General features: G+C 34.9%; 5 protein-coding genes across 10 annotated transcripts; 2 read left to right on the top strand and 3 right to left on the bottom strand.

Moving 5' to 3' along the window:
* Window positions 1-7,411: 7,411 nt before the first annotated feature.
* On the bottom strand, window positions 7,412-13,517 carry LOC104891596 (protein SYM1). Its single transcript, XM_010677305.3, has 7 exons — window positions 12,956-13,517; window positions 11,475-11,615; window positions 11,276-11,389; window positions 11,001-11,174; window positions 10,203-10,318; window positions 7,947-8,019; window positions 7,412-7,847 (listed from the first exon to the last, which is right to left on the bottom strand). The coding sequence occupies exons 1-7, from the start codon at window positions 13,343-13,345 to the stop codon at window positions 7,842-7,844; spliced, it is 1,014 nt and encodes a 337-aa protein (XP_010675607.1). The 5' UTR covers window positions 13,346-13,517; the 3' UTR covers window positions 7,412-7,841.
* A 16,566-nt stretch (window positions 13,518-30,083) lies between these two features.
* On the top strand, window positions 30,084-31,718 carry LOC104891595 (hypothetical protein). Its single transcript, XM_010677304.4, has 2 exons — window positions 30,084-30,523; window positions 31,457-31,718. The coding sequence occupies exons 1-2, from the start codon at window positions 30,193-30,195 to the stop codon at window positions 31,471-31,473; spliced, it is 348 nt and encodes a 115-aa protein (XP_010675606.1). The 5' UTR covers window positions 30,084-30,192; the 3' UTR covers window positions 31,474-31,718.
* A 3,338-nt stretch (window positions 31,719-35,056) lies between these two features.
* Window positions 35,057-47,527, bottom strand: LOC104891594 (peptidyl-prolyl cis-trans isomerase CYP37, chloroplastic). 5 transcript variants are annotated; one of them, XM_048642727.2, is made up of 13 exons: window positions 46,876-47,068; window positions 46,684-46,784; window positions 43,326-43,594; window positions 43,123-43,212; window positions 41,281-41,376; window positions 39,798-39,905; window positions 39,080-39,129; window positions 38,769-38,871; window positions 38,077-38,130; window positions 36,800-36,958; window positions 36,583-36,705; window positions 35,866-35,915; window positions 35,057-35,757 (listed from the first exon to the last, which is right to left on the bottom strand). In XM_048642727.2, the coding sequence occupies exons 2-13, from the start codon at window positions 46,754-46,756 to the stop codon at window positions 35,646-35,648; spliced, it is 1,287 nt and encodes a 428-aa protein (XP_048498684.1). In that variant the 5' UTR covers window positions 46,757-46,784; window positions 46,876-47,068; the 3' UTR covers window positions 35,057-35,645. The 5 variants fall into 5 exon arrangements, with proteins under 5 accessions (XP_048498684.1, XP_048498683.1, XP_010675604.1 ...); XM_048642726.2 differs by having other exon boundaries at window positions 46,684-47,524; XM_010677302.4 differs by lacking the exons at window positions 46,684-46,784; window positions 46,876-47,068 and adding an exon at window positions 45,527-45,810 and having other exon boundaries at window positions 43,326-43,586.
* Window positions 47,528-55,546: 8,019 nt separating this feature from the next.
* Window positions 55,547-84,918, top strand: LOC104891593 (hypothetical protein). 2 transcript variants are annotated; one of them, XM_010677301.3, is made up of 21 exons: window positions 55,547-55,866; window positions 58,700-58,929; window positions 61,195-61,376; window positions 62,461-62,644; window positions 62,983-63,073; window positions 67,993-68,153; window positions 70,959-71,048; window positions 71,141-71,302; window positions 71,589-71,650; window positions 71,760-71,850; window positions 74,899-75,062; window positions 75,214-75,421; window positions 77,087-77,632; window positions 77,956-78,168; window positions 78,303-78,684; window positions 78,840-78,930; window positions 79,001-79,085; window positions 81,918-82,107; window positions 82,386-82,684; window positions 84,231-84,321; window positions 84,433-84,918. In XM_010677301.3, exons 1-21 carry the CDS (start codon window positions 55,803-55,805, stop codon window positions 84,606-84,608), a joined length of 3,762 nt encoding a protein of 1,253 aa, XP_010675603.2. In that variant the 5' UTR covers window positions 55,547-55,802; the 3' UTR covers window positions 84,609-84,918. The 2 variants fall into 2 exon arrangements, with proteins under 2 accessions (XP_010675603.2, XP_048498682.1); XM_048642725.2 differs by lacking the exons at window positions 55,547-55,866; window positions 58,700-58,929; window positions 61,195-61,376 and having other exon boundaries at window positions 62,485-62,624.
* A 15,052-nt stretch (window positions 84,919-99,970) lies between these two features.
* Window positions 99,971-102,251, bottom strand: LOC104891592 (hypothetical protein). The gene is made up of 2 exons (XM_010677300.3): window positions 101,633-102,251; window positions 99,971-100,720 (listed from the first exon to the last, which is right to left on the bottom strand). The coding sequence occupies exons 1-2, from the start codon at window positions 102,033-102,035 to the stop codon at window positions 100,194-100,196; spliced, it is 930 nt and encodes a 309-aa protein (XP_010675602.2). The 5' UTR covers window positions 102,036-102,251; the 3' UTR covers window positions 99,971-100,193.
* Window positions 102,252-144,179: the final 41,928 nt, after the last annotated feature.

The raw sequence follows: 144,179 nt of genomic DNA, 5'->3' as shown, positions 1-144,179 counted from the left end.
GTGTTAGGTTTTGAATCACAACACTAGGCAGCCTATTAATCATATACACAGATGTCATGACACAGTCACCCCAAAAACTCAATGGTAGGCCTGCCTGAAGTCTGAGGGCTCTAGGCATTTCAAGCACATTTCTGTGTTTTCTTTCCATCTTCCCATTTTGTTGGGGTTTATCAACACAACTTGTTTGGTGCAGAATTCCTTTTTCAGCAAAGAATTCTCTACATGGCCCATCATCAAACTCTAGAGCATTATCTGATCTAATAATTTTTATTGTTTTCCCAAAGTGGTTTTCAGCAAAGTTGCTGAAATGTTTGATCACTTCCAGGCTCTCAGACTTGAGTTTCAGAAGGTACATCCAAGTGGCCCTGGTGTGGTCATCAACAAGGGTCATGAAGTACCTGTGTTTGTTTCTAGTGCACACCTTGTATGACCCCATATGTCCAGGTGAATCAATTCAAAAGCTTCACAAGCCATAGATTCAGATGCAGAAAATGGAAGTTTAGTGAACTTAGCCATAAGACATGTTAAACACACACACTTTGATTGATCAAAATCTCCAGTAATACAACCAATCATTTTTAATTTCTTAAGAGGAGCATGTCCTAGTCTATTATGCCACAAGGCATAATTTTCTTGTTTACTAATTACATGATTAGCTTTAACATTCACTACAGCTTTCATGTTTTCTTTTTCTTCCTTCTTTTCTTCACTTCTTCTCATATCTTCTTCTAGCACCTTCTTAGTTGGTACCTCCATCAAGTAGTACAGCCCATTATAAGCTCTTCCTACCCCTCTAAGTCTCTGAGTATGAGAGTCCTGAAATCCTGAATCACACAAATGTCATGAAAAAACTTGACACTACACTGATTAAGTAAGACAAGCTTGTTGACTAACAATAGGTTGTGTTTAAAATCAAGAACACACAAGACATCCTTCAAAAACAGCCCATTTTTCAAGTGAACATCACCCATATGAGTTATATTCACACTACTTCCATTAGGGAGATTGATGTTAGGTTTTTTGCATATTTTCACAACACCAGTTAACATTTTCTTATCACATATCATGTGATCTGAAGCCCCTGTATCTATCACCCAATTTTTCAAATCAACAATAGCAGAACAACAAGTTATCATACCTGCAAACCCAGTTTCAATGTCTTCTTCACTCTCTGATCCAACTCTAGAACTGGTTGGCAGAAGTTTCAGCAGCTGTGCTATTTGTTGTTGAGTGAGAGTTTGGTTTTTGATGCCCATCAGTTTGAGCATTAGCAGCAAGCTTTGTCCCATATGTCTTGGGCTTGTTCCACCTATTTCCTGTTCCAGTTTTTCCTTCCTCCTTTCCAAAGTACCTTTCTTTTCTGAGCCTAGGGTGAGTTTTAGGGTAACCCACAATGGTCCAGCATACATCAGCAGTATGATTTTTCTTCCCACAAGCTGTGCATATTTTCGTCTGTTGTCCCATGCTATACATAGCTGATGGTTCAAGGCTCAGTTTGGAGATATCTAAGATATCTCTCTGTATCTCTTCTTGTTGGAGAGTAGCACATACAACCTCAACACTTGGGAGAGGACTTTGCATGAGAAAATTACTTCTCTGTACTCCATACTTCTCATGAAGACCATTGAGAAATTGAAAGAGTCTTTGTTCCTCTTTCTGTGCATTCAATGCTCTCACAAATGTGTTGATCTCAGGTGTCATTTCAGTGATGGCTGGCAATATGTTCAGTGAGTCTTGCTCTTCCCATAACCCCTTCATCAGGATGTAAAACTCATGCATTTTTTAGTCATTCAATTTTGTTTCATACATATCTTTTTCAAGTTTGTACTTTCTTGAACCATTAGTCACATTGTACATGGTTTCAAGATGATCCTAGACCTCCTTGGCAGTGTTATAGTAGAGGATGGTCTTCTTGATCTAATCTGAGACAGACCCATGGATCCATGCTATCACCATGCTGTTGCAGGTCTCCCACTGCTCAGCTTTTGTTGTATCTTCAACCTCCTTCTTCACTATTCCAGTTATGAACCCCAGTTTTCTCTTTGCAGCAAGAGAGATTTCCATTGATCTGCGCCATGATCTATAGTCTCCAGATCCTTGAAGCTTTTCCACGGAGAGAGAGTTTGGGCCTTCAGATGGATGTAAGTATAGAGGGTGTTGTATATCAGACAAACTGATTTTTTCCTTAGACATTGAGCAGGTATTCAGAGGTTTTTACACTCGAATGAACTAAGGATAGATCAAAGATATGATCTTTTAACTGCGATTCTCTTGTTTTGATTTGAGGGCTTTCTACTGGTACCTACGCTCTGATACCATAAAGAGTAAAATAAAATGAGCAGGAAAGAGTAAAAGCTCTCTATTCAATTCTCAGAGAATGTGGCAATTCCAAAGTTGCTTCATTTCATCCTAGGCTGATTCTATATATAGCAGCCCTAGTACAGATACGTCTACTACAAGACAAGCTAGGAAAACAGAAGGAAATTACCTAGTACTACCTACCTAGTACTACCTTGACTAGATAGGACAAACAAGGACCTCAGTCCACTACCACAGCAGCAGGACCATATCAGCAGCACTATAACAACTCTGTAGTACAGACTATTATTACATCATTAATGTAAGGATTATATGTAATATCATGTTTCCAACATAACTAAATTAGGATTTTTTTTTCGACATAAAACAACTGAATTGAACCGAACTGAATTGGAATGAACTTATTGCAACTAAACTGAACTGAAATGAATTAAATTATAACTAATAGAAATGATAGTTGGAGTTGAACTGAGCCGAACCGAACCGAACCGTTTGCAACCGAAATGAACTGAACTGAATCTGAATTGATTGCAACTGAACTGATAATAAGTTGGGGAGAACAGATCCATAAAGAACTACTCACAATTGTCTTGCTTATTCTACTTTGATTTTTTTTTTCGACATCAAATGAGTTCGCAGAAGAAGGAAAAACAAAATCAAAAAGAGAAGTAAGACAACTAAGAACAAAACTATTTAAACTTCGCCAGTGGACTCCATGCGGTGTGTTCTACACCAATGAGCCAGTTGACGAGCTGCTTGAACCTGATTACGTGTTACCCTGACAATTTGACACGATCGTAGTTGACTTGGTAGTGATCGGATCTGGTCCACTTTGATTTTTACAACATAAATTTGGTAATTTTTTTTACAGATCTTCACTTACATTACATGGATTGACATTGACCATTGTTATTATTAAGCTTTTTAAAATTAATGTTATTATATAAAATTTCATTGAATTGTCTCAATTTACATATCTCTAATTCATCAACTTTTTACAAAATTTATTGATTGATTTTAAAAGATAAAGGTCAAAGTTGTATTTTAACAAGAGTGGTTCTAACCTATACCACAAATATATCGGTTAAGAGCATCAAAATTCTTATTTTAGATATTATTATACAAAAGCTTTCCATTTTAATAACCAATCAAACAAAAAAATTGTATATGATTTTCTTTATCTTCAGTATCTGTATTTATATATTATAACAAATAAATACTTGTTGTATTATATAATTTTTTTTTATGAGATCTTGAAATTCTTAGCTTATGGGACGGTTTTCCCAGCTTATTTTCAGTTTAGTTCAGTTTAATTCATTTCAGATCAGTTCAATTACAATCAGTTCAGTTCAGTTGCAATCAATTCAATGCGGTTCCGTTCAGGTTCAATTATCATTTTTATTAGTTATAATTTAATTAATTTCAGTTCATCAGTTGCAATCAGTTTAGTTCAGTTCAGCTCAATTCAGTTCAGTTCATTTGCAATCAGTTCAGTTTAGCTCAATTCAGTTCAGTTTAGTTCTGTTCATTTGTTTCTATTATCATTATCATTTATTATTTTATTATCATTATTAAATAGATAAATAAAGTCAAAAGTTGAAAATATCAGTAGTTCCATGCTTGTATATCCCGTCAAATCTAGTGGCCTCCACAATTAGTTGCTGGAAAACTTGAAATGTAGATGGAGTAGCTTCTTAGTGGATTCTTACCTGTCAAACAAGTCCTTCAAGTCCCAACTTTAATTACATTCAAATCTTATTTCAAAGTCTTCCCTATAATATGACTTCGTCTTTGGCCTACCAATACCATACATTTATTTTCCAAACATAAACCCAAAAAGTTGTACTCTTATTTAATTGTTACATAAAATTCAACCCATCCCATGATCCCAATATAAAAACCAACTCAATAAGACCACCCTACATTCCTACAAGGCAAACACAACAACAACAACAAAACCAAAACACACAAAGAAAGCTGGGGAATATGCAATACAAATCTCGTTTATCATCAAAGCCACCAGCTCCTACAGGAGGAGTTCAGATGAGGATCAGGAGACGAGAGATTACTCCTAGTCCTTCCGGAGCGAAGCCAGGATCCATTAATCCCACATCAACATCGGTATCGACAAAACAAACAACAAATTCTTCGGCTTCAAAAGGGTTGGAATTAATGTTTTTTGGTACTCAAGATTATTCATATGGTGGTAAACTCAGGACACAGCAAATGATGAAAGAACTGTTAATAAAAAGAGCTTTGTCTCCACCACCAAAGCGACTTACCTTACGTTGGAGACACTTTCAGGCTACGCCTAGTCGCCTTTCAATGATGTCCACTGCCTAAAATTTAGATGATATATACATGTATCTATGTATCTTACTCTTTTGATTATAGTTAGGAAACAAATTCTTTTGATTTTGGTTACTGTATATATATTATGTTGTACGGATTTCAGACATAAGGAAATCTTACTGAAGTTTTATGACAGCAAAAAATTGGATACAGTTCAGATTTGAGCAGGGTGCACTGCTGCAGAGTTCTGGTGTGCTGTTGATGTGCATAAAAATATTGGTCATCACTCTGAATATAACATACTAATTCAGGTTTGATTATATATAGATGATTATATTAGCATTTGGTCGATATCTTGAAGTTAAAATTGTGGAACATACAATCTCAACTCTCAGATTATAATCTTGAAAGTTGTGTTCAAGGCATTCTGCTCCTCTTAGATTTCATTTGGATAAGCAATTTGATAGTGATCTCAAAATCCAAAATTTTCTTCTGGCTTCATGAACAGGATTTTAACATCCCAAGTCCCAACCCCTCATAGGCGGCGAGTTCTTAGTTCTTACTATATGCGTATTGAAACAATAATTGACCCTACGGAATAAGACATGTTAATCTTTCTCTAGAAACATCCAAATCTAGATAAATACCATATATGTCACTGGTTCAAATCTCATCAGCTTAAGCTTTGGTTGAGTTGGTTCTTTGATATGGTACCAGAGCAAACATAACATAAATGTCACTAGTTCAAATCTCATCCACCCCTTCTTAGAAAGAGGAGTATTTAGCGTCGGGTATGAGGACAACCTGTGCTGCATTCACGCAAGAGCCCATCCACACTTCAAGCCCAATGAGCTCTTGCGTGAGGGAACGTGATAGAGTATAAAACTATTTATGAGACTCCAACCATCAGCTTAAGCTTTTGGTTGAGTTGGTTCTTTGACACTAACTTTTTTCGCTTGTTTGAATCTGTTCAAAGCTTTTCTACCCATAAAATCTAGAATTTTATACTTCTCCGGTTCTGAAATAAAGAGATGATTCTCTCGACTTCCTGCTCCCCAACAGAGATATTTCATGTAACACCCGTTTGGCTTCTATTAAACAATGCATTAATTCCCCTTAAAAAAAAAACAATGCATTAATTTTATTCCTCTAATTATCCTTAATCTCTTCTAGACTAGAATCCTTTAATTTATCTTGTACACATTCACCATGGGAAATATCTTGTTTAACGCTTTTCTTCTTTTACCTATCTTACATATTGCCTTTTCACCAGCGCTCAAAGAGATCTGATAGCTACACTATGATTCACAATCTCGATCGCAATGGTCCAACTTACAAGTTGTCGTCGATTGTCCTTTCCACAAAACTCAAGCACGACACGAGAATCTATTTAATTGCAAGATTTTTATCAAATTCAAATCATGACACACTATAGTGATATATCCATTAGTGTAGTTGCATAGAATTAAACTTAGCAATAGTTCGGAATAAATATGGACTCAAAATGCATAGAATTGATCATTGTTAATCATACATGCCTATCAGCCTATGGTATGGGGTGATCATCAGGGTGGAGAGAGTTTGGCAATTGATTGTTGGTTGTTTTACTTGGCTGGTTTGACTGTTGGCTTTTTATGTTGGTTGTTTGACTATTCGATGTTTATAAAAGTGTCAGTTAGCTAGTTATTAGTATTTGGGTGTTTACTGCAAAATGAATCCAAAAGCTAATACAAAAGGCTACTAAAACATTTTGGAATCCTGTGTGGGTATTTTTTTTTTTTTTTTTTTTGACAATGGGGGAAAGACAAAAGCAAAGGACTAAGGAAAATCAAAATAATCGGTGGTGAATTGCGAACAAGTTCGGGCACATAGTTGAGCCACATCATGGGCAGTCTGAACTTGTTGGCGATTCACCTTTAAAACAAAACACCAGGGGAAAGTTGTTGCAATCTCCTTGATTGCATTGATAGTCCAAAAGATCGCTGATGGTATAGCCAATGGTGATTGTAATGCTGTAATTAAGTTGGAGCAATCCGTTAAGAAGGTAGTGTAGGCCAGGTGGTGGTGATTTGCCCATTGTAAGGCATGCAGCAAGGTTTGGCATTCAGCATGAAGTGCTGAGGTAGCGAGACCATATCGACCACCACCGGTAGCAATTAACTGTAAAGGAACAGCGGCCCTATATAGGGTCCAGGCGCCACCCATTACACCCGTATCTTTCTTCCAGGCAGCATCAAATGCGATCAAATAATGTGGAGAGGAGGCTTGAGATGCACCTAGATGGACCCCAAGAAACCCCGGGGGTGACCGGAGAGAAAGTTCCGGCGGGTGAAGGAAACTTAGGTTATTGAAACAAGGCAAGGTGGTCAGTTGAGCATCCAAATCCGTGAGATCCCTAATCTGATATCGTGAAATTACGATCCAAAACTAAAACACCATCACTACAATATTTTCAGCACAGGAAATTACCCAAAAAACGATTAGCAGATAGAAAGAATAAAAGAAATTTACTGACACCAAGGGAATGAAATATGAATAATACAAAAAAGGGCTTTTATTTGTAATGGTAAAAAAGCAAGCATTTTCGAGTTACGAGTACTTCATTATCTTGCCCCACACGCAAAGGAAGTAGAACAGATGTAAGGAACCTAGCAGCAGGAGGAAATCATAGGAAATTTCCTGTTAAATGAAAGGCTAAGCTCCGGAAATGCGGCGAGGCAAGAATTATTTGTTGCAATTCGAATTTCACAACGAAATTTCATTGTTCCACATTATAGTTAAACTTCTCACTCCAAGAAAATACAGCAACAATTTGCATATTTTAACACACATCTGTCTCCATTGTCTACATCATGTTAACTACCATTTGGTAATAACAAAAAGCCATAAGATTACAAAATTACACAAGTAATCTTTTACTTGTATATGTATGATCAAGGTAAAAATTACAATAATTTCACCTCAAAAAAATGCAAATATACAAGAAATCATCTGTGGTTGATATTTTGTTTACTATTACTTACAGAAGCTTGGATGTCGCTAGTACTCCTTTTGTACATCTTATGTAGAAGCGATGTGACCATAATTATCCTATACAGCCAGATTTGGCAAGCATCAAAGCCAGAACCCACAAGTCCAGCAAACACCACATCTAAATTCAACTTTCATTTGGATCACTGAAGATGAGAAAAATTTCACATATTGTTATACCCAAAGGTGTCACATCTTCCTTACTCCTGAAAATGATAATACATTAACCAAGATAGTTGAGAATTATAGGTTATCTCAAAGAATTTTGAGAAATACTAGTACATACTAAAGCAATAATAGTATACCTCTGAAGGATCTGAAATTGTGGATTCACTAGATGCCTCTGAGAGTCTTGCTTCTGATTTCTCATTTGAATACCTAGCAATGATGAAAGCCAAACAAAATGTCACAATGATGAAATTCTCTTAGAAAGTGTGTTTAAAAGAAAATCTTTTCCACGACTTTTTTTTTGTCTAATCGAACATAGCCAAAAAAAGAATCAAGTGAGAGCTCTCCTGCTTATGACTCCGAGGTTGGGAGATTTGTGATCCAGTTATGAGCTAAGGTAGTAAGGTTTACATGTGGGTTAGGATCCCCTAATTTGTTCACCTCACAATTGTTGATGCTATTTTGTGGCCTGATGATTTCCATATTGAAAACCAAAGCCATGAACAAACGGGTTGTCGACCAACGTTCCTAAGTATATCTAGCCTACATAGCCATAGAGCAAACAGGTTTTCAACCTACGTCCCAAGTATCATCTCCAATAAGCTTTACTAGCTAATATACATGGTTTCGGCCAATGGTATACATAGGCCCAGAAGTACATGTATTAAAACAAGAACAACGAAAAGAAGGCAAAATGACAACCATATACGAACATCTGAAAATTTATATTTTTCTAGTTAAAGTGGCAGAAAGAAAAGAAGTTCTACTTAGAAAGTGGAAAGAAAGAAGGATTTAATCTGTAGGATCCATTTCTTGAGGTTATTTTGAACTTTGTTCAAAAATCATTCTGAAATGAGGATCTCCCATATTTACCTCTAGGGCCATGTTTAAATTGAGGTAAATCAATTAGAGGGCAGTATTGTGGAAACCAATGTAAGAGCTGATTTAGTTTCAGGAAGTAGGTTCCAATTCCATCACTCCCTCCTAGAGTAAAAATTTTCTCCTCAAAGGAAATAATAGGTTCCTCCACCAAATCCTACCAACGACGACCTATTTTCACCGATGCACCACCTACACTTCCTTACATTATTTAAATATTTACTAATACCCTAAATTTAATCTTTCTCATTCCAAATATAGCTTCAGCGCCTTGGCAGGCACCCCCCGAACTCATTTTTGGTTCATTAACCAATTATGAAGTCATGATGGTGAAATCTACATTGGATAAGTCTCTAAGATGTCCCTATGGTTTCTCAAAAATGTCCTATTAGGTTTATGTATCTTCCTTTGATTCTTATTCAGAACGAATTTCAAAACTAATTTTTTTACAATGAGGTAGTCAACTTCGTGTTTGCAACCATTATAGAAGGGAAACTCTTGATGTATTTTTCCTTAACCAAAAAAGAAGAAGCATGCTCTTGTAAACAAGGGAGTACAAAAGACGAAATTTTTTAGAAAAAAAAATTGAAAGGACAGTAAAATGGACAGCATGTCACTCATATCAGAAAGATCACTCTATGTCTTCTGCAGTTCTGTGTCTTTTCCTCTAACAAGATTTTTGTTCTGGTAATTGGCTGATCTTAGACTCTAATGCATCAAAGGAACTCATTTTAAGAGTTAAGGTCTTCTGACATCAATACAATCAGATCATGATTCACATCTGACAACAATCATCTACTATTTATTCAGTAACATCCAACTTAAAACAGCTTTGTATTTTTACCAACCCAATTGGAAGCAATCTCCATGTATGTTGAGGATAACGTAGTTATCCTTGTTGATAAAATATCATGTACGGTATTATTATGACAATAGAAGTCTAATTGTAGGAGATATGATTATAGTTAATAAGATAGAATTAGGAGATATAGTTTATCTATTATACAACTAGGAGTCTAGTTGGATATATTTTAGGAGCTAGTGATTAGTAAGGTTCCCTAATCTTGTAGTATAAATATGTGATTGACTAATGAGAAAAGGTGTGACCAACATTGAGATTGTTATTGGTTGCCAGTTGCCACAAAAACTTAACAATGTAAACCTTTTTGGCTACCAGACTTGCCGCAAACATTACTCAAAGTTTAGTTTAACCATTAGGCACTGTCATATATGTAACAAGTCCCAATAGCAATTAAATAGAGGAATAGAGTAACCCATTTGAATTCAAAATAATTATTACCAAAACACAAATTAACAATACAAAACGACACACAGAGGGGAAAAACTAACTAGTTTAACTAAGCTATTAGCAATAGATTTTGAAAAAAGCAAAAAGAATTAGTGTTTACGACAAAGCTGGGGTTAAATGTCAAAATGAGTAAACAAAACATGCTCCGGATGCATAGAATACAGTAAAAACTAAAAAAAAATCAAGCAAGTAATTCAGATCTTACGTTGATAGTATTGTCACCCATATCAGCTCAACACAATCAACCCAAAGCAGCCTTTGTTCAACAGGAATGAGACCGTAAGTCACAAGGTGTGCAAAAGGCCACAGCTTCCATCCTGCCTGCAAAACACCAATTATTAGATGTATACAAGAACACAGAGCTACATAAGTTTCTTAAACGCATCAAAACCAGTTCCAAGATTAATCCATGCTTTTAATGAAAGCCAAAGTGAACACCTGTAAATCTAAAGATTTAAGTTTGTCTGACAGAAAAAGGAGCTTAGTATTTAACAGTCAAGATCCGCACTATACCTTCTATGTCATAAAATTATGGCAACTAATTTTTGCTTCTTATTATCATCATGTCTGAACACACTCCTCGACATAGTATTAACAGCTTAACCTTCTTACCGACCAATGGCCATATATGGCTACTCAAACTATTTACTACAAGAGTGCTTCAGAAACCCTCTTGAGATACTACTTCATAATCTATATGTCATTGGAAACGTAATCAAATTCACTGTTGCAACTTTTGGTACACTAAAAAAGAAAGGGTTTTTCTTTTGAATAAAGATAAGACAGGCAAGTTAAAGCTGTGACATGGCTTCCAACAGATGATTGCGTTAACAGCGTAAGTCGTAACATTGGAGTGGAATATAAAACTGCACATATTTCCTTTAAACAATTGGACAAGACTCCCCTTCTGTAATGTTTACTGACCAACCTTATACTTCCATGCATGAATCAAATGCTATCACGTATGAGAAGGATTATAGGAAGAGAAGCTCCAGAAACTTACAGTGAGCAGAGGCCAGAATGTTGCCTTAAGTTCCTTGAAAATACTAATCGGTGATTCCAGACGCATGAGCCCCAAAACTATAAAATATATGCTATTCCAAATTGCTGACCAAATAGTCTGGTCAAAGGCAACTTTTAACGGAACTACCCACCAACCTTGGAAAGGGAATAGTGCCTGAAAGAGAATTGCTAGTTAATAACACTACCATAAGAGGCAGCCAAGAGAACTACATTCAATATATTAGAGCAGTAAACTGCAAGTTCAACAAATGGTACCTCACACACTTCATAGTAGTAATGGGAAAGAGAACCATGTAAAGCGAATCCAGCAAGTCCAGATCTCACCATGCGTGTTCTATCAAAGTCAAAAAGAGGTTTTCCTTCATAACACTGCCATTAAAAGAACAACCAAATCAGTTGGACTATCATCATATACCCAAGAATCATCAACAGCTACTAACTAAAAAAAATTAACCTGTGCTATCCAATCCCCCACTGAGTATACTACTCCACTAATCACCATTTTTGCAAATACTGGATTAGTTTTAAGAAGTTCTTCATAAGCACTCCAGTTATGTTGTGGAGCATATCTCAGTATTTCATAAACTGTCCATCCCTGAAAGCAAGAAATACATAAGTAATGAATTTGAGATTTCAACAGAATTTTCTCAAAATATAGTCAAATAAATAGTCATCTACAATGTCAAATATTTGTTTAACAAAAACTTAGATGCACCCTGCTGATTTTCCATGGAGACCATGAGTCCATGACATGTTCAAATAGAACCAATCTCTCGCAGATAATATACAAGCATTACCATTTTTTGAACATCATTACAAGCATATAAATTACTGCTTACCGATCGATAGTTGATTATCCAAAAAGGGAAGGACAGCGGAGTGATCAAGGGTTACACATCTCATTATTGTTGGAAAGCATTGACAGGAAGCTTAAAAGCATAGCTCAAGTAATGTCAAAGAATCAACTCTTAACAAAGACAGAACCTAAATTGAAACTGGCTTTCCCATCTACCAGTTCTTCAAACAAGTAGGGAGCAAAAAGCTAAAGACATCAAATTCCACCACATTGGTGATAAAGGTCTGTTTAGCTACTACCCATGTCTTAATCTCAACCCAGCAAGATTACCAATTTATAATAAAATCAACGGAGTTGAATGAGCTCATAGACAATGAACAGTTAACAGAATTACAGAAGTAAATCAGCACTACAGTCTACAAACATGAAAAAACATGTCCATACAATTTAAGTACTTTTGCTTTTTATTAGTTGCAACACTTTAAATATCAAGCTTTCTAATGCATAATTTTGACCTATTATATCTCTAGTTATCTAATAGTAAAAAAAAAAAAAAAAAAAATTATATGAATAACGCAAAAGTCAAAACAAAGCTAAAAATTACAAACATAGTACTAAGCGGAGGCAACTGAATGCTGAGTATCATACAAATTCCATTTGTAATATTATGATGTCTATGCTTCTCGAGGCTCAAGCAAAACCCATTGACATCAGAAGTCATATAATAGAGCTCAAAGAAAGTTTTAAAAGAAAAAAAAAATCCTCACCAAGTTCTAATATAAAACAGCCAAAGGTTTGGTAAGTACTTCCTGTGTTTTTTTTAGCTGTAACAATTTCCATTCTAGGCGTTTATTTAAACACAACATTTCCTTTCTTGGTAAAGATACCGGTACCCACGTACAAAAAGCATAGACAATCGGGTGAAACTTTACTCAAACTCCTCTTTCTTTACTAAAAAAACAGTATAAACTTCAATAAATTTCAATAAAATCGTATAAAATCTATAAACTTCAATACGTTCATATTAGACAAATAAGATGGAGAGAACACACCTTAATGACACAATCACACAAAGTTGCTCGCAGCTAAACAAATAAAAAAACCATTAAAACAAAGCAATTCATAAAGTTGAGACTTACATGCCAATAATCATGGTCAATAGTGAGCAACTTAGTCAAAGCAAAAGTACCAGCAGCAAGAAGAATAGTAGCATTAATAGCTCTATCAACCACTTTATCCAAATCATGACCTTCTCCACCATTTCCGGGTCCATTACCATCACCACCACCACCACCAACCCGACCCGGAACACCCTCCAACGACAACTGCCCGTCAAACCCACCAACCACCGCACCATTCATCACCTTTGATTCCGCTGACTTCGCCGGAAAAATGTCATCTTTTCCGGCGACGGCCATGGTGCGGCGGAAGGTGGTGGTGAGAGTAATTTGGGTGGGTGGTTTGTGGGTTTTTGTGGGTTTTGTGAGAGGAGGAAGAGATTGAGGAGAAATTGGGCGTAAGGAAGCCATTGATGGAGAGAGAGAAAAACAGAGGATTGGACCAATCAACGTGTTTTCTTTCTCCAAATAAGGAAAATTTGAGGATGAGAGATTGTTTAAGGTTTTATATTGTACTTCTGGGAAGTTCTTTTGTCTTGGTTTGGGATTTCTTTCTCTAGTTTTAACTGGAAGTAGTGCAAATTTTGGTATCCACTAGATAACTGTGATCTAGATCTTTAGTTTCACATAGCCACATGGCCCACATAGGGTGTTTAAATAAATTCCAACGAAATCATTGGCGGTCTAGAAGTTCAGAAACTCTATTGTGCTTTGTATATGGTGCATTTAGTAAATTTGTTCATTTTTTTATGAGTAAATATTTTCTGGAAAATGATATACATAGGGTGCGTTCTGTTCAACTTAAAAAATTAAGTTTCAGGTCCAATAAGTTCAGATAAGTTCAGATAAGTTCAGATAAGTTGCAATAAGGTCTAATAAGTGCAATAAGTTCCAATAAGGTCTAATAAGGTCCAATAAGTTCCAATCAGGTGCAATAAGTTCCAATCAGGTGCAATAAGTTCCAATCAGGTCTAATAAGGTCCAATAAGTTCCAATCAGGTCTAATAAGGTCCAATAAGTCCAAATAGTCAATGTTTAATAAACATTTGTATTATTGTCCACTATTTTGTTATTCATAATTTCATATCACTATTAGCGGATTATGTCTATTATTTTATTATTTATTTGTATTATGTCTATTATTTTATTATCCATATTACTATTAGCTGATTATGTTATTATTAGAAATTTTTATTAAAGTACCACAATGTATAGTATTATACTTGTATTGTTGTCTATTATTTGATTATTCATATTGCTATTGAATAATATTATAATCATGGTCAAATAATTAAGGTTAACAATAATAATAATAATTATTATTATAATTACAATATTTTGCAATTCGTCTTTAAATAACAAGAGATAACATGTTTTCGTTACTAATAACTATGAAAGATATAAATGTTATCAATTGATTGCTTCATTATCATCACTGAAGTATCTTTCTTCATCGGAGTATCTTTCTTCATCTTCTACATTATAGAACAACCCCTACAAAATTTATGCAAACAAAATCACCAATAACTAGCAATGTAAAAGGAGGCAGACATATCTGAGCTATGTACTTCACAATTCACATTCAAGCTTATTTAAGAGTTGAGCACAAACTGAGCTCAAATCCAAGCTTTCAACCGAACTCAAGAGTTTGTACAACTCAATTTGTCTACAATCGTAATTTACAATAATATACAATTTTGGATATACTGATAGAATATATGCCCATATATTCTTCATCCTATTTTAGTAAAGTAAATATTCTTCCCTTTGTATTGCCTTTTGCTCAGCTTAGATTAGTAACTACTAGTATTTTATAAAAATTAATTTTTTGATTTTCTACTAGTGTTTTATAAAATTAAAACAACACTATTAGATATATTAGTGATGAAAGTTATGTATAGGCAAATATATAAATAGTAATTTTTTTGTTAAATTAATTATCATAAGAGATAATTAATAATCATTATTTTTTAAAGGACGAATTATAATAATTATTATTCCATAAAAAATTTTAAGGGGTAGTATTTACGTTAGTGGTAATATTTATGTTATTCATGGTCAATGTTTTTGTCTAATAAGGTCAAATAAGTTTCAATCAGGTTCAATAAGGTCTAATAAGTTTCAATCAGGTCCAATAAGGTCTAATAAGTTTCAATCAGGGTCAATAAGTTCCAATAAGGTCAATCAGGTCCAATAAGTTCCAATCAGGTTCAATCAGGTCCAATAAGTTGAATCAGGTCCAATCAGGTTTAATAAGTTCCAATAAGTTCAGTTCAGATAAGTTCCAATAAGTTCAGTTCAGATAAGTTCCAATAAGTTCAGGTCCAATAAGTTGAATAGAACGCACCCATAGTCCTAAGGCGTTTAAAATAGAAATAAAATACTGAATCAAGCATTTATTACCTTAGTTGATGTGAAAATGTGTCTTAAATTCTTAAACTGTTTCTATTTAAAGAAATGTATTTAATGCTTATATGTAGCCTTAAATTACCCATATTTTATTTCAACAAATGTTCGTTTTAGACATGTTTTTCAGCGAAATAATATGTTTTATTTTTCGTGAAAATTGTTATATTTTCAATGAGCAAATGTTCTATTTCAACAAATGCTCATTTTAAGCATATTCTTCAGCAAAAAAAATATATTCTATTTTTCGTGAAAATTGTTGTACATTCACTGAGCAAATGTTATTTCAATATATAAACTTATTTTTCAACAAAAATATATACTATATTCCGTGAAAATATGTCTTATATTTGATGAGCAAATGTTCTATCTAAGTAATTGAATTATGGTAATGTTCCACTTCAATAGTAAAATGTTCGTTTTCGTAGGTGAGCTCTTGTAATGTTTCACTTCAATAGTAAAATATTCGTTTTCGTAAATGTTCTATTTTACATTGGGGGAGCAAAATTCTCATTGTGCTCATGGGAGCACAATCCACGGATTAGTCTAGAGGGGCTCCGATTTGAAAACGACCATAACTTGTTATAATGGGTGATTGACGTGTATTTGAGCAAAGCGTCTTGCGTGTGGCTAGCCAGTAGCCTCACCTATAAAATATAAATAAGGTGGTGTTGTACACGCGCTTCTGTTAGCCAGTCAGCTCATTTTCAGAAGGTTATGTCTTACTTGTTTCTCATCGGAATCTAGCTTTTCACCATGCGTTGGAAAGTTATCGAGTTAAATTTTCATCTCCAATTTGAATTTGTTAAAAATATTGAGTATGATGTGAGATATGGCCTTTTGATTTGACCCTTGTGCATAAACTCTTATGAACAAATGGGGTTACTCTTATGAACAAATGGGGTTACTTTTGTGAACAATTGAAGTTACTCCTATGATTAAATAGGGTTGTCATACAATTGAATGAGGTCATACATGTGAAAGAATGAGGTTACTCGTATGAATAAATGAGGTTACTTTTGTGAATAATTGAGGTTACTCATATGATTAAATAGGATTGTCATATGATTAAATGATGTTACTTGTATGAAGAAATGGGGTTACTTTGGTGAACTATTAGGGTTACCCAAATTTTTAAATAACATCGTATGAATAAATGAGGTTATTCTTATCAACAAATGAGGTTACTCGTATGAATATATAATGTTACTCATTGATACTTGATACATGAGGGTAGTTTTGTGAACAATTGAAATTACTGATATGAATAGATAAGGTTACTCATATTAATAAATGGATGTGACATTTGTAAATAATTGGAGTTACTGATATGAAGAAATAAGGTTATTGTATGAATAAATGAGGTTACTCATAACTTTAACTAGGTTACTCATATAATTAAAATAAGTTATTCATATTAGGATTAAGCAATGTCACTCCGAAAACTAAATGAGCTTACTGTAAAATATTAAATGGGGTTACTCATACAATATTTTAAGGTTACGCGTGACAATATAAGGGGTTACTCTTGTAAACAAAATAAAGTTACTTATGTCAACAAAATGGGGTTACTCATATGATTTAATGGGGTTACTAGTATGAATAGTTGATAATACTCATAAGTTAAAACTAGGTTATTTATATGATAAAAATAAGTTATTCATAGGATTAAAGAAGTCCACTCCAGAAACTAAACGAGGTTACTGTAAAAAGTAATAAGGGTTACTCATATAATATTTTAAGGTTACACATAATCGTATAAGAGGTTCTCTTTGTAAACAAAATAAGTTACTTATAATGGGGTTACTAATATGATTAAATGAGATTACTATTATGAATAAATGAAGTTACTCATTATGAATGAATGAGATTACTCGTATGAATACATGGGGGTCATCTGTGTGAACAGATGGGATTTTTGGTAAGAGTAATGAGAGGTAACTCATAATTTTAAACTAGGTTCCTCATATGATTAGAATAGGTTGCTCATAGGATGAAATTAGGTTACTCATATGATTAAAATGGATTACTTTTGATTAAAATGGGTTACACATAGGATTAAACAATGTTAATTCAAAAACCAAACAATGATATGGAGTTCACTCATGGTACACCCGGTGTACCATGAGCATGGTACACCCAGGGGTATTTTTGTAATAAATTAGAACTTCAGGTTCTCATTTGACACCAAATTTGCTCATATGGGCATTTTGCTGATTTACTCATTTGCTCATTTTGCTCATTTTGTAATAAAAGTGTTTGCTCATTTTCTTAAATGAGTAGAAATATTTGCTCATTTTGCTCATTCGTTCATTTTGCTCATTCGGAGAAAATAATCTTGGGTGTACCATGAGCATGGTACATATACTATAAATATTCTCTTATAAAAAAATAGAAAAAGTTACTTAATTATATAAACAAAATGAGGTTACTCAAATAGTTAAATGGAGTTACTTATTGTATTCTCAACTCTTCTTCATTAATAATTAATCAACATTCAACAACATTCAAAGCTTAACCTACACCACACCATTCCCTTAACCAACACCACACTCCAACATCACAAAAACCACCACCACTACCACTCCAGCCACTCTTTTGTTTGATTATCTCTCCTCCTTCAGATTTATTTCAATACCAAACAACTTGCTTCCTTCCAAATCCAGATCACGGATCAAAGTCAAGCTTAAATCACGTTTGGCGCAGGGGAGAGAATGTCATGCTTCGTCGCCGCCACGACAAGTCTATTTCTGACCTTAAATTCCTACTCCTCCCATGCCCTATGTCTTGAATCCGCTTCAAAAATTTCGACAAATTCGTCGCCAGGAAAAAGCAGTTATTCATCGTTGTTGCCATACCCTAGGTCTTGAATCCTCATCGAAGAGTTCAACAAATTCATCCCTGGAAAAAGAAATTCAAGCCATTGTAATGTGTCTTGGATTATGATAAACTTGTGTTGTGAACAGAGGTGAAATGTGCTAGTAAAATGGGTGTGTGGTGAAATACGATAGTTTTCTCTCTTCTGTCAAGTTGCCATTAAGCGTGCTTGGTGAAATGCACTGGGCTACTTAGATGGGCTGACCACATGTAGATTGCCACGTATGAGAATTTATGGTATTTGAAAGAGTAGACAAACTAATGAAGAACTTGTACTAGACCCAAATTCAACCTCATATTGACTGATAACTAATTTGATGTGATTACTCAATGATCCAAACTTGTACTTACCTGGCTCACACTTGACCTATATCAAAAGTCATCTACCACAAACCAATTATACTCCAGAATTTACATAATATGAAAATTGACTGAACTAATCCCATCTTGAACCGAAAAAGGATAAACTACGGGATTTCATCGACCATATTCATATTATAGACCCATAAGATTGATGTGAAGATTATGGATTATTTACTAGAATATTGGTGCTGGAAATACGTAATATCGACGTACAAATGGTCATATTTCAATGTCTCTTAGCCTATTCAATGGCCTATGATTGGAGAACTAATAACTAAGATTGAAATTTTGCTATTTTTACTCCTACATAATAAAATTACCAACATGTACTTTGGAAACGTCCTTCAATAAAATTCAACATATTACCACTCCAATGTGTATTATCGATGGATACTTGTGTACTAATTTTACCTGCTGATAAACACAGGGAAGCTTTCTCACACCTTTACGTTGTCAACAAAGGAAAGACTTTATCGATCTAAATGAAAAAATCATATGGAAACACCATGATTTAAGAACACCTTAATCGTTGCTTAGTCTACACTGATTAAATATTATCTTATCCAGAGCGTATTTTGACATATAAATATTTCTCATACTTTGACCGTGATCCAATATGCTTATACGTGAAATTCAACACTAAAACTGATATATATATCCTCTCTTTTTGATTCCAGAATTTGTTGACTTATATATAATGTAATTGTTCAGTCATTAGTGGTCACTAAAAAAAGCTCGAAATTGCAACGAACATCAAGAATCCCTTTTCATTATTATGGATGTAGGGATTTAAAGGGGTATCTAAGACACCGACACAATCAACCAAAGACAAAATCCAATCAACCCAAATTGTATCACAATCATATCACCAAAGAAAACAACAATAATGCACTAAAGAAACATCACTAACAAGTAGAATAAATCATGACCAACACACAATTTATATGTGGAAAACTCCTTCCAGGGGACCTAGTTAAATCCTATTATGGATCCCTTTTCACTATTATAGAAAAAGTTAAAACAGAGCGCAAATAACAAAATGCCAATAAATATGGTAATATCCAGGCAAATATAGTAGTGATAGGAAACTCCAAAATGTTGATTCTCCATTTCAGCAAACAATCTTAAATCCTCAATTGACTCATTAAATAAAAGAGAAAATCTTATGTCTTTGCGCCAAACAAAATAGAGACAATATGCACATCAACAATGGCTAACCCGAGGGAGTCGTAACTCTCTGTTATTTCATGAACTTAAACAAAATTAGACAAACATTAAACCCAAAGAAGCTTAATTCACTGTAAGCTACGCAAGTCCTAGAATTGTTAGACAATTTAATCTTAACTTCTTCATTATTGTTAGCTGTAGACAATTTTTATCTCAAGGCTTTGATTTTGGACTAGCGACTTAAAATTATTTGTTATGTTATCTAATGATTTAGGTGGACATTAAAGAGGCAAAAATATCAAATAGACAGATATGCATAAAAACTTTCTCCAGGCCACCAAGAATCGGCTAACTAGCTGGGTTGCCTTTGACTTGGTTGATTGTGTAGCGATTTCGGACTTTTTTTTTCTGAGTCACATACATATTCCCGAAAATTCTAGGTCGTATAATTTTCTGTTGGTGGGAATACGTTTGTGACAATGTGTACCCTTGTTTTCACTCTATATTTAGCCTAAAATTTCATTTTTGATGTTTCTAATAAAGGCCTGAGATATATAATTTTTATGAAGCATGTATGGTTAGAAATTACACAACGTCTATATCCAGAATTGGCTGAGTCAATATCAGTCGTTTTCCAAATAAAGGTCCGTTTGGTTTAGTGGAAAATATTTTTCACAGAAAATGATTTTCCGTTGGGAATGCAAACAAATATTAATTTTCCTTTTGTTTGATTTGATTGAAAACTTTTAGGCTAAAAAGGGAAAAACTGGTGATGTTGTAAATGAGAGTGTGAAAATGGTTTTCCTTTTTATTTTGAATAAAATTATTAACAAGAGGATAAAAAATTATTTTTCACCTTACTTTTGCTTTTCAAATCACTTATCCAATCAAACAATGAAAAATGGAAAAAATTGCTTTTTAGAAAATGTTTTCTCCAAAACAAAAGGAGCCTAAGTGAAACTCGCATTTATTGGAATTTCTTTTGGTCATGCATATTACTATTAGGTAAATTTATGTATATAGATTATTGGGGAATTATTATTTTGATTAAAATTTAATAGCAAGAAAGATATAAATTGATAAATGGATTAATTGCATAACTCGTTTCATAAACATGTTGTGTGAGGTTAGATTTTCAACATGTTTAATGGGTTGGGCTTGGATTGAGACATGTTTAGCTCGTTTATTAGCAATTCAAACATATGAACCCTTGACTCAACATTATATGTTAACGACCCCTAATTGAATTATATGGATAATAGAAATGACGGGAATGTTATTTCCTTTGAAGAAATAGATATCTAAAATTGGAAAGACTAGATCTATGACTTATATCGGCTAGGAAAGGGAGGGAGAGGTGGTAGCTCAATGGAGTACCACCCCGAATTCAAGTGCATTGCCCAGGGTTCGAATCCTCATCCTAAAATATTGGGGTATCTACTTCTGGGTGTTTAGCCTTTTACCTAATCTTTGAGCTCGTGTGCCTTGTAGGCTAATAGCCTAGCAGGGGTTGGTACTCGGATCAATTATCTTTCCTAATTAATAAAAAAATACAGCTAGGCAGGTTTTAGGTTGGTTAATCAATTGTTTCGAGTTTGAAGTGCTTTTTGGTACTGAATGTGCATTGGAATTTCGTGATGTTTACTTAACTTTCGTTAATTATCTTCGGCTCAAGGTGGGTATATTATTCGAATTACATGTGTTTCTACTTTCTAAGTTAATTTTAGTGGGTCGTCAGATTTGGATTTGTTAGTCTCAAGATTTTGGGTAGAAGAGCACTCTATGAATAGATTTTCAGGGTTTTCAAGATCAATTTCATACCAGTTTCGAGTTTTGATGTAGTTGATTTCATGTTGTGTTCAAGTTTTGCTAGGTATATGCGTGGTATAAGGACTGCAAAATAATTTTTCAAACATATTCCTTTTTTCTATAAATGTACCCCATTTAAAGACAAGCTAATATTGTAAGGATATTCATATATTTAGTATAACTCTTTTTCTCTAACAAAAACTTTGAATCACATACCACGATAACTCTTAACCTCTTCTAAACTAATCCAACTATCTTTAGCACCTAACAGTCTAATGACACAATATAGCTAAATATGAATTAGCTGTCTTGAAAGACCATCTAAATTTGTTTCCCATGCAAGCAGGATATAACAACCGGGTTCGACTAGTAGATCTTGGTGCACAAAAAGCCCTAGGGTTCCCAATCCGGAAAAATAATAGGGCCCCCCAAAAAGCTACTATAATTGTATACTAATTCAAGAAAAGTTCAGTAAAAAATTTAATCCCATGCAACATTCCAATTGGCCAATTCCCACACAGCCATCCCATTCCCCAAAAGTCAAAACCTATACTAATTGGTCTAGTTCTCTCTCTTCAAAATTCACCATCCATCTTTATTGCTCTTTTTCTATCAAGACACATATATATTTTACCAAGTTACCAAAATAAATCAATTAAACTAATTACTATTGATTCTTCTTCTATATCCATGGAAAATTATGTCACCTCTTTTCGGTGTCATATTTTTTTTCCCAAATTTAGTTTGTTATGTTATCTTATTATTATAGAACTGTAAATTAGTGTAAAGAAGAAAAATAGGAGACAAAAGAAAGCGCTTAATTACTTGAGAAACACAATATATGAGCATGCTCTTTATATAGAGCTTACTACCACTAACTACCACAAAACTAGGAACAATAGCTAACAAACCCAAACTAAAACCTCTAAAACAAACTCCTAATATACTATCATTATTTCAGCAACTAATCCTACTATGTAGGATTCAACTAACAGCTAGTTGACTATGACTAACTGAACTTAAACATACCCTCCCTTAAACTGAACTTTGCAAAAGATATGTTTAATTACAAAAATAAAGCCTTTTATGGAAGTGGATTCGTCATGGTGTAGGCTTGATGGGTTTTAAAAATGTACTGCAAGCAGATACTTAGCAAATACGGGTTGATTCATGGGGAGAGGAGTTCTATAGATTAATATTCTATTATTTAACTACGTCAAGAGAAAAATTTGTTGAATGATTAATAACTAAACTAGAACACAATTCGATGGAAGTTTATCAAATAATTAAAAACCTAGGGTCGGCCCTCCAAGCTCATACCAAATCAATCAATACAATACAATTCAACAATACTTTGATCGAGGGTCGAGTAATTAGAGTCTTTTGTTAATCATACAGTCGGGTCTTAACACTCTTACATCAACATATGCTAGTACGACCGCTCAATTTAATCAGACCAATTGTAACAAACCTCTAATGAGTACGATCTTTGAATTCTAACTCCTACTCGCTAAGCATAACCCATGATATTGCTCAATTACATGAGTTAAACAATTATAACAAATGAATATGAATTACTCTAATCTAATCCAATCAATGAAGAACTTTAAATCACAATCAAAGAGGTATAAACGTGGCTTCCGTCAGTAAACCCTATAAAAAGACTCCTATCTCACTCATGGTATTGAAGAACACAATAAACATAATGAAAATAGAATAAGTTATCTAAATAGATTAAGTAGAAAAAATACCAAATGATTGATGAACAATTAAAGCGAAATCGACGATATTTAATAATCTTCAAAGCCAAGAGATGAAAGAAACTAGCGAGAAAACTAAGTTTTTAAACCTAATAAAATCAGGAATAAAAGATAACTCATCAAATTTATGAAAAAACTACTATAGTCTTTGCAAAATCGGCTAAAAACATAAAAATTTAAGCCTCCCGAAAAATCGCCCGGTCGGGTGACGATCATCAGTGCTAACGAGCTTAGCAGGAATCTCGCCCGATCAATAGGGCAATGCGGGCCAGTCGGTAGCGCAAGCGATTTTGGGGTTTCTTCGCCCGATTGGGCGAGCCAATTGCACAAAGATGGAATGAACTCGCCTAGTCAGGCTAAACCGCCTGGTCGATCGGGCGAGAACGTTTCTTTAGCTCCAACACAAATTTTTCCTTCAAATCTCTTGTGCAACTTCTTGGATCTTCTATGGGCCACATGGGACAACTGGACTTTCGTTCCGCAACTCAAATTAAGGCCTTAGATGCCTAACCTTTACAAAAACAACTAACAAACGAGAATAAGTCTAAACATATCAAATCACATAAAAAACGAGCTCTAAAGAGCTCAAACCGGTACTCAATGCTAAGGAAATTGGGCTAAATACTCTATATAAAATAGACACATCAAGTCTCCAAGCAACCTTCTAAACTTCATAAAGTTATCAAGGTTGAGAGACTTTGTGAACACATCAGCAACTTGATCCTTACTCCTGCAGAAATCTAGATCAATGATTCCCTCTTTAGATAGATCACATAAGAAGTGATATATAACATTTATGTGCATGCATTTGCCATGAAAATTTGGATTCCTTGAGAGCTTAGTAGCTGAACTATTGTCACAAAAAATTATGAGTAGAATACTCATGCTTGAACTGAAGCTCTTCAAGAATATTTCTTAACCAAAGCACTTGACTTGAACAAGTTGCTGCAGCTACGAAATCTGCTTCAGTGGTTGATAATGTGACAATAGGTTGCTTCTTCGACACGAGACAACTATAGAACCCTGGAAAAAGGCATATCCAGTATTACTTCTTCTGTCATCCAAGTTCCAGTGTAAACACTGTCACAAAAATCAAACAACTATTATTTTCCACCCTTGTTGTAAAAAGCCCAAAGCTTGTAGTTCCCCATAGACAAGGAAGAATTATGTTGGCTGCTACGAGATGAATCTCTTTTAGACTTTCCATGTACCTGCTAATTAAACCATACTCACATCATGGAGTATATCGGGACGGGTAGCCGTCAAGTACATCAAGCTTCCCACTAACTATTTGTACAAGGTGCTATTAACCGTGTCTCTTGAACGATCCTTCACAAGATTTATACTCTGTTCAATTGGAGTTGTGATCGGGTTACAATTTGTCATACAAACCTATCCAGCACCTCCAGCACCTACTTCTTTGGACATATAAATATTCAAGTGGAAGATTGAACTACCTCTAACACCAGAATATAATGCATCATTCCAAGATCGGACATATCAAATTCATTCATCATCGATTTCTCAAGATTCTCAAACATGGCCCTGTCATTTCTATTATAAATTAAATAATTCACATATAAGCATACTATTAGCGTCCTTCCATCATTTTCAGTTTTGTTTTAAAGAGTATGCTCATATGGGCACCTTTTAAGTCCCTCCATTAAGCAATAAGCATCTATATGGCTGTACCAAGCTCTTAATGCTTGTTTCAATCCATATAGTGCCTTTTTAAATTTGCAAACCTGTTCTTCACTACTAGAAGTTTCATAACCATGACGTTAATTAATAAATACTCTTCTTGTAATTCTTCGTGCAAAAATGCTGATTCACATCTAACTAGAAGATGGGCCATGAGTTGCAAGATGCCAATGCAACAACTAATCAAATTGTATCATGTCTAGCAACTGGTGCAAACACTTCACTGTAATCAATCCCAAACTCTTGCTTGTATCCTTTAGCTACAAAACGAGCCTTGTATTTTTGCACATCTCCTTTTTCCTTTAACTTTGTCTTGTACACCCATTTCACACCAATAGACTTCTATCCCTCTGGAAGATCAATCAACTCCCAAGTATTATTTCTCTCAATGGATGTTATTTCCTCATTCATAGCATTTTTTTAGTTTTGTCCTTTAGCAGCATCTTCATAGTTTGTGGGATCATAATCTAAGAACAAAGCAAAATGCATTAGGATATCATCTGAATCATCATGACCAAGCAGTTACACCTTAAAAGTCTGACATCCATCTTGGTCGCCTTCTGAATCATGTGCTACCAGGTGCTTTTTCTTGTTGCTGAGCATTGTTGCTTGGAGTAAAAATTATGCTAATGGGACTTGTGGGCTGATTTTTCAGTAGGAGTACTAACTACTGCCTGTTGAGGTTGAGTTGTTGTAGCATCCTTTTCACCGCCGAGATCAGTTGGAATAACGTGTATGGCGTCACTGTTACTCTGCTAGGGCCAAAAATTTTCTTCATCAAAGATTGCATCACGGCTAGCCAGCATCTTCTTTGTGATAGGATTAATATTGTACATCTTGTAGGTTTTTGTTTTGTCGCTAACAAACAAGAAATATGTTTTTTTCTCCTTTATCACCCAGCTTTTTTCTCCTTTGATTTGAATATAAGCATAAACAATGCTCCCTAAAACTTTAATTTGAAGTGACCTACTATAGGTCTGCATCCGCTCCAAGCTTGTTTTGGAGTCATGTCTTAAACAACAAAAGTGGGACTTCTGTTCAAGACATGGATGCTCCAGTTAATTGCTTCAAGCCAAAAGCTCTTAGGAACTCTCCTCATCACCAAGAAACTATGCACCATATTCATTATTGTGTGATTCTTCCTTTCACATACACCATTTTGTTGAGGTGTGTAGGTTTCTTGTGAGTTGTCGTCTGATACCATGCTCCTCACAAAAATTATTAAATTCATGTGACTTTTATTCACCTCTCCTATCAGTGCGAAGCACATGGATGTAACTTCCTGTATCTTTCTCAACCAATGCTTTGAAATTTTTGAAAGCTGTAAAGGCTTCAGATTTCTCTTGCAAGAAATATACCCATGCCTTCCTACTAAAGTCATCAATAAAGGTAATAAAGTATCATTTACCTCCATTGGATGTGGGATTTATGGGCCCACAAATATCAGAATTCCCCACTTCAAGCGCTTTCGTTGCCCTACGAACTTTTCTTTTCATAAATGGAGTTGTATGTTGTTTACCGACTACACAATCATCACGCACTTCAGATGGGATTGTTATTAGAGGGAGGCCACTCACCGTATCTTTCTCCACCAATGTCTTCAAACCACCAAAGCTTGAGTGCCCACAACGGAGATGCTAAAGCCACGTTTTATCCTTTAATTTTGCTGAGAGAAACAAGTGACTCGCATTTCGAAGGTAGAATGGGAATTATCTATTTGTTTTCATCTTCACGTTGGCTCTCAAGCCTAACTTTTTATCTTGTATCTTACATACTCCATTCTTTGTGCAAATCTCATACATACCCTTTTTTCTTTTAGCATGTTCTTCAAAACAGGCACATAGAGAACATTTGAAATAGTGTGGGGTTGGGTTTCTTTTAGTTTGGAGAATTAGTTTTCCTTTACCCATGACATTAATGCTTGTGTTGTCACCAAACTTGACAACACAACCGTAAGATTCGTCTAACTCGGAGAATGCCTTCTTATCTCCACACATGTGGTTGCTGCAACCAATATCTAGATACCACATGCTCTTTGGAGTATAATGCCTTCTTATCTCCACACATGTGGTTGCTGCAACCAATATTTAGATACCACATGCTCTTTGGAGTATCTTCCCTTTCTTGGGACACCATCAATAAAGAGATCTCTTCTAATTTCTCTTCAATTTTAGCATAATTGGATTTTTTGCCTCCTCGACCACTCAATTTAGTTCAACATTCATTCTTATAATGTCCAAAGTGATGACACCTATGTCATTGAATTTTAGACTTGTCTAATGACCTTAATTTATTTCTCCATGAGTGATGTCCTCCTCGACCTCTCCATTTCCTCTAATTATAGCGTCCTTTGTTGCTTTTGCTTTTACTCTGATCACCATTATTTGATGATGATGATTTGATGCTTGTCGTTGTTACTTATAAGGCTTGCTCTTCGACATCTTGTCTGGTAACTTCCTCTCATGAACCGTAATTAATTTTGTACGTAATTCATCAATTGAGAGTTCATCCAGATCCTTTGATTCCTCAATGAAGCACATAATATAGGTGAAATCTTTTGTGAGGGATCGAAGAATCTTGTCTACGACCATGGCACCATCCTTCTTTTCTCCATGGACCCACATTTTTTTGACAATTGTCATCATCCTTGAAAATAAATCATCCACTGATTCTCCTTTCTTCATACGCAGACCATCAAAATCCTCACGAAACATTACATCACCCTCTTTATTCTTGCATTTCCTTGGTACTTTCTTTTCATGTCATCCCAAATGTCCTTGGAGGTATCTTTCCAAAGAATGGTCTCCAAGATTGATCAGTCTATATATATGGCCTGGAACAGACCATTCTTGGCTTTAAGATCTTTCAGTTTCATATATAGCCCCAAGTTGGGCTCTTTGTGCATGTAATTGTTGCGCTAGGTTGGCTTTTATTGCTACACCCGAAACTACCATAGCCCGAAATTCATGTGATTTTAGAAAATTCTCTATCAACATACTCCAATGATCATAATGACCATGAGGTATCACAGCCTGGACAAAGTTATTTTCAGATGCCATGAAATACTGCTACTATAGTCTGCAATATTTATTTTTTTTATAGACGCTCAAACTAACTTTTTACTCCCCTCACTACTTCCTGCTCTGATACCGCTATTATCTTATTATGATAGAACCGTAAATTAGTATAGAGAAGAAAACTAGGAGACAAAAGAAAGTGCTTAATTACTTGAGAGACGCAATACTTGAGCATGCTCTTTACATAGAGCTTTTTACCACCAACTACCTGAAAACTAGAAACAGTAGCTAACAAACCCAAACTAAAAAATCCAAAATAAACTCCTAAATACTGTCATTATTTCACAACTAATCCTACCATGTAGGATTCAACTAATAGCTAGTTGACTATGACTAACTGAACTTAACATGTTCCCTATATGAACTAACAATGGCGGAGCGTCCTTGTTGACGCCGAAAAAGTCAGGGCGTTTAAGATTGGTAATGAGTTTCGAACTCAACTCAATTTTCTGATTCACCAAGTTTTTGTTTCTTCTTTTCTTTGATGTATTCAGATTGCTTCCTAGGTTATTACTACAATATGCTCGTCTTTTATTCTTAAGTCAGATATTTTTCTCTCCAATTTTGACCTTTGTAAAGTTAAGGTATGTTGCTATTACTGATCAATCATCATCATGCTCACTATTTGGCTTCTTCGCTTTTTATATTATGATTTTATGTTATTCGTATTACAACTGAATTATGGGTATGAAGTTAGTTGGATGAGTGTTTGTAACTTTGTATATCAATCAGAATTGAATGGTGGGTATGATTGATTAGTGTTGGTTATCATAGAATTGATAACTATGAATGATTACCCTTTCCTAATGGCCTATATTCTAAATTGATTTATGAGTATGACTATGTGTTTTGCTTCATATACGAGTATAACGTGTATAGTAGTCGACGTATTCGGAGTACTATTGATTGAAGAGGGGAACTAAGCGATCACGAGCGTTGACGAGTTATCTTAAACCCGCTGTCCACTTTTGTCTGTCGGCCAAAAGCGTCTCGCTCTCAGTGCTTTGGGTAATAAATGAGTTTGTAAATTGTAATTTTGAATAACATGACTATGTGTTTCAATTTTAGTGAGACTTTGGATTTGGAGAGTTTGGATTTATATATCATATTCTAAGTCAACTGAATGCACATGAGTGTGTAGATTGCAATTTAATAACATGTACAAGATATTACATATTGATTTGGCTTGTGTACTTCATCTTCAAATATAATCGCCACATGAAAATATTTTGAAGTATCGAGTATTATGAACTCAATATCAAGGATTCGAAATTTGTATGACTATTTAAAAGGGCTCAATTCAAATTTTAAAATAAATCCCCTAAAATTTTCGAAACGGCTCTGGCTCGAACTAACTAAATATTCAAGTAATTAAACAAGATACATTGTTGGATTCAACATTACCAATGGCACGTTGAGTGCCTAAGTGCGAAAAAAACAGTGCAAGCTTTATTATGTCAAAACCATTCTCGTAATCTATAGAGTCCTTATGGCTTGCTTTTGCAAAATAATACTAGAGTCTAGATATTCAAGTAATTAAAAAAGACATATTGTTGGATAAGGAACCATATGATTATCAGTTGGTCGACAATGTTGCACATACTTGTTGATTTTAAAACGATGAGTATCAGCATCAGTAGATTTAATACTTGCTTGAGGTTGGAAAAAAAGGTTTCACGAGACTAATTTGTTTTTAAATATACAAACCAGAAACTGCGACCACATTTGAAATCCAAATGAGATGCATGGATGTTTACTTACTTAAATTGAGACTACCACAGAAGAGACAAGAAAAGTCATGAAACGAACGCCCTATAATAAAAGAGCAAGTTCACATGTAAGTATATAACCACATAAACTTTAACACTTACCAAAACCTGCAACTTTGTTCATCAACCCCAATAAGAGGAAACCACCTACTAAGTAACGCCAAAAAATTCACACAGTCCATGCATCCAATAAGCAGAGAAATAATCAATTTTCTTTATTCCATATTTTCATATCTTAATCTGAAATTCTCCTTATATATACCCTTTAAACTTATATCACCAAATCACATCAAAAACCCATCCTTTATTTCTTTTTTCCCATTCTAAATATGGCAAGTTTGATTAAGAATAATAATCATGTTTTCGTTTTAGTTATATTTCTGGGTCTAATTGGGGCTTACTATGGAAACATTAAGGTGGGAAATGGGCAATGTAGTGGAGATTTACAAGGGCTTATAACACAATGTTCAACATTTGTTCAAAAACCAGGTCCAATTATGAACCCATCTCAAACATGTTGTAATGTGTTGAACAACATTGATGTAGCATGCATGTGTAACCACATTACACAGCAGGTGGAGCAGATAATTAGCATGCCTAAAGCTATGCATTGTCTTCAGTCTTGTGGCAAGCCCTTGGCTCATGGCTCTAAATGTGGAAGTAAGGCCGCTCTAACATACATTTCTTCTTCTTCTTCTCTCCTTTTTTCTGTCGTACAAGAAAACCCTTAACCAAGACCTAAACACTAAATGATCCCTTTAACCACCCTTGATCTTGGTGTGATTATTAGCCCTTCCTAATTTATATGATCATGAGTCACACTATATATAAGCTTAATACTATTAAGTTTCTTTTTCCTCGCAATTCAGGAAATGATTTTAGCTTATATTAGCTAGTTATATGAATTCACGTTTGTTAGAATATCTGTATATGCAAATGAGATAAGTTGAATTAAAAGTCCGCCTTTAATGTAGCTATATAATATTCCCTCGTTACATTTTAATTGTTACACTTTGATATTTTATACTATTCATAAATTTCACTTTGACCATCATTTGTGATTTATACGCAGATGAAAATATAGTCATGTGGGATCTTCTTAGATTCATCATAACATATATTTTATTAATATGTATTTTTTATAATTTTTACAAATACAAAACTAAAGATATATATGTCCTTAAAGTTTTGTATTGACATGCGCGAAAAGTACAAGTGTGTAGATTAAAATGAAACGGAGGAAGTATATAGGTGTGTTTTGGGTAAGATAAAAGTTACCCATTCTGTTTTTATAGAATCGTGATGATGTCAATTAAAAGTTGTTTTATGAGCTAGTAAAAAGTCATAAATTGTCTAAAAGTCACCCTAAGTACGCCTTAACGTATAATATTAATATATCAGACTAGGCTATATGTAGATTCCTTACGATTTTTTGTGCTTTGCTTACCTTATTTGTTTTGTTAATATATTTGAGGTGAATATTCATTTTGTTGATTAGAAATTATTAATTATAGGAGGAGTAATTTTCCATAGTTGGTACTTGGTAGCAATATGAATAGATTATTGATTGATCTGTTTGGCTTGGTTTGGCAGGTTATACAGTTCCATGAGCGAGGAATGAGGAACATATATGATTTGCAGTTGTATGCTGTCGCATGATACAAATCTACCGTTGAAGAACATGTTTTTATGCTTAGGCTTCTTATGATTCATTTAACTAGTTTGCTGGTGCTTCGCATTTCCACCCTAGTTTGTTTTAGGTGTTTTGGGTCTTTATTCTAGTCTGTTGTAGTTGTTGGGTTTTTACCCCTGTTTGTTGTTGGTGTTAAGTGGTGTATGCATTCCTTGTGGTGTATGAGCTTCCATCTTATTAGTGATTGGATTGGATGAAATACAATGTTCAAGCCATAAACCTTTCTAAGTAAGAAAAACTGAAAAACAACAACAATAGCAAATACACAATATTTTACTTAATTAAGAGAAATACACCACAACAATTAAACACTTTAACAATTGGCTCAATTTCTAACCCAATTGATTATGTACACAAGCCTCATAGTGAGTTTAGAATCTCCTATTTATAAGATTACGGGCCTGTTCTCTTCGGCATAAAACAGTTGGACTGAACTGATCTGATTTGAACTGATTTGAATTGAACTGAACTGAACTGAATTGAATTGAACTGAACTGAACTGAAATGAATAGTGATATGTGAGAGTAAAAGTATTGTCAAGAGCTGAACTGAACTGAACTGATCTGAACTGAACTGAACTGAACTGAACTGAACTGAACTGAATTGAATTGAATTGAATTGAATTGAACTGAACTGAATTGAAAATAAGCTGGGGAGAACAGGCCCGTACATATATACTACCTAATCCCGAAACAATTAGGATTAGAAAATTAAACAATTTTTCTAGTATCGACCACTAGATATTTATAATAAGTAGATCGAGTAACTTATTATATTTCCTAATATACATTCAGTTATAGGAGATAAAAATACTTCTATAACTAGGAAATAAAGAACAAAAGGAAACTATATATCACCATCCTCAAATCAGAAGTAACTTCCTCCAGTATCATAAATGCATTGGAAGCTTAGACCACTCGAGAGACCACCCTAAGTATTAAGGAGTAGGGACCAGCAACATAATTTGCAAACCAGCTTCTTCACGCAGAGTGACAAACTAGAAACTGAACTTGATTCGTCTGCTTCATACATGTTCGAACACCATAATCGACTACTATATTCGCCTTTTAATCCTAAGGGTTTTTTGTTAGAAAGGACCTAATAAAATACAAGTTTTGTGGGGAAGGACTTAATAAAAAAAAATTTGTCAAAAATGACCTAATAAAATACTTCCGATTGTGAACAGGAACCATTTTTGAATTTTCGGCCAATTTTACAATTTACCGACGTTGACTCTTTTTTTTACCCCTAGTTGACTCTTTAATGTTTTGTTCCTATTTTAACTGACCCAAACATATTGAATTCTCACACTTTCCTCCCAACAGCGCAATCTCCATTGAAGGAAAGCATCAACCTATTCGATTTTATCCTGCAACCTACATCAAATCCAAGGTATGTTTTGCTCTTCAAATTTTTCTCTCTCAATGTTCAAGGGTTTTTGAAATTTACGGCTCCTATTATATGTTTTTCCCGAAATCGCAAATTAGGGTTCTTAATTTTACGATAATTTCTCTTCTCCTCCTAATTTTACGGTAATAGAAACAGAACATTAAATAGTCAACTAGGGGTAAAAAAAAAGGGTCAACGTCGGTAAATGGTAAATTTGGCTGGAAATCCATGAAGTGGTTCCTGTTTACAATCGAAAGTATTTTATTAGGTCCTTTTTGACAAAAAAAAAATTATTAGGTCCTTCCCTACAAAACTTGTATTTTATTAGGTCCTTTCTGACAAAAAACCCTATTATTTATCCCTGCATGTTATTTATTAGTATCATGTTAGGAATGCTTATGTATTAGTATGTAGTACTCAGCTTTGCTGATTAAGTGCTTTGTTGTGTTTGTGATCATGGCTTTGTCTTATTGATCCTTTAATGATCCATTTTGGTGAGCAGATTCATTAAAGCATTGGCATTACAGGTTCACAGATGTGCATCATTGGGAATCTGGAATGGAGAGAATGTGTAGCTAGTATATTTTATTTTCTACATTAGTAGGAATGTGATTTATTAAGTTTGTTTGAGCAGACTTATTTAAAATGTTTGATTTATAAGTACTTATTTATTTATTTATAATAACAGGTTAAAGTTTAGTTATTTGTTTTCCGCTGCAAAATTCTGAATAAGTCGATACGTTATCACACAGGCGATAATACTTGGGTAATTCTCTACTTTTATATTATAAAGATATTTCTGAAAAGAGAGAATTATCGGGATGTTACATCATACCAAATTTGGGATAAATATGTAAATTACACATGCTAATCAGGACATAGATTCGTTTTGTCTTTATCCTCTCAAAAGGTGGAGTTACTTGCTCGGACAGCCTCCAACATTATCAAACTTTGGAAGACAACTCTAAGGAGTAAAGATCTTTCAAAATGATGTCGATAAATGTGTCAAACGTATCTTACAACATTTTTTTAACCATCATATCATACTATAAAATGATAAAATGGTTATTTGGCAATTGGTTGTTTCACTTGGTAATTAGTACTTTAGTTCCTTTATAAATTTTTTTGTCAAAAACTACCTGTTAATTGCAACTTTTTGAAAACAACTACCTAATATGTCTAATTTTTAAAACAACTACCTTTTATCATTTTTTTTGTAACACTACCAATGCACAGTAAATGTTAGTAATTCCGTTTGGTGGGCCCCACTTAACAATTTCCTTCATTTTACTGTCGTGGGTTTGTCTTCTTCCCCCCTTCATTGAATTAGAACCACCAATCTCATTCTTCAATATTCAATGTCAACATAAAAATTTATCTCTCCTTTTTACTTGGTGAATTGCATATTCTCGTCATCTTTGATTCTTCATTGAGCATCAACATCAGTAAAAGGCATGATAAAAAGCAAGCAAAAGCAAATAATGTCTAAATCATGAAGTTTGTCAAAAAATCCTTAAATAAAACCACAATTTTGTGAATTTGATATATTTCACAACCCCAATTTGAAAACCTAGTTTCTCGCAAATTGGGAAATTCATAAGCATTAACAATAAATCAAAAATTTGTAGAGAAAATGAACCATTTACCTGATTTTCAGATGCGAGATGAAAAATGTGAATCTTGTTGGTCTTTTCCAAATGATTTGAATGGTGGAAGATATGGGAGAGAATGGTGTGATGTGAAGAGATGAAATGAGAAAGAATGGTGTTTGAAAGAAATGGGGAAGAGGTGTGTCGAATGAATTTGGGAAAGTAGTTAAGGGAATTGTCAAGTCAGGCCCACCAAACAAAATTACTAACGTTTATTGTGCATTGGTAGTGCTACAAAGAAAAACATGGTTGTTTTAAAAATTAGACATATTATATAGTTGTTTGCAAAAAGTTGTAATTAATAGATAACTTTTGACAAAAAAAAACCTTTTTTTATTGTAAATAAGTTTTATGATTTAGGACCTCGTTTAAACTTGGAAGTAATCCATATTTCCTCGACCAACTAATGCAGTCCCCTATCTTAATTCCCCTCAAAAAAAAACCTAATGCAGTCCAAGCTCATTTAACAATTAAAGAAACTTGACAAATAACCACTGTTATAGAAATACACTATCTTTTTCCCTCAAAAAAAAGAAATACACTATCTTTGGTATGGAAAAAACGCAATCAACGGTTGATACTTTGATATCCATCATTTCTTACTTTTGCTTCTTTCTTCATATGTTACGAACTTGTGATTTCGTTCCCCATAAGATTTGCTTGAGTGTGAGCATTTCTAGCTATTGGTAGTGTGATAGGTGCCATCTAGTGCCTTAAACACACGAAGGGGTTCAATTATGATGGGGGGCGGGGGCTTCCATAATCATCAAAAGTATTGAGATTTTAGAAGATAACTAGACACTATACAATGTAAATCCACCAAAAATGTCCGAAAGGAAAATGAGTAAAGCAAGAATATGGCCTTCTAGCTCAATAGGTGGAGAAAATCATTGAAAAGAGCTGAAATACTATGTCCATGCCTGAGCAACAATGAGCTAGGAAGCTGTTAGCGATCAAAGTCCTCTATCAAGGTGGAAGAAAGAATACCAAGCCGCAGGTTTAAGAACAAATGTCATCGCAGAATACAGTTTGAATCTGACGAGAAACACTTTCAACTTTCACTCGGCATTATGAGGCGATCTTGGCCTTCGACTAGCTTCACATATCTAATTATATCACCGGATTTTATTTGAGGAAGAATATCTCGACCAACAGTCGTGTAGCTACACCAAAGAAATACCAGTGATGTAAGACCACAATGACAGAAGGATGTTGGATGTAGAAATCGTTCTTAATATATACTAGTATTTCAATATGCTTCAAAGGCTTACCCAAAAACAGAGAATTGCCCTTCATCAAATGACAGTCCTCCTAAACCAGCCTGAAAAAGTAAAGGGTCGTCAGATTTTCATTTGCCAATGCCACTTAGTGATAATAAACTAATAAAGAGGACATATCCAAGGGGAAATGACCTAAAATAATCCCTGAAGGCAAAAGCTGATAATGATACCGATTCTTCATTACTCATTCTGTCCCAAAATACAGGAACTATATCCTCTTTACATGTTCTCCAAGACACATCTTTGACCAATAATATCTTTAACTACAATTGATAAATATTCTGAAAATTTCATATTTCAAAAATACAAATTGAGACAATTATAACAAATACCACATAGATAGTTCTTTTCCTTATATATTAGTGCAAAAAAATATGGTCCAAGTTGATGAATGTTGACTTTGAAAAAATAAAATGGAATACCTCCTAATTTTGGAATATGCTGCCAGTCTGCCACCAAGACCACTAGGAATTTTATATTATTCTCAGCCATGGAGGATTCATAAAATGCTATTTTAATCCAAATGGAAGATGCATTGCTAGGTATGTGACACTATTTGGCTGGACTACTGTCACAGACTGACAGAACACCTCAAAATTAGAATATGTTCCAAAACGAACTTGAGCAAAGATTAGTGTAGCATACTGGTATCCATCATTTAAAGATAAAACAATGAGAAATGAGGAGGTACTGAGCTCGTAGACTTACATTCCGCTTGTCATATAGATAAAAGAAGAACTGGTTCGGCGATGAGTATTCCTCAGAAACTTCACTGTGAGCCATAACAACTGCTCCATAAACAGATAAAGGCAGAACAGGCAGCTCACCATCCTGAGTTGTGGAGACGTGGAGAGAGATTAAAATCGCAAAATGGATATCAGCAGACTCGGCAAGTTCTCAGTAATGAATAACATAAAGTAGCTACCTGTACACTTAATGTTGTCTTGTAGAGCGGCTCAAATTGTCCAGATGGCATTAATTCCAAGGGAACACTGTAACCCTTGCTAGCATCAAGGTTGTTGTCAGATAGAATAGCTTGACTAGTGCAACCGAGCTTTGTACCATCATATGCCCCATCAATCACCTGATAGTCTAGTGTAAGTATGCCTTATAAGCAAATTTATCAATCCCGGATCAATCATGTGTAAGAAGGAAGATATTTGACAACCCCATGATACATAAACCACACTCGAAGTTGTCACGTACTTCCATTAGGAAATCACAAATAGTTTTTCTCTGTTCATGCGATCATTACTTAAATTATCCGTTGGTCATATAGGGTTTGCCACTGCAGTCCATGATGCATGTAACCATCAAAACATACTTTATTTTACAAGATCATAATAGTTTCCCACCTAGGGTTGTCATAGATTGTGTTCGGTTAACATTAAACGAGTTGGGAAACCCTTGACCTAAACCTAACCCAAAACTTAAATGGGTCAATACATCATAGACAAAAACCTAACCCGCTAATTAACGGATAATCCGGGTAACCTTTTACCCACTAACATAAGATTCTTTGCATTAAAGAAAAGGCAGAAACAAAAAACAAGTGAATGAAATGTTCAATAAATACATAAAACACAGCAAACGCAAAGTGGCCTTGTATGTTCAAAACAGAGGTCATGAGAATGAAAATTTTCCTAACTTTAACCCAAGTGAAATTTCATATATGCAATCCCTCATAAGCTTCTCTAACTTTTAGGTTACCTACTTTCCCCAGATATCTGGAAAAAAAAGTCAGGACATCCTTCAAAGTAGCAGAGCACTAAAAACACAGCCAACTCATGAGAAACCAATTTTGCTATGTAATAGACACAAACGTGAGTAGCTCCAAGTGAGCATGCTATATTAACCACATCCTTAATTTAAGCAAGTGATCATAGTTGGAATCAGTATATGATATTTCAAACAGCCAGCAACTAAAAAACACAAAATGGCCTCGTATGTTTGAAAACTAGGAGCCTAAAACCCATACAATGAAAAGGAGATCTCAGTGCATATTATCTTTTCTGATCCTGAATGAAGGAAATATAAGTGATGCAATAATGAGGCTTCAGCAACGAAAAGCCGTGCCTCAAATCAGCTTTTCTTTTTTTCTTTTTTTTGAGGGGACTCAAATCAGCTATTTTGAACAGATAAAATTAATGTACATGACAAAGTTACAGTTTGCCAAGGAGATGTTTTGCTCAAGTACCTTACCAATTTAGCAAAATTCCCAGCCGTCAATGGTGCCGAATATCCATCAATAACAACCTGAATACATGCATCATTAAGAAGTTGGGCTTAATGGTAAAAAGAGAAACAACTTCGAAGTAAAAAAAAAAGTTAAATACTGGGGAATTAGAATTTAGAAGTAAAATTGTAAACACATTTAAATTTCATATCCTTATGCCAGTTTACTCATTCCTATTAGTAGCTATGTGTGGTTGCTACACGATGAGTTCTCCCTACACGATGAGCTATCCCATATGATTATAGCCCTTTGAATGAGAAGCAAGTCTTTATAAAGAAGGCACCAGAAAATGGGTCACTCAAAGAAGAGCACCTGGAGTTTCAAGACTACATTAGTCTTTTCAACTATTTTTCGAATTTCTTTCACTTGACAAGAATTGCAGCTCTCAACAAGCCTAAGAGAAACAGTTTGTATCACAAAAAAAAAAAACATTAATAATAAAAAAGAGAAAGAGATCAATTGTCCAACAACTGTTACTTATGCACCCAAAATCCAAACCCGAATCGTGTGCCTTTCTCATTATGAACTGAGCGGGGCTAGTGTTTTTACAATAAATCTCTAGCCAACCTTATAAAATAGGCAAATTACAAGAACAGAACCAGGTAATCAGAACACACTATTGGACTTCCAGTGGTACCTTACAAGGAAATATTAGTACCTGAACGGTGGCTGTACTTTTGGCTTCACCACCAGTTTGAGGAGAAAATGTTGAACCATCTACTTTCTCAATGGTAAATTCAACTGTTCCTCTCCCATTTAGCCTAGAGAACAAATAAATTCAAGACAGTCTTTATTTGTTAACACAAAAAAAGAACAGGAAAGAAACCTACTTTGTGCCCATTGCTTCCAAAGCACTTATTAATTGCGAAAGATTGAGGTTATTAATTGTGAAGCAGGAGTATTAACAATCAAATTTTCCCTCTTCTTTCACCCAACAATGAAGAGGCTGACAAAGCATAGAAAACATGCCTTGGATACTTCAAATACTGCTGAGGCAACAAAAACGATAATCCTGGAGCCTGTCGAATTTGAAACATATTAATTTGTGTCAGGTTGATGTAGTTGAATTCTAACCACATAGGTACTACGGTTAAAGACAAGTAATTTCAGAAAAAAACAATCACTCATTTTATTATGAAGTCAGCATATATAACAAGATGAAAACTCATTAACAAACGCCTGAAATTTCATCATATATAGGAACTACAAAGACTACAGCTTGAAGTCTTGAACACAGGCAGAAAAACAGGTGATAACCTAACAAGAGAGCTCTTTCGAGGCCTAGAGGCACCGTTCGCCACTAGACGCAGTACCATTCATGAGCATTGCGATTTCCTGACTTAGACCACTGATGCAGTTTTTTGTCTAGCTACATAACCTCAATCAAAAGCTTAGATCTTGGTGTCACAGCTCATCAAAAAAACTTAGACCGCTGATGTGGTTTCTATCATGAATCTTTGATGACTACGTTTGTGGAATGCAATCCAGAGAGTATAGGACAACTTTATTGGCAGCAGGCCAGTGACCTTTACCGCCATATACTGCAATTTCTCACTCATATGAAATAGATGACATACTTGAACAGGTGCTGTCACAATGATTAAGCATAATATCCATGATATCATGAACCACTCAAAAGCTTTTTTATAACCTATTTAGTTGAATCAGTATTAGTACTCAAAGATACCTGTAATAACTCCAATTCTGCAACAGTATCTAATGAAGATGCGAGACCCACTGATACTCTATCAGGATTCTTATCTTTTATGAATTCAAGAAGCGCTCGCAAGCCACCCTACAAAAAGAATGAAATTGCAAATATAAATGGTCAAGACTATCTGGAACAAAACCAAATTTAGTTTACGGTGCAATATCTTAGTCTCTGTTCTTGATGCTCATAATCGACCATACTATTGATCAAGGAATAAACTTAATAAGGCTCTAATGACTGTAACTTTACTTGACAAACTGACAAATTATTTCTTTTACTATATGTATTAATAATATATACATATACAGATTTTTGTATAGATAATATCTATAAACACGCAAAAACGACACACACACGCCCACGCCCACGCCCACGCCCACGCCCACGCCCACGCCAGCGCGCGCACATGCACACACACAAATTTCAGCTATTAAGAGCTATATTCAGTTCCCCTAGAGTATGTAACAACTCATGGGTTCACTTTCTTTTGTCATAATTCATCAATTTAAACCGTAAATATATATCATTACATAAGAATAAGCATTACTATATGTGATCTTATGGGGTAAGCTACAATATATATTTTCATAATATACAATTCTATAATTTTAGGGATTTATACCATATTAGCCCTGGATTTTAGGCAGAATCCTAAATAAAATGAAATAAAAAAAAACCCAAGTTTACAGATCTTCTTCCTAAGGTAATCCCAACTTGTAGAATTTCATTAAACTTGACAATTATGGAGATGATATTACTAAGTAAAGATTCCTATATAAATACTCCCAGCACCCACATAACCTTTCGAAAATGCCATCTATTGATTAGAGTTTCTTCTTCTTTAACATTATTAAACAAAATTAATTTCATACAACACTGGGTTATGTAGATGAAATTTTCGAAAGCAATATGTGACATAGGGATAGGACTCTTTAACTCAGTAATATCCCCCAATATTGCAAATATACGACTTTTTACAAGTTGGGGGTTACCTCAGGAAGGGGTGTAAACATGGTGTTATGTGGAAAATAAACACGGTAATTGTATGGTATAAAATCGAGAGTAAAATTAAGAAAGAAAGGTTGGCCCACATTGATATGTTGTTTTGGTCAACAATAAGGTGGTCCAACCTACAAAGAATGTCCAATTAAAAGAAACACCACTTAATGGCAAAATGTCCCAATTAAAAAAAAAAAAGCACGAGTATATATGGGTGTCTAGGGCGTTGGAACAGAAAGAGAGAGAGGAAGATGAAGATTCGTCTAGGAGCTCGGAAAGAGAATAGACGATTAAGTTTGCATGATTTACAATGAAAGAAAAAGAACATCTATTTAGCTCTAATTTAACAAACAATTCTGAAGCAAGCACATCGAAGGTCCATAAAAACAAATACAAACTTCCAGAAAATAATAAACAGCAAGCTATCATTGGGAAAACGTTCTTGAAACGTATGAAGTACCTTCCCATCAATTAGAGATGCATACAGAAGAGAACCCTTTTCCTTTGACTCGCTGGGAAAACTTGCCAAAATAGCTTCCTTTTCATCGAGCGCTACCTGGTATGAAACAGAAACAGATAAAAAACAATCAAGGGGAATTTACCTCTTACACAAAGAAGGGATAGACTTAAGATTCAAGCAAATATAATTGCAAAAAAAAATTATAAACTGTATTCATGATAGAAGCCTAATATACAAGTATAAAGATGTCAAGCTTAATGCATTGAGGAACTGAAGCACAAAAGTATACACTCTACGAAGAAAACAAGATATACTGACAAAGGGATATCAAGAATCGGCGATCAAAATTCAAAACTGTATTTCATCAAATATAAAAGAGTTTTGCATACTATAAGTAGAAAAAAAAACAAGGTATTTCACAACCACATCAATAACAGTAAAATAGTGGCACTTTGAAGAGCTTTTTTCTGACATAAAGCCATAGAGGTAAAGGGATCATAAACAATTTATAAATCAGGATCTTGAATTGTTAGTATGTTTGACTTTTACTGTAATAAACTCATGATAACTTAATGTCATAATATGGGAGGGAGAAAGATGAAGTCCTCCTCAGATTAAACGCTGAGAGTGTGAAGTTTACAGTGTCAACTTGGGTCATCTTGTAACTCTTGCCTACTGTATCTCTCTATTTTATTTACCCATAGGTGTAGCAAAACGACTAATTCACAAATTTACATGTACCAATTCTACATCATATAAGGTAAAAACGCTTTATCATGAAAAGTTTGGAGTTTGTTAGGCATAGACAACTGTTAGTTGAATCTGAGAGGCACCTGCCATATACTCAGAATTTCAGAAGAATTTAGGGTAAGAAAATGAAGAACGAAGGAAAATAGAGGAGGCAAAATATTTGATGTATTATAGAAAATCAAGATGATTTCTAGTGCATCTTCTACGTTCAAGAGGTCGAACTCTCCCACTAACGAAAAACACCAACATTTTGGAATACCTTCCCTTTTATCTCTTATTTACTCTCTTCTTCTTACTTCCTCTTTCTCTAGCCCCTAAAAAGCTATTGAGGTAATTACCTTTACACCCTCTCTATACTGTTATAATAATATCTCCAAGTGTTCCCCTTTTACCCCTCCGTACGTACTGACATACATAATCAGTGGATGCATTGTGTGGGACTGTGGGTGTCTTGTAGCACCATCAAAACTAATTACATGTGTTTTAGTGAACTGCTGGAGATGTATTTCGAAGACAAAATTTTCTAATAAGGAGCCCATGTTGGAGAAGACAACCATCACTAAGTCTGGACAGCATTAATCACAATCCCAGTATACTTTAGTTAGTGTACAATGTGAGAATGAAAGTTGCTACTGCAATTAGATTATCTAAAGCTGATACTTGTTAGCCTTGGTTAGAGTTAGGTAGAAAAAAAGGCACACTGGCAAATCAGTTATTTGTAGTGAGAGATAGTTCCTGCAGTGCCTCAATTTCAAGCACATGATGCACAGATTGACGAGTCAGTATAAGACAAAAAATCAGAGCTCCTCTCAGCAAGTCTCTCCTTCTCCTTCCATCATTCTCTTCAATATTTAAAAGAGGTCACTGCTAAATGTTTCATTTTCCTTTACAACCATCAACCAAATTCTAGAATTGAGTTACCAGAATCAATTGCTTGAAATTTCACTTTGCGTGAGCAACTTTCTACATACAGACATCAGACTAATCCAACCAGCGAAGAGAACCTTAACTATGCTTCATGTACTTAAAAGGTCAGTGCATGTAAAAGATACAATATTAATATGTTGTAGCAGCAAGGCATATAAAACATACCTTTAAAGCTTTCTTTACATTCCCCTCCATGGTTCCATATGGTTTCCTTTGAGGAATCCTAAGCAAGTATGAGATATCCTCCAGAGAATCCTGGACAAGAGAGAAAAATAAGAAGAAAAAGGAAAAACTCTAAGTCCAAAACAAGATAACTAGACAATCTTTAGAGAATGATATTTAAGCATGTAACTAGGAGACAGACCAACCTGTATTGTCTTCATGTTTGTGTTTGCTGGGATGGCCCTTCTTAATGCAAGTTCCCCGGTTCTAGGAACTTTAGTATCTGGAGAATAAAGCACTGCCTTTGCTGCAGGGACAGAATAAGAGTCCCAATCGATAAAAGGTAGAGGTGTTGAAATTTGTAAGACAAGAAGAAGTGCGGCCATGGCCCTTTCAAGTCTTTTAGGCCCATATTTGACCATGGACATGTATGAGGTATATGGTGTACCATCCTGATCTGTTGATTCCTGCATGACTGAAGTTTCATTTATGAATTTGATAACCATGAAAGATTTGAACTTATTTACTATACCAAGGTAATCCGCAAGCTGTCAAGCAGCAAATGAAAGATGTACAATACCAGCTAAGCATATGCAACCCAGCAAACCTTTGTCCCAATTATGTTAGTTGCATTCCAAATTGTAACTCACGACATCGTGAAACACGACACCGAAAGGGGGTGATAAAATAAGAAATTTGATAGAGCAGCACTGCATATCCAACTTGCTGATAAAGTAACAAAGGGACATTCAACAAGTGATTTGAACAATCAATTGGTTTTATTTTACAGCCACTGAAGTGCGACAAATACAATACTAGACCTTAAATGGAACTATGAGAAACATAAAGAAGGACAAGAACTTAAGTTATATCCTAGATCAAATATAACTGTGATTACATAGGGGATACTTCAGAAACCTAGAGAAAATACATATTACCAACACGCCCAAAGGAATGATAGAAAAGAAAAATTAAGAGCCCAACGACCCAGCTCCATTTATTTCAACTTAGACTATGTTACAAAGACTCTTTACAACAACCAAAACTACAGAAGCCACAACTTTTGAGACTTGGATATAATACAGCATGTTTAGTAAGAACAGAGAAGGGAGCAAGCCAGAGAATAATGCCAAAAACCCACATAAAATTTCCATATCGTAATCACTTGGCAGCAGTAGGATGGACACACTAACGTTTTATACTAAACCACCTTATCACAATTCTCAAGATGTGATTTACTTAATAACATACACGATACATGTACTCAACACAACATTGAGGCACTTAGAATACTCGAGTCCATTTGCATAACATTTGAAAACTTCAAAATGTAGCAGTGATTTGGTACAATAAGCAACAAAGAGCAAAGGGAGTAAGGTACTCAAAACAGTGTACTAAAGCAAATATAGAGACCAAAGCAACTGGAAATGCCATGAGAAAAAAGCTTTCCTGGAACGAAACAACCAAAGCAGAATCACATTTATAATTTTGAAAATAGACAATTGCTATCCATGCTCAACAAGATAATCAATTAGAAATCCTACATTTACGAAAAAATTAGAAATGAACAGTCTCTTACATATAATCTCATCCAATATTAAGCATCCATTTGGTTGAATGTAAAACATTTTTATAAAATGATTTTTCACGTAAAACATTTTACAATGGGAAAAGAAAAATGGAAGGGAAAGGGAGAGAATGGATAGAACGAGAGTAAAAGGTTGCTAAGGATGAAGGAGAAAATTGTGTTTTCCCTTTTTTTGAAAGGAAAATGATTTTCACCTATACACTCCTTATCAAACCAAACAACGGATAATGAGAGGAAAAGGAAAACTCATTTTCAAGGAAAACACTTTTACACCCTACCAAACGGAGCTAAGGCTCTGTAAAAATCACTACTCGCTAGGTAATACCCAAGACATACGCAGTTTGTCAAATTGATACAAATATGAATGTTTGGGCAAATTATAAATCAAACTCTAATTTACAATATGATCATTTAAATACTTGGTATGGGTTAAAAGTTAAAAACATCCTCCCTTTTAAATGCTAATACAAAATTAATGTTCAATTTGTATCCTCTATCTAGAATTCTAGTGCAACCATTTATCAAATTTTAAGATGTATACAAGGGAACTTTAATAAGGAAAACCTATTTTAGTTGCTTCTACTTTAGTATACTATTATAACATAGACTTCCAAGAGCTAATAAATTCCGATAAATAAGATTGGATAAGGTCGAATAAGGACTAATAAGTTCAAATAAGTTATAATAAACGAGGACTTAACTATTGGTCGGAACACCGCCAACAAGTGTCGAAGTGAAACGGAAGAAAAACATAAACAATTTCAATGTGCATTGATAAATAGATATGATAAAATGAAGGATTATCAGAAAGAATCAAACCTTGGAGTAGCAGTGCGGGGAAACACGTCGAAGAGTGGAATTTGTATGAATTCGAGTGGGAGGAGGGAAGAAGAAATGACGGTGAATAAATTGAGAGTTCATTGGAATTTTGGGGGAGGAAGAGAAAATCAATAATTGTGACGCCATTGAACAACTCAGTTGTGGGAGAGTGGAGAAAGAGAGATATGCGCGCCACTTAAACACCTCATCTACTAGAACGTTATCTCATCCCTATCGAATTTACTCTTTGTTTAAGTTAGGTGATCAACTCATCATTAATCAAGACATTAACCATAGTCCATGCTCATAATCATTTTACTAAATACAAAAAAAAAAAAAAAAAAAAAAAACTAAGTGCAACGGGTTCATAAATCACAATAACTTATTATGTACTGAAAATCATATGATATAGTCAGTTATCATATGATATAGCAAGTTTTTGTATGATATGATCATCTTTTTTATATATTCAATTTTCGTGTGATAGTCAATTTTCTAATACAGTCAGTTTTCGTATGTTATACTCGGTTCTTTTTTCTAAGATAGTCAGTTTTTGTGTGATAAAGTTAATTTGGATGGACAGTATATTATTGTGAACTCGATCCACCCAAAATGTTTTGAAATAAATAATCGATTATACTCAATTTTCTATTAATAGAAAAGGAATTGTCTTGCATGATGCCTAGGATAACGAAAGGCTGAATGTCGCTTTGTGAGGAGGGCTTTATCTTTTTTCAAGAAACTCCAACATTTTCTAAAGGAAACCCCTAGAAAAATAAGCCATTTAGCATCGCCAAAGCTTCTCATGTTGTGACGCCATTGAACAACTCAGTTGTGGGAGAGTGGAGAAAGAGAGATATGCGCGCCACTTAAACACCTCATCTACTAGAACGTTATCTCATCCCTATCGAATTTACTTTTTGTTTAAGTTAGGTGATTAACTCATCATTAAGTGAAAGTATTGGGTCAGACCGTCTGACCCAAATATTTGGTCAGACGGGCTGGCCCAAGTTCATTACAGAACTAGCAGATGCAGTACACATCAAAATCTCCTGCTGGCACTGCCAATGTTTATAAATTTTGATGTGCTTGAGCCTCGAACTAGCAGAAGATTTTGATTGTATTAAATCAACCAACATTGTTGTATAGTCACTTACCCCCTATTTTGCTTGCTATATTCTCTCTCTCTGCTTCTTCCTCTTTTTCTCTCTCTCTTTCCAACTTTATCATCTTCTTCTTCGTGTATTTTCCATGGATGCTGAAATAGAAAAATCGAAGGAGTGCTTCAATTCTCCAAGACATTATCAGGCTTAATTGTTTGCAAGGACTGGTATGCTATAGTCACTTACCCCCTCTTTGTTAGGGAACACCTTCTTCACTCCTTGTCGTCTTCATCGTTGTCTCCTGGTTTCCATTTCCTTATTCAAGACGGAAGCCTGCTCGATGCTAAGCTAAAGCAGGTTAATATTGTGTTGGTCACTTATCCCCTCTTTGTTAGAACTAAAAGTCATGACATTGTGAATTAAAGTTACAAAGAAGGCAACATATGCTATGGGTTGTAATACCTTCAAGTAAAGGTTAGTTTCATTTAGACTTAAGTTACCTTCATTTAGACCTAAGTTACTTTCAGTTAGACCTAAGTTGTTGTCAGTTAGACCTAAGTTACTTTCAGTTAGACCTAAGTTACTTTCAGTTAGACCTAAGTTACTTTCAGTTGGACTTTCTTTTCTTTCAGTTGGACCAACTGAAAGAAATAATGGACTAACTGAAACAAAATGAAGACTACCTGAAGAAAAATGTAGACTAACTGAAAAAGAATAAAGACCAACTGAAATCCAAGTAAGTCTAACTGAAGCACAAAAACCCACTGAAAAACAAAGAAGACTAACTGAAAACAAAATGAAGACTACCTGAAAAAAAATTGGAACCACCTGAAAAAAAATGAAGACTACCTGAAAAAAAATTGGAACCACCTGAAAGTCGTCCGACCAAGATTATGGTCGGACGAGTCCGACACAATACGTTCTCCATCATTAATTAAGATATTAACCATAGTCCATGCTCATAATCATTTTACTAAAAAAAAAAAAAAGAAGTGTATCGGGTTCATAAATCACAATAACTCATTAATCTATATCTATCTATATAATATTATAAAGCAATAAGGATTTGCTTATGCGTCAAGAGCAAATTGAATTGCTGATGTATCAATCTTTTGTAATATTTTTTACAATTTTTTGTCACGTGTATTTTCCTCTAAATATTTCTGTTATGCATTACTTTTTTTAGGCATATAATTGGAAAGCTATTTAAGAAAATTCCCTGTTATGGAATGTAGATCAACTAAATTTTAGGAATCGATTGCTATTAATTAGTAACTACTTATGCATCATAAAACTGCCAAAAAAAATATATCTCCTAAATCCGATATTTTAGGAACTAATTAAAAAAATCATATCCCCTAAATACGGTATTTTAGAAACTAATTAAAAATTCATATCCCCTAAATTCGGTATTTTACGTACTAATCATATATTTTGGCACTAATTAAGAAATAAATTTATAGCAAGAAGCTGATATTTTAGGCACTACTTAAGATATTACAACTATTTAGATGAACATGTTGTACTCTCTTCTTAAACCCAAAAAGAAAGTCTTAACAGATTATAATATTAAATCAAAGTTCACTAAGGGACGTATTAATTATACAATAATTTCTATTAAAAGTTTTTTTTTAAAGTTCAAACTATAAGATCATTGATCACATATCCATACCATCAAAATTATAAGTTCATTGCAAACTATAAGATCGTGGGCCGTCATATTACAAATTAAAGACTACTACGGTGTATCCCATAAAACTATGATAATTATTAGTGAGTTACAATGTGATTAGCAATACAAAACGCGATCCACGATTAATAATTGATATTAGCACCTCATGTATAACACAAAAAATAAACATCTAATATATTACCACTTAGCTTGCATAAAAGAATAAACATCTTATGTACTAACACTTAGCTTGCACAAAAGAATAAACATCTTATGTACTAACACTTGCACAAAAGTATAAACATCGTATGTACTAACACCTGATATTAGACTACTATCAACTAAAAAACGAATTAGCCAATATACAAATTTCACTTTGATGAGAGATACCAACTATATAAAATAAAAAGCTCCCTGAAACACAGAGATAGGAACGATGACAAAATCATAACAAAAGTTAACTTTTACTTGGCTCATGAGGTTTGTAAAACTTAAAGGAGGGTAGCCTAATTGTAACAACAAGCATGAGATGTCTTAAAGTTTAGTATAAAAACAATGGGACCCCTTTCATTGTACAAAATACCACATCGCAATATTTAAAGTCCGCTAGGGACATGCTATCTTAACAATGTTAACTATATGGCATCTCTATGTAAGGTTAAAGATTAAAGTTACATATAGAAGTTATGTGAAATTTATCGTCCATTTTTTTAGTGCATTTGTATCTTTGTGAAATTTATAAGTCATATATGTTGTTCAGTTTATTCATAACAACCAAATCACAATAATAAATACATAAATAAATATATATTACCATACATATGAAATTTGAGTGCTCATAGTTTCTAGGTGTTCATCTCAAAGAAAAGATAAAATGTCATATAATATTTTCACATATAAATTGATTTTTATTTCTATATATTACCGTTCATTTGGAACAAGTATTATTGCTGGGTCAGGTGAGCTAATCACAAACTCACAATAAAAATGAAAAAAGGGTGAATTGTGCATGAACAAATAATTGACAATACAATTTATTCTATATTTTACTTTCCAAAATAAATAAAAAATGGGTCAAATAGTATGAAACTTACAAGCTTTAAATTCTAAGAGAGGTGCATATAATCTTACTTCTATCTAGAAGCCGAATATAATCTTAACAAAATCTAAGTTTGTAATAAAGTTCCAAATGTACAAACCTTGCTTAGAACTCTCAGTCTTCATGCCATAAAATTCTTCTTTTTTCCATCTCAATTTGAACATCTAGAAAGTGAATCATCATCTTCATATAAAAACTCATGTAGATTACATCTAAATCTCACACATCCAACGTCAATGGATAAAAAACACAATCAAATTCATTTTTTGTCCATTTTCGAAAATATCAAGTGTGTTTGATGAATCTGTGGTCAATGGACAACTTTTTTCGAATAAATTTGGTATTGAGCGGGAACTTTTTTCTTTAATAACAGAAGATTCAATTGATCGAATGTTGCAATTTTTCGAATAAATCTCCATTTTATCTAAATATTATATTGCCCAAATTCAGGAGAAAAGGTTCAATTATATATAATAATTTTTAGCTATGTTTAAATCTCCATTTTTGGTTTGTAATTTGCACGGGTTCATTAGCCAAATCAAGAGTTACCAGCATTAGGGTTTGAAATTTTATTTGTGATAAAGATCACGGGATCTCAAGACAACAAAAGAGTGGGGGTGAGCGAGACCGTGGAAAGTAGGGACTGCAGGAATTGGGAGAAGAAGTGGTTGCATGATTGAATCCCAATAATGGAGCGAATTGTGATTTTATTTGATCCCAATGTGAAGCAATGGTAGAGCAAAGACTTTTTCAGTCAACTTCGCACCATAATATTAACTACATCAGTCATTGAATACAAGAGTTATAAGTCAGTATTAAAATATTCCTAATAAACGATATGATTATAAAAAGTTTAAATCACGATCTAATATTCACACCATGATTTTGGGAGAAACATCATAAAATCATAAAATTTATAAATGAAAAAAATTTCGTGCATTTTGCACGGGTCAAAACCTAGTCATATGATATAGTCAGTTATCATATGATATATATAGTCAATCATTATATGATATAGCAAGTTTTATAATCATCTTTTTTATATATTCAATTTTCGTGAGATAGTCAATTTTCTAATATAGTTAGTTTTTGTATGTTATACTCGGTTATTTTTTCTAATATAGTCAGTTTTTGTGTGATAGAGTCAATTTGGATGGGCAATATATTATGGTGAACTCGATCCACCCAAAACGTTTTGAAATAAATAATCGATTATAATCAATTTTATAATGGAAAAGGAATTGTCTTGCATGATGACTACGATAATGAAAGGTTGAATGTCGCTTTGTGAGGAGGGCTTTGTCTTTTTAAGAAACTCCAACATTTTCTAAAGGAAAACCCCTAGAAAAATAAGTCATTTGGCGTCGCCGAAGCTTCTCATGTAGAAGCCTTAATGTCAACTTTAGAGTATCATTTTTTTCAAGAAATGGCTTTGGTACTCTGCGATCTTGGTAGTTGTTTTTGTCCTCGATCGTTTCTCAGTAAATTCCTATTTATTTAGGGATTGAGTTGATCTTCTTTGTCATTTGAGATTCTTACCACAAAATATGGAATTCGACCGTCAATGTTAGTTCTTGTATTAGGCATTGTATTAAGTTCTATTGTATTAGTTGATGTTATTGTTACAAACTCACTCATTATATATCATCCAAAAGGATGTTTCATATAGCTCTTTGATTTTCTTTCTTAATAAAATAATTGTCACTTTGACTTATACCACATCATTCTAAGAAAGTTTTTTTTTCTCTGTTTGTTACCTCCCCTATTCCTCTACTTTATGAACTATCTTATTCATCAACTCTCACTCTCTCTCTTCAAACTTTACAACCACCATTTTACCTATCGCGTCACCTAACAACGTATCAAAATAGTACATTGCCTCGAAAAGGCAATCGACACTCACTAATGACGGAGAAATATTTTTGGCACGTATGTTTCGTTTTTGTGGAAAATTAGCCTAGGCATGCAAAATAGAATTTCGCTCAAACCTTAGCGAAGCTGGACACCAAAAAATATTTCTGCCTGGATAGGGGTGGATCTTTTCTTCACCTTCATTTAGGTAGAGAGTAAGGGTGGTAATGAGCCTCACATGTTTGTGAACAGTTCGAGATCGACTCGGTCAAAATTCAACTCGACTCGGGTTCGGGCAATCACGAGTCGAACCGAACCACGCAAAGTTTGGCTCGAAAAGCCCGTGAACAACTCAATTATTATTTTATAAAAATATTTTATATATCTTTAGAAGTATACAAAGTATTACGTTTTTAAATATTAACTAAGGTAAGTTTACATTTTACTAGATTGGGGAAAAACAATGACTAAATAATGTATCGAAAGAAAGAGAAAAGATAAAATCAATTTAAAAGAAAAACAAAAAGGAGTAAAGAAGAGTAAGGGAGTAAAGGGATCTAAGTCCTAAACAGTAAAACAAAATCCTTCATGCTACTGTAGAGAAAAATAACTCAGTAAACACTTCTGATCCCACATTGACAATATAGCTAAGGAGGAAGGTAGTAACATCTATATGATAAAAACAAATTTGTCACGACCTAAAGCGTATATTCTATCACAGCTTGGGTCTTGTTTATTAGTTTTGGGCCTAACTTTGGACTTTGCATATGAACAGGGCAGTGCTTTGGGTCTAAGTCTGGATTTTGCAAATGTGTAAGGGAATATACTTTCGGCTGAGTTCTTGGATTGGATTGACTGATATTGGGTCGAGCTCGAGCAATTCTTATGAGCCAAGCCGAGCCGAGCCTTTAATTAGTCATTTTGAGCTGAATCGAGCTTAGGAAATTTAGGCTCGAGCCGAGCCTTTGTATCGTTTAACGAGCTCGAGCCGAGCCTTTGTATCGTTTAACGAGCTCGAGCCGAGCTCAGTCGAGCTTAGTTCGAGCTCGGTTCGTTCAATAAGCAACCTTAGTAGAAAGGCTAACAAAGTTCTATCTCATCTTAGGTAGAGACGGTTTTTTTCCGTCTACAATGGTACGTAGTCTTTATGCTTAGTGTTGTATTATAGAAATTGATCGACTTATTTGAATTAAAGATAAGAAAATATGAGTTTGATAATCATGTTATATGTTAATATGTGATAATTTATGTGTTGTATTAATATATGGTAATTATTACGTTAATTTTACTTCCTGCGTTTTTTTATAATGATGCAATATTTGACTTACACGCTTGCAATGCGTAACTTTGACCATTGATTTCTATAAAAATTTATTAGTTCAAATTACATATTGTTGGTAATTTGTAAATATACCATAAGACAAATCAAATAGCATCTTACAAACTTAATTTTGTTATATATATTAAGAAAAAAAATTCAGTCAAAGTTGAAAAATTAAATTTGCATATTTGTTCAAATGTTATTCACTGTTTGTAATTTGTAACATGTAATATAGAAGTTTGAAGTTCTAACTTCTAATAGTACAGTCTAGCAATATACGCACGCGATGCGTGCGACAATATATTCATATTAATAGTAACATAAAAAAGTGTCAAAAAAACTAACTTAATCCTGTATTTTCTTCAAGGATCCATTTGTGTGGTGTGTGGGTGGGTAAAGCAGGAAAGAGAAAAGAGTTAAGATAAATAAACAAATAAAAAAGGGGTTAAAGTAGGAGAGAGAAATGGAGTAAAATTGAATTAATAATGTAATGATGGAATATGATAAGAACATGAGAGGGTAAAAAGGGAAAAAAATTCTAAATAATGAATAAAGTAAAAGAGGGAAGATATTTTGGAAACGCACTTAAAGGGAAAGAGTAAAGATCTTTAGGAAACGGAGAGAGTATAATATAAGTATTTTCAAGTGAGGACACCATAGCTCCCCACTTGACTTATATAATACCGATAAATTTAATCACCCATCTCCTCTCTAAACATCATTAAAGTAGTAACTCTTAATTATGGTGCCCTTGGAGGCTGCAATGTAAGGAGAAAAAGGCCAACTAAGCTATTATTTATCGTAAATGCCATAAGACCTATATAGAAAATAACTAGTTCTTATTCCGGGTGATATGCTCTGGATTATCTACCAACGTGTATTTGAAGTCTTCAAAAATAGAAATAATGTCTTGTCTTTAAATGATTTTTTCCCTCACAAATACCAACATGAGTATTGTAGCGTAGTTGGTTAGCGCTTTAGCATGTTAAATGAGAGGTCATGTAGGAGAGAGTACATGCGGCGACATGTCATTTATTTATCTTGGGTTATATATATATATATATATATATATATAGATAATACATTAAAAACTGCTAAATAAATATCTATACTAATATATTAAAAGGCGTTCCTAAACGTGGAACGGTGCCACGTGGCACTCTCCCTAAAGCATTTTACTCCATGTAATAATCTGCATACAATAAAAAAACCTAAAATTGCATAGCATAAGGTTTGAACCCATGACCTCAAGATTATATAATAAAGTCTTAACCACTAGACCAATTGATATTTAATATCATTATTTTAAAGTATAATATATAAATGAAAATTTCATACCCGGGACATAGCCCGGGCCTAATAACTAGTTATTATCTAAAACATGAAATAAAAAAAATGGTGAAAAAAAGACGAAAAATGTAATTACCATGATGAAGCAACATAGCCATCATTACCTCTATATAGACAAGTGTTCTTCTTATTGCTTTTACCCCGACATAATCTAGTCCCCCCAATAACAATATTCCTGCATGACAATTGAAAATGATCCATAAATCTACCTTTGAGTAATCCATTGGAAAATGCAAACCCTAAACTTCTATCATGGAAATTTAAGAAGGAACAACATAAATTATCATTATAAGTTTTCGAATATATAGGCATGTTGTGAATTTGATCTGATCTGAACTTATTTTTTTTTAATCTGATTCGAAACTTTTTTTTTACTTGATATAATCTAAAGTACCAAGTAAAAGTAAGGTGACTGAACCTATATATGTAACATCACCGTTTATTTGTCATCAGTTTCTCACCGTAATACCATAAAATGGGCAGTCTCATATTTCATCTTTTTACTTCTATTATTTTAACTTTCCAAACGATTTATATATTCAACTTTAATCATATTGTATTATTTATGTATACACAATAATATAAAATCTTGTTAGTTATATCAATATATTATGTTTTAGGGCATGTTCTATTTGTCATAAAACAACTGAACTGAAGTGAATTAAATTATAACTAATCGTAATGATAATAAATAAATTAGGGACTGGACTGAACCGATTGGAACCGAACCGACTGAACTGAACTGAACTGATTGCAACTGAACTGAAATGAATTAAATGGAACTCTAATGAATTCAAGTGGAAATAAGTTGGGGAGAACAGACCCTTAGGGTAAGAATATAGGGAGTCTTGAGGGGAGCCTTAAGGATAATCTTGAGGAGAGTCTTACGATACTCAATATTTGGGTAAAGACTTGGATATAGTCTTGAGTTGGGTTTTGATGTTTAAGACTCTTCTTAAGACTGTTACCGTGCAAAGGGTTTTTTTTTTTTGCTAGTAAAAACATATCATGTGTCTTCTTCATTGTGGAGTGAGTCTGAATAGAGTTTGAGGAATAAAGTATAAGATTGGAATGAGTCTGAAGTGAGAGTGATGTGACACACTATAATGTTTGGAGTTACTAAGGGGTAAACTCACCTTGGTAATGTTCAAAGTTATGGATCCACTTACATAGTTAAGGAGGAGTCTGACGGACGTGTGCACCACTTATTTTCACCCGAGGAGAAATTACAAGATAATCGCTTTTGAATCTCATACTACCTCAATTTCATACTCCCTCCGTCCCATAATATAGTGCTTGTTTCCTTTTTCACGGTCTCCAAAACGTAACTTTGACCTTTAATATCTTCAATTCCTTATTAATAAAAAATATAAAAAGTTGATATTGAAACTAGACATTGAGACGAATCTAACAAGATCCTACATGAATATGTTTTTTTATATATACAAATGAGAATATTCGGTCAAAAATTTTAAAGTTTGACCACCAAAAATGAAATAGACACTATATTATGGGACGGAGGGAGTATTATTTAGAACTATTTGACATTTTCTACTCACATTTATGTTAAATCGTTGCAAATAATAACTCGTAATATGAAAAGGAGGTAGTAGTAATTTTTCCCAGCAATTTTCATTTTTCACTCAAAAGTGAAAGCATCACTCTACCAGGACGAGAGAGAAGGAGAAATTGGAAAGGGAGAAAGACAACATCAAGCAGCAAATTCGATGCTTTGTTCCAGTGTCCGCTCCCTTATACACTGAACATACATACAACAATCATCAACCTTCAATTTTCATTTCTCAATTCCAGAAAAACCCTACTTCTCTTTTTCCGATTAAATCTTGCGATCATTTCATGATTTTTTCTTCCGATCAATCATGGCCAATTACTTAACTCAGTTCCAAGCTATCAAAAACACATGCGATCACCTCGTCATTGCTGGTAACACTTCTATTTTTACCATAATTTAGCCGAGTTTTTGCACAATTTCGAGATTAGCATTTTCGATTTCATCTCTAATTCTTTGATTTGCTCCTTAATTCGGTCTTTCGATCCAATAATTCAGTTCGCTGCTTGATTTATATTGATGCTGATTGATTCACATTGTTTGTTGATTCTAATCTTTATATTTTCAGTTAAGAGTAGAATATAAGGAATTTACACAATGTAGTACTTAGTTCAAGGATTTCTAGTTGACTGCATCATCTTCTAGATTTTGTTATTTTTTTAATTTTACACTGTTTTTGTTGTCACATTATCCAGAACCTAGTTTTGTCTTGGAAACGTGTGGAGATTTATACAGTATATGATAACTTGATAAGTAAAGGCTGATTCGATTGGACGATGTATGGAGTAGCAATTCTAGGGTAAGAAGTTCGTGACGGATCTTATACACAGGAGTCTTTGAACTTTAGTTTTGGACTTGATTGGAGATCAATTACTCGGATTACCTCCTCCAAGTATACAGGAAATATTTTGCATAGGTTACTTTTGATTGTTGTGTAGGTAGTGCTTTTTATGCCATCTGATTTTGGTGACAACATCATATATTCTTTTAGGTTGATGGCATTTAGTGAATCCTATAAGAGTCTGTTTTAGTGGATACAATACCATTAGTCTTGAGATCATAAGTCATTGCGAGGCATGAATTTATTTGAAAGTCGAGGTGTGAAGTGATAGTGAAGTCTTGCGCATCAGGCACTCAACACATGTACTTCATTTTTGGTACCAGTTATTGAAGGGTGTGCATATGTCTTTGGACATGGTTTTAAATCCCATATGTGGTCGCTATCGGGATCATGGTAACAATCACAGCTACACTTTTGTAGGCAATTCAGATGGTTTACGGCCTAATATCTTGGTTGCGGTGAGCTCAAAAACCTTTGCAAGGTGATCCCGATGCAATGATAGTACCATGATTTAAACATCCTTTTTGATTGTGAAATAGGAGGGGGTTGTGTGTGGCTAGAGTTATTGATATGACTAGAAAGATGATAAAATGATAATAAATTCCACCATTTACTTTTTGTAGGATATATTTGGCTTTAGAAGTCAAAATTTGTTAACTTTGTGCATCAATTTGTATTATTTGCTACTCTTAACCAATACAATTAAGGTAAGTCGAGACGAACTCTAACATGATTTGGCTTGGTTTGATTTGATTTTACTGAAGTTAACTCAAACTTGAATTCCGAATCGAAGTCTAGTTTGAGCTTTGCTTGAGAAGAATCTTAAGTTTGAACCCAGCTTGACTATGGTGCGATAATATAAATTTCGATAGTATCATACAATACTAAAGTTTCGACTGTCGACATTATACTTGTATTTGAGGCGTTTTCTTTTGTAATTAAATTGGAAGTTTAGACCTCAGGTAAAGGGTATATAACAATCAATATATAATTTGAAAATTATGTTTTTTTATAGAAAATAACGCGGTCGCCGAGCTGGTCAGACAAAGCCAATTCTTTCCAGATTCAGCTCATCTTGAACAATAATATTGAGTTCGAATTGAGCTCATGTATAAAACATTCGAGTCGAATCCGATTTTTGGCGGATCAAAATCCAGCTTTTTGCGCATGGCTCAGTTCGTCCCCCCCCCCCCCCCCCCTACAGTATTTCTGAAGTTGTTGGTCCAACTTAGCGTTCTCTTAACAACTCAAAAGGTAATGGTTATAAAACATTCTCATGAAGCAAAGTATGTTCTATTATTTTGACAGAGAGTTAGTAAATACCATGTCAAAGCGTACACCTAAAGCTAAAAGTCATTACTTGTTACCAAAATTAGAGGCCTTGGAAGGGCCAAGGGGGAATATAGCAAGAAGTGGTGTCGATAGAGTTCTAGAAAAAGATCTAAAGACCGCTAAGGGTATCTGTCTAGTCCATGGAATTAAAACTTTCCCCTTCCGTTAGAGAACAGTCGTTATACATGCTGTAAAATCCCGTTACGGAACGCCACAATAAAAATCACATACTTCTTACCGCATTGTCTGTTCCGTAACGCGAACTCACTGCTTCACAGTGTTTTTATTCCTATTACATCCATTCTTTTCAAACACTAACCATAAATAATTTATGAACTAATTATATAGCTGATGAAACATGACATTTTGATAGATTCGATTATATATTATGTTGTAATAATGCTTCATAAACTAAAACAATGCAAATAAGGTTAGAACATATTAATGTGAATTCTTTTGAAAAAATTCACGTCGAGTCGGTCGCGATCCGTTCCATTCATACATTACAAGCTCCTTCCACGACAACGCAAACGTTACCGCGATTGCGACCGCATCCGCGATTTTTTTCCTTGGGCTAGTCTTAACTCATTGTCATGTTTTGATATCCTTGCTGTCATACCGGAAGAATTTAACCTAGCGAGTTTCTCAGTGTTTTTGTTATAACATGACCCAACTATTGCTTTGAGGTGACATAATGTTCTTTTCCTCCTCTTACTTTGGCTACGACATCTGCAGCACAACTATCTCTTTGCCTTCTCCAACCAACCTCTTTTGGTTGGATCTTGCTAAAGGAATTTGTATAATACATCAAAGCTTGCTGTCTTGTGTACTTTCTTGAGATTGCTCTGACATAGAGAGAGAGAGAGCTTTGTTTTATTCGAATATTGGAAAGTGGCACATAAGTTAAATTTGTGCCATAATGAAATCTGGCTTTTGTTATCTTTGCTGTTTAGATTCTTATATTCATTTTCATAGCTATATTACTTTGTTGCCTTTTCACATTCTTTGCTCATGCTTTTATTTTTTTATTCCAGTTGAAGATGTCAGTGATTTGTGGCCCAATGTCAAAAACTTGTTTGATGAGCGACTGCCATTCAAAAGGGCTTGTTTAAATAACAAGACTCGTAATCCTGTGTATTTGGAGAAATTGCCAGCCGAATATATTTTGACCACAGACTCAAGGCTCCGCAGCCGCTTTCCACAGGAGCAGTCACTATTTTGGTTTCGGGAACCATATGCTACTGTGGTTCTTGTTACATGTGATGTAAGAAATTTGATTTTCTATCGCTTTTAACCTTTCTTCTGGCTTTCTTGCGACATTACTAATCTTTTCCATTGATGTGCTATTAAAATTTCTTTCTGTATAGTGTTTCCTTTTTAATTGAAGCACCCTTTGCAGTCCCCTTTCGTGACTTTGTGACTGTTAGTGGAACTGGAACTGAAAAATTTCCTTCTTGAATTAATATTTACTTTGATGTACTTATAGTAGCATTAATTTTCGAGAGTCAAAAGTCTTCTGCAGCTTTGTCAGTTGCTTAATGACCAATCACATCCTGCTGTAATGAGTGACGCGGATATCATTTCCTTAAATGGTTCCGTTTAGTGTTTATGATATTCGAACTCTTCCCTTCCCTTGTATATTTGTCACGCCATCTGATAATATCTCCCAACCACCTTCTTCAGCCTTTTAACATTGTGGCCTGTGAATCATCAAATTCTTGTATTATCAACACCGATAAAGTAGAGTCTACAACATACATATTTTTTCTCTCATATGCCGACAATAATTTAACAAAAATCGAGTAACATTCCATACGTTGTTGGGTATAAAGATCATTTGAAATAGATGTTTATTTTGTTATTGTCCAATTTTCATTAGTTCCATTAACATTCAAGGGTGTAAAATGCACATAATTGTAGAAGATTGCTAAATCTGATTAGGAACGTACCGGGTATTTTGGGGACAACTTCCAAATATCGTTTTTCTTGTACATATTCTTTTTGTTATTTAATAACTTGTAATCAAATCCTAAAAAGTACCTAATTATACAGTACATTTTCCATCCATTTGTAATGAACTAGCCTAATGGAAATTGATAGTGTAGTCATTGCATTACTTGTTGCTTAGGATTCGCTTGAAGAGGAAGAAAGTGAGTTAATTAGATGAGGGAGAGGCGTAAAGAGAATGAAATACTCTATAAATATAGGATATAGGCATGTTGAATATTGATTAGAATTTCCTCTAATTTTATTTAGCTTTTTGAGAGAGAATAAGCCGTTAGAATCCTCGGGCATATCTTTTAATTTCTAAATTAACAGCTAATTCAATCAAAACCACCTTTTTCATTCTTTCATCATGTTCATTGCAAAACGAGTTCTGTTATAATCTTGGGTTGAGGGGGAAGGCGCACCTGTTCCAACTGAGATCTGCCTCTGACCATAAGCTGTCATCAGTGAGTGCTTTATGCCAGATATCTTACTAGAGCTACTGACATCATAATACCTTTGTTTTTTTTAGTTGCAACATTTTAATTCTAATACACTCACCAAAAAGTCATTTGTCGTAACTAAAAAAAACAGAGGAAGTACTATAAAGACAAGAAAAGACAAAGGAGCTGATTGGTCTATTTTCATCCTCCCAAGCAACGAAGTCTGTGTCGTCATCCAAGGGGAAATGAAATAATTAGGTAGCCTCTTCTCTTTAGCTTAAGAGCAAGCACAAACACATTGTGGAAGTTGTTCCAGAATCTGACTGTTTGCAGTGTGCCAGTGTCATATCTCATGTCAAAGATGATCAAAAACTCAAAACGAGCACTGTTTGGACGAGTGAGAATTGTCGATAGGGAGTCTATTGTATCAAAAATGTTTTGAGATAAGAGCAACATGGTAGCAATTGCGGTCTACAGACTACAGAGAAAAAATAGATTTCTAAGGTTCTTATCAGAAAGGAAAAAAACATGGAAACAGAATGTAAGCGATTGAAGAATATCATCACTGTAGGATTGAAGATCTTGGGTCTTTCTGAGAAAAGAAGAGTGTGAAAAGTATGCTTTACAGTAAAGTTTTTAAAAATTAAAAAGAAGACTCTCAGCCTCTCCTTCCCAATTGTTTGGTATATTTGGTTAAGATGCTCATACCACTTTCTCAAGCGCTACTTTATTGCCTGACCTGCTTTGGGGGAATAATTTACTTTGCTTCTTTTAGGCTAGGGCGACTGTGCCTTTTGTGATTAAGGACAACCCGTCCTTCCTCTTATACTTATTTCTCTGTTTACGTTGTTTATGTTGCTATTATAAAATGGTCTTCGCATTCTATTTTCATACATTTGGTGCTTAAGCTATATGTATAGGTTTCTGCAAGCTTGGTTATATATCTTCTTTTAGTAATAAAGAGCATAATTAAGAGTGGTTTGCAGGAAGGATCCATGTTTCTAAGTATTGACTTGTCCCTTGTGTAGTCTTATTGTTAATTTTTGCTTGCAATGTATGTTGACTTTGTGTTTGTTTGCCCCAATTCCCTTCATCTGCAGGATCTTGATGAGTTTAAATCCATCCTCAAACCTCGAGTGAAATTGATTGTTCAAAATGATGAGAAAGAGTGGTTCATTGTCTTTGTGAATAGAGCTCACCCGAGCAACGATCAAGCTACCAAGATGGCAAAAAGGGTGTATGCGAAGGTAGAAGTGGAATTCAGCTCAAAGAAGAGAGAAAGGTAATTTTCAGCAGCAAGGTAGCTGTCATTGCTGCAGTATGTCATTTTAAGAGATTGCGTGACTTAAATTGTTGACTTATGGTGCAGCTGTACATCACTTAAATGAGCTTTTATGACCGGATATGTTGACCAACTAATAATCAATAATAAGATTGTACGATTGATCTGGGGATAAACTTTTTTTCCCCATTTTATCGTTCTTGGGTTGTTGGCAGACTTTCGCGAAGTGTGATCATGACTACTCATAGTGGCAGTTTGATCAATCTGTATGAATCATTTTCTGAGTGACTCTTATAATCTCGTTTCTAGTTATATGGGCACTTATAATAGAAGAGGGTTGCATTGACTTCTGATACAATAACCATGCTAGACAGTTTGTGTGCTTACTATTTGCTGTTCAAACTCTTGGTAATCTCTTCATCATCAGGGAATTTGTTGATGCATAATGTGTTTTACTGGGTACTGGTGGTTCTCATCGTAGTTACCGATGAATATCAACCAAGTGTTCTTTTAGCAGTTCACATGGTGTTTGGTCAGGATTTTTGGTCTGTTGTAGAAATGCATCTGATCTTAGTTACTGCTGATGTTACTTCCAGCCTTAGACAGAAGGCAATATGTCTAAGCCTGCACGTTTTAACTCCTTTTAGGAATGTGGACCTCCTTCACCTTTAAATAGGTAGTGAATTTTCTACTGTCAGTAACCAAAGTTGATGTGCATGCTCTACTGGGACCTTTTTGGCTGTTCACATTAGTAGTTATATAAATTTTAGGACAAAATATTTAGGATTGATAGTGGTGGTATATTTTACCTAATGTATCTAGTAGCGCATTGTTTATACTGATTTTGGAGTATACATGCTCTGTCTCTTCCCAGTATGCTTTTATACATTGTTTTCTGGCCTGTGATATGTTGGATTCAACCTACAAGGCTACAAAAGTAGAAGTGTGGTATAATTATGGAACACTGACAGCAAACTGAGCAGCAACTGCTGAGAATGGGGATAGAGGGATCTCCCAGACTTTTCTGCTGGCGAATTGGGTGAAAGTTATTTTCTCCTTTTTAACACTGGAAATTTTCTCTTAGGTGTTGCAAACTAGACATACATGGACCAGAAGCAAATTTTTGGGAAGATTTTGAGTCCAAGATCATGGAGTGTATCCGCAATACACTGGATAGACGGGTTCAATTTTACGAGGAAGAGATTCGAAAGCTGAGTGAGCAGCGATTCATGCCAATCTGGAACTTTTGTAACTTCTTTATCCTGAAGGTTCTCATAGTTCTATCTTTATTATTAACTAAAAAGTGGCAAATGAGGGATGAATTTGTATTGTTGCTGAAACCTATTGTTTATGGACTGCATTTTTAGTTGTTTCAAGCAACAAACATCCCAGATAATAATTAGTATAATTTTTTCCGTGGAGTTGCTTATATCTGTTTAAAATTACTTGAAATTTGAGAACACGTTCTGTTTCTGCTGTAGTTCTTGCATGTACCTAGAAGTATATATTCTGAAATTAATCCTAATATTATATATAAAATATTCTTGGTATTCATAACCTTAGTTCTTGTGTTCCTTTTGACCTGAAACTGTCTTATTTGCTTTAGGAAAGCTTGGCTTTTATGTTTGAGATGGCTCATCTTTATGAAGATTCATTACGCGAGTATGATGAGCTAGAGCTTTGTTACTTGGAAACAGGTAATTTTTCTCTTATGCCTACTTTATTAGGACAGTGCATCCATGAATTAAGAAATCCTTTCGGCTGTTGAGAACTTTATCATATTTGGGTGCTTAAGTTATACTACAGATCATAGGTTTGGCTGTGGATATGTGAACTCTGAACTATTGAATTTCATAACTTCAAGAGTAGATATTGAAGTTTCATGATTTTAAATACTTCCTCCGTTCTTTTTTAATTGTGTTGTTTCCCTTATTTGGAAGTTTTATATTAATTGCAACATTTCTTATTGGTAACATCTTCTCTCTATCTCTCTCCTATCACATGGGTCCTACTTTTTATCTATCTCTATCTCTATCTCTATCTCTATCTCTCTCCTCTTGACATGAGTTTCTTAAAAAATGTTCCAATGGGGTATGTTGCAACTATTAAAGAACGGAGGAAGTATATCCATAAGGCAGTCTCGTATAAAATCCTTTCACAATTTACGAGTGCTGAGCAAAAAAGTCAATAGGTGCGCGTAAATCGATGTCCTTGTACCTCTATCCTCTTCTCTTTCTCTTCGCTCATTCTCTCTCTTAGTGGCTTCGGTTTCTCCGACTGTCTCTATTTATAGGCTCTTCGTGACATTCCTCTGCAGATTGAGGGGACATCCTCAGCCTGTTCTTCACAGATCTGATAATGGAGGTTCTATTAGGATGCAGGAGAAGGGCTGAAGGAAAACATGATGGGTGGTGGATTAGCAGGTGCTTGATTCCTCCTACACTCCTGGCAGATCTGTTGAAAAGAGAAGGTTTGGCAGAGTTCATGGTTGGATAAGGGAACATCCAATTCTCATGGAACAATTTGGAGTTAGGGTCTTTTAGAGGGTAAGTTTGTCCAGACTCCAGATGTTTGACATGGTGTGGACGGCCACATTTTAGGATTGTAATTGATAAAGGGATGCGAAGAGATGGTGGCTGGTGGCAATGACAATTTCACTAGCCAGTGCAACAGATTGTTGGTGGTTGTGAATGTAGTTTCAAAGTGGTGAGGGACAAAGTAGATGCTCTCTTTATTGGCGATCTGAGGCTGGGACGCTGGGTACGGTCATGAACCTTTACTTTCTGACTAGGTATTTGAGCTGAAAATGTTCAATGGCATGTGAAGTGGTGTGTGTGCGCTGTGCGTTAATGTGAAGTGTGTGAAATCATTTAAAAAGGCAGCGTGTCAGGTAGTGAATTGTAGTATGAAGCAATTGCTATAAACATCTGTTTGACTTGGGTAAGATTTTGATCTCCTTCTTCAGATTGTTTAGCTGGAATAATCAAAGTTTTAGAGAAATGTGTCTATAATTAAACAAATTGAAGGTTTCGCGGAACTGGGTCTGTGATACATTTGTAAGGGTTCTGCTGCTGTAAGTGATAGATCTACTGATGTACTCCTCTTTATAAATATTACGCCTAGTTTGAGGTTCGGTCGTGGAGGTGAAATAGCTTGAGGACCAGAACTTGATTAGGATTAATTCTTCCACTCATTCTAGCTCTTTATTCCAAATAAAAAGGCCAATGGTTATGTTTTGGTTTTGAAGACTCAAATGAAGTTCAAGCTGTTATTTTTGGTGACTTCTGGGGAGGTGGATGGGTCTAATTCTTGCAGTGTGAGTGAGAAATCTTTGTCATATGCATGTTCCAGTTAGGGTTGGTTGTATAGACGTTTCAGCTTTCCCATTATTAGGAGGTGAATTCAGTGGATTTGGCGTAAAACCAATAGTCTAAGGAAGATAATGTTTGTAAACGTGTGTCGGATGGGGTTTTGGGTAATTGGTCAAGTTCAGGAGGGAAAAATGGATGGTTTTAGTCCTGTTGAGAGTGGTATCAAATTATGCAACCTCAAGGCACTGCCATCTTACCAACGCAGTGGAGAGGCAGTATGGAGGATGATGATACAGCATTAGACTGTATTTGAATATTAATATGAAACCTTCAATTATCGTGTAAGGGAAAGTTTGGTAACATGTTGCATCGCTGGATTAGTTTTGGAATATCGAGCTCGAATTATTCATTTGAATAATCTATCATGATGATTATGAATCCAAGAAGATCTTTATTAATGGCACATTTGATATCACTGGCTCACTGCCGCATTCCCCTTTTTGGTTTTAATATTTTATTATTTATATGATATAGGCTCTATTATGAACTTGAAACAAGTCATAATATTCGTGTTTATTGAGGAAACTGACAATAGAAATCTGGAACTATTTCCTTTCTTTCTGGTTTCTAAATTTTAGTTTTTGGTTTCTGGAAAACTGACGATTTGCAATGGAAAACGATAACGTACAAGCTCTAAGAGCTTGGTTATTTGTTTGCTAGTTTATAGTGGATTGTGAGAACGTCTCATCTTACGGCTGTAGTCTTCTTTCTTGATTCATTACTTGCTTATCGACAATAAAGTGTGAGTATTCAACCAACTATATCCATTGTGCGAAAACATTGTAGGATACTATTTGTTCCTATTTGCTTTCAAGTGGTCGTATCTTATGATATTTAGTGGATTAGTGGTATGATTTACGTTCTGAATAAGCTTCCCTTTCTTTAAGAGGCTCTGGATGGGGAAGGGCAACAAATATGAATGGAATAAGTTGGTCAAAAACATGATTGCTTGCACGGGGAAGGATAATATTAGATTAATAGGTATGTGGGTCAAGAAAACGGTTGCGTCAACTTGGACGATTTGTTTTAAGCCTGGCCTCCCTGGTGTCTTTTGGTTGACTTTATCAAAGGTCAAGTGTCCTGCAATTTATGAGTGGCAAATATGTGAACACCAGTTAGCCACCATCAAGTTTTTGATGATAAGATTGGAGTTTGAGTATCATACCTTTCACTTTCATCATTAAAGTATGTGACAAGGGGGGTGAAATCTTTGAAAGTTTGGTATATATAAGTGAATAAGTAAGGGCATCTCTTTTGTGGGATTATTCTTACTATCTTGCTTTTTTTCCCCTTGATATCGTCTTATCGTCTTTGTATCTGAGGATCCATTTGCTTCTTATATATTAATGGGGATCAAGGTCATCTCTATCCTTGCTCATTTCTCGTAATACAATTATTGTTGTCCATAATAATACTTCCTCCGTTCCATAATGATCTTCCTTTTTGCCCTAGCCCTACATATCTAGGAATGTGGATTTTGCTACTAGAGGGGGGGGGGGGGGAAGGGAGGTAACAAACCAAGAAAGTCCACTACCACCAAGTAATGATAATGGATTGAGGAGGGGATGAACCAAACAAGAAGAAAGAGAGTAGTATTTGATTCCGTTTCTTAGAGCCCAAAAATATTGAACCAAACATGCTCTTAAATAGAAAGAGGAATAACCTTGTGGAATGGTGGGAGTAGTTGTTATTGATTTTGTGTATTATTCTTTTTTCAATAAGTTATTGTTATTATTGTTGTTGTTGTTGTTATCAATTATTATTATTATTATTATTATTATTATTATTATTATTATTATTATTATTATTATTATTGTTATTATATAATTATAATTATAATTATTAGTGCCATAAATTTATATGATCATCATCATCAATAAACCATCATTATCATTAATGTTATTATTACACCCTATTTTCGCTTATATCGGTATTATGGATACTGGAAAAAATCTCGGTTATTAGTGTTATACTTTAATATTAGTATCTACAAAAAAGAAAATTATTTTGAGAAATGTGCAAAATGCTGTTCTCGGGAAAATTTAAGTTGTTTTTAGAAGTTTTTGTTATTTCTGGAACTTGTAATATATAAATTCCATAATTAGGAGTGATGAATTTTAACAAAAAGAAGATAATTGGAGGATACAAATTCAAGGAAAAGAGAGGAATGCTTAGGGGAATTCATAGGAACCAATTATTTTAGAATCTTGTGAAAGTATAGCAACACACACCTCTATCTTGAAACCTTGGAAATTTCAATTGTTGGCTACGTTACTCCGACACCCTATTCAACCTCGCGTGTCGCGTGTCGACTCGACACGACGCGCGACACGACGCGCGACACGCCTGGAAATGGGTGTCGATACCCGTATCGAAAAAGTGTCGCCTATCGACACCCATTTGACAAAAGTAAGAAGAAAAACGCAGAGAAAAGGGTGAAAATATACCTATTTTGTTGAATTCTCTTCAAAATTTGAAATTTAGGGTTTACAAGGTAAACCCTAGATCTGCTAATTGAGGTCGAATTACACAAAAAAAATTCATACTTTATTAGGGCTTTTACTCAGGAGGTTAAGCCGCACATAATGGTATGCGTGAGAAGAGATGAAGAGAGAAGAGACATCATTGGCGGCTGCCGGCTGCCGGCTGCCGGCGACAGAGAGGAGCACTCAATTGGTTTTGCTTCGAAGACGAAGAGCCGTGTATTTTTATTTCTGGTGAAGAATTAAGAGATGGGATATTTTTGTTATGGGCCTCTGTGCACATTGAAAGCAAAAGTACTGCATGCTTTGTAATTTTGTATGGACACCTCATTTGGGCCCAGGTGGCTTTTACTTTAAAGCAAAAGTACTGCCTACTTTAAAGCAAAAGTACTGCCTACTTTAAAGCAAAGTGTTATTATTTAATATAAAAACAAAAAAGTATAATAGTATAAATTTTCTAAATATATTAGTATTGATTTTATTTTTATTAAAATAAAGTGTCGGAAATTTTTTCCGACACTTTCAATCATTGACGTGTCTAGAATATTGGTCAAGACACTCTATTGACCGTGTCGGAGTGTCGGCCAAATATTTGGAGTAGGGTGTCGGATCCTCCGATCCCTACTTGGATACGACACCCGTATCCGTGTCGGAGTAACATAGATTGTTGGTATATACTCCTATCTCATGCCTTTAAAGTTAACACCTACTGTTTATGGGTGTAGGTTCTAATTGTTGGTATAAACCCTAACTTTTATGCAGTAAATGTGAGTGGAAAGAGGAGGGAATTTGGTGGAATGGATCAAGGTGATGATCAAGCTGCACTGCTACATCCTGGAATTAAACAACTGGCACAATTCGTTCAAGATGATTCTTTTAGAGAATTTGAGTTCCGTCAATATCTTTTTGCATGTCAAGCAAAGGTATGAAAGTGTTCTTTCTTATTTTGTTTGGCTAGATTAATTTGACACTGTTTCATTTTGAAGCTCCTTCTTGAGCATAGGACTCTATTACATGGAAAAATGGGCTTGACACTTAGAAACTCTACTCCAGGTACAATTGTACAGAAGTGCAACCTTCTTACATATTGGCCAAGCCTGATACTTGGAGTTGGAACACACATACTGCTGGATATTTGTTATTAACTTTGTGTAACTTAGGGAATTTGTTTCAGAACCATATGTTAGATTTAATCTTACGGACCAAAGCAAAATCTTTCCTAGATATGCTCTCTTGTTCTTGAAACGATTGATCCTGCTGGCAACTGCTGTCATATGCACTTTCATTTCTCTCCTGCCTCCACAGAATTGGATAGGATGCTCTTATACTGATATATTTCACTCCTAGCATCCCAACTGCATAATCTGTCGTGGGGGCAGATAGTATCTTGCCTAAGCATATCTCTGTATACATACTTGGTATATGGAGATATCTTTAATTCTTACTTATTAGCTAAGAAGTCCCGGTTATCAACGGCAAAAAATATACACATTGCAAGTAGTAGTAGTAAAGACTGCAGTTGGCCTTTTGTCACGTGTTATTTTTTGTGGCTCTTTCCATTCTGACACAAGCAGTATCCCTTATGTTTTCGAGGTTTATCAAATTCCTCTGAGATTCCAATTGTCAGGCGTCAGCTGGAAGAGTCTTGCTGTTGGTGATCCTATAGAAAGCTATTTCATTTCTATCTTCTCTTGTTGGCTGCTGAGTACGAACGCTCCTAATCTGTTTGATTCATTTTCTTGTTTGGTATCAACTTGCGGGCGTTTGGCTGTACTTGTAGGGTACATCATATTGGTGGGATTGTATTATCAATGCTTTGTAATATATAAGTGACAAGTGAGGATCATTTTAGTTTAATATAGGTGTTGCTTTCATTCATCTTTTGATAAGGAGGGGGATTTGACAGGGAAAAACTAAGTCATAGGAGAGGTCCCATTTGCGATAATTGATTGGATATTGAAGTGGCTTGTAACGGATGTATTTAATGTGATGGAACAAATCACAGCAAATGCAAAGAGAGCTTTTAGTTTAATATAGGTGTTGCTTTCATTGCATTTTTTCCTAAGGAGGGGGATTTGACAGGGAAAACTAAGTCATAGGAGAGGTCCCATTCACGATAATTGATCGGATATTGCGGAAGTGGCTTGTAACTGGTGTATTTAATGTAATGGAACAAATCACAGCAAATGCGGAGAGAACTGTTAATGAAGTCACTTTAATGGGTTTCTGCAGTAAATCTACTAAAGGATTCACTGTACAAGGACCTGAATAGTAACAAGAAGAACAAGCAGAGTTATATTGATAATCCCCAAAGGGACGAAAGGCTTACAGCTTTTGAGAGGCTTCTCTCTCCAATTACAACCACGAAATAATTCTCAATTCATAACTCTACCTCTATTCCTTTTTTTATAACCAAAGCTACTGGCCAAAAGATGCCTTTCTTCTCTCTAGATATTCGAGATACTTCTCTGTCATTTTCTCACTACAATAGATTTCCCATGAATCATCATAACTAACTCAATACAGAATAATATGAGTCACCGTAACTAACTCAATACAGAATAATTAAGGAATTGCTTTGCTGCCCTTGCCCTTCTTCTATAGGTGAAACAAATAGGTGGGTGTATTGCAGTTTCTAACCTCATAGCTGCATCTTTTCTTCAGATAATGAAGAAATTTTTGAACATAATACTATGACCAGTTATCATAATCTGAGTAATTTTGTTTGGTGAATGAATAGTTATTTCACATAATTTGTTTCATTATTAATTACACAGTTAAGTAGTATGTTTAATTGCTTTCCAATAATTATTTAACATTCATTAGCAACCTTTAAAGGTCAATAAGTTCCTGCAAGCAAATTAGAAAATCATATAAGTGCCCCATTCCTTCATCATTATAGGCTGACACAACTCATATTTTTAACAAATTGAATGCCCTTGCCTCATTCTTCTATCATGTGGATGTTATTTTGTTGCGATATAGTTTGCTTTTTTCTCATACTGTTCACCAATACTGACAAAAGAGTAATGGGAAATAAATTAACATGGCAAGGAAGGACATGATTTTTATTGAGACATTCTAAAAAAGGTTTCTCAGATAGTCAGAACAACTCCAAATTCCGTGTAGTGTTCTATAATTGAATGACTGAGATTTACTCCTGTGGGATGGGCTTGAATGTGTTGCCCTTGATATGATGTTCCGCTGGCAATGTGGTAGTGGTAATTGAATGGTATTGGTTCCTTGAGGTGGTGGACAGAAGTAATATCCAGATTCTGTTGTGTTGCATTTAGAGGATAATCATTTCAGTTTTGATGCCATAAAGTAGAGGATGGCTGTGAATCCTCTTTGGAGGTTCACATGTACAAATGCTATGGGCGTTGTGATTAGCAGGGAATTATAGGATCTTAAGAAATTTGTTTGACCTCTATGCATGGTAGTGTTGCATAATTGTTGTCTCTTGGGCCTTTGGAGCTTTCCCATGATTCTCTCTCTCTCTCTCTCTCTCTCTCTCTTCTAGAATGTGACTGGATAGCTTTTGTGACACCCATGCACAACTACAAAGCTGAGTGGTACCATCCATATTATGCGAATTGTGTTTGATTTATATATGTTTTCTGAACTGCTTTTTACACGACTACTTTTGCCTTTGTGACCTCGTCATTTTACAATTTCATTGTTTTTCTTTTGCCGCTAGCTTATGCAGAGATTTGTGCTGATGTTTGCAGCTTCTCTTCAAGTTGAGTCGTCCTTTTGAGGTAGCATCCAGAGGTTATTCATTCATCATAAGCTTCTCAACGGCATTGGCCCTCTATGAGGTAGAAAATTTTTGCTAGTTTTTTGTTGTTTAGCTTTCATTCAAGTCTTATTTTGCTTTATTTTTTAAAGTTCACCTTTCCACATCATCCAGAGCATATTACCATTCTGTTTGCGTGAAGCTTGGGTAATAAGTGCCTGCTTGGCTTTGCTTGATGCTACTTCTGCAAACTACAAAGATGGACTAGTAGCCCCTGATGTAGAAAAGGAGTTCTATCGACTTCAGGGTGATCTCTTTTCACTATGCAGGGTCAAGGTTAGATTTCTCTAGTTATTGGGAATTTGTTGGGGTTGTATTAATGATTTTTTTTTTTTTAATTTCTGCGAGGCTTAAACTTTAGTTGAGCAAGGAATTACTGTTTGATAGATAAAGGAGTTATCGTATCATAACACCTACGTAAAATAAGTTGTTAGATGTCTTACATTTTATTACACATGCATAAAAATGTACTTGTGTGTATGTCTATGTATAAACTGCTCTTTCCCATGTCCTCCCTCCCCCAAAAAATATCTTCTCTGTCTGATACCGGTAGCTATGGCAGTTTATGAGGCTTGCTTACTTATTGGGATTTGGGACCGATATTGAAAGAAGTCCTGCAAATAGGTAAGTTGCTTCACATTAGGTGACTACAGATGCGTAAAATTATTTCAGGGTGGCATGTGCCTTCGAACATTTTTCTGCTGCTTGACTTGATACAGTTTTCTTTGGACAGTGCTTCTCTCAGCATGCTGCCGTGGCCCAAACCGGCAGTTTGGCCCTTGGTTCCACCTGATGCTTCTTCAGAAGTTCTAGAAAAAGAGAAGGTAATGATTTCAGTTGCTACTCTCGAAGTCCTCTATAAGTGTACATGATAATTACTAATTACTGAGTTATGATTTGTTGAGAATTCGGCGTATTACTCCCTGTATATCTAGAGTAGCTTAGTTGACTGTCTCACAAATATTGAGATAAAGACTAATTATGGGTGAATTGACAAATTTGTTCTCATCAAAGGCATTGCTTACAACATTTTGGTAATTAAACTTTCTGATTAGTGACGCAAAGAGAGAATTGCTAAAGAAAAATTTGAAAAATAACCAATATTTTGTGTCGAGGACACAAAATGAACTCTCTGAAGGACAATCTCATGGTAGACACTCGTTAAGGGAAGGATAAAGTATATATATTGCTTTGCTTTCCTATGTTTAGATTATAAAAAGGGAGAACTATCATAAAATAATGAAAAAGTTGTACAAAAATATTTGAAGAACTCTTCAACAAAGTAAGATTAAACTAAATTGCAAGCAACAAACTTGGAAGATTGAAGAAGTTAAAGTAACCTCCTTCAGCAATGATCCTATCACAGTACTTTCTCAAGGTTAGGATATACGTCTCTATTTAAATTTCTAGCCAGCATTGCTACTCGCTTGTAGAAAACTGAGAGAAATCTTCTGTGGGCTGCTAAACTTGGAGTGAGAAGGGTTTTTGTTGGGTGAAATTGGATGAGTTTTGTTACGTGCAAAAGTAAAGCTCTAGGAAACTAGGACCTCTTTGTTTAAGAACACTTCATGTTATGAATGAAGTTTTTGAGATGTGGCTATGGAGGTTTACTTATATTAGGCAGCCCTTTAGGAAGGTTGGTGGCAACATGAATCTTTATCTTCGCATGAGTTATTGTTTGTGTACCCATCCCTTTGTGGTCTGGAACAACATATGTCAGCTGTTCGTTTTAAGGTAAATGGTGGACAGAGTCCTCTTCTGGTATCATGCATGATGTGCAGATCTTTCTTTCAATCTTCTGTTTCTAGGCTCTCTGAGGAATCGGAATGTTATGGTGATGGTGACCAAATCGAATTTATGATTTTCTATTAGTTTCCAGACTATATCGTGGGCTCAGCTCTTGCTGGGCTCCTTAAGTTTCACCATTAAAGGGTGATGCAATTATTTTTTTACTGGTTCTCCAATTGAGGCGGCGTTGTCTTTTCACATGGAGTTCTTTGTGTAACTTCCTTAAAGGATTCTTATATCCATTTGATCTACTAGGAAATTGGAGGTTTCAGAGAAGGCCTTGACATAGATAGACTACTGGTTTTGATCGGCCAATACAAATGCTAAGCTGTACATTTTCCTTGAGGTGTGCATATAAAGTAGTTGATGGTTAATGTTAAAAGAATCTAATTAAAAGCCAAGATTTCAAGGGGATCTATGTGTTATACCTCAAATGCTGCAGCACAGCTGGCAAAAATCAAAGCGGCTTTTTTCAGATTTTATTTTCTTGTGGTTATCCTGTCTCAGCATCTCTTGCGGCCTTAAGAATTCTGTGCAATGTGGGTTCAGTGCAATTCCTTTTTGGAACTTTTCCAAGTGTTCAATGTAGCTAAAGAAGCTCATTTGGCACTTGTTCAAGTTCTTTTAGGGAAGCAAAAATTAGGATCAAGTTCTTGTATTGTAGTTCATCCCTTGTAATTGTAACCGGAAAACCCTTCACAATCTTACTGACTGTAGATATTGATATTTTACTAGTTAGTTTTTCTGTCCCCCGAATTCTTCTCTGAGCTCCTCCTGTATACAAGAAGGATAAGGCTCCTTTGCAATTTTCAGGGATCCAGCTTGTCCCCAGTGCTCCTAATGCCTAGCATTATGGCTAGTTCATATGAACAAAATGACATGGCAGTAACAGTATCTTTCTCAAATCTCAAGATCACTTGACCATTGCCATTTTTAGCATGAAGGCTCATGACTTTGATGAGGGATGCTGAAACCTCGTTGCGACTCTATTCTATGAAGCTCCGGGAACTGTGATCTTTCAAAGAGTATTAACTTCTTTTCAGCGATATTGAGATCAGTTATGTCCCTTTGATAGAACTGTTCTCGACACCCTTCTTTTTGGCAGCCACTGTTTCTTCTGATGGTTTAGCATATTTGCTTCTGCCAAAATTCACTGTATAATCTTGAAGCTTCAACAATGTCAGAAATTTGAGTATGCAAATTGATGGGAAAAGGTTATGTCCCATAATTAGTTGAGTTTTTTCACGAGAGCTTATGTGACAGGATAATGGCAAATAAGCTTCAAATTATAAAGTCGGAATTATATCTATTTGAACATATTTAGGAAAATTGTTGCATGAAATACCTTATGATTTTCTCCATCCAATGGGCATCGTAGTAGGAAGTTTTAGTTTCTACAAAAATGCTAGGGAATTATATGGAGTCAATAAGAGAGAGAGAGAGAGAGAGAGAGAGAGAGAGGGGGAGGGAGGGAGGGAGAGAGAGAGAGAGGGGAAGAGGGAGGGAGAGAGAGAGAGAGAGAGAGGGAGAGGGAGGGAGAGAGAGAGGGAGAGCCGGAGAGGGAGGGAGAGAGAGAGGGGGAGGTGGAGAGGGAAAGGGGGAGAGGGAGAGGCGGAGGGAGGGGGAGGGAGAGAGAGAGTATATGCACCCAAGTTATTTCAACGCGGTCTTCAAACAGTGATATATGATCCAGTGGACCTTTTTGATAAATATAAAAAATTTAGAACTTCTGTTGCTTCGTTGATTATCATTTCTTCTCTAGTGGTCAGTGGTGAATAAACTTAGCCACATTAGGTGATTAAATTGCTGTGGGACTGGTCATTTTATATTTGATTTATCTTCAATATGCTTTTTGATTCTTTTTGTCAGAAAAAAGTGGCTCTCTGTGTAGCCTTTTGCATGTTGCTTAGTATGTTGTATTCTTTGTTTATAGAGAAATTTCTGTTTAAGTTGGATTATTTTTCTATCTGTTCTGAATTGTATATAGTGAGAATCTCCTTCTAGTAACAAGATCTATGTCTTAATTCATCTCCTAACTGATTGGATGGGCTAAAAAGACTATTGACTTTCATTGGTGTGTCCAGATGATTCTTCAAGCAGGTCCAGTAGTGAAGCACTTTGGTATTCAGAAGAAGTTATTGCCTATTGAGCCCTCTGTTCTTCTCCGCGAAGCTAATAGAAGAAGGGCTTCTCTATCTGCTGGAAATATATCTGAAATGTTCGATGGACAGTTATATTTTAATGAAGGGTGGGTAAATGGATGGAGTTCAAATTGTGACTGTCTTGCATGTTTATGTCTCTGTTTGTACAATCTTAGATAGTCTGATGTCTTTATCTCTCTGCTAGAGTGATTTGAACTTTTCTGCTCTTTTAAGTAACAATGCTGCATATATTTACAGCTTAGATGTTTCAGTAACTGCAAATCCTCCTAGCAAAGCACCTTCACCATCCATGCCAAGGACTAATTCTACTCCAGGAAATTTTGAAGGGTCTATTGATCAACCTATGAGGCTGGCAGAAATCCATGTTGCTGCAGAGCATGCTTTACGGCAAACAATTTCTAATTCCGACCTATGGAACTCTTTCTCATCTATTGAAGAATTTGAGGTACTGTAATGTACACATGATTGTGACTGTCTTATGGCTTAGATCATTTTGGTGGTTTGTACTGAACTTTTTTTCTGTTAACATCTGCCCCTTTCTATATAGGAAAATACCCTATTTTTTCTGATACTGTAAATGCAGACTCTGGCACCTTATATCTTGTGTTAGTTTTCATGAGAAAATATGAGGGATTTTGGAATATATACAAAAACCATGTGGCAGGTGACACAGGTTATGATTAGCTATCTCACTTTCTTGTTTCTCATTCTAGTTGTATATACATATACGCTTCAGCCGTTCTACTATAAGTGCACATAGGAGGATTCACATTTTTTTAAGGAGCCCGTGTGATGAGGAGAGAGGTAGAGCAAGATAAAAAGAGGGACTCATGTGACGAACAGAGAAATAGAGAGAACCCTTTAAGCGAATATAGAAGTATTGCATTTATTTGCAGCTTCCCAAGAGGGAAAGTGTTGGCACTTGTGGAGGAACTATGTGTGTGTAACTGTGTATAAAATATAAATAGAACACTTGTACTTCTATACTATTTATATACTATTTTTGACCACATACTATGCAATTATATACTTCCTCCGTTTTTCATACTCTTATCGTTGAAATGTGCACAAGGACTAAGGAAAGGAGAGAGATAAAAGAGAACCCCCATGTGCTAGGAGAGAGAAAGAGAATATATTGCCAAAAAGTCAACGTTGCAAGTAATAGAGTACTTCCTAAAATGGGAAACTTTGCATGTACTAAAAACGGAGGAAATATATAGCAAAATGCTATGTAATAGGTTGCCTAATTATTCTCAATGTATATTTTAAAATAATTTTTTCCTAAAATCTACTTTGCAATTAAATTGTTTCTGTGTTCGTGTCGTGTAAGCTTCGTATTTCTCTCAATAACTTTATTTCGTGTTGTATTGGTCTCAATCGTATTTTTCGTCGTGTTAGAGATTCTGAGCTCTAATGGGCAATGGCCATCCACATGTAAATCTCAAGTGTGAAGAAACACATTAAAGTGATGCCCTGAATGAGAGAAGCCACCAAGGAAGTTAAATGTCAAGGGAACATAATTCCAAGAGCATTTATTTACAGGGATATAATTTGCCTGCACATCTTTGGTATAGTTGGGGAAGAAGATTGAACATCCTTCCCATGACTGACTTTTCCCTGCACAACTTTGGTATAATTGGGGAAAAAGATTTTACATCCTTCCCATGACTGAATTTTTTTGTCCTGCCACAATGAATTTTCACTCAGTGGCCGCTGCAAATCACCACCACCACTACATTGCAAACCTGACAACTATCGCAGTATGCTTTACCATTTATAAGTACTCATCAATTCTTGTTTCTTCACAACTTGATCCAACACGGGTTAGAGAACTGGAGAAATGGTGAGGGGTATGGACAGTGAGCCATGTGGTGGGGAAAAGAAATAGAGGTAGAGAGAGAGAGGGAGGAAGGGAAAAACGAAGAATTCTTAGGCCTAGTTCTTTTGGAATGAATTAATGGAAATTCAATTCAGTTCAGAATAACTTTATTCAATTAATTTGGCAGGTCATATTTAGAAGAAGTGCTGTGCAGCTTGTATTCTACATAATTCTTTATTGGTCTGTCTCTAAAAACTTTACACATTCTCCCAATTATACAATGCATTGCAGAAAAAATACTTGGAACTGACAAAGGGAGCTGCTGAAAATTACCATCTTTCCTGGTGGAGAAGACATGGAGTTGTTCTTGACGGTGAAATTGCTGCTGTATGCCATAAGCATGGAAAGTATGACCTTGCCGCGAATTCATACGAGAAGGTCTGTGCTCTTTATGCTGGTGAAGGTTGGCAAGACCTTTTGGCTGAAGTACTTCCAAACTTAGCTGAGTGTCAGAAGATGCTCAATGATGAAGCTAGTTATTTACAATCTTGTGTGAGGCTACTGTCTCTGGATAAAAGCCTCTTCTCAACCAAAGAAAGACGAGCTTTTCAGGCAGAAGTAATTTGCCTTGCACACAGTGAAATGAAGCATCCAGTGCCACTTGATGTATCATCTTTAATTACTTTTTCTGGGAACCCTGGGCGGCCATTGCAGCTTTGTGATGGCGATCCTGGTACTTTGTCGGTGACCGTGTGGAGTGGCTTTCCAGATGACATAACCCTTGAGTCATTAAGTCTTACTCTCATGGAAACCCACAATGCTGATGAAGGTGCTAAGGTATGCTTGTCCACCTCTGTTTGCAGTATCATTATATTCCCTCTGTTAAATAGAAATATAACACTTGCTTTGTCGAGTTGTTTAAAAATAAATGCAACACTTGCTATTTGGGTTTTTTTCAAAATTAATGTAACCTATTTTGGCATATGGGTATTCTCTATCTCTCTCCTCACCCAAAAGGCAAAGCTCCCTTCTTTTTTCCATCTCTGTCCTATTCTTTTTTTTATAAGCACACCCAAACCAAATGTGTCATTATTTTTGAAACGCAAGGAGCCAGGGAGTAATAATCTAGTGAATGATTCACTTAGTTTTTGAATTTTCAGGCCACAAGTATCTCTGCCACGACAATATTGAAGCCTGGAAGGAATATTATTACACTTAACCTGCCACCACAACAACCAGGTTCATATGTCCTGGGAGTCCTTACTGGGCAGATTGGACACTTGAGGTTTAGGTCTCATAGTTTTTCCAAAGGTGCTCCTGCAGACAGTGATGATTTCATGAGTTATGAGAAGCCAACTAGACCTATCTTAAAGGTATACGCCTTCCCAGTCAAATATGTTTATGGATCTCAGGATATTTCTGCTTGATGCTCTCAGGTTGTGCCGACTATTGACTAAAATCTAATCATGGATGTATGGAGCCATCTAACGAGTTCTTTTTCATGTAGGTGTCCAAACCCAGAGCTCTGGTTGATCTTACTCCCGCTGTTTCGTCACCTTTGTTAATAAATGAATTGCAGTGGGTTGGAATAATAGTAAGACCAATTGATTACCCTCTCACAGGGGGTGTCTTGCACATTGACACTGGTCCAGGTTTGGAAGTTCAAGAGTCACAAGCTATTGAGATGGATAGATATACATCATCTCATAGAAGCATAGCTGACATGGGAGACTCTGATCCTGGGAAAGAAGATTATTCATCTTCCAGTATCGAAGAATTTACACAGTTGAACCTGCAGGATGGAAAGATTCAGTTGCCTGATTGGGCAAGTGATCTAACTACTGTTTTGTGGATTCCAGTTCGTGCTGTGAGTGATGGAATTACCAGAGGTACGATGATGTTTGATTATATTCATACTCTGTCCTTGTATCCTTGTATCCTTGTACCTTTTTGTTGTGTGGAGCCAGAAAGTTGAACAAAGTGTTCATTGTTTAGCAACTCCTGTTGTTCATGACTATTTCATTTTGTTGATATAACTGTTCAGCGGCATCTCAGAGGCTAAGCATTGTGGATATGATGAGGACAATGGCTCTAAAACTTGATTTTGGAATATCCCACAATCAGACGTTTGATAGGTACTTTTGTAGATGATACTGCATATTCTTGTGATATGACTTAACTAATGCTCAAAATTGCTATCCGTAGGACTCTGGCTGTCCATTTTACTGATCCCTTTCATATCAGCACCCGCGTCATTGACAAATGCAATGATGGTACCTTGCTTCTCCAGGTATGTGCTGCTAATCCTGATCTATCTTTATCAGGCTCTGTCTCAATGACCTACTTCAAATTTGTGCCCATCAAAGTTGTATTACTGAACTTTTCGAAGTTGAAAATCAGAACTTTGTTATGATTGTGGCTAACAGAAAGTGAAACTTGTTTAAGTAGGTTCTAATGATTCAGCTGTAAACATTATGTGGTTATTTTACTATCGTAACACAAACTTCAAAGATATTGTATCAAATGCCGAAAATAAAGTATCTACACTACGCTTTTCTGAATTGGGCTTTTATAATTGTTGTGCCATAATTATGCAATAGTTATTACTTATTATTTAGTTTTAGCTGTATCTTGACTAAAGTAAACAATTGGATTCCCATTTTTTGCTTATTATCATTGTGTTCCATAGGGCAACATCCTAGATTTGTATAGCATGACTACATGATGGAGGAAAAATCTATTTATGATGTCTTGGTCATTTTTTTTACATGACACACCGAGTATCTTAGTCAAGAGTATGATGTCTGTGAGTCTGTCTAGATAATCTCCCTGCAACAAATCTATTTATGACTATATGATCTACTTTTCATTAGCATGAGTTTTTTTTAAGCATAGCGTCTTATAATGATAGTTTAATCAATACGTCCTCTATTCCAAATTAGTTGCAACATGGGGGAAGGTAAAGTGGTAAAGAGTGCATCTAAAGAGGAGAGAGATAGAGAGAAATAAAAAGAAGGACCCTTCTGATTAGGAGAGAGATAAAGAGAACCTATTACCAACTAAAGTCGTGTTGTAACTTATTAGAAACTTCTTGAAAAGGGAACTTTTGTTACTAATTTGGAATGGAGAGTAAAATAGTAGTGTTGTATCAACAACAAAAACATGATGATGAAAGTGAACACAATAGTGATAGTTTACTTTAATAGAACTATTATTAGTTTTTATAGTATGATATTGATAACGATGATGATGATGATGCAAGGTGAAAATCGAGGGATTCTGAACTTGCTTGATATTTTCGAACTTTTTTATTTTAACTTTAACCTTTTTGAAGTTGCAATTATTTTTAATTTTATTTTGAAACTTTTGGAATACAAATGTAATCTGAAAAAATTATTAGAAAATTTGAATCATATATAACATACTAGAGAATTTCTTAAATTTGCTTTGTCCAACAAAATGAAAGACAAAATTCATGCTTTTTTTAGTATACAAAGGGAACCAGTGTGAATTTATCCTGTGTGAACTTATGTATTCCCTCACACCTTAAATGATCTTCAAACTCTTCGTTCTGGGCTGTCACAATAATACTATGTCTCCCGTTTCTTTCTCACTCCATCACAGAACTTTTTTTCTCTCTCTGTCATAACACTTCCTCTTACCTTTTCTTCTCTTCTATCCACCACCTACTTTTTATTTAATTTTAACGAGTATTCTTGGTCTTTTTGCCAAAATCATGTGTGCTAGAAGTATATATTCTGAGGGATGGAGGAAGTTTTAATCTATAGCAACATGAGGAATACCAATTTCTTTGGATGTTATTCCTAGAAGTGGAAATGGAGACTAATATTTCGATTGAGGAAGTTTTAGATTGATTGATTGTAAGGTTCCTGCCATGGCACTGAGAAAAAGGCCTATAATGGGGTATTACTTGGTTGATTGTCTTGACCAAGGGGCTTAGTAGTCGTATTGTGGTAGACAAAAATGTGTGATGGAACTGGTATTGGTGGCTCGTGCTTAGCGCTAGCAGCTCTGCTTGTCATGACTCTGCATCTGAACCTCTGAGGTAACAACAATAGCATGACTGATGCCCTTATGACACAGTAGAGATGTTATCTATTATGTATTTGCCAGGCCTGAATGATCCATTGAAGTTCCTATGATCTTGATGGATGAATTTATCTCTTCTCAACATAATTCTTACTTTCTTATACTATTGTTTCCGGGTATGATATTGCTGACTATGATCTGGATTTTTGGTTGTCAAAGAAAGGAGTTCAGATTCCAACATCTTTTCTTTATATTAATGCCTGCGATTTATGTGCTATAACGAATGATCCCTTTATTTCAAACTTTAAGGCACCTATGATTTTGAATTCAATTGATCTGATTCCTTTCACAACGTATTGATAGAAATAGATTTGTATTGAAAGATACCTAAAGTTTAGTTAACACTCATTTCTACTCCCTCCGGCCCCCAAAGGGTTTCCTATATCTTTTGGGCACAAGTATGAAGGAGAAGTATTATGGTGGGCCATTTTTTTTTTTAAGAATTCTTTATTAAGGGGAGATAATGTGGGCCACTTTTTTATTAGTATACTCGTTAATAAGGAAGAGAGTAATATACTAAAGAGAGAAGGTAAATTATATTTTAATGAGTGGACCCATACCAAATAAGGAAATGCGAAATGTAACTAGGACAAACATAAATGAAAAGATGGGAAACCCTTTGGGGGTTGGAGGGAGTATAAGTTAGTGAGCCATTAACGGTTAAAATTTGAGCTTCCGAGATTCAGGTGTCTTGTAGAATTTGTTCAATATGCTTGTCTGATGTAGGCCAGATTCCTTCAGATGCTTCCAGCTTAACCACATGAAGAATATTTAACTGCGCTTTCAAGTGATTGGCCAATCAGGGCCTGATCTGATTTATCATTGTTGAGAAAATACTGTTTATCATTGTTGAGTTGCAGTTGATGGAAGGATTGCTCTTACTAGCTAATGGAATTGAATTTGACTTCAGTATTTCCTGTTGTTATAAGCTTTGTCTAATTTGAAAATTGAAATATTATGCATATAGTTGACAGATAGTCAAATATTTGAAATTGCTTCTGCTTCTATGCAGGTGGCACTGCACTCACAAGTTAAGGCTACTTTGAGTATTCATGATGCTTGGCTGGATCTTCAAGATGGATTTGTCCACACTTGTCAGAATGATCGACGGCCAGCTTCCGCTTTCTTTCCACTCACCGTGTGCCCTGCTTCAAAAGCCAGCATGCTATTCAGTATATGCTTCGGTTCTATGGATGCCGGAGGTAACGTATGATTTGTTTATTTCCTATTACTTATCAAAAAAAGTTAGATTGATGGGATTGAGTTGAAACTTCAATGGCGCCCTCGGCTGCTTTTCTTATCAGAATGTAGACATGTTTATGTTATCAAAGAGGGGGTGGGAGTGGTTACAAAAAGCTTTTCTTAGGAGTATTCAGATATCATGGATCATATATTCATATTGCAGTTTAGCTGCATTAGAGTATCTCATGTACCTAATCTAGTAATCTGTTAAACTATTTGTTCTTTTCCCCCTCTGCAGATGAAGCTGAGGCATCAAGTGCAGAAAGTATACTAAATATCAGTTATAGAATTAGTGGAGATAGAACCATAGGAGCCCACATGCCTATTATAAATAAATCTGCTGTGGCTGAAAGTGTACAGCAGGATTTGATCTTTAAGAGTGTACTTATTCTACAGCGACCCGTTCTGGACCCATGCCTGGCAGTTGGCTTTCTCCCGTTTCCATCAGATGGCCTTAGGGTTGGCCAGCTTGTTTCTGTAAATTGGAGGATTGAGAGGTTAAAGGACGCGGAGGACAACATGGTTTCTCAGAGCAATGTGAGTTATTAAGTGTTTAATATATTTTCATTTAAGATCACAGAAGTAACATATAATAGAAGATAGCACATCAATTTTTTATCATTCTCTATATGAAGTGTTTGGAGAGATTGCTTCACATATAAGACCTAACTGCACCTGCTTGGAACTTAAAACTCAAGGGGGGTATACAAGCTAAGCCCTCCTACTGTGGTCAAGTGTCCTTGCATGAGTCAAATTATTCGTTTTCTCTAGTTCAACCTGGTAATAGCAGTCTTTGTTTATATTTTCGAGCAGGGTCTCATTGCTAAAGTACGCTGATCCCCAGGTTTAAATCTGTCATTCTATAACTTAAGAGTACTGTATTATGAGCTCTCTAGCATGTAGCAATTATCTATGAAGGGTACTTTTGCTAGGTCACGTACTTGTACCCGTACCCGTACCCGTACCCGACACGATACGTATCTTGTATGGGTACGGTACCCATTCCTAAAATTTCGAAATCTTGCCGTTTTATGTCTCCTTGCCTGAATCCGAACCCGTACCCCTATCCATTTCTGCAACCTAGGCAATTATTCCCCTTCCACGAACTGGGGCTCATTTACTGCATGTTTGCTGTCTTGATTTGCTAAATTTTAGTTTGATGCTTCTCACAGGGACACTTTCCATGCTTCAGTTTTTCCTTCTGTGTTTCCATTACTTCTTGACAACCTAGTTAGTCCTGATCTTTAAGCCTAATTAGGTTCTTCTGGGATGTCTTGAGATCCCTTATGTGTATATACATGTGAATTTTGTCACATTTGAGATATGGAGACAAAATGACCTTATCTTAAATTTAGATGTCACTCCTCCATTTCCAAGTGGTTTCCTTATTGGAACCTCACTTGAACATGCAAGTTGTTTGGACCCCCTTTGATCCATGTTGACCCCTTATTGCCTCAAATTTAGCATCGTAACAAAGCCTACATTGTCTTGTTTAATATTTGGGTCCCTCAATCATGCCACAAAATGGGAATCTATCTCTACTGGATGTAGCCTTGATGAGGATCATTATATACCTTACTGGTTTGATTGTACGAGGAATTTTCATGTGAGTGGGAGTGTTCTGAGACCTCGTATGTTTCTTCAACTGTGAGTTCTTCCACACTGGAGAAAAGACATTAAAGGAGCTGCTACTGTTGCCAATTGGTTTGTGGTTGACTTTGACCTCACTTGGACTTGTAAGTGGTTTGACTTGTCCTTTCATGGAAATGCCTTGGCCCATGTTTACATTTGCCAAATTTTACTAGCTCTGAGCCTCTGATAGGCTTACATAGGTTCATTGTGCGAATGTTAGTAGTAGCTTATCCTTTCCCTATCAAAAAGAACCTCTTCATGTACTCATTACTTGCCACTTCGTAAGAGCATCAACTTTCTTAAGCAAGGATGAAATTCATTTCACTGAACCTTGTTACAATCGAAGGCTTTTAAACATGTTAGTGCTAGTCTCGTTTGCTGATTATGTGGCTGTTGATGATCACCCCTTTCTTTTGACGGGGTGTTGATGACCCATCCTTGTCTGTTGCAGGTGGAAGTATTATATGAAGTTGACGCAAATTCAGAAAACTGGATGATTGCTGGCAGAAAGCGCGGGCATGTTTCTCTCTCCACTAAGCAAGGTATTAGCAAAAGTTCCAATGTGTATGATAAGTCGAATTCGATAACCATTGTAATTTGAATATGCTGTTCAAGTTTATCAGAAACTAACATCTTTTGTAATGTATGCGTAGGCTCAAGAATTGTGATCTCAATCTTGTGCATACCGTTGGTGGCTGGTTATGTACGCCCCCCTCATCTCGGGTTGCCAAATATTGAGGAGGCAAATATCAGTTGTAACCCCCCTGCACCACATTTGGTCTGTGTCTTCCCTCCTTTTCTAAGTTCTTCATATTGTATACCAGCGTAACTACTCAAAGGTCATTGTTTTATACAACGGATTGATTTTTGTAGTATTTGTCATAGAAATTACTAGTTTGTAATTCTTTTTGTAGTTGCACTTGTCCATTAGGCACTAGAGCATTTTCAGCATTCAGATTACCTAGTCTGTACAATCTGTAATTACCATTGATCGACACAATATAGATTGAGAGAAATTTTGTAACTTGTAATTTTTTTTGCTTTAGTCGGTTTTAGAAAGAAAGTTTAATGTCGTGATCTTTTTGTTTTAGAATTAAATTTTCAACTTATCACCAATTCAAGCTTTATTTGGGGTGCTATTTCTTGTTCTTGAAGGCCTTTGCAAGTCTTTTGTTGTTCCTCTTTGTCGCCAACAATTATATGAATTCATCGTTAATGTTAAATTTTCGACTTATCGCCAATTCAAGCTTTATTTGGGGTGCTATTTCTTGAAGGCCTTTACAAGTCTTCTGTTCCTCTTTGTCGCCAACAATTATATGCAATTCATCGTTAATGTTACAATGTAGAATAAACAATTATATAGGGTCATTTTGTGAAATATTTTTTGTTGTCACCAAAATTAATTATCAATACATGGTAATAAAAGATTAAAAGTATACACCCATTCATAATTTGTCGGCTTTAAAAAGAGTTCATTTTGGGTGCCACATAGACCTCATCTCGATGAGGTATGATTATTAATTTGACCCCTCGTTTTACGTTAATTACTCCATTCATCCCACATTATTATTTACACTTATAAAGAGTATAGCTTGAGATGATAAAGTATCATTGAGTTTTTTTTTCTTTGACAACGGTTGAAACAATGAAGGAAGTTTTAAGCCCTTCTTGACCAATTGGCAAGATCATAGACTTTTCTTACGTCTGCTCTACTAACTTTAATACATGCTAAATATTCGAGTTTCTTGGCTTCTTGTGTGATTTTTTCCACGATTGAAGAGATGTCTTTGTTGTAGTTCATGTTATGTTTGAGAGACCTTAATAGTTCTTCACAATCTGATTTGATGGTGATCGATTGACCTTTACCTTGTAAGTCGGTTAACGGAGTTAGAATGGCATAGGCTTCTGTTTGTGAAGGGGACACCGCAAGGATTTTCCTTTCGTTTTGATCTTGAAAGTGTAGACTTTCACTTACCCAAGCAACACTTGCTTTCCCAATCGCTCTCTTTCCATTTTATAACCAAATGCGAAGAGTGATCTTTGTTGCCTACTGTCCATTCCATCTTTCTTCTTGGATGGTTTGGTGAGGCCTTATTTGTTATGAATTTGTCATTCATAATCTTGTGTTTGTTTCGATGATCCTGACACGATTCTTTCAGGATTGACATTTTCTTCCTCGAAGACTATTTCCTTTCTATGTATCTCGATACCCCAAAGTGTAGTGATGAGAATTATGCTATCCTCCTCTTTCTTCTTTCTGAATAGATTGAGAGAGTTTTTTTTATCCAGTCAGTCAGACTTGGGCTGATTTGGTTTTTGTTTCTGATTCCCATCGATGCTAGCCATATATGCTTAGAAACTTGACAGTCTCTAAGTAAGTGTGCTTGGGTTTCTAGCTCGTCCTTACAAAGAATGACAGTTAGGAGAAACAATCACCTTTCTTTTTGCTAGGTTGTTTGTTGTAGGGAGAATGTTGATGATTTCCATAAAAAGTGTTTCCACTTTGGGAAATATTGAATTTCTAGATAAATTTCCAGAAATTGTCTTTTGTGAGTTCTTCTCTAAAATTTGATTGGAAGAGCCAATAGCCTGATTTGATCGAGTAGTTTCCACTCTTTGTTAGCTGCCATTCAAAACCATCTTTTGTTGGCTCTAATGGAATCTGGGTAGCGAGAATGAGTTTTCCATCTCTGGTTGAAAAGTTTCCCCAAATTAAGCTTGATTTCCAATTTCCTCTTTCATTGATAAGATTCACGGCGGTGGATAGAGAGCCTGAATTGTTGGCATTGTTGGAATTTGGTATTGTAGGATGATATGAAATCCAAATATCTCTTCTAAGGCTAATTTTCCTCCCGTTACCTAGCTTCCTCTTGATACCTCCTTTCATTGCTATACTTGCTTTTGACAGGCTCCTAAAAGCAGAGGAACTTGTACGAGGAAATTTGTTCTCCATAGCTAAGGAAAAAAGATCTCTCCCATATTTAGCAGTGTAGATTTTTATGTATTAAGGAGGATGGTTTGTTGAAAATTCTCCATGCTTGATTGAAAAGGAGGGCTTTGTTTAGATTCGGGATATTTCTAAGGCCTAAGCCTCATGACAATTTGTGCGAGATAAAACTTCTTTCTTCCTTTAACATATTGGGGTTTTGGAGAAAGAGGAGGACCACCAAAACTTTAGAAAAATGGAAGAAAGTTTATTAGAAATTTTCTTTGGCAAGAGATATATAGAGATTATATGCCATGCCAAACACATTAGAATGGAGTTGATGAGTAGAAGTTTACCCATCTGAAAGATGTTGATGAACTTCCAAGAAAGTATCCGATCTAAGCTTTTTTTCACTATTGGGTTGAGTGTAGTATAGGATCTTCCATCCACTTTCATAGGACAACCTAGATAATCACCAATTTTGTCTTTGTTTCAAACTCCTAGTGATTTCCTCATGATTTTGATGAATTTTTGTGGAGTATTGGGGATGAAAATGATGTGAGATTTTTCAAAATTTATCATTTTCCCTGACTTCAAGCAAAATTTATTTAGAACATTCTTGATCGCCCAAGAATTGCAGGATTAGCTTTAAAGAATAGTGTCATTAGCGAAGAATATGTCAGATATTTCGGGAGGTGATATAGCTATCTTCAAGCCTTGTAGTTCTTTTATGGATTGAAGTCTGATAAGATTTTTTGAGAGAACTTCCATACAAAGAATGAAAATATAGGATGAGAGGGGGTCACAAGTATTGAAGAATCTTGAAGAATCTTGAAGGTTCCCCATTAACAAGTATTGAGTAGGAAACTATTGTTATACTCTGCATTATCCAATTTACCCACATGGCTAGGAAATTCATCTTGGTGAGAATGACTTCCACGAAATCCCATCTTATCCTATCGTAGGCTTTGCTAAGATCAATCTTTAATATTCCCGCAGAGGAGTTTCCTTTTTTCCTTCTTTTTACCTGGTTTATGATTTCATGAGCAATGAGGCAGTTATCTGTCATTTGTCTACATGGGATAAACGCATTCTGGTAGGGACCTACTAACTCTCCTAGTATTCCTTTCAATCTTCCTACTAATGTTTTTAAGATTATTTTGTAGGTCGAGTTGCAGAGGCTGATAGGCTTAAAGTGTTTCACTACGTATATTGCAAATAAAATATGACTATTCAACATGTGTATGGCACGAACTTTAAAACTATTATAGAAAATTTTGAGAATTTTTATGCAACATTTATTTTTTATTTATTTGGACAAAAAGATTTTGATTTTAGGATATGAAGTAGGCAGTGCCCGTCAATCGATGGTCCCATGGTAACATGATAGTACTTGAAGTTCCTTGTTTTCTAGAGAAAAATATTCGAGTGATGGAAGTAACAGGCAGATGGCAATTCCTGGGTTCCCTCAAATCTTTTGTGAGCTGTGCGCAGAATAATTGTGGCTATCTATTGATGATGATGGTAATTGGTAAGTACTCATTTATGATAACTTGCTAGGTGTTACTCTCCAACATGCCTTCTTTTAAGAGTGGCCAAAGAGAAGCTTCACCTGTGGGACATTTTTAATAGTTCATTTTCCAACACTCTCTTGTTCAGATCATCTAAATTTTAATCATCCAAAATTCATCTTCCTCCAACGATCAACACATAATAGATCATCAATACTCGGAAGGTTTTTTTAGTTTACTCATTTCATTTTAGGGAAAACTAAGTAGTAAGCATAAAAAAATATGATTGAAAACCAAAAAAGTAACGAGAGAACTAAAAAAAGGATTAAAATATTAAAAAATGGATGAAATGAGTGAAAAAAAGATGAGAAACTAGATGTGATATATTGCCAAGAATAGAATAAGTAACAATGTGTAGATTAAAAAGAAACGGAGGAAATATAAAATATTTGTAATGTATTTTGGGCATTTCACAATTCTATCTGCCATCATAGTCAATCTCTTCAATCTAAATAAGATATTATTAACTCAAGTCCATAAAGGAATAGTCACCGGCTCACCGCCTCCTCTCTCTCCTCTCCCACAAAACCCTAATTTTCAATCTAGGGGCTACCACCACCCTTTTGGGCGGTGGTAAGCCCCTTTTCTTGTTTTATTACTAGCTTTGTATGTTTACGTTTCTAATAAATCTCAGTCTCTCTCTAATGGAGAGTTTTTCTACCCATATATTGGGTTATATCTACCCATATATTGGGTTTTATCTCTCTCCATGTGAGAGTTTAGAGAATTTGTTTTTGGGTTTTTGTGTATTTCAAAATGTTGATTTGTTGAAATTTGTGCGGAGTTGCAACAGATGTCAAGACTTCGTTTACAATCATTGAATTGAATCCGGTTCTACTTCAAAACTACAAAAGATTGATAGACCCTTGCAGAAGGCTGCATCAGACAGCGATGTGAAAGACAAGGGTTTTCAGAAGTGTTAGATCTACTCAACGATCGGGTTTTTATCATATTAGAATTGTATTTATTTCATTTGATATATATGTATTTGTTTAGTTTTGACTTTTATTGTAGATGTCGTATGGCTTTGAATCAATGAATTAATGTTAATTTCAAAAAAAAAAAAAATCTCTTCAATCTAAATTAGTAATGTAGTAATATTCCTCATTTATATACAAATTAACAAAATCGAAAAGAAATTTTAGCATAGTTTCTGCTTCTTGCTTATTAATACTAACCAGCTATCATAACAGAATTATCATTCCTAATTGCAAGTTTTGATGGAATCAGAAATGAGTTCTGTGGGTCCAATTTAATTTTTTTTAGAGATAATAAATTAATATTAAAATTTAATATAAACCTTGAAGGTATGTAATTTTGTGTCACAGAAGATAGCTTCAAAAACACACTTTTAACAAAATGTATTTAGAATAATGTAAAAATGAGTTCAAATGATTCATTCAATACTCATCTCTTTCGAAATTATGCAATATGTTTTGATCGATTAATTAAAAAGGAATTTTAAAAGGAAGTATTTTAGAGTATCATTAGCTAGTATTATGACCTTTTATAATCATCAGAATTATCTTTACAAGCTAAGATACCATAAAATTTCTCTCCAGTTATATAATAGTAATACAATGATAATTAAGGTCTATTCTCTTCGGCATAAAACAACTGAACTGAACTGAACTAAATTGAATTGAATTGAATTAAATTGAATGTAATAAATATAATTCAATGTAATAAATATATAAATAATATTTAAACAATAACAATAATAATATGAATATTAAATAATAATTATAATGTGATAAGTAATAATAATGAATAATAACAATAATAGTATTTTGGATATTTTTAAATGATAATTATAAATAAATAATATTAATAATCATAAATTATTAATAATAATAATAATAATAATAATAATTAATGATAATATTAATAATAATTATTTTATAATATTTGTATTAATATATTAATACTTGATGATGATTATATAATAACAATAATATCTAAGAAGTAAATTAATATTACTATTTTAATAATTAGATTTAATAATATAATAATATTTAGTAATAAAAATAATGATTGGATCGGACCGCGAAAATTGCATCATTAGCCGTTTTGACGCTATTTGATTGGTTTATGGGCCAAAAAAACGTGGGTTTATTTGTGTTTTGACCTAAGCCATGTTCCTCCTAATAATAATAGTAATAATAATGAGTAAAGCTATAATAAACAAAATAATATATAGAAACAATAATAATAATAATATAATATATAATACTTAATAGTAATGATTAAAAATAAATAATAATAATAATAATAATAATAATAAGAGTAATTAGTAAAATAAATTATACCAACATAATAATAATATTTAACAAAATGGTTATAAAAGGATGGAGCTGAACTGAAAATAAGCTAGGAAAAACAGGCCCTTAGTTTGAAAGCTACTCCCCATCCTAAAATATAGTTCATATTTCTTTTTGCATAGTCTTCAAGACGTACCTTTGACCTACAATATCTTCTATTTCGTACTAGTAAAAAATATAAAAAGTTGATATTGTGAATGTACACATTGAGGCGAATCTAACAAGACGCCACATGAATATGTTTTTATATATATATAAGTAAGCGTATTTAGTCAAAGTTTTTGAAGTTTGATTCCCAAGAAAGAGGAACTATAATTTATTTGTCGGACATGCTACATAATTCCACTCCCTCCGTTTAAAATTATAAGGCATGTAAACCACTTTTACGCATATTAAGAATTTAGTTAGTTTTAGTTAGATTTGCATAGGTAATAAGAATTGACATTAAATATTGTATTGATAATAGAAAATAACCATATATTACTTGATAGTATATAGTTGCATTGAATTTTACATTGGTAATGGAAAATGCCTTATATTTTGAAACAAAAACTTTTGGCTAAAATGACTTATAATTTGAAATAGAGAGAGTATATTTTAGGTAATAAAAAAATTCTTGTTATGGTCATAAATCATACCAAAAAAAAAAGAAAAAAGAAAAAAGAAAAAAAAGTCTTGGTGTGTTGGCGACTTGGCGGCATTATGAATCTTCAGTGGCCATCTACATTCTACGATTCAACCCTTAGATAGTTAGATGTAGAAACATCAAACATTACAAGTATTTGTCACTGCATTTAATACATTTTTGTAGACCATGGAATTTTCTTTTCTTCACCTAATTAATTGCTTAGACCATAGAATTTATAATTAGCTGGTTTTCATTTCTTCACCGAACTTTATTGAAGTTAAAATCTTCTGTTTGTTAAGTCTAATGATACTATTAAAATTTATTTGACTTTCTTAAATTGTCGTTTAACGGTTTAATACTATTATTTGTTACATGTTGTTGCTCCCTAAGAACTTTGAGAGAGGGAGAGGGTTTTCACCGTTTTCACCGTCTTCTTCTTTTTTCTTTCTTTCTCTTGGGAGAGAATGAAAAATAAACTATACTCCTAGTTAAGCCTGTTCTCCCCAACTTATTTTCAGTTCAGTTCAATTCAGTTTAGTTCAGCTATGGACAATACTTTTACTCTCACATATCACTAATCATTTCAATTCAGTTCAATTCAGCTCAGTTCAGTTCAATTCAGCTGTTTTATGCCGAAGAGAACAAACCCTCAGTTAGACAATTAAAATCGGAGAAAACATATAAATAGTAGGAGCATTATGTTAAAAATTATACTCATAAGTCATAACATTCCAAAATATTATCTCTTTTTGACACTTGACAATTATTAACGACTATAACTAGAGAACTATGGATGGCAACAAGTCAGACTTGGATCAAATTACACATAATCCGACTCTAATCCTACCAGAAATTGGATTTTAAAATTGACTTTGACTCCAAAGATCCAGATCTAGTCCGATTTAAAACCCTATAACATTGGACTACTACTCCGACCCAATCCGACTTCTTTTTCTACCCCTTTTTTTAATGAAAAAATCTCATATAATACAAATAATATAACCATTACTATTTTTTTCAAATAATTATTTTTGTTAATAGAAAATTCTTATATAATACTACCTCTGTTCCTTTTTAATAGTTACACTTTCACTTTTGACGCTATTAACAAATTTTCCTTTGACTATCATTTGTAATTTATAGTTAAGAGAAAATATAGTCATGTGGGGTTTTGTTTGATTAGTATACATGTACTTCAACTTTTTATATTTTTTACAAATACAAAATTAGAGAAATAAAGGCTCAAATTAAAGTAGTGAATCGACATGCGTGAAAAGTGTAAGTATAACTATTCAAAAGGAACGAAGGTAGTACAATTGTCTCAAAGTCGCAGTCAAAGTGTACATACATAATACATTAATATTAAAAAAAATAAGACTAATTGTCTCGACGTCGGAGACAGATCGGATGAGTCAAATTTTTATGAAAGACAACTCCGTCCTCCTCCAACTCGAAGTTGGATTATTTTCTTTTAGTAGCCGACTCGGATTTTTTTCCTTCCAATACAGACGGGATTGCCATCCTTAATTACAACCAATTATTTTAGCATTCTAAGAAGTAAGATAATTCATAATTATTGGATAATCATGATTAGTTTACTAAAAAGACAACAATTAGGTATACTCTAAAAAAAATGGTAGTCAAAATACGAAGGTTAGAGAATCTGTTTATAGTACACATTTCCTAATTACATTGAAATAATTGTTTTCTTTTCCTTGGAGTACTAGTATTTCTATTTTCTAATATATACTTACATAATCTATGTTACTCAAGGAGCACCATGTTCGTTGCTCCACTTATTTTGTGTTACTACACGTTCTAATGTTCATTGGTTGAATCATCTGACGATATTTTGGAGTTGACATCCAATTCCAATCATGCAATTAAGTTTGTATAATTGATCATTTGATCCTAGTCATTCATTCTGACAGTTTTAAGATTGAAAAATGTTTTGTCATAGAAATATTGCCTAGAGATGCCCGTAATTTATATATATCTACACTATATTATTCTTACCTAGGCGTTGTCGGTGATCTTTATTATAGTTCTGTTAATTATTTGTAGTTTAATATATAATTTTTTTGGACATCCTTAATTTATAATTTGATACAAGATGGAGGAGTATTTGTAATCTCCATCCTTCAAAGGTGATCCCCAATACTTTGCATTCATTTTGTGTAATGCTAAAATAAATTTAACTAGTAGCACCACCAAAGCACATTAGCTCCAAAATATCGAAATTATTTGGCAAACCATCCCTATATCATTATCTCTATTATATAAGGGGAGGGAGAAGCAATGGTGTCCTCTTTTGAAATGCCTATTTTGCCCCCCTTTCCTTTCTAAATTACAAAAGGAATGTCAAATCAAAATCGACACTCAAAAAAACTACCGCAAATTAATTTACAACACTCACTCACAAATCACTTAAAAGAAGAAACTTTACAAATCACTCATACAATTGAGAAAATCACGTTATTAAAATCACGCAAATCACTCAAATAATCAGGAAACGTTATCAAAACTTAAAAACATACAAACTAAAACTGCTAACCTAGAACGTCAATACATACAAAAACATTTACAAAAATTTACTTACAAATCACTATTCTCAAGAATCATTCACAATTAATGGTGGGCCATAAAAAAAATAGAGGTGTATTTGTAGTGAAATCAGTTAGAAGTTAGACAAGGAAAAAAAATTATTACTTCTTTTATAGTGTTTCCTATATATAATAAAACTTTTACATATACTTGGACATATCTTTTTCTATTATATACTAGCGATTAATTATCAAGGTAAAAAGGTTTATGTAAAATATCACTCAAGAATTAAAGTATAGCATATCTCTATTATATATGGGAAGGGGCGAGCTATGGTGTCCCCGAATGAAGAGACTATGTTACCCCTTTCCCATTCTAAATTACAAATTTACTTACAAATCAAAGGGGGCATCAAACAAAAATACCAAAAATATAATTATAACAATCACTCACAAACTACAACCTATGAAAAAATTGACTTGAAATCAAAGTGTCCACTTTCTTTAAATTTATGAAAGTATTACTTAATTCAAAAATTCTTCTAAAAAATTATAATATTAAAAATCATAAATAAATTCAATAAAATTTCTATTTTGGTTATAGAATTTAACTTTCAAAAGTAAAAAAACAAAAAGAATGGTGAGAGACTTAAGTGACAGAAACTAAACCAATCAAATTTGCAACTAAAAACAATTATACTTCGTATGTCTAATGTTCAAATTTCGACTTTTATGCCGAAGAAAATTGACTTTCTGTTTCGAAAAAAAATTCAAGCACGCATCGCGTGCAAAAAATTCTAGTATCAAGTATCAGGAGAGGTGAGTTGAAGCTGTAATAGCAAAATACAAAAATACCAAAGTACATGTAAAAGATAGAGTCCTCCTTTTCTCTCTTCATTCTCTTTTAACTCTTGAAATCTCTATTTTTTTTTTCTTTTGACTATGATCCTTTTAGGCAATATTAACTGTTTTTTTTTCATTACTCACTCTCGTACTTATTGATATTTCTAATTTAACTTGTACATTTGTTAATGCATATCTTTAGCTTATTAATATATGTAATTACGTATTAGTAAAATATTATAATTTTTTAAGATTCTATGTAATTCTAAGGAAAAAAAGAAAAATTGATATTCTATATTGAAACTTATAATAAAACTTTATTTGTGCACTAACGGATAGTTTCTCAACCCATTTTCAGAGATTTATTTCTTTTCTTATGAGAGTTTCGTGGACTTTGTTTAGGGTTTCACAGAAGTATTGTATCTTGTTAATAATCCTACGAAATTCCATTTGATTCAAAATGAATTGAATTTCTTAGTTTTAACTTGTATAGTAGATTTTGTATGGGTTTAAATTAATTAATGAATTTTAATTCGACGGATTGAAAAATACACCTCTTCCAAAAGGTTTTGTATTATTGTTTTCCTTTGTTGGAACTGTTTTTGGCTTTGAGTGAAATTTCCTTACGAGAAAAAAAAATACTACTTCCATATCCTTAGTTTCTTTTTCAAGATTGACAATACACCCTTACTATTAATAATTTTTTCCGCTAAGATAAACTCTAAAAAATTCAAATAAGTTTCAAAATAACAATAATAATGTATTATTGTGACCATTATTATTACTCATCTGATGCTATAATAATATGAATATTGATAATAATGAAAACGATATATAAGTACTCGTGTAATGAATGTTGTATATTCTAATATTTATTATTCATTAGTATTATTTTAACTATAGATACTATTCATTATTTTTTTAATTAAAACCACCTTGAAAACTTTAGCAAGTTTCAATATATTATAATAATTTTTTCTATATAGTTTTATTTTCTAGTAAATTTTGATAAATTCAGATAAAATTATACTAATGTAATTACATTTCTCATTTAAAACTATATTATATAAATAAGTCAAATTCAGTTGAATGTTTGAGGACAAAGTGATGATGATCTAAAATCTACACTAGTAAAAAAAAAAAATCAACTTTTACAAACTTTGCACTTTAAAAAAGGAAAACGATATAACTGATTGCAAACACATAATAGCATATCATCATATCATATATAATATTAAAGCAAGAAAAAATTGTCCTACATGGCAAGACCTCAACCTTCCTCTGTTCTCCTTCACCCTCAACTTTTCGACCTAATGCTTGCTTATGCCACGTGGCATTGCTAAAAATAATTTTAACAATAATCAATTAATTCCTCCGATTGTGTAACAATGAAGGATATAATATCAACTACAATAACTAAAAGAATCAATCAACCAATTATCAATTAAGGAAACAAATCAAATATTATCTTTTTTTTTAAAACGAAAATCATATATTATCTTAGCGGTCATTCTTATATTTTTCACAAAAACCAGTTATGGATTATTTTCAAGCTAAATACCAATTTAGAGGAGAGAGAAAATATACAATGAAAAAGATGAATTGATATAACAACTTTAAGTTTTTCACTAATACAAGATACTCAAAAAGTCAAAATATGAAATTTCAAATATAAAACAAATATTAGCTAAGTACAAGCCAATGTGGTGCGTTGGTATAACAACTTTGAGTTTTTCATCACACATATCAAACTTATATAATATAATTAATTTAAAAATTACCTAATTTCAAGCCAATGGGTACATTGGTCTAATAAGTTTTTTTTTAATATTATTCACTTTTGGTAATGAATACCACACCATTATCATGAGATGCTAGCCCCTTCAAGAAAATATGCAAATGTAATAATAATAGTATCGTGCAAGTTTATTTTATTACCAAACAAGAAATAAAAAGATGATTTTGTTGAAAAAAATATAACACACCATGATTATGACTAGAGATTACATAAACAAAAACAAAAAAACTCAAATATTCAATTTTTAGTCCCAAAGTGGTTTAGGTAAGCTAATATGATAATCATAAAAAAATCATATCCATGACCAATACATACTAAAAGTATTTTTTTTAAAAAAACAAAGTTAAAGTGAGAGAGGTAAAATAAGAGTTCATCTATATATATGCAAGAAATTGAATTAGGTAAAAGAAAATGAAAACCAATATATAAGCATCTGTCTACTTTAACTAATTTTGACATAACTATGATAATATAAGTTTGGAAAATTTAGATAAGATTAAACAAATTTAGATATAATAATTAAGTGTTTTTCAGACAACTTAAGGGAGAATTAAGAAAATGTCAAACAAGATAAGTTGTTTAAAGATAAAAATGGATATTCTTCTCACTACTAAAAAGTTAAGGTCAAGAGTACATTAAAACATTAATCTATGGCAATTCTCTCTCCAATTTATTGGATATATATTAATATATTATTCTATTATTGCGACTAAGAAGGTTGACAACCTTAGGCTTATGGACAAGGGTCACTCAAATATTTTCCCACATTCTTACATTCAAATGAAACAAACGATATAAGTACATACACTTATAAACTTACGCTTGATACTAATATCATTTTTAAAGAAAATTCACACACTTTGAATTTGGCCCATTCTATAAAAAAATATAAAATAAAAGAGTAGGAGAGAGAGTGAAAACATGACACATGTGCTTAAATTATAAAATAAAGCTTTCTTTAATTTTTATAATAGTTTGTGAATTATTTTGCAAGTTTTATGAAATATCCCAAAAAGAAATATGTTGCGTGTATTAAGAAATTAAGAATAGTAATTATTTTTCTTCAATATAATCCAATATTCTTTAACTAATTATTCTTGCAAAAAAAAAACTAATATAACTGTTCATAAATTTAACATCCTAAACTCAAATTATATATGAAAGTATGAGTGAATCATGAAGTAGTTGACATTATAGGATATCAATAATTATTTCTTATATGCATGATTAAATATAGTTTCCTTGCTAAAATAGAATATTTCTCACTTATTCATCATTAAAGTTAAGCAGCGCCATGATTTTCTTATATAATTAATATTGTATAATACTCATTCAATTAGAATGAAATGGATGATGTAAGATAAAATATATCATCAAAATTGTGGTCATTTTAGGGAACTACAAGTAAAATAATTATCTTATAATTTTATATAAAAGTAATGTTACAATTTTTAAACCATAAATCGTGGGACGATATTAGACTGGAAAGAGAGATATCTAATGAGCATTGCGACACTAATTTAGAAGGTGAATCAACAAGATGAGTTAATTGTCAAGCTTATATGTAAAAAAAAGGGGGATTTATAAGTATTAAGTTTAATTGGTTTATAATAGAGTGAAACTGTTTTGAAAAGATCAAATAAAGTTATTGAATTGGAAAAGTTGTTAATTTATTTAACTTTGTTTTGTTTTTTTTTCTTTGATGTAGAAGATAATATTGAAATGTACTTCTTATAAAGAACCTATAAAACACACATATATTATACAAGTAGTGCGTATTTATATTTGTTTACATTTTCTAAATTAGTCTTAATGAATATTAAAACTTTAGTTCGCTTAATATATTCGAAAATTGGTTTTAGGAAGAAATTAATGAATAAGGGTTAATTGTGGACCATTGAAGTCACTTGAGGTAGTCTTTGGGAGGTGAAAAGTAAATTGAGAAACCCTGTATTATACTCATTCCGTCAGATGGAATAATAAGATACAATATATATGAAATTGTGATCATTTAAGTAGCAAGGGGAAGGTATTTAGGAAAAAGTAGAGTGGGGAAACCTTGTGATACTCATTCCAAGATGAAATGGGCAATAAAGTATGATACAATATATCATCGAAATTGTGGTCATTTTAGGTAGCAACGTGGAATAAGGTATTTATCCCGTATGGTACTCATTCCGTCAGATGGAACAAATTTCTCTGAGGTTTCAAAAAGGCAATTTTAGTTGGTAGTGTGTCAAAGTCAAGGACAATCCCTATCGATGGTGGGTTTGTATCTCCGAGACAGTTCTCAGTCATGGCAATTTTATGTAGCCATTTCTCAGTCATTGGTAAAAATCGCCTAATAGTACTCCTATATCAGAAAGATAATGGGAAGTCTAATACTTTAAGGCATTTCGAGGAAAAATGAAGATGTAATGTAGAGAGAGTTTCTGAGACGATTGACCCCCCCCCCCCACTGGTTACTGGGATGAAAACCAAGTTCGTGCAAATTTTCTCCCTGTTGAGGCGGTTGAGATCCTTAACCTTTACCATCTCAACCCTTAGATGATAGCTTTCTATGGAGCTACACCAAAATTGGTATGTTCTACTAAATAAGACCATCACTTTATTAATTTTTTTAAGAATTCCATACAGTTGTTGGCGATTCTATTGTATCGGAAGTGTGGAAGAAAATCTGGAATTCCAATCTTCCTCCTAAGGTGTTGTTGGCTTTACTTATGATGATATAATTGCTTCTGACTATATTATACTTCCTGCGTTCTTTTTCTACTGCAGCAATTAGGTTTTCACGCTTGCCAATGCTCAATTTTTACTATTAATATCTTTATTTACTATTTAGTAAAATTATACACATCTGATATTTTGAAAGAAAATGGCGTCACTCACGCAAATATTTACACTGACTGCAAGAACGCCGCAAGGATCCTCCAACAACAATCAAGAGTAGACCCGATTATTGACACTGTAACTATGTTGTGCAGGGCTCAAAGCCAATGCTTCCAAGGGATGAAGGTCCAATATTGCCCAAGGAAGCTCAATTAAGTGGCGGACAAGCTGGCTAAAGAAGGAAGAAAAGATAACTTAGATGTGAATGTAACTAGGCTTATCCCCATCCCCCCTAGTTATATTTTGGACTTATGGGACGAATTTGTACTAAGGCTTCTAACCGTTAACATTTAATCTATATTCCGTATTTCACCAAAAAAAAAAAAAATATTAGACTACGAACGGATGAAGTAGCTTCTTAAAACATTTTGTTTTGCTCTAAAAAGAAGTCTTCCAAAACATATGAATATCATGTATCTGTTAAACAACTTTATAATTAATATAAATGTGTATTCTCTTAAACACAAAGTTTTTGATCAAGTAGACGTAAATAATCGTTTATATGTTTTCAATGTAGCGGATATATAAACATTTTTATTGTATTAAAGTTCCCGTGCATTATGCACGGGTCCAAAACCTAGTTAAAGGGAGAAACGAGGTTAGTTCATAATCCACACAAGTGAAAAAAACAAACAAACTTTGAGATAATCCATCTAGTTGAGGAATTAGTACTAGACTAAAAATAACACTAGTATATAATTTTAGTAATATATATTCACAATCACATAAGCTAGTAGGAGTATATTGATAACATTAGTATATTTCCTCTCATTTCTCTTCTACCCTAAAATTCCTCTAAATTTTGGCTTGGCTTTGCCTCCCCAAAATTCCCGGAAAAAACAAATAAAAAGCCTCTTTATTTATTGTCACTATATGTGTAATAATAATTTCATTTTTAGCACAAATTATGGCATCTCCAGTCAAGTCTGACTTCCCCAGCATAAGAATAAACTGGGCCCATCATATACTGCTGCTGCGCTTGTAGCAACTGATAACAAGGCTTTCGAAACGACACGATATGACTACTCACCATATATGCAGTGACGCGTTCCGATACCCGAATTTCATCCATCCGTAAATCTTGCAATTTCCTCACGTATTCAGGCACGTGTTGTAGGTCCCACACTACTCCTACCCCACCGGGCTTTAAAACCCGAACCATCTCTCCCACCACCCTTTCCCTCTCTTCTTTTGACCCGGCCCGACGTATCGCTGCCCCCGAAACCACCACGTCGAAGTAATCGTCTCGAAATGGTAGCCTCTTTACGTCGCCCTCACGACACGTGACGTATTCTTGGACCCCCTCGAGGCCCGCGGTCCGTAACGTTCGTAGCGTTATGGACCGCTTCTCGTCCAACCCGACTACCCGGCCCGATGATCCTTGTTTCTTTAGCTGTAAAGCGACAGCGTTTAGGAGGATACCTGTAAAAATAGAAACTTTTCTTAGATCACTTTCTTTTTGGGTGACTTTTCTTGGGATGAAAAGTAATAGAATGCCATTGCATTAAATAAAACTCCTTTTGTCTCATAATAATGGTAACAGTATAGTGGACACCTTTTTTTCTTTACTTTGTTACAAATCTTTTATCTATTACTATGATTTATTTGGTAATAAATAAATAGAGGATTTAATAAAAGTGGCACATATGAAACAATAAGAATCATTTAATTTAACCAACTTTTTCAAAGAAAAAATGTCTGAAAATAAATTCGGTCATGCTACACCAATATACTAGAATATTAACTTAAGAACTTTTTTTGTCTTATAATAAGTCCCTCCAATATGCAATCTGTTATTTAATCAGCCTCATATATCAAAGTAATACCTATCACAAATCACGATTGTGTTTTTAACATTTATGATTGGGAAATTATCAAATTACAACTGTAAATTATTCTATTCTTTAGAATTTACTACAAAAATGCCACTTAATTTACAAAAACTCATCATAAAAAAAATAACCTTGGAATTTTCGATCACTGAGCTCAGCAATAACAAAATTTTCCTACACTTTTAGGCACAACTTTAACAAATTAATCAGAAAATCCTCCAATTTCTTTTTAATCTACACACTTTCTTTTTTAGTCCGTTTCTTTAGACCTTGTTGCTTTTTCTACTTTTGTAACATATTGTTTACTTTTTAATATTTTAACTTATTTTTTTTGTTTTTCTCTCACTTTTTTTCATACTTTTGTACTTTCTTCTTAATTCTCCCTCAAATTAAAATGAGTAAATTAGAAAGAAACGAAAAGAGTAATACTCGCAACATAGAAATGTGTATAACTATAAATTAAAAGTAAACATTGGTGTTAGAGAATAATAGTATAGCATACCTCTACCGCAGCCAACGTCAAGCGCAGTTTTAACATTAGACCAGTCAGTAACAGCAGAGAGCATACGCTGTGAGATCTCCCAACGTAGAGGAACAGCGGAGTATAAAAAGTTCGCCGCCGCAAACAATAGACAGACAGCGATCAACGCCGTCATCGACCCAATTAACCCGGCAGCAAACCGGGCAGATCCATCGGGCAGGAGAGAGAATATCCGAAGACCCGAAAGCGAGACTGCAACGGGAGCAAAGTAGCGTAGCATAAGTATCGAGACAACAGAGAAGACCAAAGCATGGAAGAAGAGAAACAAGAACGTCTGCCATTCATCCATGCCGTATATGGCATAGATCTGCGACCAATCCCTGTTCCGCTTCTCCATCTTTGAAGATGGTGATACTGCTACCATCTTTGTGTTATTTTAATCTATTTCTTTTTGTAGATAATATATGCTACTAGGAAATAGTGTGAAACTGGTAGGGGGTTCAAAATATCATGATTCTGCAAAAGCCAGCTTTTGCGCAGGAAAGAGGTGGAACGACGCGTATTGATGCTTTAAGGATGGTGGGAGTGGAGAGAGAGAGTGAATAATGGAAGTACGAAGGTGTAAGATGGAATTGATTGATGAGGGAGGAGTATATATACGTGTGAAAATGAAGTGAGTTTAAGGAATGGAAGGGATACCGGCTGAAGAAGTTGAGATTTTTTTTGATTTGTTTGTTTGTTTGTTTTGTGATTTTGAATTAAGGAAAGAGCACAATCAAAATGAATTTGTTAGAATGGTGGGGACAGAAAGTCAATTTCATTGAAGTGGAAGTTTGTAGAATAAATCTGAGTAGCGGTAATCTCGCACTAACACTCTCGTAGTAATTACAGTGCTAACTAAAAACCTTGAGCTTCTGCGCCGACAATTTGTTCCCTTTATTGGCCTAATTTGTAATAATCTTTATTACTTCATTCGCTTTTATTTAATTGCTACATTGTTTATACTACCTCTGTTTTTATTTAGTTGCAACGTTTTGACTTTCACGCTTGTCAATGTACAATTTCAAATCGTTTTATCTCTAATTGTATGTAAGTAAAAATTATAAAAATTTGATATTATGAAAGCTTACATCGAAACGAATCAAACAAGACCCCACATGACTATATTTTGTTTAACATATAAATCAATGTGGTAAATAAGAGAACATGAATAGTGCAATTTGTCAAACGTTGCAACTAAAAAAGAACGGAGGTAGTATATAGATATTTTTTTTAATTACTACTCTCTCCGTCTCAAAATATAGTTTTTATTTTTATTTTGGATGCATAAAACTTTTTCAAAATAATATGCTTAAAAAGAAAAATTTTCAATAATTAAAGCAATTTCAAACAATTACTCCCTCCGTTTCCTAAAGATCTTCCCACTTTCCGTTTAAGGGTGTTTCCAAAAGATCTTCCCACTTTTGCTTTATTCCTTATTTGGCAAAACAAATTTCTCTATTTACCTCTCATGTACTATCATATGGTCCACTATTACATTATTAATTCACTTTTACTCTCTTTCTCTCTCCTATTTTAACTCTTTTTTATTTGTTTATTTATCTTAACTCCTTTCTCTCTCCTACTTTACTCATACCAAGCCCCACACAACTTGATTTTCATTGGTATCTGTAGGAACAGTAAGTGGGAAGATCTTTAGGAAACGGAGGGAGTACAAAGTAAGAATTTACAAAGTTTCTTTCTAACTAAACTTTCAATTGCAATTATAATTTTAAAGATAATACATTAAAAATCTATAAATATAACAAAAAAATTTAGAAAATAGTCTCATCTTTTTATTTATGGCTTTTATAATTGTCGTATGCGTGGATTAAGATAATTTATCATTTTATTTATTTAAAGGGTTGTAGTAATCGCTTGTGTCAGTTGGAATAATGCATTTCATCATTCTATTTTTTATGTAGGAATATCTCATGATTATTAGACATATTATTCTAAAATATGTTGTGATTCAAATATATTAAAGAAATGGGATTATACCATTCAATTTCTCAATGTAATGTTACACAACATATTACACATATATTAAAGAGATTAAAATATATCATTCAACAATTTCAACTTATACATTCTGGATACATGTTTGTTTATCACAAAAAGTTGCTAATGATCAAATTAAACTGCAGTAAAATAATATTAGTGCCTCTAGCTTTTATAATGTCAGTATTGATGTTAATATGTCGTGGCACGCATCGCATGCATATGAAGCTTGTTTCTTTATATTAGTTATGCGCTTGGAGCTATTAGTTATGCTTGCCTAAATTGCTTCCAGATTAATTAGTTAAGTGGTAAAACATATTAACTAAGCGTTGAAGTGTATTAGTTACTTTAAGCCATATTATAAGTTATAACACATTTTATTGGCCCTAATTTCAGTATTACGCATAAATCATTATCTCTTTCTTCTATAATCCCTGAAGACGCCATAAAACCTGTATTATTTTTCTCCTCCATTCTCTACCTACAACCTGAATTCGTTGTTTAATTTGAATGTAAGTTAAATATTTGAGCATGAGTTTGCAATGTTGTGTCCACAAACACTTACTTTGTTGTTGTTTCACCTGACAATATGTCTATCTTGTTTAATTTGAAGTGAAAGAAGTTTGACACATATTCATCACAAAAGGTAATATATACTGCCCATGATAGGAAGATAACTTGTACTTTCAAAAACTTTGACAAAACAGGTCAGATCACTTATCATATGAAAAACATAACTAATACTACATAAATGTTATTAATTTTAAATTTATTCGTAATAGTTAAATAACATGATGCAAAAATTATGTTATCAGAATTGATAAGTTTTCATGCATTGAGAATCATGCACATGCAATCAGTCATGCATATGAGTTCAATCCCAACAATACCACATAGGTACATGTGCAAAAAGTGGACCAGATTTGCAAAGAGGGAAGTGTGCAAAAGAGAGACACTAGTAGAATAATTGTTTATTGTTGCAGTGATATTGTTGCAGTTTTACGCATACGCAACAATATATCACGTGAACGAAAAAGATAAATATATAATAACTATATTGTTGCAGTTTCGGCCAAAAATCGCAGCAATAAAGTTTCAACGGAAATTTTTTGAAATCTTTTTACTATTTGACTAAACATATTGCTGCGGTTTCTAGCAAAAACTGCAGCAATATATTAAAATAATATAAAAAATATTATTTTAATATATTGCTGCGGCTTTTGATAAAAATCGTAGCAATAGGTCCGTAAAAAGTTTTTAAAGATGCTAGGGTTAAGGCCCATCTCTCTAATTAACCCTCAACATATTGTGCGCCTCTCACCAGTTTTCACCAGTTATCAGAGTTAAGAATACAAGAGGGTACTAAACTTTGACATTTGTTTCGGTTAGGAACTTAGGATACTGGACTTTAAAAAGTTATAGTTGGGGTACTCAAACCAAACTTCTAGTACTTTTGTTGTTAACTCTAATAAAATAATAATAAAAATTATTTTTGCATAAATTTAATAGTTCTTTCTCTCTCCCCCCCCATAAACACCAAATCCACCACCCCTTGCCAATTACCCAGTAGTAATAGCTAATCTGAAAAGAAATAACAACTCTTGACAAAAAATTCTCACATAATCTCCATTAGAGTATCTAAATTCATAACGTAAACATACACCAACATTACCCAACATGAACAAATCTACCCATTTCTAATCACCTCAATAAAATCACAGAAAACCTAATTTTAGTATCAATCAATCATACTCCCAACTTATAACACAATGAAACAAATTTTGAAAAAAAAGTCTCACCCAAAATCATGAGCTTCATAGTAAGCTAAATTGAAATATTATTTTGAAATACAAAATCTCACACAATAATTGCAAATCCACCAATTTCAAATTAGCTCAATAAAATCACAAAAAACCTAATTTCAAAATCATTCAATCATACTCCCAAATCGTATACAAAAAATAAATAAATAAATAATTCAAAAAAAAATTGAAAATCTCACCCAAAATCATGAGCTTCATAAGAAGTTAAATTGAAGAGAAGAGTTTCATCAACATCAAAAACCCAAACATCTTTTCCATCGCCGGAAACATTAACTGATTTTGCGAATTCCAACGAATTTCTGGCGACAACATTAGAGTGCGACAAATATCGATCACCGATCATATAGTTTTTAACGAAGTTACAACAACGAGAAGGAAGGTATACCATAATCCGTCTTCATTAGTTTCGAGGAAAACCGCCAACTTTCGCAGAAGAGTTGGTCATCTTGTCGGAGTTTACGGTTGCTGGGGAGGAGAAGGTAGTTTTTGGCGAGATTGAGAGGAAAGAGGTGAGAGAGAAGAGAGAGAAAATGAGAAAAAGGTGGTTTTGAGGTGAGGACATTGCCGAAAAACTAGAAGATGGTGGTTTTGGAGTTGTGGGAGTTTTTTTTAGAAGTGGAGCTGTGGGAGGAGGTGGTGGATTTGGTGTTTATGGGGGGGAGGAGAGAGAAAGAGCTATTAAATTTATGCAAAAATAATTTTTATTATTATTTTATTAGAGTTAACATCAAAAGTAACAGAAGTTTGGTTTGAGTATCCTAACCGAAACTTTTTAAAGTTCAGTACCCTCTTGTATCCTTAACTCCCAGTTCTCACGCCTCTCACTCAGTTCTCACGCCTCTTACCTCTCTCCTATCTCCTCTCTCAACTCTCATGTTCTCACCCTCAACTTTGTCTCACGCCTCTCTCAACCGGCGGCTTGCTCGCTCGTCCTTCATCTCCCGGCCGACGTCGCTCATCCTCGTCTGTTCGTCCTCCATCCTCGTCTGTCACTAGTAGAAAAAAGACGATTTGCGTCACCCTATTTGCGTCGCATGAAAGGAAAAATGACTCAATAACGTAATTTGTGTCGCACATAAAGAGGAGTGCGACGCACAACATGGTTACAAAAGCACCAGATATGTCACATTTGCGTCGCACATGCCTTACATGCGTTGCAAAAGCCAAATGTGCGTCGGATACCCTAACTCATGCGACGCAAATCATCTTTACATAGAAAAAATTTCAAACTATCTGTGTCACACGTCTTTTAGGTGCGTTGCAAAATACTCAATTTGCAACGCATCTATTCAATGTGTGACGCATATTAAGGCCACTATACCCTTTTTATTTCACGAGGCCCACTATATCCTTTTTATTTCAGAAACCCTAGCCCTCACACGCCTCTCCCTCCCTCTCAATTCTCAGCGCCTCTCTCTCTCTCTCTCTCTCTCTCTTTCTCTCTCTCTCATTTCGTGCATTATTATTCACTTCCCAGAAAAAAGAAGAAATAATAGAATGCCAACTCAAACTCAAGTCAAACACGTTGCTCCCCCAAATTTGCGGTACTAAACAACAAAATTAATCGAAAATAAGAAGTGGGTTTTGTTCAGAATTGAATTTTGGAGAAATGGGTAATAGATTTATATGCATGTCAAAGAAAGATACTAAAGTAAATGGATCAAAAAGTAAGAGAATAGGAAAATCTCGGAGAAAATTGCTTGAAGATGAAGAAGTTGCTTTGCATAGGAGAGCCTTATCAATGGTGCTAAACTCCGCCGCTTCAAACACCAACAACGACATCACATTCGAAGTAAGCAATGAATGAAAATTGAAAAAACACCAACCCTTTCTCAGATCTAACGTTCGAAGAAGAGCAGCGAATTTCGTTCGTTCCATTTCGCGATTCTCATGTATTTTTAGTTCAAATTTTATTCTGAATTTCTTTGTTTTGCCATATTTATGTTTATTTTTTAAATTTGAAGAACGAGATTTGAAGAAGAACGAGATTTCTTTCTGTTAGATCTGGTTTTGGGCGATTTGAAGAAAGAGATTTGAAGAACGAGATTGAAGAACGAGATCTGGTTTTTCGGCGATTTGTATTTTTTTTAAAAATATATTTAGTGAAATTTCTGTCTGTTAGATCTGGTTTTTTTTAGGCTTAGTTTTTTAATTTCGTTTTTTGTTGTATGTTAGATCTGAATTTTTTATTTTTTATTTTTAATTGACGCAAGACAATTTGTACCCTTGAGGTTCACTGTTTATTATTATCTCGTTTGATTTCGTTTCGTTTCTATTAGATCTCGTTTTTGTTGTATGTTAGATCTGGTTTAGTTATTATCTCGTTTTTTAATTATCGTCATTGGTTCCACTGGTTAGATCTGGTTCTTTTAATTTCTGTCTCGATTCTTTTTCCTCGAATGCAGTACTAAAGCATTCATGCTTTGGTACTGCATTTTTTTTATTTTTTACATTAGGTCATTTGTGTCACACATGGTGCAAGGTGCGACGCAGATGACTGATTTGCGTCGCACCCCGTGCTATGTGCGACCCAAATTTCCCTTATATCCCGCCTGTAGTTTGTACGGGATGGGAAGACCAATTTGCGTCGCACGTTAGTGCGACCAGCTTGAACTGCAGAACAGTGCGCAAATAGCTAAAACATCTGCGTCGTTTTCACATATGACGCAGATATTCTAGGTCATCTGCGTCAAGACCTGTGTCGTCGGACCCAGGTCCGACGCAAATAGGGGTCCCAGGTCCGACGCAAATCGACCTTTTTCTACTAGTGTCGTCTGTTCGTTTTTCGTCTTGTGATTTGCTCGCTCTCGCGCTTCGTTCTTTGTTCAACGACGACGTCTGTTCGTCTCACACGCTGCCGACTCCGACGAAGCAATTTCTATTTTTTTTTTCCTTTTTTTTTCGTTTTAAGAATTTTTTTTTTTTTCGTTTCTTAAGTTCTGTTTGTAGTTTTAAGATTTATTTTTTATTTTCGGTTTCTTTTTTTTTTAGTATATTATTTGTTTTTATTGGTTATTTAGTTGTAATTGTTTTTTAAATTTTTCTTTTTCTTTTTACATTTTATTCTTTTGTAATATTGATGTAATTAGATTTTTCATCTTTATATAGTAATGAATATTTTATCTTCGGTTTGTCTATGAATTTAATGGATTGTGAACAGGTTAGTTGTTTGGTTTTAATATTTCAAATTTATTTGGCAAATGCATTTTTTTTTGCCTGTACCAGGACATGTTGCTGCTGTTTTGGCTAGAAACCGTAGCAATATACTAGATTTTTTCTGATATAAAATAATAATATTGCTGTGGTTTATGCTAGAAACCACAATAATATGTTGAAATATTGTTGCGGTTAAAAACCGCAGCAATATAATATTTACCTGTTGCTGCCCCCTTAATTGTTGCGCGGTTAAAACCGCCGCAATAGGCCACTTAATGACTGCAGCAATAAGCATTTATTCTACTAGTGAAATGATTAGAGAAATCTCTAGAAAAATTACAAACAACATAACCCCATGGCGATATGAAACCACGAGAAACTTCTACAATCTCATTCTCAAAAGTCAATTTAATGAAGATGCAAGAAAGGTACTGCAAGAAGTCTACGTACGAGAATATTGTTGCAAGTATAAACAATACAAAAACAATTGTAGAATAAAAATGCTCATCAAGTACAACCACATTGGTTATTTTAGACCGGGATCGTACACAAACAAAGGGAATAAGTGCAAGGAGGAAAAGCCATTTTGAGAAGACTAAAAAAAGAATTTTAAGAACCAAACTGAAATTAGTAAAATTACTCCAATTACTAGATTGTTTTGAGTTTTTCTTTTTTCAGGTTGTATTTTTGTATTTGTCTTTTCAGATTTATAAAAAAATTATTTTTCTTTATATTGATAACTAAATAATGCTCAATAGATTTTAACTAATTATAAAACAACACTAACTAATTTACTGGATATGTTAACTAAAAATAATGTAATTATACATATAGATGGCCAGCTCTAAACTATTGTGCTAAAATACTTAACTAATTCGCAATAAAAATTAGCCAATAATTCACCAAATATATTATCGTGAGAATTTGTGAGACAAAATACTTTTTCAAAAACATATATCTCTTGGACTTGACATGTCCCACGTTAATACTAGCATGAGACCATCTTTTCCAAGAATGCGTGTTTAGAATTAATGAACCGCTTATTTCACAAAACTCTCAAATAAAACATAGAAGTGTTTTATTTATTACAAAGCAGATGAAGTATAAAATCTCTACACAACTAACAATGGGTTAAGAATGCTAGGAAGTTAATAGACTAACGGCAGATAGTTGGATAGCAGGGATTGATCGTTTTTTAGGCTAATTATCTCTCCTAATAATAAACAAAAAGTAGGACTAGTAGATAATACTGCTTATTTATATTTTTATAAGAAGATAATTTCATTAATAAAAAAATATACGCATTCATAATAAACATTGAATTCAAAAGACTACAGAAGTAATAAAATGGATTAAAAAATAAATCTTCATTGAACAAAACTCAGGTCATTTTTGCTAAAGTTGTCTGAATTAAGATGCATGGTCATGATTCATTTTTTTATTAGGAAAGATAATTGGTTTGAAGACCAACTTCTGCTAGGCTACTAGTTTGTAGGGTACACTAGCTCAAAGACTGTGTACAAGGCTAAACAACCCAGAACTAAATGCCCAACATATATTAGGATGAAAATTCGAACCCCGAACTATGCCCTGGAACTCGGGGTGGTACTTCACTGAGCTACTACTTCTCCCTCACATGGTCATGATTCATGAACTGTACTCATGATTCTTAATTTAGAACAACGCTTATTTCTTTAGGAAAATGGAAGAGTTTAAAGTATTTATCTTCCTTTTTACTCTCTTCGTTTTCTATTATATGCTAAATTTTATCATAAATGACTGTTTTTTATACTAATTGCTACACTTCGTTGCATTTACGTATGACCCATATAAAATGAGTATATATCCTTTCATTTTGTTATTTTCCTTGTTGTTAATATCCTATGAGCAAATTTTATGTCGAACGGTCTGACCAAAATATTTGGTCATGCTACTTGACTTTTAACTAATTTTTTTTAGCTTTTGAGCATATTTTAACAGTACAATCTTTAAGGCTTTAGAATAAGTATCTAACCATTTAATTTATTACATGTCTTTTTTTTATCTTTTACAACTTTTTGCTTAATTAGTTAATTGCCCGATCGCCTTTCCAACGACTCTGCAGTACCTTATGCAACATTTGAAAATCTTATGTAGTACAAACAATTACCTCACGACTAAAATAATTGTATATTGATGTGGTTTTTTAAATGGTCTATTGTTCGATTTTTGCACTTTAACAAATCAAGGCGCATCAATAGGTTTTTGAATTTGTTGTTGTTGTTCTTGTACAACTTGGTTACAATGGCGCCGGATCCACGAACCCGTCAGATGCATTTACCAACCGAAAAACCTCGTACAAAGGAGAGAGAGAGAGAGAGAGAGAGAGAGAGAGAGAGAGAGAGAGAGAGAGAGAGAGAGAGAGAGAGAGGATGATTAAAGACCTGAAAAAGGCAACCTTGCGGCGGAGATGAAGAGGTGCTCGCACAAAGGAGAAAGTAGGAGAGCGGACGAGTTTCATCACCTCGCGTTGAAGATAACTATAAACTATTGAAGAGAGAGATGAGGGGCGTTATCAAACCAGATCCACAAAGACTCATCGGAAAATGAAGAGGAATCTCTAGAATCCACCGACAAATCATGTAGAGAGAGAGAGAGAGAGAGCGAAGGCAAATATCCTTAGGTAACCCTCAAGTTTGACGTAATTCTCTAAATCCCCCTCACATTTGGAGAATTCCACAGATACCCCTGAACTTTGAGTTTGTGCTCAAAATACCCTTACTACTAACGGAACCCTAACACCGTAAGTTTGTTCTCTCTTTCTCTCCCTCCTCCCACCATCCTTCATTAATGACTATCTAAAACTCTAAGTTTTCTCTCTCCTCCCACCTCCATTATGCCTTTCTCTCTCATTCCAATCTTTATCATCTTCTTATCTCTTCTTTCTCTCTCATTTGCTCCTATTTTCTCACTCTAGAAGAGCAACACAATGAACACCAATTTCTCTCTGAGATGGCAACCATGGAAGCTTACTATGAGCTCCACTTCCTTATTGAGATGAATATTTTAATGGGTCTTGCAAAACTATAGAAATGGCAGCCACCATTATCATCAAAAACATGAAAATTACAAATTACCTTTCTGAACTTCTAAAAATTTTGGGAGATCAAACCACATAATTCGCGCAAATTTCGTGAAATTCCACAAAAATAGGAGATACCTAGATTAAGATTTGAGTAGATTTAGCATTCCCAACCAACAAAACATCTTTTTTTTAGATATAAATTTGTAAGAGGAGAGAGAGTGAGAGAGAATTAGAAAAGAAAAGGTACAAAGGAGTTTTTAATTTGGGTTTCGTGAAATATTTGGGAGGAGAGAGAAAGCTTGGAGCTTTATATAGTCATTAATGGAGGATGGTGGGAGCCAGGAGGAGAGAGACAAAATCGAGGAGAAAGAGGGAAAAAACTAACGTTGTTAGGGTTCCGTTAGCATTAAGGGTATTTTGAACACAAACTCAAAGTTCAGGGGCATTTGAGAAATTTCCCAAATGTGTGTTGTAGGGAATTAATCCTAGCTTAGATCAAGTGTGGCCAAAGGTCCCTAGAAGATATTGTGCAAGACACCTGTGCAAAAATTTAAAGACTGGTTATCTCTTCACTAGTAGAATAATTGCTTATTGCTGCGGTGATATTGCTGCGGTTTTACCCATACGTAGTAATATATCATGTAAAAAGAAAAGGCAAAATATAACATAACCATATTGCTGAGGTTTCGGCCGAAAACCGCAACAATATGGTTTATTTGAACAATAAATTTTTGAAATTTTTTTGACTATTTGAGCAAGCATATTGTCGCGGTTTCTCAAAGAAACCGCAGCAATAGATTAAATAATATAAGAAAAATATTATTTTAATATATTACTGCGGTTCTTATAAAATTCCGTATCAATAGGCTATTATAAGTATATAAAAAATTGAGGCCCAACTAGGGTTTTGTTCCCCTCGCTCCCTCATTAGCTCAGCCGTTTCTCCTCAGTATCCTCTCTCCTCACTAGGGTTTCTCCCTCCCTCTCTCATTAATCGTCGCTCCTCTCTCTCCTCTTCGGCGCTGCTTTCGCCCTCTCTCTCATTAACCGTCGGTCGTGGCTCGTCATCTCCCATGGCTCGCCATTCTTCATCACTCGTGGCTCGTGCTCGCCGGCCTTCGTCGCTCGTGAATCACGCCACCACCATGGATGATAAGCTTAATATATTTCGTCTCTCGCCGACCTCAGTTTTATCGATGGCTTGTGTTCAAAATCTTGATTTCTCACTTCAACTAAGTGGGAAATTTTTTATCAAATGGGTTTTCGTACTTCTTCGTCGAGTATAGTTTCAAAATTCAGATTCTCGCCATTTTTTCTGATTTATTTATTTATTTATTTTTGTTTTTATTGTTCAAGATTATTTTGTTCAGTGTAGTTTAATTCTCGTTTCTTGTATCTCATTTTCATTTATTGCGCAAGTTTATTTCGTTTCTTCTGTATATCAGATTTTTTTTCTTCATTAGTTTCTTTTTCGTTTTTTTTTGTTCATTTTTCTTATTGTTGTTTTTTTTTCTTTGTTCATTTTTCTTATTGTTGTTTTTTAATTTGTTCATTTTTCTTATTGTTGTTTCTTTCTTTGTTAGTTTCATTTCATTTTCTAGTGGAAGTTTCTGATTTTTTGCTATTTTTCCAGAATTTTTTTATCTTTCGAATTTAATGGCAAAATGACAAATTTTTTTTTTGCTTACACCTGAACCTATTGCTGTGGTTTTCCCAAGAAACTGCAGCAATATGCCTATTTTTTATTATTAAATACAGCATATTGCTGCGATTTTCCCTAGAAACCGCAACAATATACTTTATGAATCTAATATAAAATATATATATTATTGCGGTTTTACCCAGAAACCGCAGCAATATGTTCAAATATTTTTTGCGGTTTTGAACCGCAACAATATATTAATTACCTCTTGCAACCCCCTTAATTGATGCGCGGCCAAAACAGCCGCAATAGGCCACTTAATGACCGCAACAATAAGCATTATTCTACCGGTGCTTGATGCATAAGATCTTTTGGTTAGTTATCAAGTCATGTTCGCAATACTCATTCAAGAAAGCTTTGCAAAAAATTAAAAAAGTTGCTGGATTAGGAGCAGTTAAGTGGTTTAAAGATGTGCGTCCACTTGACAAATGGACCAAATGGAAGTTTGATCCTACTTTGTGCAATGATGAGGTAACGAAAAATTTTGTGGAGAGTTATTTTAACTCCACAATAGGTGCAGATAGGCGTAATCCTATCCTCACATTATTAGAGGGTAAACACTAAACTACCCTCCTTAATATGCACCTGTTAACTATCTTTACTAATGTATTTAAACTTATTATCTACTTAGGTTTTGATTGTGACAAGTATGAGAAAGATTTCAATGGTAAGGCATGCCACTAGACAACACCTATCTCAGCAATGGGTCGAACCAGGTATATGTCCTAGCATCATAGAGAGGGTGAGATATTTGACAAAAGAGTCAAGGACTTGCCAAGCCTATCCATTTCGGAGGGGAGAGTATGAGGTGCATGATGGGAGGGATCATCTGCATGTGTCATTAAATATGAGGGAGTGTGCTTGTGGAAGGTGGCAAGTCAGAGGTATTCCATGTAAACATGGAATCAAAGCCATCTTGGAAGCTGCTAAAGATCCACTAGACTAGGTCTCATATTGGTTTAGCGTATCTAGGTATAAAGCAGCTTATAATGGCAACTTTTCACCAATAATCCCTGATTATGAACAATGGCCATATTTGGGTCAACCAACACTTATTCCTCCAGCCATGAAAAGGGAAATTGGTAGACCATCTAGGAACAGGAGAAGGGAGGAGGGAGAACAGAAGAAAGGGAAGAGGAGCACCACTATACAATGCAAGAAATACAAGGACTTTGGCCATAACTCAAAGACTTGCAAGGTGGAGCTACAACTAGGGATCTAAGGGAGCAGCAAGGAGGTGGGGTGCAACCAAGATCTAATGGCAGCAATTGGGCCTAAAAAAGAAGACAAAGTCAGAGTAGCCAAGTAGAAGTTGACTGTAATCTCATTGATTTGATGATCAATCAGTCACGCACAGACTTAGAGAAACCAACACGAAGAGCTGCAACAAGAAGACAAGTTGACGACTTTGCATCATCTAGCCAACCTACCACAACTGCTAACCCTCCTCAGCAACATCAACCATCTTCTAGCCAGCCTTCAACAAGTGGCACTGGAAGAATTAGTGCTAAAAGGCTAAAGATTATAAACAGAATGGCCCTTCTTTGAAGATTATTAACCGATGTTATTTTCCAAAGAATTATAATGTGGTGGTTTTTTCGTTAACAATTGAGTCTAGCTTTTGTTCAATTTTTTGGGTACTCGATCTGGAAAATTGCACTAATTGTAGGGTTCAATTTTTTGGCTGCTTGATCAATTTTTTGGGTACTTGTTCAATTTGCACTAATTGTGAAACTCTTTGAATTATATGAATTATGCACCTGACTTTTGTAGTTTACTTCAGATATGGTTTGAGATTGTTAAGGAGCAAATTGAGATAATGCAAAACCAATTTTTATTAGTTCACCAAAAGTTCAACATTCCACCAAAAGTGCAATTACAAAAACCCTAAGTTTCATCCTTTGTCCAACAACTACACCAACTGAGTAGGATATTCCTATCTCATTACATTTTTACTATCAATTTCACTCTAATTTCATAATAACAAGCAGAAAAACATACATAAACAACCCAATTTCAATCATCTCCTTCAAATACTTGACAAGTCCTTCGACCTTCTCCTTCAAATCAGTAATTTCGTGCTTTCATCTCGAATAACCCTTCCTCTTCAAGCATTACACCATGTTCATCACCACAACAACTTCTCAAGAGTCTCTCATCTCACTACAACATTGTTGTTGTTCAGCCACAAGAAGAACTGGCAGTAGTCACATTTGATGTACGCCTTTTGCGAATTTCTTTGAAATCCAGATATATATGTAGCTTTGCAATTTTTGCAGGGTAGCAGTTGCACCTAGGACTTATGAATTCCAATTAGCAAGCGTTGTAAGACTTAGAAGAAGAAGAACTTGACATATTCAGTAATGGAAGATATGGAGAAGAAAAATGCAGATTGAAAAGAGCGAGATATGATGGAAAGAGAAAAGAGATACGAGAGATTTAAAGAAGACAAAACTGTTGCAGCGTGTTTTGGTGGGAAAAGTTCCCACCATTTGTTAGGATTTAACAAAACTAACAATCAACTTAACATTGGGTTAATAGGAGGGTACCATAAAGATAACTTCAAAAGTATATGATGGTACAATGGAGAGAAAAAAAAGAAGTGAAGGTACAACGTATAATTTTAAATAACATAAGGACACACCATAGAAAAACCCTTATTTTTCTTAAAAAAAAATGTAACTAAAAAAACAACAAAAAAGTATTTCATGAATAGAAAAATTAAAAAGAGAAGAATTTATCCATTAAAAGTGATGTACATGTATAGGCAGGCAATAAAATCCATATGCAAAAATCGTCAACAAGGAGCTTTGAGATCATTACTAGTTACGACTCAACACTTGCCCTAATTGTGTAAAGTTTGTTGATGTTCCATTAAAAGATAAGTTTCGCAATATTAGAAATGCATTATGCTCAAGAAAGAAACAAAAGATAGGTAGTACTAAAATGAGAGATGTATACAAGAATTCTGGTATGCATCAATTAAATGTAATTATTAAGCTCCATAGAGGTGTGAGGCAGACAATTAAAGTCTTGAAGAATCAAATCTAAATCAAATTAAGACAGCTTTTTCAAAAATGATCTAAAAAGAAAAGAAAAATAAAAAAGAGTCAGTTATCGACTTACCGGTTTCATTCGGTTGCCTTGACATAGAAGTAGACGTTTCTCTAACTTATTAAATACTACGTACTGTTTTCATATCTGCCACTGTATGACCACTTTACTTCTTTCCACAATATCCATCGTACAATCACCTAACTACCCTTGACTTTAGGCTACCACAAAAGAGTCGGATTACAGTATTAATTGTGCAGAAAACTCTATTTGGATAATATGTTCATTATTCATTATGAATAAGATATACTATGAATGAGCGTGACTGCGTGAGTTCTATTGTAAATGGATTCACCATACAACTCTACTCTCATGAGCCATGATAAAACGATAGCAGCTAGAGACATAAAGTGTTTCTAGGAGGATTAAAATGCAAATAAAATGTGGGAAGAAGTTTGGCTGAGAAAAAAAAAAACGATAGATATTAGACACTTTTGTCTATAGCAAAAGCTAACATCCATGTGGTAACATATAATTAGCACACATGTCACAATATTGTTTATCCAAAACAAATTACTTTTTGCAATTTTTAAACTTGTATATCTCAAGAAATATATTTTAGAAAAAAATAAAATATATAAATATTCATATATTTTTATTCTCTACAAATAGACATCCATTTTGATATAATTTCATCATATATCAGTTTTAAAATTATATCAGTTTTAATTACCCCGTCAAACAAGTGTATTGTTATAAGAAACAAGTGTATTTTAACAAGCAACAAGTGTATTGTATGGGGAAACAAGTGTATGTTAACAAGAACAAGTATGTTAACGAGAAACAGGTGTATTGTAATAATAAGAAACAAGTGTATGTTAACAAGAAACAAGTGTATGTTAACGAGAAACAGGTGTATTGTAATAATAAGAAACAAGTGTTTATAAAAAACAATTGTATTTCAAGAAGAAACAAGTGTATGTAAAAGAAACAGATGTATGTTAACATAAAACAGGTGCATTGTAATAACAAGATACAAGTGTGTTATAAGGATAAGAGTAAAATAAATATATGATGAAATTATATCAAAATGGATGTCTATTTGTAGAGAATAAAAATATATAAATATTGGTATATTTTTTACTTTTTTCTAAAATATATTTCTTGAGATATACAAGTTTAGAAATTGCAAAAAGTAATTTGTTTTGGATAAACAATATTGTGACATGTGTGCTAATTATATGTTGACACATGGATGCTAGCTTTTTTTTTTCTCAGCCAAACTTCTTCCCACATTTTATTTGCATTTTAATCCTCCTAGAGACACTTTATGTCTCTAGCTGCTATCGTTTTATCATAACTCCTACTCTCATAAGTTTCACATAATCACATTTTGTTATTTGATATCCTAAATTCTCATACTAATACCCTAAACATATGTTGGGTATATGGTTCATATGATGCTCAATGGGGTGTATGGGGTGTATGGGGTGTGGAGAAAGGTTGCGACGAAAGAAAACATCGAAGAAATGCATAAAACCGAGAGTTTGTAGTTTCGCCCGATCGGGTCGGGCAAGGACGCCCGATCGGGCCCGCAACGTCACAAGGGAGAGTGCAGAATGTGGCTCGCCCGATGGCATTGGGCTGGTTCGCCCGATCGGGCGGAGGACCGAACTACAAGTCGGGTGTCCCTCGCCCGATCGGGTCCGGGAGCAAAATTACTTCGAGCGTCAGTCACCCGATCGGGCGGGTCTCGCCCAACCTGATCGGGCGGGTCTGTTTTTGGTGTGGGGCGGTTCCGAAAATGCGTTTTCTTAAGTAGGGATATAAATAGGTGCCCTAATTCGTCATTAATTGTATTCTTCATCATTAAACATATACTACTATTAGAGAGAGAAAAGGCTATAGAGAGAGATCTTGAGCACTTTTTGTAATCTTTCTTGAACATACATCGATTCCTGGTGCATATTCGTGGTTTATCTCACAGTTCTTAGGTTTCCACGTAAAAGTTTTGGTGTGTTCTTTCCTGCTTTATTATTTGATATTCTGTTATTATTTGCTATTATTTCTAGATTGATAGTCAATAGGACTTACAAGTGGTATCAAGAGCCAGGTTTGATTATTGTCTAGATCTAGAATAATTAACAATGGAGGATTCAAAAATTAGAATTGACAAGTTTGATGGGACATATTTTGGATATTGGAAGATGCAAATAGAAGACATCTTATATCAGAGAAATCTGTATCAACCTCTGTCTGAAAAGCCTGCTGACATTGAAGAGGCTAAGTGGAAGGTACTGGATAGACAAACACTAGTGGTGGTGCGTTTGACATTAGCTCGGACTGTGGCGTTCAATGTCATGGACATCAAAACATACAACGGCAGGATTGATCAAAGCTCTGTCAGATATGTATGAGAAGCCCTCGGCTATAAATAAGGTATATCTGATGTGCCGTTTATTTGATTTAGAGATGAATAATGGTAGTTCTGCTGCTGAACATATTAAAGAATTTAATTCAATAATAAGTCAGTTATCGTCTGTTAATATTGTCTTTGAGGACGAAGTGAAAGCACTAGTAGAAAAAGGTCAATTTGCGTCGCCCCATTTGCGTCGCCCCATTTGCGTCGCACAAACACGGAAACGATGCAAATATACTATTTGCGTCGCATGCAACAATGAATCGACGCATAAGACGAACTATGTGCGTCGTATCTAAATAATGTGCGATGCAAATCATTTATGTGCGTCGCATGAAGCAAATGGTGCGACGCACATAACAAAGTCATCTGCGTCGCATGAAGCCCATGGTGCGACGCAGATTACCAGCCCAACACAAAGCCCCGTGTTTTATATCCTCAAACCCTAAAAAAAGCTGCAGCGAACATTACAACCAGTTTCGTTTCGCCTCTTTTTCAAAATCCTCTCTTTCTCTCTCACCTTCACACCCCCCTCTCTCTCTCCCCCACCCCCTCTATCTCTCTCTCTCTCTCTCCCCCACCCCCCCTCTCTCTCTCTCTCTTAACCATCTTCGTTTCGTCAGCGAAGAAGACGAATAGAACCAGCGAAAACTCAGTTCTTTTTAATTTTGTAGATCTAATTTCTGACTCACATAACAAAGTAATCTAATACTTCTCTCTACTCGAAAAAAGTTGAACAACGAAAATTGAAGAACCAGCGAAAACTCAGTTCATGCATCTGAAAACCGCCATGGATGATAACTTCTCTCTCCTCAAAAACTCTTTCATTTTGTAGATCTAATTTCTGACGAAGAAGACGAATAGAACCAACCACCAGGTTCATTTTTTTTTCTCTGAAATTACTAATTTTGTAGTCTATTTCGTTTTTAATTTTTTAGATCTTATTTTATGTTTTAATTATCAGATCTGAAAATTCATTTTTTTTTTCAGATGTGAAAAATTAAAATGTTCTATATTCATTTCATTCATCTGAAAATTATGGCCTTCTGTTTTTTTACTTTTTATATCTTATTTTTATTTATTTTTTTGGCATTTATCCTAATCTAGGATTTTTTTTTATACTCTGAAATTCTTATTTTCATTTGCAGATCTGTGTTTGGTTCTTTTCGTCTTCTTCGTCGAAAAATGTCGGCAGTGCTTCGTCCGGAAAATGTCCTCGATTATTTTCATTTTAGTTTTACATATTTTCAACATTTGCAATGTAATTTGTTTTGATCTAGTTTACATATTTTCTTCTCTCATTCTAAATTTTGTAATACATATTTGACATTATTAATATAAATTACATGTTTCTAATGTTGGATATTGCCTCTTCACCCCTTAAATTCCTTATATTATTAATGTTCTTTTAGTATATGAAAAAAACAAAAATATAAAGCTGAAAAAAGAAAATATTCTTTATATTATTAATGTTCTTCTACATTATGAATAACATCTGCGTCGCATGCTGTGGTGTGTGCGACGCAGATGAATGTTGATGGAAAGTGTATGGTTTAGCCTGATTTGTTGGTACTTTAAGAGCTATATGCATCGCACCTGGTGTATTGTGCGACACGAATTTGTCATTTGCGTCGCACCGTATGCTACGTGCGATGCAAATGGTTAAAATATCTGCGTCGTTTCTGATACGACGCAGATCATTTTTTGATAATTTGCGTCGAGGCCTGTGCCGTCGGACCTATGTCCGACGCAAATAGGGGTCTCAGGTCCGACGCAAATCGACGTTTTTCTACTAGTGCAGCCTCAATTTTGTTGTCCTCTTTACCTACTGCTTGGGAAATGTTGTAACTGCTGTTAGTAATTCCTCTGGTAAAGAGAAATTCGTTTATGATGTTGTCGGTGATCTGATTTTAGTGAGAGCATTCGAAGGAAAGAGAGTGGAGAATCATCTGGAGCATACAGTGCAGAGGGTAGGAGGAGGGGAAAACAAAAGGGAAAAGGGAAGAGTTCACAAGGGAGATCAAATCAAGGGGGCGAAGTAAGTCTAAGGGAGAACAAATTTTACCTGTTGGAATTGTGGTGAGAAGGGTCATCCAAAGAGGGATTGTCCACATCCCAAGAAGAAGGGTGGAAAATCTGATCATAATGAGAAACAGGAGGATAGTGATAACTCATCGATATTTTCTGCATCGAATGAAGGTTGAGGATGCTCTGGTTTTGAGTGTTGATAGTTCTATAGAGTCGTGGATCCTAGATTCGGGGCATCATTTCACTTCACCCATGAGGAGCTGTTTCAGGACTTCAAGGCAAAGAAGTTAGGAAAGGTCCATCTTGCTGATGATAAGACCTTGGATATAATGGGGAAGGGAGATGTGGTTGTCAGGACTACGAATGGAGGAACTTTAAAACTGCATGATGTTAGGTACATTCCAGGCCTAGCAAAGAATCTGATTTCTGTGAGTCAACTGGACTCATGTGGCTACAAAACTGTGTTCTGTGAGGGAAAGTGGAAGATTTCCAAAGGTTCCATGATTTTGGCTAGAGGTACTAAGATGGGAACCTTACACTATTGCAGGGTGTACAGACATGATTGGTGCAGCTACGGTAGATGAGACCAAGTTATGGCATACTAGACTTGGTCATATGGGTGAGAAGGGGATGAAGATTTTAGCTTCAAGTGGCAAGTTGTCAGGGTTGAAATCAGTTGACATGGAATTTTGTGAGAGCTGTGTTTATGGCAAGCAGAAAAAAGTTACTTTCACAAAAGCCAAGAAAGAGTTGAAAACTGAGAAGCTAGAATTGGTGCACACTGACTTGTGGGGTCCTTCACAAGTCAGATCTCTTGAGGCTCACGGTATTTGTTACTTTCATTGATGATACTACAGCAGGAAGGTGTTGGTCTACTTCATGAAGAAGAAATCTGAACTTCATGAGACCTTCAAGAAGTGGAAAGCTGAGGTCGAGAATCAGACTGGAAGAAAGATTAAGTGCATTAAGTCTGATAATGGAGGTGAGTATGAGTTGGCAGAGTACACAAAACTCTGTGGGGAGAACGACATAATTCTGAAGAGGACAGTTCCAGGGAAACCTCGACATAATGGAGTTGCAGAGAGGATGAACTGGACACTGACTGAGAGGGCTAGATGTATGAGGTTGCATGCAGGGCTACCTAAGACTTTCTGGGCAGATTCAGTTAGTACGCAGCTTATTTGATAACAGAGGACTATCAGTTCCTTTGGAGTTCAAGTTGCCAGAGGAGGTTTGGAGTGGAAAGGAGGTAAATCATCTTTTCTAAAACTATTTGGTTGTGTTGCATATGTTCAATCTGAGAAACGTGACAAGTTAGACCCAAAAGCCGTTAGATGTTATTTTATTGGGTATGGTTTGAGAAGTATGGATATCGATGTTGGGAACCAAAAGGTAGGAAGATTTTGAGACACTGTGATGTCACATTTGATGAGACTAAGCTGTATAAGGATGTATTTGGTGAAAATTGAGATTACTGAAGTAGTGGGATTCAGGAGAAGGAGATTGTAGAGATAGGTGGCATTGATGGTAGGGATGTCATTGTTCCAGAATTGGATGAGCAACATAGAGATGAAGTTCACTCTCCTGCAGGGTCTGATTCTGAGGGTACAATTATCATACAACCAAGAGGCTCCAGTTCGAGTACAGGGAGAATTGTCTCTCAAGTTGACTTGAGAAAATCCGCAAGGGTGTCCAAAACACCTGTTCGATATTCACCTTCTATGTATTATTTGTTACTAACTGATGCAGGTGAACCAGAATCATACAAGGAAGCAATAAATTCGACGATTCATCTAAGTGGGAGTTAGCCATGAAAGATGAGATGAAGTCCCTGGAAAAGAATCAGACATGGGAGTTGTCTGCATTCCAAAGGTATGAGAGCACTTAGCAACAAGTGGATCTTCAGACTGAAGAAAGAGCCTGATGGAAGTGTCAGGTATAAGGCGAGATTAGTAGTAAAGGGGTTCCTACAAAAGGAGGGTATAGATTATAATGAAATATTTGCTCCTGTTGTGAAGTTAACTACTATTCGTATCTTGTTGGCTATTGTTGCTGCTGAAAATTTGTTCTTAGAACAGATGGATTTAAGACTGCGTTTCTACATGGTGATCTGGAGGAGGAGATTTACATGAAGCAACCAGATGGTTTTAAGTTCAGGAAAGGAGAACTTAGTGTGCAAGCTCAAGAGGAGCTTATATGGACTGAAGCAGGCTCCTAGCAGTGGTACATAAAGTTTGACACATTCATGTGTAGCAGTGGGTTCAAGAGAGCTGATAGTGATCATTGTTGTTACTTTCAGAGGTATGAAAATGACTATGTTTATTTACTTCTGTATGTTGATGATATGCTGATTGCTGGTACAAGTATGGATGTGATAAATGGAGTGAAGGAAACTGTCACAAGTATTTGAGATGAAGGATTTGGTGAATCTACACAAATCTTGGGCATGAAGATTTTCAGGGACAAGTCTACTGGTATGTTGAAGTTGTCCCATGAGGATTATATTCTTAAGGTGCTGAAGAGGTTTAATGTAGGAGATGCTAAACCAAGAAATTCACCACTTCCTAGTGATCTCAAATTGACAAGGGAGCATTCACCAACTACAGAAGCAGAAAAGGAGCGGATGGCCACTGTTCCCTATGCTTCAGCTGTTGGTAGCTTGATGTATGCCATGGTGTGCACACGACCAGACATTGCTTTTGCAGTGGGAGTTGTTAGTAGGTTTGTTTCCAATCCAGTGAGAAACATTGGGAGGTTGTAAAGTGTTTACTAAGGTATCTGAAGGGTACTTCAAGTATGGGGTTTGTTTCTGGCAGAAGGAAGTAAAGCTAGAGGGTTATGTTAATGCTGATCTCAGTGGAGATATCGATACAAGCAAAAGCACTTCAGGATATGTCTCTACTGTGAAGGGGTACTGCAGTGAGTTGGATGTCCAAGTTACAGAAGTGTGTCTCTTTGTCTACTACAGAGTCTGAGTATGTGGCTATGTCGGAGGCAGGTAAGGAGATGGTATGGTTGATTGGTTTTCTTGAGGAGATGGTATGGTTGATTGGTTTTCTTGAGGAGATGGGCATTAAACAGGAAAAGGTGATACTTTATAGTGATAGTCAAAGTGCAGTGCATTTGGCTAAGAATCTCATGTATCATTGTAGGACTAAACACATTCGTAGGTGTTTTCACTATATCAGGAGTTTAGTGGAGGAGAATGAGTTGAGTCTGGAGAAAGTGTTGGGTGCTAAGAATCCAGCAGATATGCTCACTAAGAGTGTGAGTTGTGATAAACTAAGGTTGTGCAGGACCTTAGTTGGTCTTCGTTGATTGTTGACGAAGATGGTGGATTAGGAGCTGAGATGAATGAGAGAATGATGAAGGTATGGAGTTTTCTTCACTTACACCTATCTCCAAGTGGGAGATTGTTGGGTATATGGTTGATATGAGGCTCAATGGGGTGTATGGGGTGTGGAGAAAGGTTGCGACGAAAGAAAATATCAAAGAAATGCATAAAACCGGGAGTTTGTAGTTTCGCCCGATCGGGTCGGGCAAGGCCTCCCGATCGGGCCCACAACGTCACAAGGGAGAGTGCAGAATGTGGCTCGCCTGATGGCATTGGGCTGGTTTGCCCGATCGGGCGGAGGATCGAACTACGAGTGGGGCGTCCCTCGTCCGATCGGGCCCGGGAGCAAAATTACTTCGAGCGTCAGTCGCCCGATCGAGCGAGTCTGTTTTTGGTGCGGGACGATTCTTAAGTAGGGATATAAATAGGTGCCCTTATTCGTCATTAATTGTATTCTTCATCATTAAACACATATTAGAGAGAGAAAAGGTTATAGAGAGAGATCTTGAGCACTTTTTGTAATCTTTCTTGAACATTCATCGATTCCTAGTGCATATTCGTGGTTTTTCTCCCAGTTCTTGGGTTTCCACGTAAAAGTTCTGGTGTGTTCTGTCCTGATTTATTATTTGATATTCTATTATTTTTTGCTATTATTTCTAGATTGATAGTCAATAGGACTTACAACTAGGGGTGAAAGTTATTCGGATAAAATCGAAAATCCAATCCGATCCGAATTAATAATTCGGATCGGATTTGAACTGTGTTCGGATTGGATTCAGATTGAGATTTTTTTAAATATTGGATTTTCGGATCGGATTGGATTGAGGGTAATCGGATCCAAAAATCCAATATAACCAAATAGTAATATACCTTGTATTATATATCTGGATTTTTTTTTTATGTAAAAAACCTACTCCTTAGCCCAATACACATAACACTTCAACCCCTCCCCTAAAACACTAAGTGCACTTAATTCCTCATTTCCTAAATCTAAGTTGTTGTTGTGCTTAATTCATTTCATCAAAAAACTAGAGTTTAAAAAAATATCGGATTTTCGGATCGGATCCAATCTAGAGTATGAAAATTCGGATTGGATTGGATCGGATTCAAACTCTAATTGGTTTGGATTCGGATTGAAAAATTGAAATCCAAATTTTATTCGGATCGGATTGGATTAGGCCCTAATCCAAACCGCACACCGAACTTTCACCCCTACTTACAACATATATTTATATACTGCTAGATTTGATAAAAGTCCTCAATCGAATCTCTTTCCATCGATCACTATTTACATAATACAACCTAAGGATGAACCTAGTCACATTAGGAAACCTATCTATATTAGTATTCGAAGAACAAAATATAGCATACAGAATATTGTATTCTATCACACCCCCGCATGAATAATATCAAAAGTAGAAACACTGGTACTATTAGACGTATGAAACGGTAATCGAAGGTGTTTGCCTACTTGACAAGAATTGCAAAAATCAAAAGTAGGTTCCTTATTACATGAAACTAAATATGTAGACCTAAGAAAGCTTAACACTTGTGATCCTGGATGCCCAAGACGACTATGCCAGGTTGTGGATAATGATGCCGTGAGGGCGGTAGCAAGACAAGTGGATGGTGAGGTGGTACTTACAGGATATAGCTCTCCCAAACTATTGCATATCGCTATTATAGTTCCGTGCGAAGGTCCTTCACAGGAAACCATAAGGATCAAATTCTATCCATGCATTATTATCAGTGGTAAATTTACGGACAAAAATAAGATTCTTAATGATCTGTGGAGAAAATAGGACGTCACAAAGAGTTAAAGGTGGATGTAGTGAGGGAAGGATGGACTGATCAGAACCAAGAACAGGAATGTGATGTCCATTACTAACTAATATATAATTATTTGTGCTTAAATTAAATAAGGGTGTAAGAGTACCTAAAGAATTAGTCATATGAGCCGTCGCACCGAAATCCATGTACCACAAGTTGTCCTGCGGCAAAGTCATAGTGGCAAACGAATTGCCTGATTCGGTTTGCGTCATGAGTGGATCGTAATCCGAGTAAGTGGCTGGGTAGGCCTGTTGGGCCTGAAAGAGCGCACACTGCGGTAGTGGGTTGTATGCTGGCGGAACTAGATAGGTTGGGCCTGCTAGAGGTGTGCACAAACCGAGCCGGACCAGAATTTGGACTTGTCCGATCCGCCAAATATTGAGATTCCGGTCCAGCAGACCAGTCCGATCTGGTCCAAACCCGTAAAATTCCGGTCCGGATTGGTTGGATCAGAATTTCTAATATTTTAGTAAAAAAAAAAAGTTTCTATGTTGAAAAAAAACTAAAAGGTAGAAAAGTAGAAACTTAAAAATCTGCTAATTATTTAGGATTATTGTTATTAAAATTATTAATTTTTAATGTATATAATTTATAAATATATTTAAATATAATAAAAAAGATAAAATTCAGGTCCAGCAGGAGCAGATGGACCGAAATTCTTTCGGTTTGTTCTCGGTCCAAGAAAATCTTGGATTCCGGTCTGCCGGTCTAGTCGATTCTGGACCGGTGCACACCCCTACGGCCTGTTGTGGGTATGGAAATGAGGCCAGGGACCAGGTGGGTTTGCCCCACTGTTGTGCTTTGGGCCATGTCAGGCAGCAATCGGGCCAACCCAATTTTTGGGGGAATAGGGGCCTGCTGGTGCGTTGAGTTGTTATAACTCTGTTGCTGCTAGTTCTGGTTCCCGCGTCCTCAACCTCAGCCACATCCTTGGCGACCACCACCTCCGGAACCATCGCGAGGACCGCTAGAGTGCTACGTAGGTTGTTGTGATGGCAACGAGGTGGCCGGTGGCTGTAGGGATGTTCAATGTCGGATATCGGATCAGACGGGATTCGAAAATTTCGGATCGGAGGAATTGCGATCCGAATCCGACCCGAAATTTTCGGATAATATTGTATTTTATCATATACGATGATATATAGAAGTCTTTCCATTTCTTTTCGCTTTATTTCTTTTCCCTTATTCCTCCTTTTCCCTACCACCACCACCAATGAAGCCACCACCACCTCCATAATTATATCTCCATGGATTCTATAATTTGGATACATCTCTAACGGCGGCCTCACACGAGTCATATTCACTACCACCTTCCCTTTCACTTCAACCGCGGAAAAACGTGGAACAAAACAACCTTCAACTTCAAAGCAAGAACAATCGCTGCAAGACATTTACAACCCAAGGAATTGAAAGGAAAATGCAATAATTTCCATACTTAAGAATTCCAAAAACTCATGGGACAAGAGGGATTCCAATTTAGACACCCAAAAAGCACCAATTCAATACAATTGTTCAAATAATATTGGGATCTCTTCAAAATTCTCATAATACCACTAGAACCAAAAAGATTTTACCAACTACAATACAAAAAATTAAGGGCTCGTTCATTATTGTTTTTTATTTCCAATGTTTAGTTTTTTTGAAAATTAAAAACAAACATATGAAAACTTGAAAAAATAGTTTCTAGATTTCTGTTGCCGGTTTTCAAAATTGAAATGTTAAGTATAAGTATGACTAATTTTAAAATTATAATACTCTAATTTTTATATTCATAAACCAACAACTAAAAACTAATAGCATTGTCCGGGCCAAGGTGCGTGTTTAATGAAATATTCACAACCAAATTCACTTCAATTGCGCAACAACTCGTCAATTCTAAAAACCCGAATTAAACTAATAATATGGGGAGGGAAAATAAGAGGAAATTAACGAATTAAGTGTTAACTTATGAAGCACAAACATTCTACTTGATATATTATTCAACCTAAATTTTCAGATCTCCGACTTCTCGTGATGCTTCTAATCGTGGCCAAAACAACTTTCACATTCTACTTAAGGTGGAGTAAGAGGAGCTATAAAGCACAAACATTAATATTTTTATTTCGTGTTATTTATTATAAAAAAAAAAACAAACATGCGTTTGTTACGGAAGACCCATTACTAGTGTAGGCCTCTATGACAGACGCTCCACCACAAGAAGATGCGTACACTAGTAGAAAAAAGACGATTTGCGTCCCCTCAATTGCGTCGAACTTAAACGGAAACGACGCACAGTTAGGATTTGCGTCGCATGTGGGGAACTGTGCGACGCAAATCACAAAAATATGCGTCGCACAGTATAAATGTGCGTTGCAAAAGGGTAATGTGCGTCGGACCCCTTGGCCCATCTGACGCACATCAGCCCAAAATAACTTATAACCTCTCCGTCTCTCCCTCTCCTTTTAATTTTCCCAAACCCTAAAATACTCTCAACCTTGTCATCTGGCCGCGTCTCTCTCTCCCCCTCTCCCTCTCTCTCTCTCCCGGTCTCCCCTCTCCCTCTCTCTCTTCCTCGTTCGTCGAAATTTAACTCTCTATAACCTCTCTCAATTCTTTTCGTTTCATTTCATTCGTTTTCCTTCTCTCGTTTCACTCGCCGAAATTTTCCCAAAATTCTTTTCTTTTCATTCGGTTACAGATCTGAAAAAGGAGGCGAAGCAGGGGAGAAGGAGGGGGTTTGTGGTGCTGGCGATTTTGTGGCACGTCGTCGATAAACTCAGGCGGGGAGGGTGGGTTAGTCAAGGTCGGAGGTGATTTGTGTGGTGGCTGGGCGCGGGTGCAGTCAGGGGCGAATTGAGTTTTGGGCTGGCGAATGATGCTGTGAAGGGGTTTCGTTTCACCTCAAACTCAAACGCAATCGAAGGTATTCTGATTTTTTTGTTTATCTTTTCTCGTTTTCAGATCTGAAATTTTCAGTAACAGGATGGTATTTTCCGATGAACTTTGATTTTGAATTTTGATTCTTAATCTTTTCTTGTTTTCAGATCTCGTTCTTCTCGAAATCTTGTTGTTGCGTTTGAGGTGAAGATATGGATTGCTATGAAATTACAAGAAATTTTTGAAGATCTGGATTGCGTTTTTTTATTTTTATTTGTAATTTTATCTCCCCTTCATCTTCTGGTTAGGGTTAGAATTTCTTTTTTTTTTTGTATGTTTTAGTTATAGATCTGATGTTAATTGTAATGGTAATATTTTTTTCTTCTTGAAATTATAGATCTAGAGGCTGTTGATGTTAGTTTGTAATTTATCTTCTCCATTTGTGATTGCCATTTACCAAATTATATTTTATCTTCTTGAAGTTAGTTATAGGTCTGGTTGATTGCATTTGCCAAATTCATTTCCTTCTCAATTACTGCACGCCACTATCATTCTAAGTAGATGTCCTGCATTCCTTTTCCTGCATTTGTTAGTTTTTTTAATAAAAAAAAAAATTTTTTTTAAAAAAAAATTGCAATTTGCGTCGCACGTAGCCCAAGGTGCGACGCAAATCAATCATCTGCGTCGCACCCTAGGCGATGTGCGACGCACATTACCCTTTTTACCCTTTGAAGTGGGCTGGGGAGAGCCATCTGCGTCGCACCGTATAAATGTGCGACGCAAATAGCTCAACCATTTGCGTCGTTTCCGCATACGACGCAAATCATTTCTGGGTCATTTGCGTCGAGGCCTTTGGCGTCGTACAGGAGTCCGACGCAAATAGGCGCCTCACATCCGACGCAAATTGCCTACTAGTGGTATGTCATGATGCTTACGTCGGTGGTGGGATGGTCACCCATGACGAACGCCTATTTGATTTTTTTAATAAAAAAGTACAAAGGACAACATTTAGTTGATCACTCACCAAAATCTCTCGCTAGAAAACACACTCTCCACCACTGGAGAAGTGGCCGCAGAGGTTGATGTCGCTGGATTATGTAAAGCTCCCTTCAATGATAGCATAGGAAAAGTGATGAGAGAGAGTGAGAGTGGGCATTAGAATTTTTTTGGGCCCCCACTGGCCACTGTGGACCTCATGGTAAGATGAATGACTTTGTCAGACTGGAACCTCTCGCAAGTTAACCCGATTTGCAAGCAGACAATTTGAAAGTGAGGGGGATAGTAAGGGGAAACCATCTCCACAGTATCCCTGGTAGGGATCAAACCCCCCAAATACCAAGTAGTAGTACTTAATTGGTTTATTGATTTGATTTGTATCTCACTAAGGCTCTATATGTTTTGAAGGAAAAAGTTTCCCACAAGAAGAATTTTCCTTATTTTCCGTTGTTTGGTTAGATAAGTGACTTAAAAAGGAAAAGTAATATGGAAATAAGTTTTTCATCCATCTATAATTATTCGAATAACCACCTAATTTTGATTTTTTTTTTCTTGAAAATAAGCAAAAATTAGGTAAAGAGAACAACACTTCATCGAAAGTTCTGTTGGGATAATTTCAAAGAGATTGATAAAAGCAGAGAATGTCGAGTTATTATTTCTTTTTTTAACAAAACTAATAGGAGATCATGAACTACTTGATATTTTTTTGAAATATAAGCTATGCTCCAAATTGTTAAGTAAATCAACTTAACTTTGTAATTATTTGAAATCCTCTATACAAAACAAGAAAAGTTTTGGTAAAGTTTGATCATCACCGTCATTTTGAACCGTTAGTTAGTTCATCATACGTTATAGTATACTTTAGAGATGGTGTCTCATTCACATTAAGCCATAAAGGTGGGTCAAGTTATCCAATTAAAGCAAGAAAAAATTGGGGTCACCGTTGGCAAAAACGCGGCAATTGGCTTTAAGTTTCAAAGCTAATGTGAGTAAAGAGAAGCAAGTGGTAAGTATAGAGACCAATGCTTGCTTTTATTAGATTTTTGGTTCCAAAAGGTACACAATATATATATACCAGGTGTATCTTAATTCCTTTTGCCTTTTTAAGTGCTTGCCTGCGTCGTGTTTGATTCTATTCATACTCATATATTGTGCTTATTGAACGATAGTTTGCAAATTTTGAAAATTTTAAAGTCAATTTTTATTTTTTTTTTGAAGTATAAATGATCAATTCCAACAACATTATATATATATATGGCCCAATATTATTTTGAATTCTTGACCTTTCTACAATATATTGAAAATATTTTTCTTCTTACTTTCGAATAGATACATGTATGAAATTTAAAACAGATATGAATTGTAATTAAAAGACAGTTGTATAGTAGAAAGTCCTAGTCACTCCTCTTCTCTCTAGTTTCTCCTCTTATCAAGTACTCCCTCCGTCCCATAATATAGTGCTTGCATTCTCTTTGGGTGTCCCAAAATGTTGTGCCTATTTCTTTTTTATCAATTTGTTTGGACTAAATTATCCTTTATTTCTACATAAAACTTTCCAAAGTACCCCTACTTTCTCTTAAAATATGTGCCCCTATTTATTGTTTTACACTATTCTAAGGAATATTTATTGCTCTTTCATTTTATTTTTAAAGAAAAAAGAAGAAAAAAACTAGTTCCAAGACAAAAATACCCAATAAACATTTACTTAAATATATATTTTTGTGAAATCCTAAAACTCCTTCCATTTTCCTTAATTCTTGTGAAAAATGAGAAGTGAGCACTATATTATGAGACGGAGGGAGTATTGTCAATTTGCTAGTGGACAATCTCATTTATGAACCGTATGTTCAGTTGATATGATAAAAAAATATAGTTGGAAGTTTTTGTAAAGCAAAGAGTTAGTTTAGCAAAATACAAAAAACATTCTACCAAATGAATGAAGTTACTTATTTTTATTTAATAAGTAGAAATTTTCATCCAAACAACGGGTGAACACAACTTTTGAAAAAGATTGAATAACGATAACCCTGCATGGCCTTTAAAGTGATTCAAATTTTTTTCCCCAACTCCTTGTTCATGAATAGACTATAGATACTTTCACAAACGTTGAAGTTTCAATGTTCTTTTTTAAACTAACAATTTCCGCAATTCAAACTCTGAGTGGACTATTAATTGCAAAATCCATGTATACCTAATCTTTCTTTAGCGGAAATGTCTACCTAATATTGGTTAAATCGAGCTTAACAAGTTGCATTTCTCTTTTAAAGATAGAGACGAAAAAATAAAACATATAAGCTTTTTTTAATGTTGGTAAGGGAAAAGAGTCAACTAAATTGGTATCTCTTAGACTTTTTTTTTTTGCTTCACCTGATTTTTAGGTAAATTTGACATCAACATCACAAACTATAGCGCAGGTGCATGCAGTTTCACCACCTTTGATTAGTAGTCAAAATTCCACAAAATATTAACTTGGGTGCAGCGAGTGTCATAAATGACGACAGAGTTGAATTTTTTTTTTTGTCGGCGGCAGGAAAACCATACTATTTTTTTCATTTCCCTCTTTTTCTTTCAAAGCTATTTTTTCACTAATTAGAAACCTCTAAAATCACATAAGTATGTGCCAATAAAAGTTAGCTTCGGTGTCATTTATGATACTCGTTACACTACTCACACAAATAGTTTGTGGTGTTTTGCCTACTAGACAAAGTTGGTGGCTCTGGATAAACCTACGCCGTAGTTTGTGGCGTTGAGGCGAATTTTTCCTAATTTTTATTGAACTTGAATTATTATTTTCTCTAAACTAAACTTAATTAATCTAAACTTAATCTATATTTACCGAATATTATCATCATATAGGTTAATCCAATCACAATTTGCATGTCATCACTCACCGGCCATTAAGCACAAAGCAAACTATAACTTGGTGGAAATATACCTAATTATACTGTGTAAGCTGACATGAAAAACTTGTCCTAAACTCCTAATGGCCTAACTTACAGCTGTGGCTGCATTTTCGCGTCAATGATTTATCCAACTCTCTATTCTCTAAGTTTTATGTTCAACGTAGTTTATTTAATTATTCAATTTCAATATATGCACTTGCATTTCATCTACGAGCTCGTCGTCAAGCTAAGGGTTCTACGGACTACAGACGACTCCGTTTTAGTCCGAATAGTATATACTTTCAGGTTTGACTTTGCAGTTTGCTTTACATTATTGTCACTATAATACATCAAAGTTTGTCGAGATTCCATGAGGACGATACGGAAAAGTTTGCTACAAATTATTAATTTAATTATCTCTAAAAGTCACTTGTTAATAGCTCATCTTCTTCGGCGTGATTGAAAAGTTGATATTAGCACTCTTACAACTTTTTTTTTTTAAAAAAGACTGTTTCAAATTAATTCATTAATATGCGATAAGCCGCTCTCTTCCCCCCCCCCCCTCTCTTTCTTTCTCTCTAAACCCTAGCCTCTCTTACCCTTTCTTCATCAGTTTAGGGGGCTGTCATGGATGTTTTCATCCATGGTAAGCCCCTCTCCTCTTTTGTTGTCAGTTTTTTTATTGTTGAATAAATTAGTATCTCTTTAGGGATTTTTTAGTATTTTCTGCTGTGGAGATCTCCTTCTCCCCTATGGGAGTTGTGAGTATGGTTTTTTTGTTTTTAGGTATGAGAAATTGTTCTCATTGGTTGAAGTTCAAGACTCAACATGAAGGTATTGAAATCTCGGATGCGGTAAACATGGCTCGATTAAGATTGTTCTTCCCAAACTATGTCAGAATGATAGACTTCCTCATCAATAGCTGTTTGATTCAGCAAATCCAAGGGGGTTGCGCTGTATTGCTCGATTTAGTTCATTATAGTTTTTTCGAAGGCGAATTTGATTTAACTTTGTTTAATTGTATCTTGTTTTTCTTTAATATCTATTGTAGATGCCGTTTGACCTTCAATTAATGAAATTTCTCTTTCTCTTCAAAAAAAAAAAGCACTCTTACAACTTTTAAAGTTGGTTAATTTAGGTGTCCGTTTTAAATAGAGATGAGTCGTTTTAAAGACAGTAGTAATTACCATGTAAAAGGTCATAGCAAAAAAGAGAAATTACTATAAGATAATCTACACAAATATATTAAAAGGGTGTGAAAACAAGAAACTGTGCCACGTGGTGTTCTCCCTAAGGAGTTTTAGTTCATGTAATTCATGTACAATAAAAAAAATTAAGAAATTGTGTAGTATAGGATTTGATCCCGAGACCTCAAGTACATATATTAAAGTTCTAACCACTAAACTAAGTTGTATTTAGTATAATTATCATAAAGTATTATATTAATAAATGAAATTTTTTCTTACCTGGGCATAACCCGGACCTAATAACTAGTTTTATCATTTTTTTTTTGGCAATTCAAAATTGTTATTGAAAACCAAAAAAAACATTTTGGGAGAATACAACTTAGTCTAACAGTCCCAAACTAAGGACTGAACAAGACAACCAAAATAGAACTCCCTAGGACATCTAGGACAGTTCAAACTATAGCAGATCAAACATCTGCATCATACAATCAACAGTTGCCTTTGTTTTTCACTACAGTTACAAGCTGTATTAAAGAGAATCTCCCTAATCACCACTGGAGCAGAGATATTCTGCTGTTCAAAGAGCTTTTTGTTTCTACATTTCCAGATAGAGTAAATGGCTTCAGTAAAGACCATCACGAGAACTCTATTTTCATCCTTCTTGCTTCTAGCTTTCACTTGCATCTCCCTAATAAGATCAGGAAAACCATTCCCTCTTCCTGGATGCTTCAGTTGGTGTTTGAGAAAATCCCAAATGCTTGCTGAAAATGTGCATTGAAAGAACAAGTGCTGAGTAGATTCAGGCTCACTGTTACATAAGCAACAGGTTACATTGCAAGTTGGTAGCCATTTGCATACTCTATCACAGGTGGCTAACCTATTCTGAAGGGCAAGCCAAGTATAAAAATACTTCTAGGGCTAGCTTTGTTATTACAAATAAGTTTCTTCCATGTTAATTCTCAAAATCTCCCTGCAGGCTTTTAATTTCTTAATACTGAACTGCCCCTTGTGAAGAGTTTGTCCCATCCTCCAATGTCTGATAAAGCCTCTCTAGCTTTGATGATCTTTTTTAAAATCCATGATATGTTGTTGGTGATCCCAACCTGTAAAGGAGTGGCTTGCTTCAGGTAATACTCAGCCACCCATTTCACCCATAACTTGTCAGCTTTTGATTCAATTGCCCAAAGAAGCTTAAGAAGAGCTGCAGTGTTCCAAATTGACATGTTAATGAGATTCCAGCCCCCAGCTACCTTGGGAAGAAAAAAATTATGCCAAGCAATAGGAGCCTTATGAGACTCCAAGGTTTTCCCAGTCCATAAAAACCTTCTACATATCATTTCCACAGCCTTGATTAGTTTTTTAGGAGAGGAAAGATATGGGCCCAGTAATTTTACATACTAGTGAGAATACTTCTCACCAACTGAAGTCTTCCAGCATAGCTTAACATATGAGACATCCATGTCTGAGCTCTGGCAGTATTTTATCAGCAAGAATTTTACACTGACTATAGTGAGTTTCCTGCAGCCAAGGACCCCCAAGTACTTGAAAGGTAATCCCAATTGGAAGGGACACATATCAGCAATGTGCATAGCTTCATCACTTCTCATCCCAGCAAAATAAATACAACTTTTTTCAATGCTTGTTTCAAGGCCAGAAGCTTTAGAAAACTTCCTAAAAGTACTCATAATTTTTTCCACTGATTTACTATCAGCCCTAGCAAATAATAATAAATCATCTGCAAACATCAGATGATTAATTTGATTCTTTTACATTTAGGGTGATAGTGAAAATCAGGATCATCATGTAATTCACCAAGCATCTACTTAAATATTCCATGCTTATGGCAAAAGGAAGGGAGATAGTGGATCTCCTTGTCTAAGCCCTTTCATTGCTTGGAAAGGTTTAGAAGGAGCACCATTGAGTTGAATTGAGTAAGAAACACCCTTTACACAAGCCATTATCCAATCCACCCATTTCCTTGGAAACCAATCTCAATCATCATGTTTTCAAGGAAAGGCCACTCAACAGAGTCATATGCCTTTTTAATATCCACCTTTATCACACATCTAGGTGATATATAGGATCTTGAATACCCTCTCACAGCTCAGTTGCCAAGAAGAATATTATCAGCTATATATCTTCCAGGGATAAATCCAGCTTGAGAAGGATTGATTACATCAGCTATCACATTGCCAAGTCTGTTAGAATATCCTTGGCAATGATTTTGTATAGCATAGTACAGCAGGCAATTGGCCTGTAGTCTTTTGGATGCATAGCATTGATTCACTTTAGGGATTAAAGTGATGAGTGTTATATTAATAGGCTTATAAATTTCAGAGTTTGAAAAAACTCCTGCACTCCCTGGTAGATATCAGTATTAATCAGATGCCAAATTTTCTTGAAAAACAATGCATTGAAACCATCCACACCAGGTGCTTTATTGTCCCCTATACTTGCCAGAGCCTTGTCAATTTCATATCCTCTAACTGGCTCAATCAAACTTCTACTAGCATCTAAGCTCAGATAGGCCTTTCCTCACTATAGGAAGATCAATAGCATCCAGATACCTGCCCTTGTTCCCAGCAGGTTCTGATAAAATTGCACAAGCTCCTGATGAATCTCTGCAGAATCAGTAATAATTCCATGCTCAGTTTGCACATGTTAATGCTTTTTGAGCTTTCCTTATCTTTACAGCAGTAAAGAAAAGTTTGGTGTTCCTGTCACCTTCAGCAAGCCAGCTAATTCTGGATTTTTGTTGTAAGATACTAGTTTCAATTTGACCAGTATCTAAGAGTTTCAATGTTCTCTTTTTCAATCTTCTGGGTCTCAGTATCATATATCAAAGAAGGATGTCTTTGACTTGATCCAACTTAGCTCGACATTCTGCTATCTTAATGTGAGCTTGAGAAAAATGTTAGAGTGAAGGCTTTTGATTTCATGTTTAACTCTTATAAGATTGCTCCAAATCTGCTTCATTTACCACCCCTGACATTCTTCTGCCAACATCTTGGATGAGTGAAATCTAGCTTCATTAGCCATAAAATTCATGAATTTGAAAGGTCTCCCTCTCTTATTTCATGTTGCATACATCTGATCAATAGGGTGTATGATCAGAAATGCCTTCAGGAGATAATTAACAAGGATATCAGGGTATTCTGCAACATTTCATCATTCAAGAAACCTTGTCAATTCTACTCCAAATTCTGTGCTTCCTTCCCCTTTTTGCTCCATGAATAGAACAAACCAGTATTAGGAGCTCTATAGATTGGCCTCCAGTAAAATTGATTATTAAATCAATTGTTTCAGATTCCTGACTTCATTACCATTACACCTATCTTCAGCTCTTAGCACTGCATTAAAATCTCCAAAAACAATCACAGGCCCCTGGCTACTGTTAAGAATGTCAGCAATTGAACCCAAAGGCTTTCCTATCTCTAACAGTATGAAGACCATAGACAGCAACTAAGTGAAATTTTTGTTGCTCTTGTGATCTGAATGAATGCATTGCTCATCAGTACTGATTACAGTAGCATCAATTTCACCTGGTTTCCAGCCAAACCAAATCCTACCTCTTGGGAATAGTCATAATTATTCACCCATTGCCATGTATTCCAAATTTCTTCTGAGTGTTACTAGCTTTATGACTCTTTACCCTTGTTTCAAATAGAGCACAGCACATTGGATTATGATAATAAGAAGTGTTTAACTTCTTTTATTTTAGCAGGGTCATTAAGCCCCCGCACATTCCACCCAAGGAGATTCATTATGAGAGATAGGGGTTTGGTCCCCTAGCACCCCCAGTCTTCCCTGAGTCATTTCCTCCATATGTTACCACCCTTGCACTTTGAAAGTTAACCTGCTTGCCTTTAGATTTCCTTGTCACAACCTTCCAAGGCTCCTCTTCATCTGCTGGTATAGGTGTTGTTGTAGGAGTAACTTCTGAGATAGCCTCTACAACCACAGCAGGATCACCAGTATTACTGTTGCCAGCACTACTTAGATCTACTACATGGAGGAGCTCCATCATCAGGGATGGCTGTTACTACCTGAACTCTTCCACAACATTTGATTTTTACAGTTTTTGGAACCCATTTTTGCATAGGCTTTACAAAATTTCTTTTCACCTCACAATTATGGCCTATTTTCTGGCATTTATTACAGAATGCAGGCAGCCAATCATACTCCACACGTTGAACAAATTTCCTTCCACTGGGATCTTCTACTATGATTTCTTTAGTTGCAGGTTTTGTTACATCAATTTCAATCAAGATTCGAGCAAAATGAAACCCTAAGCATTTTTGTGGTACACTCATCCGCATAGATAGGAACCCCTAAGACACTTCCTATTCTACTCAATGAGTTATCACTCCAACAATTAAGAGGTAGATTTGGTAATTTCACCCAGATAGGCACAATTTTAAGAACTTCCTGCTTAAAATCAAAATGGGGAGTCCAGCTCTTAACAATCATCGGTTTACCATAAAAAAGATGAGGACCAGAATACAACACAGTATCTCTTTCTTCCTTACTCATCTGTATCACAAAAAAACCCTCTTCGTGTTTAAACAGTGAAGATGGTGAGCAAGTTATACCCCATTGAGCTTTAACATAAGCATTCATAGCTGTAATAGTTGGATTTTGCCCAACAACATACATTACTAAAGCATTTTCCCATTGCTTATTCATACGCTCAATTTCTCGTTTGTCAAGTTTGGCAGTTAAAGATCCATCAATAATAGAAGGAGCTACAAAAGTAAGTCCCATACCTTTGCTAGACATCCTGTTTTGCCCAGTGAATCCTTGCCATCGTTTTTGAGCTTCCTCAACATGAATCGAGTTCGGTTTCTCAATCACTTCATCCTCGGTTACTGTTCCATTGGTTTGTGCCTCCGTTACTACATTATTATCACCATCATCCTCTGATAAGGTCTTAGAAGATGATCCCAGCTCCGGCGACTTCCCCCCCGGAGTAGCCGTCTTCTTCTTTCTCCCCATAACGCTTCAACGGTGCACGATAGTGAACACCCCTTATCGTGCGCCTAGAGAGGGTTTAGAGAGGGTTTATATTTTATTGTTTTAATTATTATATTAACTAGTTTTATCATTAAATGTTCATTAATGGTACGGGTAAACCCTTGAATTACTTTGTTTATGCACTTAGTCATTATAGTGACTTGGTTGATTTATAAATGTTGGAAGTGATATAGCTTTTGTAGCGTGGATCATTTGGTTCGCTAAAAACAAAAGGCTATATTTAATGATGAAGCAGTCTCTTTAAAACAAATTTGATTCTCGTTAATAATGTCTTCCAAAATTAGTTGGCACTTGACATGTCTAAAATATCTCATGTAACCTTGTCTTTAAAGCCACATTTTTATTATTATAAATTTCATATCACCCCACATGTTGACCCATTATGTTGGTTTTATCTTTCTTTTTTAATTTGATAAGATTGGTTTTATCTTTAATCATATAATTCCATAGGATTCAAATAAGAAGGTAACTCTAATAAGTATAGGTTCGCAAGCAACAGTAGGATTATTAGATTGGTTGTGTGTAACAGTGTCAGGGTATATGAGAAAATCACCTTTAAGTATATATGACATAAATTTTCGATTTCAATATCCAAATGTTAATAGAGGTAATTTCTAAGTAGATTCTTTCAATGTCCCATTTTTTTTTTTTTTTACACAAGCTATATCTAACTAAAATTAGGCCTGGCAAAAGTCGACCCAATCTGACAACCCGACCCGAACCCGACCCGAAATTAGTGGGTTTGGGTTGAGATTTTCAACCTGAAATATTAAATGGGTCGACCTGAACCCGACCTGAAAGTTAAATGGGTTAGGTTCAGGTGGAATTTTCTGACCTGAAAATGACCTGCTTGACCTGATTTCTAAATGGGTCAAAATCAGGTCGGGTCAACCCATATAACCTAACCCGAATAATTAAACTAAAAATTAATTTGTCCAGCCCAAAGATTTTGGGCCTAAAAAAAATATACACCTAAAACTAATATCAGCCCAAAAAAAGGGACGCTAACCCTTAAAAAATGAACATCAAGTCTCTCTCTCTCACACAAAGTCTCAGTCTAAGTTCCTAACCCTAAATTTCTCTCTCACTCTCTCTCTCTCTCTCTCACACTGTCTCACTTTCTTCATTGCTGTCGGCGCCGACAACAACTCGCTGGAGTCGCTGCTCCGTCTTCTTCGTTGGTTTTCTTCGTCTTCTTCGTTGGTCTTCTTTATTTCTTCAACATTCAGGTACTCTTTTTTGTCAATTTTTTTTTCTTTTTTTTCTGCTGTTTTTTATGTTATTTTTCTGCTATTTTTTATGCTATTTTTTTCGTTTTTTTTCTGCTATTTCATTTCGCTTTTTTTATGCTATTTTTATTTCATTTTTTTCTGCCATTTTATTTTATTACGTTTTGTTTTTTTTGCTATTTCATTTCGTTTTTTATGCTATTTCGTTTATTTTTTCTTCTATTTCATTTCATCTTTTCTGCTATTTCATTTCGTTTTTTATGCTATTTTTATTTCGTTTTTTTCTGCCATTTTATTTTATTACGTTTGTTTTTTTTCTGCTATTTCATTTCATTTTTATGCTATTTTATTTTTTATTTTTTTCTTCTATTTCATTTCGTTTTTTACGCTATTTTATTTCATTTTTTTTCTGCTTTTTCATTTCGTTTTTTATGCTATTTTTTTCTCTTTTTTTTCCTGCTATTTCGTTTCGTTTTCTATGTTATTTTATTTCATTTTTTTCTGCCATTTTATTTCGTTTTTTCTGCTATGTTAAATGTTCTGTTTTTTTTATTCTTCTGTTTTCTTATTTGTTAAATGTTATGTTTTTTTATTCTTCTGTTTTCCTATCTTGTCTTACTCCTTACTCCGTATTTATTTATTTGTTTTCTTTGGTTTCCAGCTTAATATAGATGATGAAGACTTCAAGGAGCAAATTGAGCTCTTATTAGAGGCAGAGGAGGAGATTGACTCCACTCATACACAATTACAAATGCTAATAAGGAGAAATTTGAGTTGTGGTCTTGTGAACTTGTGTAACTCTAAAACATTAAGGATTTGGTTTGTAATATTTTTAAGTATGAACTTGGTACTTAGTAGTTAGTATCATATGTGTTGTACTGTTATTGCCAAGTATGAACTTGGTACTTAGTAGTTAGTATCATATGTGTTGTACTGTTATTGCCAAGTATGAACTTGGTTAGCTAAGTTTATTGAAATTTCATTGAACTATGCAATTGTTTTGAATGTAAAAAAAAAAATCAGGTTATATGGGTTGGGTCAACCTGAAAAAATCGGGTCAAACAGGTTCAGGTTGACCCACTTTCAATCCGTTTTTAAAAAATTCAGGTCAAACAGATCAGGTCAGGTTGACCCGATAATTTTCAGATCAGGTTAGGGTTGGTAATATTGACCCGAAATTATAAAACAGATCAGGTTCAGGTTAGGGGTTCTTAACCCGATTTTTCTTGACCCGAACACAAACCCGACCCAACCTGACCTGATTGACAGGCCTAACTAAAATAAGAAATTAGACAATAAGTTGCCTCGCGGCTACGTGTGAATTTTCATAAGTCCTCCATTTTTGGACTACACATCTCCGAATCCCAACCTCAATCATCAGCTTCATCTCTATTGTGCAATTCGGCCAAGCTTCCGTTTGTATATCTCGGTTTGCCTATTGGAGGCAACGCCAACCGACTTGAAATGTGGGATCCTATAATCAATCGCCTCAACAAAAAGCTTGCCTCTTGGAAGGGTAACTTATTGTCTATTGGTGGTCATGCCACTCTCATAAAGGCATCTCTAAATCTTCCCATCTATTACATGTCACTTTTCCCCATTCCGAAAGGGGTGATCAACAAGATTGACCAAATCCAACGACAATTCCTATGGTGCAACTACTATGGCAAAAAAAATCAATACTGCTTGTCTCATGGGATACTTGAACTTCTAGAAATCCTTGGGGGATTAAACATTGGCAATTTATATAGGAAAAACTTTGCTCTCCTATTACCGTGGATTTGGAGATTTCTCACTAAACCACGGGCTCTCTGGAATCAAGTCATCCGGTCGAAATATGGATACTCCAATGTCTTCTCTCTACCAGACCTCTCTATTCCAAGACATGGTGGTTCATGAAAGGCTCTCTATTCATCTATTCTTCATCACCCTTTGGCAAAAACACTAACTTTCTCTAAAATAAGAAAAAAAGTGGATAACGGTGCCAACACTCTATTTTGACATGATGTTTGGGACCGAGATCAAGCTCTTAAAAATCTTTGTCCCAGCTTGTTCCGTTTATCACCATCCCCAAATGCCACCATTTCTTTATTTAGATTTTGGCATGGTTTATATTGGAAATGGTGATTATATATCTTGAAAACGAGATCTAAAGCCCCAAGATATTGTGGAAGAGCAAACTTCATTAACAATTCTTAATGGGCTCTTCCTCTCCTTGGATCACATGGACTCCTACACTTGGACTGCCAACAAAGTAGGCAATTTCTCGGTCAAGTCTTTTGTAATGGAGCTTACAAATTCTTTAACTCTAAATTGCAAAGAAAACATCAGTGGGCTTCCATCGGACCACCTATGCATTCTTTGTAATTTGTTCCCTGAAGATGGTGACCATTTATTACTACACTGTAGCTTCTCTTGGAAACTATGGTGTTGGTGGCTCAACATTTGGAAACTAAGTTTGGTAATCCCTTCCTCCCTTCTTGTGGGAATTTTTAAAAAAAGTATCGGCTGCTGGCTTCATCATCATATCATGGACTAAATGGAAGGAGAGGAATGAAAGGATATTCTCCAATAATTTCTCATTTCTACCGCAACTGCAAGAGGTAGTGTTGTTTAGAATGAATTGGTGAATCAAAGGATGGGGGGGATCCCTTCCCATACTCCTTCCAAGACATATTAAGCAACCCCTGCTACCTCTCTTGGAATGACAGCGCTGCTGCAGGTAAGCCTCGTCTAGTACTGCACCCATCCGCTCTATGGTCTCCACCTCCAACCAACATCATGAAATGGAATTTGGATGCTTCATACCACCCATCCTTTCAACACGCAGCTATTGGTGGGGTGTTAAGGGATCGCCGTAGCCATTTTATTTGTGTGTTCTCATCTCCAATTCCTCTAATGGAGATCGATTTAGCTGAAGTATTCGCCATCCACCGCGCCATAAAGTTATCCCTAATTTGCAACCGATTTAAAGCATCCCAATTCATTGTGGAATTGGACTCTTTTAATGTGGTTCAATGGTGCTCAGATGGAAAAGAAGGGCCATGGAACTTAAATTTCACACTGAATTTCATAAAATCAACCTCCAAAGCAGAAACAAAGTTCTCCTTCGTCCATAAATAGAGATAATCAAATGTCATTGCAGATACATAAGCTAAACAAGGGCTGCGTCGAGTGGATGAATTCGTGGCATGGTTATGATCTAAGTTTCATGTAATCTTGTTCTTAACCTTGTTGTATATTGGTTAAGAGTATGTGTATTTCACTCTACTAAAGTTGGAATTTTGTTTTGACAACAGTTGAATTAATGAAAAACAACAAAATTATCGGAAAAAAAAAAGAAGATAAGATAATATGTTCTGTTCAACTTATTTTCACTCATTTCAGAAAAAAATAAAATAAAATAAGATAATATAAGATAAAATAAGATAAGATAAGATAAGATAAGTTCAAATAAGATAAGATAAGACAAAATAAGTTGAATCAAACACCGTCCCTAAAAGATTGCCGAAAAACATCAGCTAAATCATGAGCCTTGTGAACTCGTTAGCGTGAGACTTTCTGCAGGTAACAATACAAAAAATCATTTCCTAAGCTTAGAATATGTTGTTTAGTCCATCGAAGCGCAATATTGTTTTCCCTTCCGATTATAGAAGCTCTATATAACCGATTTTATCAGCCAAATTCTGTAAGTATAAAAATCTTTGATCAAAACACCATTGCAAATAATGCAGACAAGCTAGTGACTCAACCTGTAGAGTAGGTCAAGCAAGAAAATGAGTGCCAGAGTGCCACCATGCTGAGGAGAGTCAGGGGAGTAATTAGAGATAAACCAACCAGCTCCCGCATGTATGTTTATTTGCTTTAGATCAAGAGCCATCCACTTCTATAATCAGGATTTGGGAATCTGGACTCATGTGCACTTGTTGTCCAA

The sequence above is a fragment of the Beta vulgaris genome, chromosome 4 (genome assembly GCF_026745355.1).
Source record: "Beta vulgaris subsp. vulgaris cultivar EL10 chromosome 4, EL10.2, whole genome shotgun sequence".
Classification (NCBI taxonomy): domain Eukaryota; kingdom Viridiplantae; phylum Streptophyta; class Magnoliopsida; order Caryophyllales; family Amaranthaceae; genus Beta; species Beta vulgaris.
Note: the sequence above shows the minus strand (reverse complement) of the source record. Positions and strands in the feature narration are given on the sequence as shown.

What these genes read in the sequence shown, in the direction of transcription:
- LOC104891594 (XM_048642726.2), bottom strand. Translation starts at nt 46,828, where the DNA reads ATGTCTTGGAGAATTGAAGCACTCCTTCGATTTTTCTATTTCAGCATC. An exon ending in CAGTATTTGAAGTATCCAAG is followed by an intron (nt 38,872 to 39,079) that starts GCATGTTTTCTA and finishes TTTGTTCTCTAG; the next exon opens with GCTAAATGGGAGAGGAACAG. An exon ending in GGGCAATTCTCTGTTTTTGG is followed by an intron (nt 35,758 to 35,865) that starts GTAAGCCTTTGA and finishes TCTTTGGTGTAG; the next exon opens with CTACACGACTGTTGGTCGAG.
- LOC104891595 (XM_010677304.4), top strand. Translation starts at nt 30,193, where the DNA reads ATGGCAAGTTTGATTAAGAATAATAATCATGTTTTCGTTTTAGTTATA.
- LOC104891592 (XM_010677300.3), bottom strand. Translation starts at nt 102,035, where the DNA reads ATGGTAGCAGTATCACCATCTTCAAAGATGGAGAAGCGGAACAGGGAT. An exon ending in TGACGTTGGCTGCGGTAGAG is followed by an intron (nt 100,721 to 101,632) that starts GTATGCTATACT and finishes CTATTTTTACAG; the next exon opens with GTATCCTCCTAAACGCTGTC.
- LOC104891596 (XM_010677305.3), bottom strand. Translation starts at nt 13,345, where the DNA reads ATGGCTTCCTTACGCCCAATTTCTCCTCAATCTCTTCCTCCTCTCACA. An exon ending in CATTCTGGCCTCTGCTCACT is followed by an intron (nt 10,319 to 11,000) that starts GTAAGTTTCTGG and finishes GGTGTTTTGCAG; the next exon opens with GCAGGATGGAAGCTGTGGCC. An exon ending in TGGGTGACAATACTATCAAC is followed by an intron (nt 8,020 to 10,202) that starts GTAAGATCTGAA and finishes CATCATTGCTAG; the next exon opens with GTATTCAAATGAGAAATCAG.
- LOC104891593 (XM_010677301.3), top strand. Translation starts at nt 55,803, where the DNA reads ATGGCCAATTACTTAACTCAGTTCCAAGCTATCAAAAACACATGCGAT. An exon ending in TGGTTCTTGTTACATGTGAT is followed by an intron (nt 58,930 to 61,194) that starts GTAAGAAATTTG and finishes CTTCATCTGCAG; the next exon opens with GATCTTGATGAGTTTAAATC. An exon ending in CATCTATTGAAGAATTTGAG is followed by an intron (nt 75,422 to 77,086) that starts GTACTGTAATGT and finishes AATGCATTGCAG; the next exon opens with AAAAAATACTTGGAACTGAC.